At 35.0% G+C, this 143,480-nt stretch overlaps 12 protein-coding genes, 2 long non-coding RNA genes and 1 other non-coding gene across 19 annotated transcripts in view; 5 read left to right on the plus strand and 10 right to left on the minus strand.

Moving 5' to 3' along the window:
- Positions 1-6,747: 6,747 nt before the first annotated feature.
- On the minus strand, positions 6,748-12,778 carry LOC110783378 (transcription factor GAMYB). Its single transcript, XM_021987712.2, has 4 exons — positions 11,948-12,778; positions 10,321-10,726; positions 8,342-9,368; positions 6,748-7,266 (listed from the first exon to the last, which is right to left on the minus strand). The coding sequence occupies exons 2-4, from the start codon at positions 10,684-10,686 to the stop codon at positions 6,977-6,979; spliced, it is 1,683 nt and encodes a 560-aa protein (XP_021843404.2). The 5' UTR covers positions 10,687-10,726; positions 11,948-12,778; the 3' UTR covers positions 6,748-6,976.
- A 13,964-nt stretch (positions 12,779-26,742) lies between these two features.
- LOC110783379 (urease accessory protein F) lies at positions 26,743-35,565 on the minus strand. Of its 3 annotated transcripts, none has more exons than XM_021987713.2 (3): positions 35,436-35,565; positions 35,239-35,299; positions 26,743-27,709 (listed from the first exon to the last, which is right to left on the minus strand). In XM_021987713.2, exon 3 carries the CDS (start codon positions 27,682-27,684, stop codon positions 26,959-26,961), a length of 726 nt encoding a protein of 241 aa, XP_021843405.1. In that variant the 5' UTR covers positions 27,685-27,709; positions 35,239-35,299; positions 35,436-35,565; the 3' UTR covers positions 26,743-26,958. The 3 variants fall into 3 exon arrangements, with proteins under 3 accessions (XP_021843405.1, XP_021843407.1, XP_021843406.1); XM_021987715.2 differs by having other exon boundaries at positions 26,743-27,719; XM_021987714.2 differs by having other exon boundaries at positions 26,743-27,733; positions 35,436-35,564.
- Positions 35,566-37,323: 1,758 nt separating this feature from the next.
- On the plus strand, positions 37,324-42,089 carry LOC110783380 (RINT1-like protein MAG2L). The gene is made up of 5 exons (XM_021987717.2): positions 37,324-37,786; positions 37,967-38,071; positions 39,294-39,406; positions 39,565-41,049; positions 41,514-42,089. Exons 1-5 carry the CDS (start codon positions 37,489-37,491, stop codon positions 41,988-41,990), a joined length of 2,478 nt encoding a protein of 825 aa, XP_021843409.1. The 5' UTR covers positions 37,324-37,488; the 3' UTR covers positions 41,991-42,089.
- Positions 42,090-43,565: 1,476 nt separating this feature from the next.
- LOC110783381 (cyclin-dependent kinase C-2) lies at positions 43,566-50,812 on the plus strand. Its single transcript, XM_021987718.2, has 12 exons — positions 43,566-43,862; positions 45,417-45,498; positions 45,630-45,723; positions 45,831-45,860; positions 45,984-46,072; positions 46,154-46,226; positions 46,318-46,438; positions 46,546-46,663; positions 48,759-48,898; positions 48,979-49,036; positions 49,823-49,893; positions 50,024-50,812. Exons 1-12 carry the CDS (start codon positions 43,753-43,755, stop codon positions 50,565-50,567), a joined length of 1,530 nt encoding a protein of 509 aa, XP_021843410.1. The 5' UTR covers positions 43,566-43,752; the 3' UTR covers positions 50,568-50,812.
- A 1,816-nt stretch (positions 50,813-52,628) lies between these two features.
- On the minus strand, positions 52,629-55,375 carry LOC130459378 (uncharacterized). Its single transcript, XR_008918747.1, has 4 exons — positions 55,033-55,375; positions 54,661-54,936; positions 53,796-53,860; positions 52,629-52,832 (listed from the first exon to the last, which is right to left on the minus strand). It is a non-coding gene; the product is annotated as an uncharacterized lncRNA (long non-coding RNA).
- A 4,024-nt stretch (positions 55,376-59,399) lies between these two features.
- LOC130459379 (uncharacterized) lies at positions 59,400-62,146 on the minus strand. Its single transcript, XR_008918748.1, has 4 exons — positions 61,804-62,146; positions 61,432-61,707; positions 60,567-60,631; positions 59,400-59,603 (listed from the first exon to the last, which is right to left on the minus strand). It is a non-coding gene; the product is annotated as an uncharacterized lncRNA (long non-coding RNA).
- Positions 62,147-62,691: 545 nt separating this feature from the next.
- LOC110783270 (L-ascorbate oxidase homolog) lies at positions 62,692-66,632 on the minus strand. The gene is made up of 4 exons (XM_021987580.2): positions 66,327-66,632; positions 65,149-65,754; positions 63,968-64,480; positions 62,692-63,270 (listed from the first exon to the last, which is right to left on the minus strand). The coding sequence occupies exons 1-4, from the start codon at positions 66,578-66,580 to the stop codon at positions 62,970-62,972; spliced, it is 1,674 nt and encodes a 557-aa protein (XP_021843272.1). The 5' UTR covers positions 66,581-66,632; the 3' UTR covers positions 62,692-62,969.
- A 4,516-nt stretch (positions 66,633-71,148) lies between these two features.
- On the minus strand, positions 71,149-75,128 carry LOC130459577 (protein FAR1-RELATED SEQUENCE 6-like). The gene is made up of 3 exons (XM_056827028.1): positions 73,996-75,128; positions 71,818-73,255; positions 71,149-71,448 (listed from the first exon to the last, which is right to left on the minus strand). The coding sequence occupies exons 1-3, from the start codon at positions 75,126-75,128 to the stop codon at positions 71,149-71,151; spliced, it is 2,871 nt and encodes a 956-aa protein (XP_056683006.1).
- A 12,183-nt stretch (positions 75,129-87,311) lies between these two features.
- Positions 87,312-90,127, plus strand: LOC110783271 (sugar carrier protein C-like). Its single transcript, XM_021987581.2, has 4 exons — positions 87,312-87,582; positions 87,901-88,223; positions 88,776-89,405; positions 89,514-90,127. The coding sequence occupies exons 1-4, from the start codon at positions 87,447-87,449 to the stop codon at positions 89,967-89,969; spliced, it is 1,545 nt and encodes a 514-aa protein (XP_021843273.1). The 5' UTR covers positions 87,312-87,446; the 3' UTR covers positions 89,970-90,127.
- A 253-nt stretch (positions 90,128-90,380) lies between these two features.
- Positions 90,381-94,160, minus strand: LOC110783255 (L-ascorbate oxidase homolog). The gene is made up of 4 exons (XM_021987563.2): positions 93,693-94,160; positions 92,575-93,180; positions 91,419-91,931; positions 90,381-90,942 (listed from the first exon to the last, which is right to left on the minus strand). The coding sequence occupies exons 1-4, from the start codon at positions 93,947-93,949 to the stop codon at positions 90,642-90,644; spliced, it is 1,677 nt and encodes a 558-aa protein (XP_021843255.1). The 5' UTR covers positions 93,950-94,160; the 3' UTR covers positions 90,381-90,641.
- A 1,207-nt stretch (positions 94,161-95,367) lies between these two features.
- Positions 95,368-102,740, minus strand: LOC110783382 (protease Do-like 10, mitochondrial). The gene is made up of 8 exons (XM_021987719.2): positions 102,230-102,740; positions 101,222-101,467; positions 100,380-100,575; positions 99,490-99,749; positions 99,072-99,199; positions 98,407-98,610; positions 97,297-97,347; positions 95,368-95,740 (listed from the first exon to the last, which is right to left on the minus strand). Exons 1-8 carry the CDS (start codon positions 102,669-102,671, stop codon positions 95,495-95,497), a joined length of 1,773 nt encoding a protein of 590 aa, XP_021843411.1. The 5' UTR covers positions 102,672-102,740; the 3' UTR covers positions 95,368-95,494.
- A 3,209-nt stretch (positions 102,741-105,949) lies between these two features.
- On the plus strand, positions 105,950-106,977 carry LOC110779309 (HMG-Y-related protein A). The gene is made up of 2 exons (XM_021983838.2): positions 105,950-106,108; positions 106,228-106,977. The coding sequence occupies exons 1-2, from the start codon at positions 106,055-106,057 to the stop codon at positions 106,780-106,782; spliced, it is 609 nt and encodes a 202-aa protein (XP_021839530.2). The 5' UTR covers positions 105,950-106,054; the 3' UTR covers positions 106,783-106,977.
- Positions 106,978-111,981: 5,004 nt separating this feature from the next.
- Positions 111,982-112,054, minus strand: TRNAR-ACG (transfer RNA arginine (anticodon ACG)). Its single transcript has one exon. It is a non-coding gene; the product is annotated as a tRNA-Arg (tRNA).
- Positions 112,055-115,546: 3,492 nt separating this feature from the next.
- On the plus strand, positions 115,547-120,846 carry LOC110783257 (protein ASYMMETRIC LEAVES 2). 3 transcript variants are annotated; one of them, XM_056826720.1, is made up of 4 exons: positions 115,547-115,941; positions 117,466-117,613; positions 117,969-118,813; positions 120,474-120,846. In XM_056826720.1, the coding sequence occupies exon 3, from the start codon at positions 117,972-117,974 to the stop codon at positions 118,755-118,757; it is 786 nt and encodes a 261-aa protein (XP_056682698.1). In that variant the 5' UTR covers positions 115,547-115,941; positions 117,466-117,613; positions 117,969-117,971; the 3' UTR covers positions 118,758-118,813; positions 120,474-120,846. The 3 variants fall into 3 exon arrangements, with proteins under 3 accessions (XP_056682698.1, XP_056682699.1, XP_056682700.1); XM_056826721.1 differs by lacking the exon at positions 115,547-115,941 and adding an exon at positions 116,635-117,043; XM_056826722.1 differs by lacking the exon at positions 115,547-115,941 and adding an exon at positions 117,159-117,181.
- A 20,912-nt stretch (positions 120,847-141,758) lies between these two features.
- LOC130459604 (uncharacterized) overlaps positions 141,759-143,480 on the minus strand; it is a 1,887-nt gene continuing 165 nt past the window's right edge. The window contains exons 1-3 of the mRNA XM_056827074.1: positions 143,113-143,480; positions 142,909-143,025; positions 141,759-142,737 (exon numbers count right to left, since the gene is read on the minus strand). The exon at positions 143,113-143,480 is cut by the window's right edge and continues 165 nt beyond it. Of these exons, the coding sequence (XP_056683052.1) occupies positions 141,759-142,737; positions 142,909-143,025; positions 143,113-143,480 (1,464 nt within the window). The remainder of the gene's footprint in view (positions 142,738-142,908; positions 143,026-143,112) is intronic.

Below are 143,480 nucleotides of genomic sequence, written 5' to 3' on the forward strand. Positions count from 1 at the left end.
AATATTAAAATAATAAGGTTTTTTTTAGGGGTGAGAAAGAATAAGAAAAAGAGTGGGAGTAGGATTTGAGAGTTTTCACTAGAGATAAAATATTTATTGTATTTTGAATAATAATTTAAGTAAATAATTTTTTGTGAGAGGAATTTAAATAATTTAATATTAAAATATTAAGGTTTTTTAGGGGTGAGAAAGAATAAGAAAACGAAAAAGAGTAGGAGTAGGACTTCGGAGTTTGCACTAGAATAAAATAATATTATAATTTGAATAATTATTTAAATAAGTTTTTTTTTGGAGGGGATTTAATAATTTAAGAAAAATAATAATAAGGAAAAATTGATATTATCGGTCCCAACTATGGCCGATTTACTTTAAAAGGTCCCAACTTTTGATTATGTCAGGGTGGTCCCAACTATAGAGAGTGTTTTCCAAAAATGGTCCCTTAGTTAAAATTAAGTGCTAAATAACTTAATTAACACTCATATCTCTCGTGCAATAATCATATTTTTTAATTAAATGAAGTAAATGGAACAGTATCATATGCTTAAATCAACTTAATTAATAGTTTAATAAACCAAAGGACCATTCTTGGAAAACACACCTTAAAGTTGAGACCACTCTAGAATAATCAAAAGTTGGGACCTTTAAAAGTTAAACGGCCATAGTTGGAACTGTCAATATCAATTTTTCCTAATAATAATAAGGGTCAAACTAATTAAGGTTTATGATTGGGTAATCGGATATGGAAGTTAGGAAGTACCTTAAAATTTTCCTTTTTTGTCCTTATCAATTTATTTGAATTTTTATTTTTCTTTAAATTTTCATTTTATTGTTGACTCATGACGTCTATATTACCAAATTGTAATTTGTAAAGAAGATATCTTTCTTTTAGGGATTGATTCATTACTTATGAATAAAGGGTTCGATTAGATTTGGTGAAGTTTTCTTTCATTTAATTTCTTGAATGCGATAACTATATATAAAGCGTTTATAAATTTGAAATTTTGATTAACTAGCTAGATACTTCTTTTGATAAGCAAACTGTTGAGATCTGGACGACAATTTAAAAATCGTGGTATGTCTTTGTAAAATTTTTATACGAAGTGTGTATATATGGTTGCGTGGAAGTTTATTCATTACGAATAGATTTGATGGAGTGGGATATTATTATAAGTTACTATCCGAAGTAAGTAATGTCACTTAATTACTTAATTATGTATCAATTAAGTGTTTTAATACGGTAATTGAATTGAAGATGCCAAAATTTATTTTTTTATTTTTTTATTTTTTTATCTCAAGCTTTACTCGATTTCTCCTTATCAACAATGGTAAAAAGAATATGTCAAAAAGAATAACAATGGTAAAAAGTTAGGAAGAGGGATTTACAATGAAGTTAATTATATTGCCACATTTGCTATCTTTAATTATTAGTAGCATTGTTGTTAGCATGAACCTTGTCTTGAGGAATTCGAACCATCGAAAAATATCTTTAATAAGTGTAACATCGATCAATTGTATACGTATCATACACATTTAATTTCTTTTTTTATAAAAAGATGAAGACAATATCACTAGTTATTTTCTAGCTAGTTAATATTAAATTTTAACCATTAAATCCTCTTAAATTATATATTTATTGTCAAATTAAAAGCCAAAACAAATAAGTCATAAGATGATGAAGGTACGTGTTTCTTATTCTTATGATTTTCAGTTGTCTGTAATTCACGTACTCCCTCTGTTCTTAAATATTAGTTCTGTTTTGATTTTTCAACTCGTTTGAACTTAATATTTAATTGTAAATATTTTCAAATACGTATGTTAGAAAAATATAAAAATTTAATATTGTTAAACTACACATTAAGACGAACAAAATAAGATCTCACATGAATATGTTTTGAAATACGTATTGGAAAGAAATTAGAAGATTCTCTTCAATTGTGAATAGTGTCAACATTCCAAAAAGGACTAATATTCGAGAACAGGGGGAGTAATGAATTTATGGACTTATTTTAATTAGTTCTAAATTACTTCGTTAGCTCTTTAATATTTTCCTTATTTAAAATTTTATATTATTCAAGCACTTTCTTTTAACCTAAATTTCATCAACTTGAGATGTTGTTAGATTTATCTTAATATATTGTATAATAAATGTCAACCTTTTATAATATTTTACTGCAGAATAAAATTAAAGATACTTCAATGTGTGATTGCATATTTGCATGGAACTCTAAGTAGCTAGTGAATTAAAAGAGAACGGAGTAAGTATTATTACGTTATGCGATGTTTTATTTCACCAATTTCGTTATGAAATAATAAGTTTAGATAAGCTGGTTGATAAAAGTGATCACACAAAAAAGTACTATGGGATGTGTTTTTTTTTTTTGGTTAGAAATGAGTACCTAGCATTAATTTAAGAAGTTACAGAAGGTTCCATGGTTACCTACAATATGGGATATGTTTTATTCATCTGATTTTCAGATATCTTATTTAAACTTAGCTAAACTAATTTGAACTTATCAAAACTTATTGTAGTTAAATTGTAAGGAGTACTTGGTAACCCTTACTTTCCACGATCTTACATAAGTAATACCAAGGTGAATAGGATACACCATTAATGTGATTAGGATACATATAATTAAACTAGGAATTGAAATCGTTGCACACTTAACTTGTTAGAAGATTGTGATAATAAGATTTATTTCCTAACAAAGATAGACTGTGATTGATTTATTTCCTATCAAAGATATTGTGATTGCGATTTGTTTCCTACCAAAAGACATGAGATAAGAGATTGTGATTTTCATTCCCAAATTCTAGATATATTAGACTTAAGATCATATTTTCACTTAATATAGGGCTAGTAAGTTTAAATGATTTTTGTTAAATCATATAAGGATTATATAAGGGGAAAATTGAAATTATCAGTTCCAACGATGACCGATTTACTTTGAAAGGTCACAACTTTTTATTATCTCAGAGTGGACTCAACTATAGAGAGTCTTTTCCAAAAATGGCCATTTAGTTAAAGTTAAGTGCTATATATAACTTAATTAATTAAGAATCATATCTCTAATGCAATAATCATATATTTTTTAATTAAATAAAGTTAATGGAATAGTCTGATAAGCGTAAATTAACTTAATTAACAATTTAATTAAGTTAATTGACCATTTTGGGAAAACACACCTCAAAGTTGAGACCACTCTAGAATAATAAAAAGTTGTGAGCTTTTAAAGTGAAATGACCATAGTTGTATCAATTTTTCCTTGTATAAGTACAATTTATAATTAAGGTTGAAGCACTACAAGAATTTGTATCTTTTATGACAACCTAATAATGACGGGTCGAAAATTCCGTCGCAAAAGTCTTTTGCGACTGGGCTAACAACCCAACAAAGACGGGAACAACCGTCGCAAATGTCTTTTATGACGAGTTAACGACGGGATTTTCCATTATTGACGACCCCCTTTTATGATGGGTTCGCGACAGGAAATTCCGTCGTTAATTAACGATTATAGACCTTTAGCGACGGGATTTCCCGTCGTTAATGATACAATTTCTTGTAGTGTAGTATATTATGTTGAAATATTAATCTAGAAAAATCTAGATAATATGTTTGTAAAAATCTAGTAGGGAAATTTCTAGAATTATCCTAAAAAAAATCTAGTAAGAAAAATCTAGAAACTAGGATACAACCACTATAAATATGTTGTATGTGCATGAGTTGAGAGGTGAGCTAATCAAGAAAGCTCCCACAAAAATATGATGGGTAGAAACAAGTGTTCTACAAAAGAAAATATTGTTGTACAATTTTTACTAATGTAATCAATGATAAATATTCAATTTTGTTATATTATTCAGGTTAATCAAAACTTTCGCGTGCGTCCTCAAATATCTATCATATTACTCTTATTCTATTTATTTTGAAAAAAAAAACAAATTTAGATAACATATATGATAAAAATTTAAAACATCCAAATAAATTCTAAAAAGTTTAGTTACGTGAAATTCATATGAATAAACACACTTATTTAATTATACAATTTATAATAGATGGGTGAAAATCGGGGGAAAGTAACAACCTTTAGCATACTAAGTCATACATTCCATTCACTTAACTAAGCTTAACTAAAATATCTTTTGTAGATGTCGTATGATTTTTGTTTTATTAATTTTTCATATAAAAGAAACTAAGTTTAACAAGATTCGATCACGTGATCAATATTTTTAGCGGAAATTTTTTATATCAGTAAGTGACACGTGTTGTAATTCGTGGCTTTTGTTTTAGTATAGAGAGCTATAGACTTATAGACGTATAGATAAAAAGATAGATTATATGAACCTTGTATAACTTACCTATTTCCTAAGTTCTTTATTACACACGGAGTAGATGACACTTTTTTTTTTAACGTTTGCCAATGGAATGTTTCAAATACCACAATATCTTTAATTATCAATGCGTAAAAGTTATAAAATTTTGATATTATAAAACTATACGACGAGACGATTAAACGAGACTCACATGACTATTTTTTCTTAAATATAAATCACAATTGCTAGTTAAAGTATATGCCCCTTGCAGTATTGAATGGGGGGCAAGGCTACAAATAGTGTCAAAAGTACAATTTTGTCATCTAAAAAATAATGGAGAAAGTATAAGTTGCCCTAAAGTACATAAAATTCAGTTTGAATTAGTAAAAGTAGTACTTCATACAAACTTATTTGTGTTCAGTAAAAATTAGATACAGAAAAATTGTCTAGATTGATCTTGAGTACTATCTTTCTTTTTGCCTAAAACTAACCTTATACGATAAGTTAGAAATTCACAGGTTTGAATCCCTCTCTCCACTTGTAAATTGTAATGCCTTTATGACACATTTGAACTACTCCCTCCGTCCTATAATATAGTGCCCGTTTGACCAAAATCACGGTTATTAAGGTAAAGTATAACATTGATAATAAAAACAATAATTATTTGTTCTTTCAAGATAAAGTACATGTTAGTTGGCTTTTATGGAGAGAGAAATTAGAGATTAAAGGTGTGTACATAATAAATAGACCTAAAAAAGACAAAAATCAAGCACATGGGTTGAATAAAAGTCAAAAAATACAATTTTTAAAGTAAAAATTAATGGTTTAAAATAGAAATAGGCACATCATTTAGGGACACCATTTTAGAAAAACAGGCACTATATTATGGGACGGAGGGAGTATAAAAAATAATACTCCCTCCGTCCCATAATATAGTGCCCGTTTGACCAAAATCACGGTTATTAAGGTAAAGGATAACATTGATAATAAAAACAATAATTATTTGCACTTTCAAGATAAAGTACATGTTAGTTGGCTTTTATGGAGAGAGAAATTAAAGATTAAAGGTGTGTACATAATAAATAGGTCAAAAAAAGACAAAAATCAAACACATGGGTTGAATAAAAAGTCAAAAAATACAATTTTTAAAGTAAAAATTAATGGTTTAAAATAGAAATATGCACATCATTTAGGGACACCATTTTAGGGAAACAGGCACTATATCATGGGACACTTATTTGTACTTGTTTCTCTCGGGCTTATCATATCTACAAATCTAAGCTTATTAAAACGTATTCTCTCGAACTACTTTGACCGCTAAAGGTTATGAGGTTATCTCCTACGTAGTTCACCCCTACCCGCTACTTCGAGTAGTGAGCTCAACCGATGAAAGCTATCGTTAGTTTTGCCGAACTTGCCCAAGTCCAACGTAATAACAGAGGCCAAATTGTGCAAATACTCCCGTTCGGTATCACTTGTCAGTTTTCATTTTTTGGTTCTTTTGTTTTAAATTTTTTTTGGCGGGGATGAGAATCGATCCAAGGATCACCTGGAACCGGGATGGAAGCTCTAACCAACTGAGCTATCCATCACTCTCGAATTATTAACTAAAAGTAGTCTTGCCTATTGTAATCATGTTAATTTTGAAAACTGACAACAAAAAACTGGAAACTACTTTTTATGGTTTTCATATTTTGGTTTGTAGTTTTGTAAAAAACAGAAAACTGGAATAAAAAAACGATACCAAACAAGCCCTTAGTTTTGAGTACCAACTCTTAACAACAAAAATGGTAATTTTATACAATAAAGAAAATCTTGTTCTCTTTTTGTTAATAGTGGAAGTAACTTCTTTTGAACCAAATGCCTGATTGCTAAATTCACCATAATTAGTTCAAAGAAAGGAAGATCATACATACAGTTATAGACTTCTAGGAAAGGAAGATCAAGGCCGATAGCGGCAGACCAATCGTTAAAACCCTAAACACAGATGTTACTAAAGATGGCATTGGGCCGGGCCTAACATGAATGAAAAAACACGGTCAGACATAGCCCACAGCATGGACAACACATCACGGCACGATATGAGAGGTTGGGTCGTGCTTGGGCCGCCTTTTGAAATTTACAACTCAATTCCAACCTGGCCGAGCCCAAATTGAGAAAAAATACGACCAGACATAGCCCACGGGAATGGAAAGCACATCCCGGCACGACATGAGGAGTTGGGTCGTGTCTGGGCCACCTTTTGAAATTTACAACTCAATACCAACCTAGTACAAAACGAGTAGGCTTGGCATGGGCCGGGCCTATTCAGACCCAAGGCACACGGGCTCAATGCAGAGATGATGGAAAGGAAGATCACACATATAGTTAGAGACAACCAGAAACACAGATGTTATTCATCATAAGAATGGTTTCCTCCAAAAACAAAAACAAAAAAAATTCAGTAGAATGGTACCTTAATGTTCTCTTTTTTTCAATTTTTCAACAAAAAACTGGTCTTCAAAAAAAAAAACCAAGATTCTTACAAGAACATACAACTCAAAAGCATGAGTCAAAATATCATCACACTGAGCTTTTTGTTCAATACAGTCGATCAAATTCAAATATTAACACAGTCAATCAAATTCAAGGTCTTAAAAATGAATGCATCGATCAAGGCACGAAATGATCAATCGTTCTTCGAAAATGGGTAAAAAGCACAGATACTATCCCATGTAGAAAAACCCAGCCCGAAACTTTGATTTGAATCATCAATAGGTAGCGCACCACCTTGCTTGTGTTCGTAGCTGAGATCATCACCCAGAAGTGCCCCGAAATCTCCTGTGATTGATTCATCCTTGCTGCGCCCAATGCGTTGGCGAAACCAGTATAATGAGTCCAGTAAAGCATCAGGCCTTAAATTCTCAAATGAAACATCTTTCTTTTCATCTGATTCAGCTGAAACCCAGTCGAATTTACCTGCATCAATGGTAAGAATTAGATTCGTTTCATTAGAAAGCAAGGAAATGAATACATAGGCCTAGGTATCTTAGATTCTTAAGCATGACAAGAACAATTAGGATCAAATTGGTTTTTCTTAAGCGCTTATTTGATCGGAGACACTCCCTCCGTTCCTAAAAAAGTGTCCATATTGAAGGATTTCACGGTAATTGAGGAAAATGAAAAGTGGGTAAGAAAAAACAATGATTGGGAGTGTATGTGGAAAGGATATAGTAGATAATTGTTTATTAAATACAAATAAAAGTGGATTTGGGGATGTAAAAGTGGGAAAAGTGTTGAATGTGTAAGAAAAAACAATCATGATTTATGGAAATGTAGGAAAAGTATAGGTCCAAAAATAGAAAGTGGACACTTATTAGGAAAAGTGGACACTAATTAGGAAATGCCCGATTTAGAATTATGAACACCTATTTAGGAACGGAGGGAGTAAGAAATAAGGAAACATGAGAGTTGATATTTAAAAAGTAAGGAGTGGGATTTATGGTTAGGGGAAAAAATGGAATAAGTAGCTTTCCTACAACCCTCTTCCAAAAGAAGAAAACAACCCAACTTTTTAACAGTTTCCCTCTAACTTTCACATCAAGCTCTGTCATGTTAAGGCAACAAAGACAATTTCACTCAAAAGTCTCGAATGCATGAAACATGTGTTTAAGGAGATTTATGACTATTGATATATTGTACATAAACTAGTTTTAACCCGTGCTATGCACGATTATATATTTTAATCAAATTTATATAATATAGTTTGATCTAGGAATTGAGACAATCAACTAATCAATTTATTCCTACCAATGATGAAATAGGATCAGGATGTTATGAATATATACAACATTAATGCAAAAAAATATGGAGTCATGCATTTTTTTTATTTTTGTTTTCAAAGTAAAAATAGGATTTCAAAGGTAAATCAATTAAAGGAATAAAAATAGAAATCCAAAAGGTGGACACGTGGCAAGTAAAACATCGTGTTTTAAAATATTAGTATAGATAAAAGTTTTATGACTAAGATTAATAGAGGAAACAAAATACTAACCTGGTATGGTCTCAGCTGACTGGGGTTCATCTGATGAGCTTCCACCACTAGCAGGAGTGAACTCGACAAAAACAGAAGCAGCAGAGTTGCTAAGTGGTGATATTGGTTCGCCACAACAAGCATCCCGAATTGTTTCACGTACTACATTATGTGACGAAGATTCGAAACCATCCATCATCATCTGCTGGTGTGAAGTATTATATTTCGAGCACTTTTTAGATTTTGATTCATATACAACTTCCTCCAACGTGCCACTGTTGCGTGGCGAAGGGCAATTTGATTGAGTGTGCTCACTCAAAGGGGATTGGATTAAAGTATCAACAGACTCAAGGGAAGGCAACGGGGAAGATGGTGTAGCCCAACTGCCTACTTGAGATGCTGAGTATTGGAGTGAAGGGAGCTCCAGCTTCATAGCCTCGGAAACGGGCTCAGAAGAAGAAGAATTATTATTGCCATTTATAATAATAGGGGCATGGCTACCAAGAACATCAATTGAAGAGGTTTGGTTATTGACATTCAAATCAGGATCATATGACCAAAGAGGCCGCACAAACGGATCATCTTCATGTTGTTCAAATGTAGGAAAAGCATTGTTGCTTGTACTTGCAACAGAAACATGGAACTGGTTTTCCACCTCTCGAAGGCGTTTGTGAGGGTTCAAAGCTGAGAACATGTAATTATTATTATTATTATTATTGTAACAATTAGATGAGCTCAAACCTTTATGGTGGAGGAGGCTTGAAGGAGGGATATCAAGTAGATGAGATGGGGAACAGTTTAGATATCCCTGATTTATCCCTAAATTTTTGAACTCAACATCGGGAATTTCAAAACCATTCGTCTCTGAGGCCTCGGAATGGTGTATATTATCTCCATTCTGACATGACATCATGTCATCACTTTGTTGGCTATCATTCATTGCTTGCATACGGACACTAGCGGGATAAATGGGTAAACCAGCACGTTGTAGCCTCTTAATTCTTGTATTCCAGTAGTTCTTTATCTCGTTATCCGTACGTCCAGGCAGCTGGAAAGAATGCAAATGAGATAAACATCCACAGATTAGCCAACTTAGACATGGTTTAGGGCAATTAGAATATGATTAAAGGGGGTAAAACAAAGAATAAGTTTAAAAGAAAATAATATTGTTCGCAACATGAAACATGCGGAATATATGTGATAAAAAGTCTAGCAGAAGAAATCACATGGTACGCGTGAACTTCTAGAAAGGAGCCACAGGACAGAGCGCAATTAGAGTACTACTCAAAATAAGGATTCGGTAACCAAGTCAATTAAGCAGTTGAAAGAGAACATAAATAAAAACTCAGCTTATGCTTTATTCTGTGAAGAGCGAGGTAGGTACTATCATCTCGAGAATTAAATTTTAATAAGCCAGAATTAAATTCTACTAATAGTACATCAAAGACCTATCAAGTAACAAGCATATCATACTTTAGTGCATTTAGCTGCATACATTCTAGGCTAACAATAAACAAGTGAAAGGTAACGGCGTAATGCAACACAAATAGTTAATCAATAGCTTCTCCCGAAAGAAGCTATGCAATGGGCATACAGATCGTTTAACAAGTGTCTAAAAAACCGGTCATAGACTTATAGCCTACATCAAACCAATTATATACTTGTCCAAAAGGGAGCTCAAATATACATTGAATTTTGGCTAAATAATGAGAATAAAGTCAGTATTACATATTCGAATGATTTTCAGCACAAAATGCTTCAGATGCAGGAAAGTAAGTAATCAGCTAGATGTGATAAGGGAATCAACATTTTGCTTACAAAAAAAGAAAAAAGAAACCTGAAGTTTTCTGCAAAAATACTGTTGAAATTAGGACACAATTTTAATGTTTTAGATATGGTAGATTGACATTTAGCCAAGAAAACAACCTTAAGAACAGCTATCGAATCTTCCAAGCAACAACCATGAAAAACTCAAAAAGGCTGATACTAAAAAAAAGTACCTCTGCAGCCATTCGAGCCCACTTGTTACCCATCTTAGCATGGAGTTCTATGATACGATTTTCTTCTTCGGGGGTAAATGATCCTTTTTTCAAATCCGGTCTCAAGTGATTTGCCCATCGCAAACGACAGCTTTTTCCACAGCGTGAAAGTCCGGAATGTTTTTGGACTGCATTCCAATTTCCCTCTCCGTGCTTTGTGACATATTCCATCAATATTGTGTCCTCAGCTGATGTCCATGGACCTTTCTTCAGGGAACTTCCACCACCAGAAGAGTTTCCACCACTAGAAACCTCTTCCGCACCAGGGGAATTTTTACGACATCTTGCAGCCTTCCTTTTATCACTGTCGCTCGTCATTTCAATCATCTCAATAGAGTTCTTAAAGTTGGTCAATAACCTTTTGTTCCTGTTGAATCAATGTTGAAGCAATAATGTTGTTAAGAACTTCATCAACTAGATCATCCAAAAGACAACACCAGGAAAACTATTCAAATAAATTTAGCACCCTTTCAATTGTATCCAACAATAAGCTACATTTGCATTTTGCAAGCAAGAAAAAATGAGTGAATGCAAAAGAAATCACAAGGTGCAAACAGGTTGCACAAAAAGAGCCAAAACATAACTAAATCCAGTTGACAAATGCTGAATGAAGCTCAATTCATTTCAATTGACTATACACTCAAGCAAACTAGACTATCCAAAAGTCAACAGGAAGACTATTCAAACAAAGCTAGCAACCTTTCAATTGTAAACCAACAATAAGCTACATTTGCATTTTGCAAGCAACAAAAAAATGAGTGCAAATGCCAAAGAAATCACAAGGTGCAAACAGGTTGCACGAAACGAGCCAAAACAGAACGAAATCCAGTTGACAAATGCTTAATGAAGCTTGATTCACTTCAATTACTATACACCCAAGCATTCGTTCTAAGAAACGCACCTGGTCGTAAACAAGGGACAACAATTAGATAATCACATATGTCATCTCTATAGCTTAACTAAGGAAACTGGTTTTGGCACACCCCTTTGTTGATTTTGGCACACCTCTATGTGCGTTGTTTACAGTGTGCTTTCACAGAGGGTGTGCCAAAATCACTTTTTTGGTGTGCCAAAATCACTTACCTTTAACTAAGTGTCATTCAACGATACAAACAACACAACCAAAGCAGCAAAACGCACAGGTAAGAGCCATCGTAACTCACACTAGCGCGCTTCTACAGTAGCATACATTTCTAGCAGCTCGAAAGGTCGATTGGAAACTAAATAAGCAATGACAGAGCCAATTTAACAATGAAAAACAGATGATGAGATACTCTTTGAAGCTGTACATTAGGGGTAATACCTCATCATACCATTGTCATGAAACAGATTGATTTTCATCCTGCTAAATTTCATAGATCACACTAATGTCCACACATGAATAATGATATATACTGCTCAAGATCACCAAATCTTCGGAAAAATCAATAGCAGCGCGTATTAAACTAGGTAATTCAGTCATAACTAAGAGCAATTCAATCAAATCATAGGAAAATCAGAAACATTTCTGCATTTCTAAGGATGAACTAGTTCTCAACAACAAAACAATTGAACTAATTAAATAAACAGGGGTTGAATTAAAATTAACCTGAGACAGTTGAACTGCAATGGTGATCAATCTCCAACAACTTCCCTGGTATTTCCAGAATCTGATGCTCAAATTCAGACCAATTGGAGCTAATTCAGCTAAAACCTACTGGATTTTTTTAATCTACCGAAAAAGTTGGTAAAATAAATTGGAAATGCAATGCTTTGATCTGTGTAGGATAGAAGAAAAAAATCAACCTTGAGTGAAACTCAATTCACAGAACTCAGATTCAAAAACACAACCCAATTTCCCCAAAAAGAAGGAAAATTACACTAAAAAATACACTAATTTTCAGATCAAATTCCAGAAAAAATCTAAAAATTTGAAGAAGAAAAAAACCAAACGCAAAAATTAAACTCGAAAGTCTAAAAGTTAGCGAAAACTCATCTCGTCACTCATCAATTGGAGGAAAACCCAGAACTCCAGAAACCCAATCAGATCCAGAAAAAATTCAAAAAATTAACGAAAATTCAAATAAAATCTAAGCAATGGGGATGAAAATAGAACCAAAATCTGGAATTATGACTACCCGTAATCAAAGGAAAAGGAAGGCATAAAGGAAAAAAGAAGAAGAAATGGGGGTTGAGTATTGAAGAGGAGAAAGTGTAGAGAGAGAAACTAGAGTGACACGAAAAACGCTAAGAGTTTCTAGAGAGATAAAACTGTGATTTATTTTTGATAAAATTGAAGAGAGAGAAAGTGTAAAAATGGCGTTTTGGAGTGAAAGAAGGGCTACTTCTCCAAACTCTTGTTGCTTTTCTTCTTCTTCTTCATTCCCCTTCCTCTCACTTTCTCTCTCTAAAAATTTTATTTTTCTGGATTTTAATTTTGAGCTTTTTTTAAGATCTGTATTTCTAGAAGATTATATTTTATTAATTTTTATTTTGGTCAAATAATTAAAAACTTTGGGTTTGACTCTCCTTTGGGCCCACTTTTTGTACTCTTAATTATGTAATTAACTGATTAATTAATTGAGTGATGATCACATTAGTATTACTTAATTACTCATTAATTAATTAATTAGTTTAATAAAGTTTATAAAATCTAATGTTTTGACTTAATAATTTGACACAATAGGTTTCCCGAAATAGTAAGGGTCTTTTTTCTATTTTTGTAAAGGGATCTTTTTTATTTTTTATTTTGATAGTTTTAATTAAATTGTTTTGTGGTTAATTGTAGCAAGTACCCTCAAATGTCTGATTGAGTTTGTGTACTTTCTTGGACCTCGTGTGCCCTTTTTATATTTATTAACACCAAGAATTAAAAATGAAAAATGAAACATATAGATATTTTAGGATCAGATTGAGAATGAGTCAAAGAGATTAAGTAGATCTCGAATTTGAATTTTTGAAAATAATAATAATCCTTTATAATTATTTCTTAGAGTTTTCCTATTACATAAATTAATTTATACTTCTTCTTTGGTACAAAATGATTACTCATTTGATAAATTTGGTACAGTATTATTGAACTAGTTTGGAACTCGTGTCATGCACTTATAAATGTCTATTTATTTTTATTTAATTATTTTTATACGATCATGTATCATATAGGAATTTGTATTAACCTATGTCATGATTCAAAGAGATAATAAATTAAAGAGATAATGTATAGCCAATAAAAGTAACAAATTCAATAAAAATAATATTATAGACTTTGTGATTTGTACCTCGGTGCAAAAAAAAAAAGATAAGTTCCTAACAATGTTATTAAAATTAAAACCATAAATTTTTCAAATACTTCTGATTAATCACAAAAAATAATCCATTATAAAGTCTTAAGTACAACCAATTGTCTGTTGGTTTAGTGGTGATTGGGGCTGAACTTGGTAGGGAGGGCCCGTGTTCAATCCCCCGCAATAACAATTGGGAGGGGAATGGAACCTATCAACCCATAACTCGCCCCGAATCCGAATTAGTGCTAACACCAAAAAAAAAAAAAAAAAAAAAAAACTCTTAAGTTCACAATCCTAGCCCATGCCCATTTGAAAGTTGTGATGTAGCTTGCCCACGTGCACTTCAGTCTTCGGATAACCCTAATAAATGATCATATTTGATTAGGACCTGTTAGTTGTTAGCTGATAGTTGGCTTGACTAGCGGTTAGCGATTAGCTGTTTGCATTAGTTGATTTGACTAGCTGGTTGCATTAGTTGTTTGTGTTAGAGTGTTTGGTAAATTAGATGATAGTTGTTAGTTGTTTAGTATGTAAAATGACCATTGCGGACATTGACATACTTTGTTTCTTATTAATATTAGACAAATATTACATCGTGTTAATTTTTTTTCTCTATATTTTTCTAATAAACATTGACTAAATAAAATAAATTTAATTTTAAATATATAAATATATATATATATATATATATATATATATATATATTCTTAATTTTATTTTTTTAATAATATATATTTTTCAAAGACAAATATTACTTATGAAATTTTAAGCATGATTGCAATATACTTCAATTGCTTCAAAGTACTAATATAAAATTTATTACAACAAAAAACGAATCTAGTAAATAGGGTGAAATGAAAAAAGAAAGTGTGAGTAATGTTTTTAGGAGAAAAATATGTATGGTACCAAGGTTGATAGTGGTTGTAATTATAGGCAATAGTAGGACAAAATAATCATTTTCATCCACTTTCTCAAACCTCTAATTGCAAAAAGATCAGGGTTGTATTTGGTTGTTAGAGGATTTGGCCAATTTAGAGGTTGACCAATTCAATCATCTAATATAGGTGTTTGGAAGTTAGAGGATTGAGATGAATCCTCTAATTCCAAAAAGTTTCCCCATGTAGCTTTTTCAATTAGAGGATTGTGTTGGGTAAGTTGAAAATATAATTGATATACTTTTTTCTTTTCTTACTTCATTACTTAACTTTACTACTCCTACTTTGCTTACCTTTTTATTTTGAATTTTATTTAACTAGACATTTTTTCTTAAAAAGATGATGTAATTAAAATAAAAATTGAGTTTCTTTTATAGTATGAGTTTATGTAAAAAAGTAGGAGTAATTCTTAGTCAATCCTATTTTACAAATTACACATTTAATCATTTATTTTCGTAGAAGTTGTTAATGGGATTAACAAATTTTCAATTTTTTTTCTAAGGAAGCCTAAAAAGCACTTAATTTTCATTGTTTAAAACATCACAACTTCAACACAAAAGAACAATTGACGGAAGATTACTACCCAACAAACGCCAACCATTGACCTACGGCAATCAAAGAGCAATCTTTTGGACAACAATATTACTACTTCTACCAACAAAAGAGCAAGAAATATTAGAAAATGAACTCAACAAAAAACCAAGAAATATTAGAAAAAGAATTGGAAACATGATATTTAGGCATCTAAAACAAGGTGGAAATGGCTCCGCCCTTCCTCGTACTCGCAAATTGCATTACACTCTTCACACAATCACTCTCCACAACTACATATATTGTTATAGGCATGCTCCATCGCCAACTTCCGCCCCAAGAGCACGAGTTTTGCTTCAACCACTTTTGCTTCCCACAGGTCTCCACAATTACATTTTCAATTTTATAGGAATGTTGTTTAATTATTTTTCATGGTACTTCATTTAATTCCAAAAAAACCCAACCATACATATTCTTATATTTAGCAATTACTAATTCTCTATAATTAAATAAGTCAATGTCCTTATTGGTAATTTTACACAATCAAACAATTATTATATATCAGCTATTTACCAAACACTTTCACAAAATCAGCTAATCAAACAAGCTAATACCAACAGCTAGTCAAAACTGCTAATACAATCCGCTACCGCTAAGAGCTAACCGCTAGTTGCCAAACAGGGCCTGGCTTTTTCAAAATTAGCTTTCCCCCCCAAAACTCTATTCCAATCCTCTGCTAACCAAACACTCTCAATTAGCTTTTTCGAAAGGTCAAACTTATAATTCACCCCAAAAAACTTTTTTTCCCCTCACACCTCTCCTAACCAAACACCCGTTATTTTTTTCCTTCTTTATATTTAGGGGGCTGAGTGTAATAGAGAAAGTGTGAGATTGGTATGGGTGGACACATACACGCGCGCCGGCCGGCTCTGGGGGAATGTGTGGGAGTGGAGTGGGTTTTCTGGGCCCATATATTCTTTTTGGTCGCCATCGGTTTCTAATTGTTTCTTTGCTAACGGATGGTTCGTCTCACATTTTCTCATCACGTGTGATAGGTAAAATGTGAAAAGTTGCACCGTACACCCGGATGCATCTGAGATATGATGTTAAAAATTAAGTAAACAGAAAACTAATACTTAGAAAAATATATTAACTAAAGTCTAAGAGCATTTTCAATGGTAAGCTAATTTCTGTCATGCCACATAATATTTCTAGTTGCTTCCTTTTCTAGCTAGTTAATACTCTAGTGGTTAGCTACTAGCTTGATATTTAATGTAGGTATATTTGTCAATCAATATTTAAATTAAATTAAATTTGATACTATTTCATTAGCCAAGTTTTTCAAGAAATTTAATATTATTTCATTGGCCTAGCTAATTTATCATTTCAACTCCAATGGTCAAGCTAGTAGCTTAAAATTTCTGAAAATCGCAAGCAAATCCCTACTTACAATCCAGGCCCGGCCATAAGGAGGTCCGGTCGGATCTCCAGCACAGGGCCCAAAAATTCGGGGGGCCCAAAAAATAATAAAGACTGTTGGACTAAAACTGAAAAAAAATAAAAAAAAAATCTACTTCTCTTTCCCTTCCCCGTAACTTCCTAAAACAATTTCCAACAATGACGCCTCTTCAAATTCTCTCTCCTTTCCAATTTCCATGGTGATTTCCAAAAATGGGTCAATTAATTCCCTTAATAATAATCAGCTCTCCACGACTCAACCATTCCTCTTCTCGCTCCATGACTCTCACTTTCTCTCTCTGCCGTTCAAGCCTTTCTCTACCAGGTAATTTTCTTATGCTAAAACCTCAAGATTTGATTTTTGTTGTTGTTGTTGTTGTTGTGCTTGATTGTAATTTTTCGATTTCAATTTTCGGTTAGGGTTTTGAAATCGAGTGGTTCTTTCAAGAAAATCGAGTAGTTCTTTCAATTTTCGGTTAGGGTTTTGAAAATCGAGTGGTTATTTTGATGGATTTGGAACTCTCAGGAGGAATGAACGCGGTGGAATTTGGCCAATTAGGTAGGGTTTATTGAAGATTTTGGGTTTAATTTATCCATTTGATTGTTGTTATTACTGGGTAATTTGTAGAGTTTAATTGCAAATTGAAAGCATGCATGGAGTAATTTGTTAATATTTAATAGTTATATTATCTTTACTAATATAACTTGTACTCCGTATTATATTTTTGTAAATATTCCGTAGCAATATTTTGTGAATAGTCAAAGCCGTTAGCATATCCTGTTAGTATATCATGGCTTGATTGGCTTGATTAGCTTGATTGATTCCTTGATTTAATTAAGGAATCAAATCAAAACAATATTACCTTAGCTTGTATATAAGTATTTGACTGCAAATGAGTAAAGGCACGGAAATATCTTCTAATAATATTGTTCATCTATTATCACCCATTAATTCATAAAAAAAAATACCTATAAGTAGTTCAATGAATAAATTTTCATATATTAGATATGTTTCAAGAGGGGAAGTTCGATATTTCTTATTGCAAGTAATCGACAGTTTGTCAATGAATGTAAAGAGGGCCTCATATGAACTTTAGTTATACGCTCAGCACAGGGCCACCAAATCGCCGGAGCCGGCCCTGTTACAATCATTAAAGATGCTCCAACAAGATCTGTTTTATAAAAATTATATTAAGATGATAGTTTGATATACATGCATTAAATAAATAAAATTAAAAACACATGTGTGTAGAAGGTCCTTTCTAAAAGGTGGAACACTCTAGGAACAACTTCTTTGGAGGTGTATAAAATAGGAGGCATCTCGTCTCATTTCTTCATAGCATCCAACACATGTTAATTGTACTCTTATTCAAAGAAAACCCAATTAATAATTCTTTCAAATAACACTCACTTTCCCAAAAATATTGGGTGACTTATATCGTTTTTCGATGGGAGTTCAAATTTCAAATGAAATAAAGAAAACTCACAATCATCTACTGCTCTTTTACTCTCGGATAACTATATTAATGATGAAGTACTCCATCCGTTCCTTAAAAGAGGGTGAGTTATCATGTTAGAGAAGACACGAGTTTAAATTACTACTCTAAATACCTTCGATTATGTACCAGGTTATAAAAATTTGGTATTTTAAACATATAGACATATAATAACGAAAAGAAACGAAAACACAAATAAAATTAAATAACCTATCAGAATATCATATATAAATTGATTCCTTAACGAGCCTGTCGTCATGCTTGACACCCCCTTCTTTTTTCACCATATAAATTATATAGAACTGGAATTGTTTTCTTTTTCCAATTGTTGAACCGGCCGCCCTAAACGTAAATTCATCCACTTGTACGAGAATTGAAAAGAGTTTTAAGCGAAAGGAGATGAACTAGATAGAACTTTTAACTAACAAATCCAATATGTTCAATATATCATTTCTTCAAAAGTTGGGCACTGCATGAAGAAATTGAAGCGCTGAAGAGATGATTGAGTCACTACGATGTCTACCAAATTGACCTACAAAAATAGTGGAGTTTCAAGTTATATCATTAGAAAACTAATAAATTTGGACTTAAATTAGTTCTACTTTATTTAAAATTTAAATAATTTTGACATGGTTTTTTCAGAATTAATAGGATTTCAATTCTACATAGGAATTGAAAAACTATTATTCTTTTTGATATTCACATTCATTCACTGTTGTGGGTATCTCAGTTCTACGTCATAAAAAGTATAGAAAGTTAATATTATAATTAAATATATATACCCCAAATGATTTTTTATTTTATTTTTCACATAGTATAATAAAATAGAAAGAAATAACATAGTGATTTTTTTTAATAAAATTGAAGAGAGAAAATATGAAAATGGCGATTTGGAGTGAAAGAAGGGTGAGACTACCGGCTCTGTTGTTGGTTATTTCTCCAAACTCTTACTAATTAGTTTAATAAAGTTTATAAAATCTAATGTTTTGACTTAATTATTTGACATAATAGGTTTCCCGAAGTAGGAAGGGTCTTTTTCTATTTTTGTAAAGAGATCTTTTTATTTAGTATAGTACCTGTGTGATGCACGGTTTTTATAATCTATACATAAATTTGTATGAAATCTGTTAGAAAATTATCACCAAATTAGAGCTTACATATATTCTCCAAATTAATAGTTCCTCCGATTTTTAATACTCGCAACGTTTGTGATTTCTACACTATTCACATATTATATTTTGACTATTGTTGGTGATTTATACATAAGATAAATCATAGTCATGTGGGATCTTGTTAGATTCATCTTAATGTGTATTTTTAAAATATAAACTTTTTATAATTTTTGCTTGAAGATAATTAAAGACATTAATGATCAAAGTTGTGCATTGACATGCGTGAAAGCGACAAACGTTGCGAAGTATTAGTTACTGATAAATTTATCATTGCTCATTCGATGTCATGTTTATCAAACCAATTAAAACAAGTAAGAGTACATAGATAAAACGGAAATTTCATGAACCACCCCTGAGTTTTGCCATAATTTAACAAATGCTCATCAAGTTTCAATAATTCATAAAATGCCCCTCACAAATGACTTAATACCCCCAAATACCCCTTCATGACGTCATTATCCCTAAATAGGAAAAAATGGGTTAATTAGATATTAATTGAGTTAATTAGGGATGATGACGTCATGAAGGGGTATTTGGGGTATTAAGTCATTTGTGAGGGGTATTTTATGAGTTATTGAAACTTGATGGGCATTTGGTGAATTATGGCAAAATTTGGGGTGTTTCATGAAATTTTTGTAGAAAAAATTATTTTCATTCTCATTCACCACTTGGGTCAATCATAAAGTTATCTCATCCACTCTTTACTTCTATAGTAATACCCACTTAATACTTGCACAATCGCCCAATCAACCTCATTACCCAATCTCTTAACACCTACACCATTTGCTTTATTAAGTTAAAGATGACTTTTAGGAGAGTCGGGGTCTGCACACCTGTACATGCATACAGTTCTCATACCCATCCCCTCCATCCACAATAGAAACGATACCTACCCATCTTAATCCCCGTCTCAAGAGGTACAAAATAAAATTTATACCCTCTTCATCACCACCCTCGCGTGTATCTATACCCGCATCAAACTCACACCTAGACTCAACTTTGGTAAGGGAGTTTTTAATTTTACAACTCTATTCTATAGACTTTGACAATTAGTTTGTCTGATTAGAGTACTGAGTAATTATATTGAGTAAATAAACAACACACTATAATATATAAGTAAGTAGTAAATTTTATTTAATATATTCATAATCAATTAGATGAAGGATTAGAGACGCAGTGGGTCTGATCTAAAATTCATTCTCACCCCTTCACCCGTGACATATACATTTTTAACCCCCGCCATCCACCAAACTTTTCTCCATCCCCGCCCACTTGGGAGCGGAACCATGGGGGATCTTATAAAAAATTCGCCCCACTGACAATCTGACATCTATATTCCATAAAAACTCAACTTTTTCTTTGACATAAGTTTATTACGAAAGATTAGAATTGATTGTATTAGCTACAATATTGATAAAAATATATATATATATATATATATATATATATATTTAAAAGTGACTTATATAATTAGGATTAAGTTAGTGTTCTCAAATTCAATCAATTCAAACTCGCCCCATCACCAAGGTGGGTACATGTTATTCTTATTCTCGTCCAGCAACAACAAATCTATACTTGTGTGTCAACATTGGTCAACAGTAGTCAATCATTTACGTTTATCTTTATCGTCAACCAATCTAAAATCCAAACTCGCGCCATCACCAAGTGTGATGCGCCACAAATTCTTCATGTGACATTGCAATCATTTACATTAAGATATAAAAACGTTTTTTTTTTATTGCAATCATATTGATAATAAGAAAAGTAATCATCTAGATTTTATAATTTTGGAAATAATTGATTACGGTACATTAGTCAAAGTTTCAATCAATGTGTCCTTAAAACTTCAATAATATGAGCGGTTATTATCCGTGCTTCGTATGAAAGTATTACGATATTGAGAATGTGGGTAATCTAATCTAAATTATTACACAATATAGATGAGTAATGTGGGTAATCTAATCTAATCTAAATTATTTACTCATTACTCAATATAGATGAGTAATGTGAGTAATGTTTTAATAGTACTCATCTATATCGTACACAATAAACTATTACACAATATAGTACTCATCTAATCTAAAACTAGGGTAATCTAATCTTAAAAATAATATACTGTTATAGGAATGATTAAGTACGTGTTGGTTTATTTTGATGAATTGAATACACTTTTTTTACCAATTGGTCTTATGTTTATGTGTTATTTAATTGTGTTAAAATAAGAATTTCTCAATCGTATACTGAATAATATTATAAATAAATTAGTCCATATTTTATGGAATGAGTTTTCGTATTTCTTTATTTATATGATGTTATATTTAAATCGAGATTTTATATCGTTGGCTAAATGCCTAAACAATAGTAATGTTTCTTTTTATGAAAAGATAACGTTAAATTGCTTATATTTGTTATGAAAGTATAGAAAAGATAATTTACAAAATATTCCCATGTATATGGTGCTTTTTTTTTAAAAGGAAAATAGAATCAAATATTCTTAAAAGGTGAAAGTTACCAAAATAATTATAAAATGTTGTTTTTAAAGTTTTTTTATATCTAAAAGAGAGGCCAATCAATGAGTGACATTTGTCATCACCACATTGATTTCCTCCCTTTTAGTATAATATATAGATAGACTAGTTTGGAACTAGTGTCATGTACAAATGTTTATTAATTTTTATTTATTATTTTTATACGATCATGTATCATATAGGAATTTATATTAACGTACGTCATGATTCAAAGAGATAATAAATTTAAGAGATAATGTATAGCCAAATAAAAGTAACAAATTCAATAAAAATAATATTATAGACTTTGTGATTTGTACCTCGGTGCAAAAAGATAAGTTCCTAACAACGTTATTAAAATTAAAATCATAATTTTTTTTTCAAATACTTTTGATTAATCACAAAAAATAACCCATTATAAAGCCTTAAGTGCAACCAATTGTCTGTTGGTTTAGTGGTGATTGAGGCTGAACTTGGTAGGGAGGACCCGTGTCCGATCCCCCACAATAACAATTGAGAGGGTACTGAAATCTATCAACCCATAACTCGCCTAAAATCCGGATTAGTCCTCCTATGGGTGAATCGGGTGCTAACACAAAAAAAAAGTCTTAAGTTCACAATCCTAGCCCATACATTTGAAAGTTGTGATCCAGCTTGCCCGCGTGCACTTCAGTCTTCGGAAAGGGGAAATGTCCAACATTGACAAAATACTATGACCCTGTTTGGCTAGGAGCTGTTTGTATTAGCTGATTTGACTAACTGGTTCCATTAGTTGTTTGTGTAAAAGTGTTTGGTAAATTAGTTGATAGTTGTTAGATGTTTAATATGTAAAATGACCATTAAGGACATTGACATACTTTGTTTCTTATCAATATTAGACAAATATTATAATGTATTATTTTTTCTCTCTATATTTTTCTAATGAACATTGAGTAAATAAAATAAATTAATTATTTTTTAAAAAATATTCTTAATTTAATTTTTTTAATAATATATATTTTTCAAAGATAAATTTTAAGCATGGTTGCAATATACTTCAATTGCTTCAAAGTACTAATATAAATTTTATTACAACAAAAAACGAATCTAGTAAATAGGGTGAAATGAAAAAGAAAGTGTGAGTAATGTTTTTAGGAGAAACGTATGTAGGGTACCAAGTTTGATAGTGGTTGTAATATAGGCAATAGTAGGAGAACATAATATTTTTCATCCACTTTCTCAAACCTCTAATTGCAAAAAGATCTTATATTGAGCTTTTTCATGATTAGTTTTTTCACCCCAAAACTCTCTTCCAATCCTCTCCTAACCAAACACTCCCAATTAATTTTTTTCTAAAGGTCAAACCTATAATTCACCCTAAAAGACTTTTTTTCCCTCAAACCTCTCCTAACGAAGTACCTCATATCTTTTGTCCTTCTTTATATTTAGGGGCTTGAGTGTAATAGAGAAAGTGTGAGATGGTATGGGTGGACACATACACACGCGCCTGCCGACTCTGGGGGAATGCGTGGGCGTGGAGTAGGTTTTCTGGGCCATATATTCTTTTTGGTCGCCATCGGTTTCTAATTGTTTCTTTGTTAACGGATGGTTCGTCTCACATTTTCTCATCACGTGTGACAGGTAAAATGTGAAAAGTTGCACCATATAGCTGGATGCATCTTAGATATGATGTTAAAAATTAAGTAAAACAAAAAACTAATATTTAGAAACATATATTAACTAAAGTCTAAGAGCATTTCCAACGGCAAGCTAATTTTTGTCACGCCACATAATATTTCAAGTTACTTCATTTTCTAGCTAGTTAATACTCCAGTGGTTACCTACTAGCTTGATATTTAATGTAGTTATATTTGTCAATCAATATTTAAATTAAATTAAATTAAATATTATTTCCTTAGCCAAGTTTTTTCAAGCAATTTAATATTATTTCATTAGCCAAACTAATTTATTATTTCAACTCCAATGGTCAAGTTAATAGCTTGAAATTTCTAAAAATCGCAAGCAAGATCCTAACTACAATTATTAGAGATGCTCCAACAAGATCTGTTTTATAAAAACTAGTTTAGGGCCCGTGCAACGCACGGCTACTACTAAAATAATTTATTATTTTAATATTAATTAAAAGACTTGTGATATTAAGAAAATATGAAAGTAAAAAGGATATATGAAAAAGTATAAATTCAAAGTTGTGTAAAAAAATATTCAAATGAACTAAATTTGCATTTTACTATACAAATTTAAAAATTATAGTCGTTTACTTGTATGTAGAAGGATTTAACAACGTTAAACAAACCCGAATACTCAAGACTATTTTTCGAAAAGACCCGAGCATAACCGAGTTAGTCAAATACAACATATTTTGAATTGAGTAAAATCTTGATAAATAAACTTATATGTTGGTCTACTTACCATGTATTATTATTATTTTAATTAACATTCTTACTTACCAGTTACCATGTATTATATTATTAATAGTAGACTAACATTAGAAGTTCATTTATCAATATTTTTTATATTTCTTATCAGATTAAAAAGTTATAATAATACACAAATAAAATTATATCATAAAGGAAAAAATAATATTGATTTTAACTTTCCTCCAATAATATATTTTACAGTATTCTATGTTAATTAAAATATATTTTTATCTTAGTTTCCTAAAAAAACGTAATGTAATTTATTTATTTTAAAGTAAAAAAATAAAAAAACATTTTGGCGGGAAAAAATCGCACCAGGAAATGACACGTGTCATTTCTGGTGTCTCTTTTAGTATATAGTAATAGAAGATTATAGTAAGGTGATAGTTTGATATACATGCATTAATTAAGTAAATAAAATAAAATAAAAACACATATGGAGATGTGTGTAGAAGGTCCTTTTTAGAAGGTGGAACACTCTAGGAACAACTTCTATAGAGGTGTATAAATAGGAGGCATCTCGTCTCATTTCTACATGGCATCCTACACATACTAATTGTACTCTTATTCAAAGAAAACACACTCATTCTTTAAAATCACACTCACTTTCCCAAAACTATCGGGTGACTTGTATTGTTTTTCCATGGGAGTTCCAATTTCAAATGAAATAAAGAAAACTCACAATCATTTATTGCTATTTTACTTTGGGATAACTATATTAGTGATGATGTGCTCACATCGTCCCTTAAAGATTGTTTCATTTGAGTTTTCATGTTATAGAAGACACAAGTTTAAATTACTACTATAAATACCTTCGATTACGTATCATGTTATAAAAAGTTAGCATTTTAAATATATACACATGTAATAACGAAAAGAAACGAAAACACAAACAAAATTAAATAACCTATGAGAATAACGTATCTAAATTGATTCCTTAACGAGCATGTCAACATACTTGACAAACAGTTTCCCTTTTATCTTATGAGTTATATAGAACTTGAATTAACAAAGTCCTCCGATCGTTGTGCAGGGTTACATTATTGACTTACGTTAATATATAGGGATATGGAGTCAAGATACATATTCATAGTCTAACCCATGCATTTCAAACAAGAAAAAGATTAACCGTTTTTTTCTGGATGATAATGAAAAAAAAAAGAATATCGACCAAGATTTACAACCCAAAATTATCATTTTTCGGTTGTCTCAACATTAGCTTTTGTTATTTTTGCAATATCCATTTGCAATAATGGAGATGAATCTCGATAATTGGGCACTGCATGAAGAAATTAAAGCACGGATAAAAGAGTAAAAAGAGTGAGTTTTAAGGTGTATCATTAAAAAAAATGTTTCTACATTATCTCATTTGTACATAGGAATAACATCAACATGTACGAGTAGTAGCGGTCAAAAAAAACATTTACTAGTAGTCTAATTCAAACATCCTATCATTCTTTTTTATATTTTCGATCACTCTCTTCAAACTATCGACGACTTACATTGTCTTCTTATCGAAGATACATTCTATTTCCAAATGAAAAAAAAATGACCGCATTCCATTCCTATCCTGTGTATCTCACTTTTACATTATAAAAAGTTGACATTATAATGAAAATTTATATATACCCCGAATGATTTTTTATTTTACTTTTTATATAGCGTAATCAAATGGAAAGAAATAAAAACACAAACAAAATTAAATAACATATAAGAAAATTAGAGCTAAATTAATTATTAGTAGACAAAAGATTTAACTACGTCACTACAAGAATTTGTATCTTTAACGACAACCTAATTACGACGGGTCAAAAATCAACAAAGACGGGCATAACCGTCGCAAATATCTTTTACGACGGGTTAACGACGGGATTTTCTATTAACGACGGCCCCCTTTTATGACGGGTTCGCGACAAGAAATTCCGTCATTAATCAAATATTATTGGCCTTTCACGACGGAATTTCCCGTCGTTAATAATACAATTTCTTGTAATATACTCCGTATATTTTTTTTTTAGGTTTCAGCTCATTGATCCATATGTTATCATGTCTACGTTACTTCATCAAGCAATCCACGGGAAAAAGTAAATGAATTAACCTATGAGCAGAACATTCTAGAGAACAAGTGTCCATCAAGGGTATTGAACCGATTTCCAAAAAGTCGGTGCAATCAATTTATTATACATCAGGATAACTTTATCGAGTTATTACTGTAACTTTGGATGGTTAAACTTTTGGAAAATGATAAATCCAAGGAAAATTTTACTTATGCCAAGGAAATCCACATTTTTTTATAGTTGATTTCCTTGGAAGAAGTGAAATTCTTCCTTGGATTTATCACTTCCCAAACTTTTTGGGGTCACATAATTACTTACCTACATTATACTTTGGATGGATAATTAAGGCATTTTTTATTAACAGGTACGTACTAAAAATAAATAACATTTACATCATAACGGGGTGACTTTTAAATGTATTTTGAGTTAGTTTTACATGTACCATCCAATATTTATTGCACACATAATGTAATTAAGAATTTGCGACCAATTTCGGGCTTACAAACTCATTGATCCATTTACACAACTAAATTACAACAATCTAAAATAACACAAATAACTTCATCAAGCAACCAACTGTATTAGACAATCATCCTTTTTTTTGAACCAGATGCCCACTAAATAACAATATCTATGAGCAGAACATTCCAGAGAACAAGTAAACAAATTTATCAATCTATTTATTTACGATTATGCCATATGCTAATTTATCAATCTATTTCTCAATACAATTATTGATTTGGAATAAAGTAAACAAATTCACCTATGAGCAGAACATTCTAGAGAACAAGTAGCCATGGCAACCCTGCACAGCATCAATCAATGGCATAGTTTGGCATGCATCTTCAACGTCACGATCCTTCCACGTCATCAAAACCTTCTCGGCAGTAGAACCCACCGCGTGCTGCATAACCGCCCCGGCCTGAGGCCCGATCAAATTCAGCCTCGTTGCAGCAGAGATCACGTCTCTTAACGTAATAAACAAGTAAGCCCGTTGGGATATATCAGGAGAAAGCCCGAGAAGCCCACAAACAAGCCCGAAGATTGGAGCATGGTGCAGAGAAATAGCTCCTCCTAGTGACTGTTCTCTCATGGTTTTTAAAGAGGGTAATTCTGTAAATACGGCTGCAGCAATTCTCAGAAGAGCTGAACCTTGTGTAGTTGATGCTTTACGAGCTACCTCGTTGGTTAGCGTTGCATCCAACATTTTGTCGAGTTTATGCCAAGTTTTTATGTCGGGTGTTATAGTAGTAGCATACACGAAAGGGAGTAGTAAGCTCCCGGTATTTTGGAGAACTTGGATCACGAAAGTGTGGAGGTCTTCCGGGTCGTTGACTAAACGGGCTTGTATTGCTGCCTCGAGCCCGAATGAATGTGCAAAACCACCGGTTGGTAGTATGGAATCTAGAAGTTGCCATAGACTCCATTCCAAAGAGTAGCTAGGTGGGTGTTTGTCATCTTTTCTGTTTTTTTCTGTTTCGCCCTCCATTTTGAAGGACAAAGAGGAAGATAATCTGACATTTACTATGAAAAAGTTACTGTAATCAACAATAAGATCGTTATTAACATACAATTCATAGGTAAAATCTTATTGAGTAAATATCAAGTAAATAATAGGATCGAACATCAATCTGAAATCAAGCAGATATATGATGCTGAACTTAAACTAAGAAGCAGAACCCACAATGGAGGAAAAACAATGGCTAATAGTTAATGGAAAGGTCAACAGCAATGACAGTGGCAAAGCCTCAACCCCGAAGAGATGGAGTTGACTCCACCTCTAAAATTGCGGGTCTGGGTCTGGGTTTGGATCTTGACGGACCCGGTCCAGATCCGGCCCATTGTCATTTCTATCTCTAAGGAGAAAATGTGAGAGGGTACACGGTGCACCAGGGTGCACCTCAGTCCTCAGATGTGCTACCATGAACTTAGAGTTTATCCCATGTGGTCGTCCCACAAAAAAAAGCACAAAGATTAGTGTTACATGCTTTTGCAAACCTAATTTCTTGATGTCATTTTTAAATCCCTTCACCCAAGTCATACTTGGCCTCTCTCGACAAAATTTCCCATTATTCCAACTCTTTCGCTCTCCGTATTGGTGCATCTTTCGGTCAATGCCTCGCATGTTCAAACCAACAACATAGTTGTTCCTCCCTTATCTTATCTGCAACTCCAACCTTCCTTTGAATATCTCCATACCTAAGTATATCCCTCAAGGTGTTCCCATACATCCATCTCATCATTCCTAATGCAAGTGTCCAAAACTCGATAACTACTCTTCAAAATTCCCACAATACACTAAAAAAACAATAATTTTCATCTCAACATTCCTAATGCAAATGTTCCAAACTCCATAACTACTCTTCAAAATTCGCATAATACACGAAAAAACAATGTTTTTCATCTCAACATTCCTTCCCATAGGCCATTTGAACTCCTTGGTTAACTTACAATAGTTTTCCTAGCATAGGCCATTAAAGCAATTTGACAAACAAATTTCCGAGCATAGATTCAAACCAATGAACCTCTAATTCTACATCTAAATGAGATGCATTGTAGTATTGTGTTGTAAATCCTAGTGAGAAAACAAAAGAAAATGAGTGGGAAAATGTGGGAATATGAAAAGTCCCACATGGGAAAAACACAAACCATATTCAATGTTTATATTTGGGGGTTTGAGGGAAACATTTGTTTAAGAAAGCATGTGAGTGGCATGGGTGGTCACAACACACACACGCGCGCGCGCGCCGGGCCGGGCTCGGGCAAGGGCCGTGGGCCGTGGGCCGTGGGCCATGGGCCATGGGCCTTGGTACTTGGTACTTGGTACTTGGTACTTGGTACTTGGTACTTGACGAATGCGGTTCGCGGGCGTGGGGTGGGCAACCGCAAGCGTTCTACTGCATCGGAGGTAGCGCGGAATTGTCTTTTAGAGCAGTGGTCCGGCCACGGCACGACAATCGTTTCAGTTCGTACTACGCAACTATTCTGTTATGGCTATGAATATGTCAAAATTTCTTATTCCTGATATGTCGAAATTGGAACCTCTTGATGGGAAAAACTATAAACGTTGGGCTGTTAGGATGAGATTTTATTTGGAGCAAATTGATGTTGCGTATGTTATTTCTGATGTTGTGAAACCTGTTAATGATGATGAATTGCATGATTTTGAGGTTAAGTTTGCTAAGGATGATAGAACCTGTAAGGGAATGCTGTTGCATCATATGTCGAATGTTTTGCTTGACATTTACATGGGCTATAATCATGCTAGGGATATTTGGGATGGTTTAGAGAAAAAGTATGGAACTGATGATGCCGGTACGAAACGTTATTGTGTTAGTAAATGGTTAGGTTTTCAAGTTGAAGATGATAAACCTATTATTGATCAGATTCATGCATATGAGAATATCTGTATTGCTATGGCTGCCGAGGGTTTGAGTATATGTGATATAACTCTTGCTATTGTTTTAATTGAGAAACTGCCACCCTCATGGAAAGACTTTAGAAACCAGTTAATGCATAAGAAGAAAGACCTTACCCTAGAGGAACTAGTAGGTCACCTAAAAATTGAGGAGGAGAACCGTATTAAGGATAAGGGTCAATCTGTATTTTCTGGGTCTGCTAAAGCTAATCTGGTTGAACCTAGGGGCAATTTCTATTCTGATAAGTTTAAGGGGAAGGGCAGTCAGTTCAAGCCTCAAGGGAAAATTCAGAAGTATAAGTTTAAGGGTAACTGTTTTGAATGTGGGAAGGCTGGTCACAAGTCCAGGGATTGCAGGGTCAAGAAGAAGCCAGATCAGAATCAAGCTCACCTTGTTGAAGCAGTTGCTGATCCTAACAATTTTATTGCTGTTGTTTCAGAAGCTAATCTGGCAGGTGATGTTGCTGAGTGGATAGTTGATACAGGAGCAACCAGACACATTTGCACCAACAAAGAAATGTTCACTTCCTACGAGAAGACTGATGGTGAAAATGTATTCATGGGTAACTCTGCTTCTGCAACTGTTCAAGGCAAAGGGAATATCGTTCTCACTCTCATTTCTGGAAAAACACTCACTTTAACTAATGTTTTGCATGTTCCAGAAATGCGTAGGAATTTAATTTCCGGTAGTTTACTTATGAAAGCTGGATTGAAGTTGTCCTTTGATTCTGATAGGCTAGTTATTACTCACAATGGGGAATTTGTGGGAAAGGGTTTTTGTAATGGGGGGTTGTTTACTCTTGATGTTTCCATTGAAATTTTGAATAAGAAAGCTAGTACTTCTTCTGCTTATATTGCTGAGTCTATTGATTTATGGCATGCTAGATTGGGTCATGTTAATATTGCTTCAATTAAAAGACTCAAACAAATGAACATGATTCCAAGCTTTTCTAAAACTGATTTTGCAAAATGTGAAGTATGTGTTGAAGCAAAATTTGCAAAGAAACCCTTTAAATCAATAGATAGACAGACATAAGTACTAAAACTTGTTCATAGTGACTTGGGGGATTTTAAAAACTATGAAAGCAGGGGCGGTAAAAGATATTACATTACTTTTGTTGATGACTGCTCTAGATTCACCATGGTTTATCTTCTCAGGTCTAAGGATGAGGCTGAGGAGATGTTCCTCAAGTACAAGGCTGAAGTTGAAAACCAGCTAGACAGGAAAATCAAGAGACTTAGGAGTGATAGGGGGGGTGAGTATGACCCTAACACTCTTAAGGCGTTTTGTGAACAGAATGGTATAGTTCACGAAACAACAGCTCCTTACACACCCGAACAAAACGGGATTGCTGAAAGGAAAAATAGAACTTTAAAAAATATGATGAATTCAATGCTTATTAGTTCTGGGCTTCCTGATAATATGTGGGGGGAAGCTATTCTTTCTGCTTGTCATGTTTTGAACAGGGTGCCTCACAAGAAGCTGGACAAGGCCCCATATGAGCTATGGAAAGGTCGAGCACCAAGCCTGAAATACTTGAAAGTGTGGGGGTGCTTAGCAAAGGTTGCCTTACCTAGTTTCAAAAGAGACAAGATTGGTCCCAAAACGGTTGATTCTATCTTTATTGGTTATGCTTATCAAAGTTCTGCTTATCGTTTTTTGGTTAAAGGTGCTAACAACTCTTATGCAAGTGGTAACATTATTGAAGCAAGAGATGCTGAGTTTTTTGAAAACACTTTTCCTTTAAAGATCTCTTGCATTAGTAATGATGTACCATCCTCTAGCACCTCTAATGCTTTACCCATTGCTCCTTGTTCCACTACTAATAATGAGTCTGATTTAGAACCAAGGAGAAGCAAAAGGGCAAGAAAGGAAACAAGTTATGGTGATGATTTTGTTACTGCTTTCCTAACTGAACCTTTCTTGATTACTGATGATTTTATGTATGTATTTATCCTAGAAGACGACCCTAGAACCTATGAAGAGGCAATGAGGTCGGTTGATGCAGTTTTCTGGAAAGAGGCCATTGATAGCGAGCTTCAGTCAATCCTAAGTAATAATACTTGGGAACTGGTTGATCTGCCTAGAGGTTGTAAACCCATCACCTGTAAGTGGATTTTTAGGAAAAAGTTGAAATCATGTGGGTCCATTGATAAATATAAGGCCAGGATTGTGGTAAGGGGTTTTACTCAAAAACATGGCATTGATTATTTTGATACATACTCTCCTGTAACTAAGATTGCAACCATTAGAACCTTAATTGCTCTTGCATGCATTCATGATCTTGTTGTGCATCAAATGGATGTGAAAACTGCATTTTTGAATGGTGATTTAGATGAAGAGATTTATATGGTTCAACCTGAAGGTTTTGTTGTTCCAGGTCAAGAAAACAAAGTTTGTAAACTGGTCAAGTCATTGTATGGGCTTAAGCAAGCGCCTAAGCAATGGCATGACAAGTTTGACAAGACGATGACTAGTAATGGCTATCATGTAAATGAAGGTGATTCTTGCGTTTATTATATACATGATTCTTCTGGTTGTGTGATTATTTGTCTTTATGTGGATGACATGCTAATTTTTGGTACTGATTTGGATCGAGTGAATGAATCAAAAGAATTTTTGAGTTCAAAATTTGAAATGAAAGATATGGGTGAGGCAGATGTGATTTTGGGAGTGAAAATTATTAGAACTCCAAATGGCATTTGTCTCAGCCAAGCTCACTATGTTGAAAAACTTCTTAAAAAGTTTGATTCATTTTATGTCGATCCAATCAAGACCCCTTATGATATAAGCATTCATTTAAAGAAAAACAAAGGTGATCCTGTTTGTCAATCTGAGTATGCTAAAATTATTGGTAGTGCCATGTTTCTCATGAACTATACTAGACCTGACATTGCCTATTCTGTAAGTAGATTGAGCAGGTACACCCATAACCCAAGCAATGAGCATTGGGGTGCGTTAAGGCGATTGCTTAGGTACCTAAGGGGTACCATGGATTGGGGATTGCACTACTCCAAATTTCCAGGAGCATTGGAGGGTTATTGTGATGCCAACTGGGTATCCGGAAATGATGAAGTCAACTCCACTAGTGGTTATGTCTTCACCCTAGGGGGTGGAGCTGTCTCTTGGAAATCCTGTAAGCAATCTTGTACTGCTATGTCTACTATGGAATCTGAGTTTATTGCTCTTGAATTGGCAGGTCATGAGGCAGAATGGTTGAGGAACGTGCTTGCAGATATTCCACTGTGGGGGAAGCCAGCTCCTTCAGTTGCACTTCATTGTGATTCGCAATCTGCTATTGCCGTGGCAAACAACCAAGCCTACAATGGAAAGAAAAGACACATTCGTTTGAGGCACAAGGCTGTCAAAGAATTGCTGTCAAGTGGAGTGATATCACTGGACTATGTCAAGTCCGAAAAGAACATCGCGGATCCGTTAACGAAAGGCCTATGTAAGAAACTAGTTTTGGAAACGTCGGAGGGGATGGGCTTGAGGCCCATTGGATGAATTGTAAGGTAATGAACTCCTACTCACCATGAGTTCAAAGGGGAACATTATGTAATAATTCAGAAGCACAAATTTTATTTTCTGTCCATCCCTTAGATGTTTATGATGTGCTTGCTATTATTGAACGAGGTTGAGCATACGGCTCTTAATGAACCCATATCCATATTTTTTGTGGTGTGATGTAGCTCACACTTGATGGGATTCACCTACTTAGGTGTGGAAGTGAGGCCGCTTCCTATGAGAATTGCATGGGCTATTCTCTAGAGCACCTATGAGCATCCAGGTTATGGACGTATGGCCAGTATAATGCGTCACTTTTATTGGCGGAGATTCAGAATATCATACATGTTCAATTGTGTGCTTTGAGTAATGAGTTTCTAACCCCCTATTAAGTTCAATACGAAAGTCACTTGGTAGGAAAGAGATTCTAGCTTGAATGTCACTAAGTGTCAATTCAAGTCGCAAGACATTGACACCTATTCAATTGTTTGTTTTGCCCAGAAATTCAATTCTTTTACTTCTTTCTTTTCCTTCTCATCTTCGGACCTGTGGGGGATTGTTGGAAATCCTAGTGAGAAAACAAAAGAAAATGAGTGGGAAAATGTGGGAATATGAAAAGTCCCACATGGGAAAAACACAAACCATATTCAATGTTTATATTTGGGGGTTTGAGGGAAACATTTGTTTAAGAAAGCATGTGAGTGGCATGGGTGGTCACAATACACACACGCGCGCGCGCGCGCTGGGCCGGGCTCGGGCGAGGGCCGTGGGCCGTGGGCCTTGGTACTTGGCGAATGCGGTTCGCGGGCGTGGGGTGGGTTTTGTGGGCCGGGTTATTCTTTTTGGTCAAGGGCGGTTTGATTAAGTCAGAAGACTTAATCAACCCACTAACTTTGGAAACTGCTCCATTAATCACGTCATTACTCCCCACTAGCCGTTTTATGACTGTTGCAGTTCCCCATTACTCCCGTAACTTCTCCACTAGCCGTTTTTTGCTGTTGCAGTTTCCCAAAGCCTCATTATAAATTCATCGTTTATTTCCACAAAAAACATAGAAACTCACAATCAATCTCTCTCTCAAATTCCTCTCTTTCTGGGCAAATATTCTGGTCTCCAATCGGGGATTGTGAATGCACATAATTCTCGGTGTCGTGTAAACCCTGGAGGGCAACCGCAAGCGTTCTACTGCATCGGAGGTAGCGCGGAATTGTCTTTTAGAGCAGTGGTCCGGCCACGGCACGACAATCGTTTCAGTTCGTACTACGCAACATCCAGTTAAGTCGTTCCAATTACTTATTAAGCTAACACATTGTACAACTCAATGCCTCGCACGTTCAAACCAACAACATATGTTCAAAACTCGATAAACTATTCAGGGAAATTCGCAAATGTTCAAAATCCGGTAAACTATTCTTCAAAATTCGCATGATACACGAAAAAAACCCAAAAATGTCCTCCTTATATTATCTGCAACCCCAACCTTTCTTTGAATATCTCCATACCTAACTAATCTAAGTATATCCCTCAAGGTGTTCCCATACATCCATCTCAACATTCCTAATTGCAAATGTTTAAAACTCGATAACTATTCTTCAAAATTCGCATAGAACACGAAAAAAAAACAATGACACTATCCCTTTTAGATGCCATTTCAACTCTTTGGTTAACTTACAATAGTTTTCCACTTCCCATCAAACTATTCCACACCCGAAAAACAAATTTATCCATTAAGACTAATCGAATCACATCAAATATCAATGAAACACTATAATTCCAGACGAGTGGCCGTAAACCGAATGTGAATTAGGTTATCATTCATGTTAAAGCCTACCAAATGAGGCAAAAATGCCATAATCTAAAACAAATAGTTTTGGCATAGGACATACAAATTAACAAAAAAATTGCCAGAAGTTACCCACACTGACATAATACATAGCAATTGAACCAGTAAATTGCACATTAAACTGATTAATTCAAGCGAAAATTGATAAATTAATAGATTTCAACATTATTCCAAGGATTAAAGTCAAACCCACATTTCTAAGTAGCACTATAAGATTGTTCTACAACTCAAAACGATGAACTGATAGATTAATATGGGATCGAGCAGAAATTACCTCTAATTGTTTCCCAGATGATTTGGGGTAGGGTGAATTGAAGTTTGAAGTTCTGAGTTTCCTGCCAAAACAATTGAATTGAAAAATGTCAGAAAAAAAAAACTTAATTTCGGAGAAATAAATACAAGATGTTTCCTTTGATTTGTAAGAAAACAATTGCAGTACATATGGAAAATAGTTGAAGACATGAGAATTACTCAGAGGGGAAGTAGACTGATGACTTGATGTGAGAGAACTCACAGAAGTGAATGGAAGTACTCCGTAGAGATTGAAGGAAGGCAGAGGTGGCCGGGTGGGAGATTTGTATCAATTCGGATAAATTGATCGGTTTTGGGTCCGATTTATCAGTTCGGGTTGAAACGTGTTTATTTTGCTAACGGGTCGGATCGGAACGAACTCGAAAATTAACGAGTCAAGTCGGTTTGGGTTGATTATGTACGTGTGATACGGGGTCGGGTACATATGAGATCGGGTTACAACTGGGTCAAGTTGGGTCGGGTTGGAACACATTGTGTTGTAAACGGGTATAGCCGGATTGTAATGGGCTTGTACCGTATCGGGTCGGGTTCATCTGATAACGATCTTAAATGGGTTAGTTTGAGTTGGTTTAGCCTGGTTACATCGGGTTCAGGCTCATATCGTTCCGGGTTCTTATCGGTTTGGGTTCATACTGTGTGGATAAATCAATAGCGGGTTGGTACTTCGGGTCAGGTGAATTCGATAAAAAATAAAAAATATGATTATTACTATAGTCACAATATTCAATACGCTTATAAATTATAATATTGATGCATTAATTAGGGGACAATGACGATAACTAACTTTTAAAAGTGTTAATAATTTAAGATCAGTAGCGGGACTAAACGATTTACGGGTTGTAAACGGTTCATATTAAACGAGTTATGGGTTGAAACAGTTACACGGGTTTTCCTCGTGTTGAAACAATTCGGAATGGAACGAATCGGGTCATTAACGGATTTCAGATCCAATCGGTTCGGGTTGTTGCAGAATGGTTTGTTATTGGGTTTCAATCGAGTTAATAATTTTGGGTCAGTTCAGATTCGGTTGAATATAATATGATCAGATCGGGTTTCAGCTCGTAGGTTATTAACAGTTCGTGTTCTAAACGATTGAACCAACCCGACGGGTTCAACGGTTCGGGTTGAGAATTGACAACTCCAATCACGAGATCGATCTCCTCTCACTTGTTTTGTAATTTATAGCGCTCTAACACCATTTGGACTCATTCACACAAAACAAAGGCTAATAACTCACACTACAACAACGAAAAATGTTATACATATCAATTTTACCTTGGATAATCGCATCTGGTCTACACTAGTCGTTGTATAATTATTTTTTTTCCTTAATATTAGTATTGGATTGAATGTCTCTATTTGGTACTTGCAATATACATATGTTTTTTTAGATAGGTAAGATAAATGACCCAACTGAATACTTCCCCCAAGTCTTAATGATTTGACTCTATACTCTAAGCGTCCATGTCATTTGAAACTTAGGGGAAATGATCGGATGATTAAATCTCTGTCCAACTGACCAGAGTAATTGCGAGACTATAAATTCATGAGACCAACCTTTCCATTAGGCCAAGTTTTGTGTCATTGATCCTAATCTATGTAACTACTTAATCTTCAAAGTTTAGAATTGATATCTGAAATGTTTGGACGACGTCAATTTAATTATAAGGAGCTACGATACATTGCTACTCGTCTCATTGTTTTCAACTTTACTTCCATTGTCTAGTCATGACCCAGTTCAATTGGACATATATATTATACTTATTTATTTTCATGCAACTTTTAACTACGTTGAACAACAAACACTCTTATATTAACCTTTTAAAATCGAAAACCAAACACTAGCTTTTATCATGTTCTCAGATCTTTAGAACGAATCGTTTGCCCCGAGTTTATTTGTCCAGTATGGTAATATACATTGATTCAAATTATAAATGGATGAGGGAATTTGAACCTATGACGTATAAACAATTATAGTACACGGACTTATCGATCATAACTCTAAGTCTTAACCATTAGGGGCCAAAATATTTATACGTTACATAAATCGCCCCCACCTCTTTTGAAAAAAATGAAATCCACCGCCAATCCGAAATTTTCCATTTTGCTTGCAATCAAACGTTGCGCATATTCCAAGCAAAATCACCACCACTGAAAAATCCCCGATTGAATCGAGTAGAAGAGGAATCAAATTCGAGGAAAACAAACACAAATGGAGAATCTGGGCGATGAATTTGTTCTTCCCAAACTCAATGAAATCCCAGAAAAAACATTAGGGTTTATCAATAATCAAGGGTTTAAGTTTAACCCTCTTGAAAACCCTTCAAAGTTTGAAGATCTAGCAATTGAACTCAATACCAATTGTGCCCATCTTCAAACCCATCTCCAAAATCTCCATAAAAGTCTTGGGAAATTGTTAATTTCATGGGGTTCTCGCTCAATTCGCGCCAAATCTTCTCTTCAAGATTTCACCATTAATTTGGAAAATCTCAGCATCATTTCCTCCTACTGTATGTTTAATGTTTCAATTCCCCTTTTAATTTTATTGTTGGAATTTTGAAACTGTTAATTTTTAGATGTGACACTGATCATAATTACAAATTCTTAGTTTTTTCCGGGTAGCTCTAGGTGTAACCGATTACAAAATAGAGGTTTTCGATTATAATTTAGTGAATTAATTGCTTTGATAGGTGGGAATAGGGAGCAAAGTAGGAGTTTTGAGCAGATTGTAGGGAATGATTTGCCTCACATTGCAAAGGAGTTGCGGCGAATTGAAACTATACGCGAGTATGCAGGTGAGAATTGCTAATTTCTTGTCTTTTAGTTTTTATTGAGAATATTCTGGAACTTGGATTTTGTTAAATTGAGAACATGAAACTTCAATTCTGTGATTTCCTGTTTTTCTAAATTTGATGATATGATTCCTTTAGCTGATGTGGGTGTCTGTTTATTTGTGGTTTTAGTTCTATCTTGTAACATGACATTTGCATTGAAGATTATATTCCTTCCAATTATGGTGTATTCACATTTTGCTGCTCTCTTTAGTAAATGAATGGATTTCACACCCGAATTTTCTCTTTTAGCAATGCTGACATATTAGTGGTTCAATCGTGCTTGTTAAGATCAGTGGATTGGTAAATAAGACAAGCATCGTGAAATGGATCGGAGGTAATAGGTTCGCTTCTTGAGAATGCATGATCAAATAGGGTTTTAGGACAGTCCTTTGAAAAGGATTGGGGTAATAGGGCAGTCATTGTGAAATGGATTGGGGTAATAGAAACGCCAAGGTTGTTATTGGTAATCTTTGGGATTTTTTTTGGTTTTGTTAGTAAAGTACTTTTTGTTCATATTGTGATTGTAATTTGTTGAGTGCCTTGTTGGATTTCATGTAGAATGTCGATATGTAGTTCTTTTTGTTTGTTTTCGGATGATAGTATGTTTGGTCAATGAAAGGTTATGTATGGGGTTTGAGAATGCCAAATGTAGACATTGTTCACCCTCTTTTGTGGTGCTTCTCTTTCTAGACAATGTTGTAGATTTATTGGCAGGTGTGAGAAGTACTGCTGAACAGTTTTGGACAGTTTATAGCCGCATTAGAAGTAATGCTTGAAATCCCCCTCATATTGTCAATGAATATGTATATGGAAGTGGACTATCTGAATATTATCTATATATCTGCTGTCACAAGACTCACAATATAATACTCCGTAGTACATTGGTGGATCGGTGCAGATTTGCATTATGCATAGTTACTTTGTAACACCCCGTATGCTTTGTCAAGGACATGTCAGATATCAAATATCTAGTAATGGTTGAAATTCCACTCTCTAATTTTGCTTGATTTCTGACTGGAGATTTTCTTCAGCTTGCTTGTCCTACTTAGGATGGCCTCCAAAAGTTATTACTTAGGATGGCCTACTTAGGGAAAGCGAGCTGTTACCTTCTCGTTAAGGAGTATTTAGACATTTTTTTGTTATATGCTTGCTTAACTTACTGTTAATTATGTTAAAAATTTAGGGGTTGCCCTAAAGTTGGAAACACTGGTTGGAGATCTAGAGGATGCTGTATCTGCTGTGAATCGACGCACTGGATATACGTTTTCAAAATTTGATCCAAGTCCATCCCCAGGAGTAATGATCGACTTTGCTCTGTTCTCTCTCCTTTCATGTATGTGCATGTAGACATAAATGATAAGTATTTAATTTTACAACATAAGATGAAAAGAACTGAAGAAAACAAACATTGGAACCGTTACAAATTAACATACTTCTTTTTTATGGAACTGCAGAATCTTCATGCAAAGTTAGACAATGTACATAGGGCTGCAAATGCCATAAAAGATATCGAGAAGCTTCTATTGGGTGTACTGAAAGATCATCCTCAATGGTGCAACCTTTTGAAGGCTGTTGATGCAAGAGTGGATAAGACGTTGGGCGTGATTAGGCCACAGGTAATTGCCGATCACCGAAGTCTTCTAGCTTATCTAGGATGGCCTCCCAAATTTTTGGCGTCAAACACACAATATGGCGAGTCAACAGGCATCCCAAATCCCTTAGTTCTCATGCAAGGAGAAAAGAAGCAAAGCTATTCACAAAGTTTTCTAGCACTTTGTGCATTGCAGCATGTGCAGATTTTGAGGGAAGAACGGCACCTTATTTTGTTGGGAAAAAAGAAAGAAGAAACTTTGAGGCTTTGGGCCATTGATGAACTGGTATCTTCAATCGCATCAAGGATTGAACATCATTTCCTCAAATGGATTGATCAACCTGAACTTATGTTTGCTCTTGTTTATAAAATTACTCGGGATTTTATCGAAGGAGTGGATGATGTTTTGCAGCCTTTAATCGACGAGGCGAGGCTAGTCAGCTGTAGTGCTAAGGAAGCTTGGGTGTCGGCAATGGTGCAAGTTCTTTCTGGATTCTTGGGTAAAAAAGTTTTCCCAGTTCTTGTTGGAAGATACAAGGAGAAAAGCACTAAAACCGATGCTATTTCTTCATGGCTTCATCTGATTGATGAAATTGTGAGATTTGATAAACGTATGCAATCGTTTATCAGTTCAGAAACATATCTTTTCCCGGGTTCATCAGCAAGTATGTCAGCATTGTCTTCATTTTGTGATAGACCCGACTGGGTTAATATCTGGGCTAAGATAGAACTAAAGGATGCATGGAATAAACTAAAACCAGAACTCAAAGATGAACGAGCTTGGTCTACTGATCATAAGTTAAAGACAGAAAATGAAAATGATCAGTACTTTTTATCTACTAGAGAAGATCATAAAGCTCCTTTAGCTGCAGAATATGCTCTTAAAACAGCTTGGGAACTGATGCAACGGTGCAAGACTTTACCAGGAACTGCACGTCGAATACAGTTCATCCGATCAGCACCCGGAAAATTCCTATGGCGTTTCTTTAAACTTTTGATTTCGAGGCATAAAAGTGCTAACTTTCCTGCTTATGATGCTGAGGAAAACCTAGTGAAAGTCTGTCAATTGATCAATGCAGCTAGGTATTCCGAATTCAAGTTGCAAGAATGGAGTGATGATGTTGATCTTTTGGAGCTGAGAATTGTTGAAAAGGGACTAACTCTTGATCCTAAGCTCGACGCAACGCATGTTAGTTGCTTCTTTGAAGAACAGATTGGGAGCTTAGTTGAGATGCAGACAACTTGGCTCATGGAGTTCATCACTCACGTTCTCCATCAATTTGAAAACCACTCGTACTACTACTTCCATAACGTGGAACAATTTGAGCAAGTTAGAACAACTCCAATGGTGAGCTACTAAGTTTGTCACGTCAAGTTTCTAGCTACATTTAAACCATTAATTTTCACATTGGTTGACTATAATACCTTGTCGCTCCCTATAATATTTAATTTAAACAAGTTATTTCTTTTTTCCCTTTCTTATGGTCAAAATAGCTACAAGATTTTAATACTCCCTCCTTATTATTTTATGAGTCACACTTACCATTTCCGACCGTATTTTATTAGGAGTCACATTTCTATTTTTAGTAACTTTTCCCCCTACCTAATTATTTAATATATCTAATTTCCTCTTGGTACCGCCATTACAATAAACTCCGTCTCTATTTTGATTAAAAATATTTTTCCATCATATTTTTTCTAGTATTTGTTTATTCGTATCTGGGCTCAAGTGATTCACCGAAGCGCCCAACTTGTTGCTTATGTCATTGATGTACCAATACCTGCTCACATGTTTTTTATTTTTTTGACCAGATCCCTTTTTTAACCAGCGGAGTTGCTCTTACTGAAGGAGATACAACTCTATCTGATGATCTTGTTGAAGCACTTGATTATTTGAGAAGCCAACTTCTTCTAATCAAAGAATATCTTAACCCTAACGACTTCTTGGATACGTGGAGAAGTATAGCTGACGGACTCGACCATTTCACATTCCGCAGTCTTCTCTCTGTTAATGCTCGATTCTCTGACAATGGAGCTAAACAGTTCAGAATTGATATGGAAGGTTTGTTCTTTGCTTTCAAGGGTTTATGTGCTCGTCCTGAAGCCTTTTTCCCGCGTATTAGGGATTTGCTCAAGCTGTTGAAACTGAGTAAAAAGGAAGTACAGGATCTGAAGTCCGAACTTTTAGACCATGCGAAATGTTCTGATTGTTTGTTAACTTACAGTATTTCCAGTTTATCTGTTGATCAGACATTAGAGATATTGAATAACAGGACATTTTCCGTCTGAATCAGAAATTCGAACAACTCTGTTTACCTGAGTAAGGGTCGTTTTAGATTCAGAAACAAGCAAATTCATGGCTTGAAATGCTGGAGTATTTTCATGTGGCGTAACCGTGTAAGTATGCTAACTTCCATGTATAGTATGATTTCACCTAATTGGTTTTCCAAAAGTATTTTACTACTATTATCAGTCGTTTCGGGTCTGTTCGATATCGTTTTTTGTTTTTCGTTTTTTGTTTTTTGTAAAACTAAAAACCAAAATATGAAACCACAAAAGTTTGCAGTTTTTTCGCTGTCAGTTTTCAAGAGAAACGAGAAACTATATGTATAACTACTCTGTATTTTTTAGTAGTTCATGATTTAATCTAAATCATATGACTTTAAAAATCCAAAAAAATTAAATATTGGAAACTGACAGTGGTTACCGAACAAACTCTTCATTACGTACATGAATAACATTCCTCTTTTGCCATATTGGCACAAGAAAGTGTGGGAGTAGGATCTTCAAGATTCCTGTTGGACCTACCATAGAGAGTTCACAAGTGATGCTAGACATGTGAGTACTGATACTCAATATCTCAGTGATAAAGAGTGTGGGATTCGAGTCCTTTTCAAGACATTATATTGAGAATGTTCATTGAATGTGTAAAGTCGAAGATTCCATAGCCACAATTAAAAAAACTAGTGTATAGCCTGGGCTATGCACCGAGTTTTTACTTTGAACAAGTGTTACTTCGGATTAGAAGAGAGGTGACATAAGCTGACTCCTATCTAATCTTACTTCAATGTCAAACACCGATACAAGCGAAAGCGATTTATGAATATTTGTTGTACTTTGCTCAAGGCTATTTTCACTCTGTCACGTGTTTTGTCATGTCGGGTCGTGCTTTTTTCAAAAAAATATGGTCGGGCCCAACTCGACTACCCATGGTCCATTTCTTGCTTGTGTTGGGCTGTGCGTTTTTCGTGCCCATGCGAGCCGTGCTTTTTTCATTTTGGGTTGTGTTGTGCCTTGTCCTGACCTTACCCAGTGCCATCTTTAAATATGCATAAATCTATCTTTCAACTAAACAAAAATGTTGTTAGCAATTATTCTAACTTTAATTGATGTCTAACACCAATACAAGCGAAGGCGATTCATGAATTTTACCGTACTTTAAGATCATAAGAGAGGACGAAGACGAAGATTGTCCTTTTTCAATCAAATCATTGTTAAATACTCATTAGTAACACTATTCCACTTTTGTACTTCGTATTACTTCGTTAATCCATAACAAAATCGCAAGTCGATCAGCATTACCCCGATCTCTTCCCTCTATGAAATCAACTCCAAGAATGGCCCATGAACATATAGTAATAGTACACCGATACAAGTAAATGCATAAATTTACGCGGTGAATATCGAAAAGACTAAAATATCAAAATCACACTCCTTTTGCATTTCATTATCTCACAATCCGTAACAAAATCACACGTCGATCAACATTACCCCAATCCTCCACCCAATCAACCCCAAGAATGGGCCAAGAACATGAAGTAATAGTATGAAATATAATGGCACAATTACCACATGGCCCAAATCTAAAAAAAGAAAGACCGAAAGAGGAAAGTATTTATAGTAAGGTCCATCTTTTTGTTGCTCTTCTTCTTCTTCCCCAATTCTGCTGCTACTATACTATCGCTTTCCCTTTGGTTTCAGCATGCCATAGCTGCATACCCTCTTTTTCTCTCTCCTCAACTCGTCTTCCACAAAACCCTAATTCAATTCAATGACGGCAGCAGCTATTGGCCAGATCAATTTGCAGGAATTACCGACTTATGGCTCCCGCAGCGTCGATTGTTTCCAGAAATTGGAACAAATTGGGGAAGGCACTTACGCGTAATCATCCTCACTCTCTTTCCTCTTTATTCAATTATTGATTTTATGATTCGATTATGCTGTTGATTTTTCGTTTAATTTGTTTTTAATTAAATAAGTAGGGTTCGACATGAATTTTCTTTTGGTATGAATCTGAATTGTGGGATTTGAAAGGGCTTAGTTTTAGTAATTCAATCGGAATTTGTCGATTTGATGGCGGAAAGTAGGTTAGATTGAGGAGAGTGATTATATTGAGCTTGGCTTATTGGACAAATATTCTTTTTGCTGAAACCCTTATTTGTTATTGCTTACATGTTCGGCTGAAAGGATAGATTATATAGATGGAAATTTAAGGCATGAATTGTTGCAGATTTTTCAATTTTATGTTTTTGGGGGTACTTTTTGATTACTTGATTGTTGAGGTTTTCTTGAATTGGCTTATAGAATAAATAAGTTGTGGATTATGAAAGAGGCGCGAGTTTACCTTGGATAGAACTAAAAGTGGGAGTGTGGTGTGTGATTAGAGAGAAAAAGTGGTGGAGGAGTATTGTTGGGTTCTGAATTAAAAAGAAGAGGCAGGTGCTAAGAGGAAAAGCAGGTGTGGGGGGAGGGGGGGGGGGGGGGGGGGAGGGCGTTGCGACGTGGTGGATTAAAGGGGGAGGAGACACGAGCTGTGGGAGTGGTGTCTGAGATGGCAAGAGCAAGGCTTAGATAATTTTTTATTTTTTAAGGGGTTAGGATATGTTCTACAACACCATAAACAACTAGAATAAGGTGTTGATTGACTTGATTCCAAGTATTACTGATGGATTTTATTCTTAAACACATCCTAAACTCTGTATTGAATGTTCTATTACTGTAAGGAAACTAGGAACATGTTATATTATTCTGAACTCGGCTGGTTAAATTGAACTCAGTGTTACTGGGTTAGTGGTAGGGTTTGTGTATCTCAATTTAACCCTGAAAATTACATTACCTGACATAGCACCTGACCTTTAATCTATTTGTCAGTTCTATAATTCTATTTGTGGGTTTAGCTCAGAATTAAGAGTTAATACTTCGCTATATTAAAGGGAAGAGACACAGAGGGTGGCAGTGGTGTCTGATATGGCAATAGCAAGGCTTAGATCATTTTTTAAGGGGTCAGGTTATGTTCTACAAGACTACAACACCATAAGCTACTAGAATATGGTGTTGATTCTAGGTATTACTTATGGATTTCATTCTTAAACACATCCTTAACTCTGTGTTGAATGTTCTATTACTGTAACGAAACTAGGAACCTGTTATATTATTCTTTTCTGAACCTGGCTGGTCAAATTGAACTCAGTGTTACTGAATTAGTGGACTATGTAAATAACTTGACATTGACTTGCTTTTTCACTAATTTATCCAAGAAATGTAGAGGACTTTTCAGGCTTACAGCATATGTTCTCCCTTACTCCTCATCTTGATTCTCTTTTGCATCGAAGCCAATGTTTATTTCTTTGCCTTTGGTTTTCTGTATGAATGTATGATTTTATGAACAATGGCTGAATGAACTGCTCTTTTTTTTTCTTGATCTTCTATTTTCAGCCAAGTGTACAAGGCTAAAGAAATTTATACTGGGGAAACTGTTGCTTTAAAGAAAATTAGAATGGAGAATGAAAAGGAAGGGGTATGCATTCTGGCAACAAGTAGTCTGTATTGTTTGTCAAAAGTCTCAAAGCTAATAAATTTGAAATTTCATTAAGCACTGATCAGTGTTTAATGTAAAAGATGTGTAATTCAATTTATTTGGTGTTCCAGTTTCCAATCACTGCCATACGTGAAATCAAAATTCTACAGAAGCTGCAACACGAAAATGTAGTCAAACTTAAAGAGATTGTGGCTTCTACTCCAGGTGAAATATATTGGCTGTCAGCAATATTGTTGTCACCGAAATAATTCTGTGGATAAGTTTTGTGCATATGTGGCTCGATTATTTTCTTACTGCATGTTACTTCTCAGGTCAAGAGAAGGATGAACAAGGGAGGCCAGGCAAGTAATTTGTTGGGTTTACCTTGCACTTTTCATATTGTGGTGCACACTTTTTATTACATTTTCATTATTTATTTTAAAGTGACTTTGTGTGCTTGCTGCTGATAAACAATAAATATAAAGGTGGTATCTACATGGTCTTTGAGTACATGGATCATGATTTAGCTGGTCTTGCTCGTTGTGCTTCGATATTTTCTGTTCCACAGATCAAGGTACTGTGATCCTTCTCAATCTGTAGATATATTTTGTAACAGGACTTACAGCTGACAAATGACATTTATTTTGAACTTCAGTGCTATATGAGACAACTTTTGATGGGGCTCCACTATTGTCATGTAAACAAAGTACTGCATCGTGATATAAAAGGTCTCATTGAAGGAGATATTCACTGTTTTTTGGCTGATACTGCATGTGTACATGGACTAAGAATGATCTGTTCATTCTTTGTAATTGCCAGGTGCAAATCTTCTTATAGACAACAAGGGGACTTTGAAGCTTGCAGATTTTGGCCTTGCCCGCTTTTTTGCAAATGAGCATAATGGAAATCTAACAAATCGGGTCATTACCCTGTGGTATAGGTATTTAGTCAATTTAGTGGATGCTAAATCACTGATGTACCTCTAAGTATATATATTTTTTTTGCTTACTATTCATATGTAGTTTTTAATTTAGATCACTTCTGCAGACCTCCAGAGCTGCTACTTGGCAGTACGAAGTATGGTCCTGCTGTTGATATGTGGTCAGTTGGCTGTATATTTGCAGAGCTTCTTGACGGGAAACCATTATTTTCTGGGAAAGATGAGGTAAAGAAGAAACAGGAGGAATGTTGATGTGGGCTTAAAAGGCTTTTGAATTTTTTTCGTCGCTGTAGATATTCCTTTGTGCTTATCTCTTCTTTCTTTGCCGGGGGGTGGTGGGGGGAAGGGTGCAGAAGAAACTTAAAACTTCCTTAGGTTATGAACTTATGATCATTAGGCAAAAATATAGTAACGATAACCTTAAGGGTTCAAATTATGGAGACCCACCTTAGAAGCAGTCAAGTTAGCTGCAACACTCCTCTGTTTATAAACATGAGTGAAGGAAACTTGGCTAGCATATCCACTAACTTCCTAGTTTTTCTTGATAAGTTGCCACATATGTCATTTTATTTGTCTTTTTTAAGAATTATTGTGAACCATATTAAACCTTTTTAAAAACAATTCTAAGCCATTTTGTGCCCAAAGAATGGGTGTAGATCTGCTTTATTTTTACTGCAGACGTCCACCTATGATCCATCCTTGATATAATCCACCTAGCAGGTGGTTATTAATCAGTACAAGTTTCTTCTCATCCTTTCACTCCTTCACCATCTTTCCGGCAGAAAATGGAAATGGAAAAAAAACAGAGAGACCAGAAATGCTACAGAACTTTGTAAGATTGAGAACTTTCCGAGAAAAACAACTGTTTTTTGTGAAATCTAGCTTCGTTATTGCTAACAATCATTTTGAGGCTGTAGATGCTAGATGCTTCCGTACATTTCTCTTTTGTTTGATCTAGTAGCAAAGGTTCACTTTGAACTGCTTCGGAAACTACCAAGTTGAAAGCAAATATTTCCATTCATATAAACCTACCACTTACCAGAAAGTTGTAGGCACATATGTCTGCTCTGTTATTTCCCCCGGGCAATTTTGGATCAAGGCATATTTTTTCCTAGTTTACATCTTAAATATGTTCCTGCTTACTTTAGATTCTGTCAAATTGCTGATAATGTCTTTCATGAACGTGCGCTGATTTCATTCAAAGGTGTAAAGTTGATTTTATGGTATTGCTAGAATCTAGAATAGTTTGTATGCGTCTTTGTTCATTGAAGCGGATGGAGTTACTTTGTCTTCAGATACATGTCTGACATTAAATCAAGAAGCTCAATTGATTCTCTAGTACTCCTGTATATTATATCTGTTCAAAAATACGAAGTCAAATGCCTTCCCATTTTAGGATATAGTGGAAACCAATTGTTTTCTGTAAATAGATTATCGGAACTTTATGTTGTCTTTCCAAAACAAGATGGACATATGCTCTATAAGCGGTTCTATTCTAATGTTCTTTTGTATCGACTTTATTGTCAAATCTGCTTTTCACTTTCTTCTAGCTAGTTCTGAATAAGCAGGGTTTGTATTCTTGAAAAAGAGCGATGTCTGTAGAGGATGGAAAGTTTTCTCAGTCATTGGGGATTTGGGTTCATGCATTCTTTCTTCGACCCTTCTTTTATCTGGGGTTACTGTATTTATAATTATGTGTAGGTTTTAATTTAACTTTGAGAACTGGTATCACGCTGATAGTTTAACGCTCTTGACCTCATAAACTCTTATCTGGATTCAGATTTTAGTTCCATGATGGATTGTTCCGTCTCACCACCTTATATATGATAAAATGATAGGGAGATTGAGAGTTGGAAAAGAAAAAAACACGTAAATTCCTAGATACAGTATATAGGTCAATCACTTGCTTCATTAAGTGAATTTTGAGAATGTTGACTGCAGGAACAAATTCGAACTTGAGTGCATTGCATCATTTTGATTGCCTTGTGTTTCATGCTTTTTCTGCCTTTAAATGTGTATGTGGCACCTTCAGTTCTGAACTGCAAACCTGTGATGTTTGGGAGCCTGCTTTCCTAATGCTAATAGTCCCTCCATTTTTTTTGAACAATTTTTATTTATTTACACACTTTTAACTTACTATTTTTTGACAATATACACTACTTTACTCCCACATAAACTACTTTATGCATGTCACTTCCACACCTTACTTTTATGTATAGCCTTGATTTTGATGAAAAGGCAAGTGTGTAGATTAAATAAAGACAGAGGAAGTATTTCTTAATCATTGATTTTGATGTTTTTGTGTTTTGGGATATTTTAGCCAGAGCAAATAAACAAGATCTTTGAGCTGTGTGGAGCCCCAGATGACTCCAACTGGCCCGGGGTTACGAAGCTACCTTGGTATACAAATTTCAAGCCAAACAGGCCATTGAAAAAGCGTCTTCGGGATCATTTCAGACTGTAAGTTTGGGATTCCACAGAAACTGTGAATAAATTTGTCAAGTATAACCCCTCACACTGTAACTTCTTTTTGTGGCTAGCCTTGACCGCCATGCTTTGGAGTTGCTGGAGAAGATGTTGGTTCTCGATCCTTCACAGGTATGAAATACTTCTTAATATGTTACTTTCATCAATAATTGATCGAGTGTTGCTTGGTATGATTAATTCCTTGTAGAAGGATTTTTTTTAAAGGTAAGGAGAATATATTTAAGAGCCTCTCCGCACGAGAGACTCCTAACTCCTAAGTAGTCGTTACAAATAATAGAGGATAAACTTTGGCTAGTAGTAGAGTCGATATACATATTTCCACTAATCAGATAATTTGGCTAGTAGTAGAGTCGATATACATATTTCCACTAATCAGATAATTTGGCTAGTAGTAGAGTCGATATACATATTTCCACTAATCAGATAATTTGGCTAGTAGTAGAGTCGATATACATATTTCCACTAATCAGATAATTTGGCTAGTTGTGATGACCTTGTATTATTGTCTATTTGTTGTTTATAATCTATTCGGCTTGACTTCCATGATTTCGATGTCTTATACTCCTTCCATTTCAGAATACTCACCCTATTATTCCATTTTGTGTTGTTTCAAAGTACTAGCCCCTTTTTACCAATGAGGTCTTGGCCTAGTGGGTAAGATTGAGGGTGTGCACAATAGATTTCAGGTTCGAATCTCCCCACCCTCATTTGTAATTTTTCCTTTTTGGATTTGGGTTCACCTAAAGTTCACTTTTCAACCCCACCACCATTGAACGCCGCCGCGTCTTGTACTATTTCCTTATTTAAGTGCCCAAATCAAAAGGGATGATTGTTTGAAACCGAATCATTTTATTTATTTATTTCGATGTTTTAATCCTTTGGTTAATGTTGATACAGAGGATCTCTACCAGGGATGCACTCGATGCTGAGTACTTTTGGACTGATCCTTTGCCATGTGATCCTAAGAGGTTCCTTCATTTCCACTTTCCTTTGAAATTTTATCAACATTTTCATTTACACCTTAAACTCGTGTTTAAACAGGTTTTTAGTCTGATAATTTTATTTCCTCGCTAAGCCCCCTTTTTTTTGGTGAACCAGTTTACCAAAATATGAATCATCACATGAATTCCAAACGAAGCAAAAACGTCAAAAGCAACGACAGCACGAGGAAGCAGCAAAACGTCAGAAACTCCAGCATCCCCCAGCATATACCCGTGCACCCATACAGCAGTCGGGTCAAGCCCATACTCAGATGCAGACTGGGCCTAACCAGCCCATGCACGGCTCTCAACATCCCGTCCCTTCTGGGCCGGGCCATCATCAAGGGAAGCCACGAGGACCCTCCAGGTACGCTCAGGGTGCAAACTCCAGTGGGGGGCGTAATCGTCCTAACCGCGGAGGTCAAGGTGGTGAGAGAGGCTACGGCAGTGGTCCATACATGCAGCACGGACGAGGCCAAGCATATGGTTCAAGTAGCATGCCAGCTGCAGGCCCAGGCCAACGAGGTGGTGGTACTTCTAGTGGTTATGACGGTGGACGGAATTATCCGCAAGGGGGTCCGTATGACGGTTCGGGTGCGGGCCGAGGATCAAACATGATGGGTGGTCGGAAACATAATCAGCAGCACGGTTGGCAGCAGTGATGTTGAATCATACTACGCTTAGCAATGATCATCAGGCAACAACTATGTATTGATGTACTAATTATGTATTTTATGGTTCACTTTTTGGTTAATGATCTTATTGTATTTAACATTCACTTTTTGGTTAATGAGCTTTTATGTGGGAAGAATGGAAGATCATGCCCTTCTCCTTTTGTGCTTCTACAACCTACATTTTGTGTTTCTAACTTTAAGTCTTCTGAAGAATATTTGTTTGGGCTTTTGCAGTTTTGCTGGGTTAATATTGGATGGCTTTTAAAGGATCCATGATAATGGGTAGCCTAAGTCACAAATTAATAACCGATTGTACTTTAAAAGACGGTTGTGTGCCAGGACGGGTTATGTTTTGTGTCGAGCTCACTTGCCTTCAGTCTGAATGGACCCTGCCTACACCAAGCCAACTTGCTTTTGTCGAGCGGGGCTGGGCTGAAATTGTGAAAAAGGTGGCCCAAACACGGCCCAAGCGCATGTGCCATCGTGATGGCCAGGTTGTGGCCTTGTGTTTCTAATTTCGCTCAATTTAACGTGATTTACGTGTCAAGTCGTGTCGTAACGTGCCTTGTGGTGCTTTTCAAAAAAAAATGGGGCACGAGCCCAACCCAAAGCAAACAATTTCATGCTCAAAGTTGGTTCGTGCTTTTTTTTTTTCCGGATATTTCATGAAATGCCCCCGAGTTTTGCCATAATTCACCAAACGCCCATCAAGTTTCAATAATTCATAAAATACCCCTCACAATTCGTACAAATACCCAACATACCCTTACTAATAACGGACCGTTAGTCTGCCGTTAACCAAGTTTCCAATTCACCCAAATGCCCCTATTCTGAAACTTATTTCACCAAATGCCCCTATTGTGAAACTTATTTCACCAAATGCCCCAAACTTAAATATAACTATTTTGATGTTTCAGCGACTAGTTTTTGTGTTTGAAAGGTAGCTGTTGGTCACGGTTGACTATAAAAGCCCCTTTGCTAAATGGTTCTTGTAAGTTAGATGTTATTTTGATTTGCTTTGCTAATTTCATAAGATTTTTGTCATGAGTTTTCTTTCAAAATCATCATCCACACCCAATGATCGAGTCCACATATATTAGAGTACCTACCAAATTTTGTTATTGTGGTAGGAAATTTGTCATTCGAAGCTCTGATACAACACTCAATCCACAAAGGTTGTACTACAAGTGTGATCCTTGAAACAATCTGAGATGGTGCAAGGGAGTAGTTGAGCAAGAAAACAAGGGGCAACAACACGAAGGAAAATGCGGGGTAAGCTTAGACGAAGGAGAAAGTATTGAAAACAGGCGAAACAGTAAGATGCAAGAAGAATTGAAGTAAATGAAGAAGAAGCTAAAACAACAACAAAAAGTAGTCAAAGTTGTAAAATAACATCTAAAATACAAGAACCATTCAGCAAAGGGGTTTTATAGCCAACCATGACCAAGAACCAGTTTTCAAACACAAAAACTAGCCGTCGGAACATCAGAATAGCTATATTTAAATTTGGGGCATTTGGTGAAATAAGTTTCATAATAGGGGCATTTGGTGAAATAAGTTTCAGAATAGGGGCATTTTGGTGAATTGGAAACTTGGCTAACGGCGGACTAACGGCCCGTTATTAGAAAGGGTATGTTGAGTATTTGTACGAATTGTGAGGGGTATTTTATGAATTATTGAAACTTGATGGGCGTTTGGTGAATTATGGCAAAACTCGAGGGCATTTCATGAAATTTCCGTTTTTTTTTGTGCTGGTTTAATAATGCCGTGCAAACAATTTCATGCTCAAAGTTGGTTCGTGTCATCCCTTTTTTTTTTTGGTGTTACCAACCCCAGTTCATCTTTAAGGCTAATCCGAATGCCCAGTGTCATCTTTAATTGTACTTGTATAATGTCCACGAATTTGTTTTTTTTTTTTTTTTGACATAAAATGTAACACCCCGACAATTCTCTCTTTTCTAAAACAACATTTTAATATAAAACGTAGAGAATTATCAAGGCATTATCGCCCGTGTGAAAACGTAACGGCTTATTCAGAATTTCGCAGCGGAAAACATAAAACTAACTTTAGGTTTATAAATAATCGATTACATAGTTAATCCCAAAACCAATCAACTAACAAGTTTAAAGTCCAATTAAACAAACCCAAGTTATCATAGCAAATCAAAACTAAATACAAGCTCTCTATTCCCGATCCCAATGATGCAACATCTTCAAACCTGCAGATGGACAATGCTTATTGATCCTTAGAGACTGCTCACCAAAGATTGGGTCATCACAGGATCAATAAGGCATAACCATGATCAACATGCACAAGCAAAAGCACGTAATCAGCAAAGCTGAGTACTACATACTAAATCAATAATAATCCTAACATGATTCTATTAAACGAACAATCCTAACATGGTACTAAATAAAACATAAGCAAGGATAATCAAGATATATTGACTTGAAGACTATACTTGACTGAACTAGACCTTTGTATCATTAACATTATTTTAATTGAAATAGTCAATGGACTGAGTTGTCTACTAGAAACTTCTTCTTCTTCACTAAGGAAGACGAGGTACGGGCGCGACTCCGTAAACCCCAATGACCTGCGATATCGAGGGACTTTTAAATAAAAATAGAACCGGTGATCAATCCGGCCCCAGAAAAAGCCATAGGCTACCCATGACCCCAACTCCTGATTGTCCGTCACTTTAGACGTGCACAGTCTAAAGCTATTGCTACTCATTTTCACTTTACATGACTTAACTTTTAATACTTGGTTATGACTCATCAAACATAAATATTATATTCAACAAGTAAACACAACTTCTTTTATCTTTGAATTAAACCAGTGATCACAACGTTCAACCAAGAGCCAATTCCAACTATTTTAATCCTTTCTTTATCCATATTTAAAAACCTTTATTAGGTATAAGGTTCAACTACCAAACAAGGTCCTCGGCCCTTATAAGGTAGTGAAAATCTAAAGAGGAACAACGATCAATAAAGATCTAAACCAATATTAAATAATATAAAGTTCCACAAAACCAACATGCTTGCATCAATATTCCATGCTAACATGATTCAATTCTTATAAATAAAGTCCTATGCTCAACGCATTAATTCAACGACATTGAACATGAAATTCCAACATAAACAAGTTCATAAATATATTCATCATATTCTCAATACAACACACATCCAAGCACACAGGTATGTACGTACCTTGTGTAAACAAACTGGTAGGCCACTTTAACGAATTCAAAAGTCACCCACAAAGAATTCTCCGCCTATAATAATCAAGAAACGTACCCAAATCAATTCCTAATCATTGGCAACCATAACAAAGCATTCTAAATGCATCCCAAACATATTTAGAACATTCCCCAATATCAAAACTTAAACCTTTGATTTCCTAGCATCATAATTATTGAATTAGTGATTGAAATTCGTTGAAAACTCTTTGCAAACATCGTACTTTAAATTTTCAGCAATATAACTAATTTCAAACTACTCCAAAACATAATTAACATTCTTAGAATCATACAAATAATAGCTTTAATAATATATAGTCATTCTATTATGATTTAATCATTAAAAACCTTAAAAATTCACACTTTAATAATTAAAAACTCTTATTTCAATTCAATTATGTAATCTGAAAATTAAATTATTAATTAAGCATAGTATATAATCTGAAAATCTAACTTAATCATAAAAACTTATAATTTATATTCACGAAACATGAATTAAATTAATAAAACTTAATTAAAACCCTAATTTAAACGTAATTAACAAATCTGAAAATAATTAAATTAATTTCGACAACATATAATCTGAGAATTAGTAATTAAATCTTAAAAATCATAAATTTATTAAATCAAATCATGAATTAAATCACTAAACTAATTTAAACCCTAACTTATGTATTAATCAACCAAAACTGAAAATAATTAATTTATAATATCAATACCAAATCTGAAAATTATAATTTAATTATAAAGATTAATAGTTTAATTCTAGAAACATAAACAAAAATCAATAAACTTAATTAAAACATTTAAATAACTTAGGGTTTAAGAAAGTCAACCAAAAGGGGAGGAGGAGTGCTGGCCGGCGGTGACTAGGGCACGGCGGGGACAGCGGCGGCTAGCAGAGGTGGCGCTGGTCGGGTCAGGTGTCGGCACGGGTGGTTGCTGGTGGTTGATGGTCGAACCAAAAGCACTGCGATTAGGGGGGAGAGAGTGGAAACCGAATCCAAGGAGGAGGAGGGGGAGTTGCCGGCTTGGACAGGCGCTGCAGGTGGGCGGCGCAGCGTGGAGGGGAACGACGAGTGTAGAAGGCGGTGCTCGGTGGTTGTGCGTGGCTGCCACCAACAGAAACGAGTGAGGAGGAGAGCAATAAAACTAAGGAGAAGAAAGAAGGACGAAGCAAGGGAGGGAGAAGGGAGAAAGGAGATTACCGGCGGCTGGCGAGGGACGACGGTGGTCCGGCGTGGGTGGCTGGACGGCGGCGACAAGGGGAGCACTAAGGTGTGAGAGTTCACGTGAATTCTTGAAGAGGGTTTGAGGGTTTTTCTGCTTTTTCTTTTCACGTGAAGGAGAGGAGAGGATTGAGAGTTTTACATGAATTTGGAATATGGGTAAGGGATGTGGGTTTACTTATTTTGGGCTTTGCTAACTTGGGCTAGGATTAGAATTACGTTTGGTATTTGAATTCAACACCGCTTAAGATTGTTTTCTAATTTCAATCGTGTTTTCGTAATTCAAATTCTTTTCAACATCAAATTCTAAAATTATTTGAATTTCATAAACCGTTGAAATATTTAGAATATATTTAAATTAAATTAAATATACATTAAATATATAAATATAATAAAGTTCAAAAATCGTTAATTATTTAGAACGTACTTTAAATAAAATAAATATACGTTAATTATATACTTATTATTTAAATTAGTAAATTCTATTAAAATATAAATAACTATACGTTAAAATATATTAATAAAATTTATAAATTTACGGGGGATTACAATCTACCCCTCTTAAAAGAAGTTTCGTCCCGAAACTTGACACGAAATTTCCCACATTTTCCCCAAAAGCTTTTAACTTATTCTCACTAGAGAAGTACTTGTGCCACCTATGTGCACTCTTTTGCCAACTCAAAGCTGTTTGTGTTACTCATGAACACCTTTTCTTATGCGGAGAGTCTATTTGCTTTGCCTAAACTTGTAAAATTTTCTAAAATAAGCATACAAATGCATAAAAATGCCATAAAATAGGTAAAAAGCGCGAATTTCTATCGCATTCTACCCCCTTAAAGAAAACGAGTTACGCCCTCGTAACTCACCTCAGGGAATAGCTAACTAAAATTCTCTTTCGACGAATTCTATCCTCAAAATTCCTATTTCACTAAAACTACTAACTTTAGACTTTTCACAACAGATGACGAAACAAAAGAACAAATCACCACGAATTAAATAATGCTTAACTTGCGCGGAGTTAATAGAAAAATACCAGAATCTATATCGGTAGATCGTTCATTTTCATTCTGATTCATCATGTACAACTTTCCTGGAGCCTTATCCGGGTTGTTGTGATCATTTGCAGGCTTATTATAGTTTTCTTGATTGTTTTGTGCCCCTCCAGGCTTTGAATTTTGACCTCCAGACTGGTTAAACCTCACTTGGTTTCCACCTCCATTACTATTTTGTTCCTTTCTGTGCTTAGTGAAGCACTCATACTCTCTATGCCCCCTTTTCTGACAATAGTTGCAGGTCACTAATTCTCCTTTGCAGTTCTTACCAGGGTGATTGTTACTGCACATTTTGCAATGATGCACTCTCTTAGATTGGTTCGAGTTGTTGTGGTGCCCTTGATTGTTTCCTCCTTGCAAATTTCCATTTCCATTCCCCTTTCCGTTTCTATTCCTTTTAAAGTTTTCTTGGTTACCCCCATCATTAAAATCTTTTCTCTTTTCCCCAATTACCACAGTTTTCTTGTCCTTTCTAGACTGCAGACCATAAATATGGGCAGCTCTCCCATACACTATGTCTAAGGATGTAAATGTTTCTCCACCTAATCCCAATTGAATTTCATCAGTCAGTCCTTGCTCAAACCTTTGAGCCTTTAGCTCCTCAGTAGCTACCACCTCAGGTGCAAACCTCGATAAAGCTATAAACTTGCTATAGTATTCAGCAATAGTCATATTCCCCATCCTAAGGTTGATGAACTCCTGAGCCTTCTGCTTTCTCATAAAAGGAGGATAAAACTTCCCCCTCAAGGCAACTATGAATGAATTCCAATTGAATCCCTCAACAGCACTTAGTCTATTTCCATTTTCCTTCCACCAAAGGTCGGCCTCATCTTTCAGATAAAGGACAGCTTGACTTACTCTCATACTCCCAGGGCAACTCACAGCCTCAAATAGTTTCTCAAACTCCCTAATCCAGTTTTCCAGGAAGGTTGGGTCTGCTTGCCCATTGAAATACGGTGGCTTAACCTTAGAAAGTCTTTCAAACATTTCCCCTGCAGAATCGGGGCGCTCAGTTCTCTCCTGGGTTAGCTTTTCCGCCAAGAGGCGAATCGCAGCAGCTAGATCATTGTTGTTGGCCATTCTAGAACGCGACCTGCAATTAGTATATTCTACTTTAGGTTTGAAACATCACCTATACGTTATCCCATACAATTTAATACTTGAATTGACCATAAAGATTGCCTCAACCAACAATGTTCACATTAATACACATCATTTACGAAGGCACGACAATCGCTTACGAAGGTGCAACGATCGTTTACAAGATGCAATAATCATTGGAAAATAATCATCCTCAATAATTCACGAAAGACATTTGCACACTACACATAAGGCATATCATTTTGAATCATATTGGTCATGAGGATCTAGATTGACCCTCACTTCCTTTATGTACTCAAATCATTTAATATTTTTGTGGCAATTGAATTGATCCACAATTCACACTGAGTATGCAACCAATAGGAAGATTAACCCACGACGTACTACCTAGAGGTTGGGGTATTATGGAATCCTCAAAATAGAATAAAGAACAATTCCTTGAAAACTTTAACTTTTATTGCTAACTCCATAGAGGTTTATTACATCCTTGAAAATAATAAAGAATATTTCAAACTTCAATAAACTTAAACTTTAAACAGTTGTAGCTTTGCTACTTATTCTTTAAAACATAAAAGAGCTAATTAACTATTTATGACTTCAAAATATTTGTGGCCTCTTGCCTATCCATTGCCCTTGAAACTTGCGGAGTGAAATTTAGATCTCAAGATCATCGAACTCTTCTTCAGGGTCTTCATCGGGGTCTTCCTCAGGGTTTGCATCTTCACCCATGTCTTCATTTTGATTAGGCTCACTTGCCATCTCCTGTTCACTTTCGAGCTCTGCATTCGAATCACTAGAGATCTCAATGGTTGGCTCATGAGCCGCTGGGTTAGGATTCTCTGCCTCAACACCTACATTCTCATTCTCCACAGCTACATCATTTTCCTCTAGGTCATTATTTACACTTATTCCCATAGGTTCTTCTGTAACTGAATCCCCAACATGACTCCCTACGATTTTACCGTCTCTAAACCCACTTTCTGCTGCTTCAATAACGGTGGTCAGAATTTCTGAATCATATTTCCATCTACCATCCCAAGTTCCATACTTAACCAAGTTTGGAGTTCCATTATCAGAATGCATGTCTTTAAACCTTTCCTTGAGTTCTAGGTATGGAAATTTGTTAGGTAAGCAATTAATGATAGTGGCTGCTATGATATCCTTTCTCATTAAGATAGGTTGCCCTTGAACTTTAGCATAATATTCACATCCAAACACAATTTTCTTCACGTAAATATCAGGGGTTTCTATATCAAGTTTCTCGAAGGATCCTATGTTAGTATACTTGGAAAGAAACATTTTATTCCTGAAATAAACAATTCAAAGTCTCACTAACGATTTTCCAGCCAAAACATAAACAAGGTTCAATAATCAATAAGTTTGGTGGAATCAAACAATTCTTTATGCACATGTAAATGTAACACTTAAACAATTAGCACATGCACATACATAACAATCAATTTCTTATCATTGACTAGCTACTAATGCACATATAATTCTATCTTATATGCCCTTCTTATACTACCCATCTCTCATAAACTAAAGCATTAGAATCATTTATATAACGAAATAAAAGAACGAAAATATAATAAAATTATAACATAGAATAATAACATAAATAAAATATAAAATAAATAAAGTAAAATAAATTAAGGAAATGCGTAGCGAATAAATTAGAAAATAAAGTTATTAATTCGAAAAATATTTATATTTCCTAATTAACGAATTCTAACTCTTGAAACAACTTTAAAAAAAATTGAACTCTTTTTTTTTTTAAAAAAAAATGTATTCATATTATTTTTATTTATTTGTTTGAATAATAATTAATAAGAAAAATAAAAATGTCGAAAGTATCACTTTAACTTGGAAAAATAATTTGATTTCGAACGTAAATAAGGAATATCGTATACTTTCAAACAAGGTAAAAGGAAATCGGCCCCCCCAAAAAAAAGTACCAATTTTTGAACACTATAATACGTAGAATCTCGATTTTTAAGAAATTATTTTAAATAACTAGATAGTTAGGCGCCTAAAATTTTTTTTTTTAGTAAAACCTTAGCTTCTAGATACCACTTTGTAACACCCCGACAATTCTCTCTTTTCTAAAACAACATTTTAATATAAAACGTAGAGAATTATCAAGGCATTATCGCCCGTGTGAAAACGTAACGGCTTATTCAGAATTTCGCAGCGGAAAACATAAAACTAACTTTAGGTTTATAAATAATCGATTACATAGTTAATCCCAAAACCAATCAACTAACAAGTTTAAAGTCCAATTAAACAAACCCAAGTTATCATAGCAAATCAAAACTAAATACAAGCTCTCTATTCCCGATCCCAATGATGCAACATCTTCAAACCTGCAGATGGACAATGCTTATTGATCCTTAGAGACTGCTCACCAAAGATTGGGTCATCACAGGATCAATAAGGCATAACCATGATCAACATGCACAAGCAAAAGCACGTAATCAGCAAAGCTGAGTACTACATACTAAATCAATAATAATCCTAACATGATTCTATTAAACGAACAATCCTAACATGGTACTAAATAAAACATAAGCAAGGATAATCAAGATATATTGACTTGAAGACTATACTTGACTGAACTAGACCTTTGTATCATTAACATTATTTTAATTGAAATAGTCAATGGACTGAGTTGTCTACTAGAAACTTCTTCTTCTTCACTAAGGAAGACGAGGTACGGGCGCGACTCCGTAAACCCCAATGACCTGCGATATCGAGGGACTTTTAAATAAAAATAGAACCGGTGATCAATCCGGCCCCAGAAAAAGCCATAGGCTACCCATGACCCCAACTCCTGATTGTCCGTCACTTTAGACGTGCACAGTCTAAAGCTATTGCTACTCATTTTCACTTTACATGACTTAACTTTTAATACTTGGTTATGACTCATCAAACATAAATATTATATTCAACAAGTAAACACAACTTCTTTTATCTTTGAATTAAACCAGTGATCACAACGTTCAACCAAGAGCCAATTCCAACTATTTTAATCCTTTCTTTATCCATATTTAAAAACCTTTATTAGGTATAAGGTTCAACTACCAAACAAGGTCCTCGGCCCTTATAAGGTAGTGAAAATCTAAAGAGGAACAACGATCAATAAAGATCTAAACCAATATTAAATAATATAAAGTTCCACAAAACCAACATGCTTGCATCAATATTCCATGCTAACATGATTCAATTCTTATAAATAAAGTCCTATGCTCAACGCATTAATTCAACGACATTGAACATGAAATTCCAACATAAACAAGTTCATAAATATATTCATCATATTCTCAATACAACACACATCCAAGCACACAGGTATGTACGTACCTTGTGTAAACAAACTGGTAGGCCACTTTAACGAATTCAAAAGTCACCCACAAAGAATTCTCCGCCTATAATAATCAAGAAACGTACCCAAATCAATTCCTAATCATTGGCAACCATAACAAAGCATTCTAAATGCATCCCAAACATATTTAGAACATTCCCCAATATCAAAACTTAAACCTTTGATTTCCTAGCATCATAATTATTGAATTAGTGATTGAAATTCGTTGAAAACTCTTTGCAAACATCGTACTTTAAATTTTCAGCAATATAACTAATTTCAAACTACTCCAAAACATAATTAACATTCTTAGAATCATACAAATAATAGCTTTAATAATATATAGTCATTCTATTATGATTTAATCATTAAAAACCTTAAAAATTCACACTTTAATAATTAAAAACTCTTATTTCAATTCAATTATGTAATCTGAAAATTAAATTATTAATTAAGCATAGTATATAATCTGAAAATCTAACTTAATCATAAAAACTTATAATTTATATTCACGAAACATGAATTAAATTAATAAAACTTAATTAAAACCCTAATTTAAACGTAATTAACAAATCTGAAAATAATTAAATTAATTTCGACAACATATAATCTGAGAATTAGTAATTAAATCTTAAAAATCATAAATTTATTAAATCAAATCATGAATTAAATCACTAAACTAATTTAAACCCTAACTTATGTATTAATCAACCAAAACTGAAAATAATTAATTTATAATATCAATACCAAATCTGAAAATTATAATTTAATTATAAAGATTAATAGTTTAATTCTAGAAACATAAACAAAAATCAATAAACTTAATTAAAACATTTAAATAACTTAGGGTTTAAGAAAGTCAACCAAAAGGGGAGGAGGAGTGCTGGCCGGCGGTGACTAGGGCACGGCGGGGACAGCGGCGGCTAGCAGAGGTGGCGCTGGTCGGGTCAGGTGTCGGCACGGGTGGTTGCTGGTGGTTGATGGTCGAACCAAAAGCACTGCGATTAGGGGGGAGAGAGTGGAAACCGAATCCAAGGAGGAGGAGGGGGAGTTGCCGGCTTGGACAGGCGCTGCAGGTGGGCGGCGCAGCGTGGAGGGGAACGACGAGTGTAGAAGGCGGTGCTCGGTGGTTGTGCGTGGCTGCCACCAACAGAAACGAGTGAGGAGGAGAGCAATAAAACTAAGGAGAAGAAAGAAGGACGAAGCAAGGGAGGGAGAAGGGAGAAAGGAGATTACCGGCGGCTGGCGAGGGACGACGGTGGTCCGGCGTGGGTGGCTGGACGGCGGCGACAAGGGGAGCACTAAGGTGTGAGAGTTCACGTGAATTCTTGAAGAGGGTTTGAGGGTTTTTCTGCTTTTTCTTTTCACGTGAAGGAGAGGAGAGGATTGAGAGTTTTACATGAATTTGGAATATGGGTAAGGGATGTGGGTTTACTTATTTTGGGCTTTGCTAACTTGGGCTAGGATTAGAATTACGTTTGGTATTTGAATTCAACACCGCTTAAGATTGTTTTCTAATTTCAATCGTGTTTTCGTAATTCAAATTCTTTTCAACATCAAATTCTAAAATTATTTGAATTTCATAAACCGTTGAAATATTTAGAATATATTTAAATTAAATTAAATATACATTAAATATATAAATATAATAAAGTTCAAAAATCGTTAATTATTTAGAACGTACTTTAAATAAAATAAATATACGTTAATTATATACTTATTATTTAAATTAGTAAATTCTATTAAAATATAAATAACTATACGTTAAAATATATTAATAAAATTTATAAATTTACGGGGGATTACATAAAATGTCCGTGAGTTACGTACAAAAATTGAATAGTAAACGATAATAATTACAGTAAGAGAAAGATATACGAAGTACAAAGTAAAAAACAGTAATAATAATTCAATTAAGGAGCACCATGTTTTTGAAAGAAGGAATGACATTTTTCTCCTGTTAGTTTCAAACCCTTCTAACAACTTTGAATTCACTATAAAATGATCGATTTTCTCTCTTTTAATATCCGGACAAGAACTCTTGTACAAATGGCACCCCGTTGTAATTAATCTAACTATATATATTACTAATTTCGTCATATTAGAAAGAAAGAAAAAAAAAACTCGATACAAAAGAATTGGAATTATTTTCTCTTCATAGTAAATCGTAAGCAACGTTGTTGATGATATGTTACCTTATAATTAGGAGATCGAACTAATAACCAATATAAACTTGTTTTTAAAAACTTCGCCCCCAAAACTTTTTACCTCAATGTAATAAGAGAAAACGTTACACAATCATGTATACGTACAACAACGGTGTTACTTACTACAATATGAATACATTTTTTCTATAACACAGATAAAAACGAGTCGATCTCGATCGATTAATTAGGTTAAATTTACGGTGTGTAAGGTTTAGGCTTAGGCATGTCTTTAACAACACCACAAACAAGTGCGTTATCGGGGATGTTGTATTCGTCCCTAAGCACGCGTTCAGGAGTTGGAACACTAATGTAGAGTTGTTGACCTAAATACGCGCGTTCCATACACTCGTTACGTACGTTCCACATCCCTACGTTGTCGAATGTTAGTAATATGGCTGCCCATGATTTAGGGTATACTTGTATGTTGTACTTGCTTATTGCATCTAATAGATTGTAGTTCTCTCTCTTTTCTGGACTCCATGTTCCTACTTCAATCCTGTAATTATAAAAAAAAAAAATCATTAATGTCGTGTCAGGGTGAGATTTTACGTTCTGTTAAATTTGTTAGAATAGAAAACAAGTCAAAGGAGATTCCATACTAAAATAAATAAAAAAACGTTAATATCGTGTCAGAGTGAGTTGTTACGTTCTGTTAAATTTGTTAGAATAGAAAATAGGTCAAAGGAGATTCTGTACTAAAATCAATTGATAATAGTCTGGGTAAGGTGACTAGGGGTGAGCAAGATGGGTACCTGGTCAAATTTCCAGGAATCGTAATCGATGGATAACGGTTCCTGGTAACCTGGTATCCAACCGGTCCTGGTTCCAAAAAATTGAGAACTGGAATCAGAAGCGGTTTGAAGTGGTTCCTAAATTGGTTACTCGAAACCGAAACCGCCCAAATTGGTTCCAGTTCCGAAACCGAAACCGGGGTTCCTATCTGGATTTGGAGGGAACCAGGTACCCACTTATTTTGCTCACCCCTATGAATGACTCCTCGAGAAGTCAAGCTTAGTGTTATAAAGTATATCATTGTCTCTATATATTTTAAATAACGTGGGACAGCTCACATGTGGATAACAAATGAGTTTCAACACGTGCAGAAAAACTAGCTGAAGAGTGGACCACTTTAACTTGAAGAAAAATATATGCACTTAAAATGCGATGTATTATGAGACGGAGGAAGTACTTACGCAACAGGGAAGAAGGAATATCCTGCCAAGTGAAATGTTTGAACACTTTTCTCATGGTTCTCAATGATGACCTCAATGAAGTTCCTATATGTAAAGTTAAGCACAATTGGTGCAAGGGTAATCTTGTCAAGTTTGTCGACGTTTGCCGGTGGCTCGTCCCCAATAGTATCATACTTGAACACCTTGTCCGCGGCTCCGTAATACTCCGCGAGCTTCACGGGTGTTTCGGGGTCAACGTGGGAGACCCCGTTGATGGCGTATCGAAGCTTGCCATCCACGGTGTTAGCCGTGGTGGCGAGCTTAACTGTACGAGTGATGTTGATTTGACCGTAATGGAATGATCCTTGAGGGTTGGGCCTAGCCGCACTAGCGGTTAGGTTCCACCTGAAGGATCGGAATTGGTTCAAGGACCAAGCCCAACCGGTGGGTGCCTCCGGGAGGACGTTGGAAGCCGGACCTTTACCGTCGGTGTATCGGATTTTTCCGGTGGCTTGGAGGTGGTACTTGGTGAACCTGCGAGCAATAGGATATACCAATGGTAAAAAAAAAAATGATTTATCTGTAAGAATCATAAGGGGCTAATTAACCAGTACTTAACTAAAGATGGCCCTAGTCCGGGCCGATGCACGGTCCACGAAAAAAAGTATCGGCCCGACACAAGACCGGAAAGAACATGACCCTGCACGAGCACGAGTTGAGGGCCATGGGTTGGGCTCGTGCGAGCATCTTTTGGAAAAAGTGTGACAACTAGCAAGGCACGACATGATAAAAAAAAAATCTTAAATTGACCATCCATGTACATGTTAATGGGCGGGGCGGGTCGATTAGATTCAAAAGTTAATAGCAGGTCAAATAACGGGTGGGTAGATAAACTAGCAAGAAAAATGGGTGGAACAGAGAGCTAATAGACGATCCATGTACATACTAATATATTCATATGTTACTTTTTACGTAATCTATTTTATCATACTAAATTATTGGGTTAATATTATGACCATGTATCGACCATGTCCAGTAAAAGCTATGTCAACTAATGATCATGTCCAATAAAAATCATTTTACGTTGACCCAATCTTTTGCCCAATGGGCTATTCAGTCCAATAATCAGGTCTAGTCACGAGTCTCCTGACCAGGTTGTGAGTTCATGTTACAAATGATAAATGCAATGAGAAATAGTTTACCTTGTGGATGCAACCATGTAGTAATCCTTAGGATCTTTATCAGCAGTAACAAGAACACCAAAACATTGTCCAAGATGAACATCAAGAGAATCATACACAGTTTGTACAGTATGTGACCCTTCAACTTCAACAACCTTCATCTTATGTCCTTGAATTCTAAAATTCAATGAGTTTTTCAACCCAACATTACAAATCCTATACTTGTATGTTTTCCCTGGCTTCATTGTAAAGAGAGGCTCCTCCTTTTCGTCGCCGACTTTGCCTTGTTTGCCATTCATAAGGACACCATCTGGCCTTCCTAGGGACTTGCCTTGGTCTAAGGTCTTTCTAAGGGCAGTGTGGCTTTGTTTGTACCAATCGCCGATGAGTACCGTGTAATCGTCCTTGGGATCGTTGTACGGGACGGGGATGAGTAGACGGCTGTTCACTCGTAGACCGCCGTACCCACCGGCCGCCTTCAGGAAGCCGGTGGTTGGGTAGTAGTAGTAGGAACCGATTTGGTCTTTTACCTGGAAACGGTATGTGTAGTTTGTTCCGGGTTGAATAGGGCACATTGTTCCTAGTGTACCATCTTGCCACGAGTTCTTTCTTTGTTGGATTCCAGCCCTAAAACAGGGAAAAAATGACATCAGTGGCGGATTTAGAAATAATATTTAGTGGGGTCCAACAAAATTTCAGGGGTGTTAAATGGTTAATTTTATGGGGAAAAGCTAAGAAACTATCAAAAATCTAGAAATTGTAATAAAAAATTCCAAAATCAACAAATTCAAGTGGGGCTTCGCCATTGGATAACATGCAGGTATAGTGGGAACATTAATCGAGGGCATAATGTACATCATGCACTAGCAATTTATTAAAATATTCATTTAAAATTAATCACAATATTACAAGTTTTTTTTTAATGGTTGATTTTATAAATAGAATTGACCATATGACGAGCCTAGATTGAGAAATTAAATAAAGGTTGACATGCCAATTACACGTCGTGTACGGTCACATGTACTATGGACGAAAATAGTTTGTCCAAACCCGACATACTTGAATCAAACTACGTACCAATATGACAATAACCAATATAATAATATAGCCTAAAAAGTACGTAACATATTACAAGTCAGGTCACACCATGCGAGATGAGAATAAAAGATTATGTATGTAAAAAGGAAAAAAGTGCATACCATGTGAACAACAACGGCTCGTCGAGATTATTGAAAACATTAACAACAATATTATTGTTGGTTGTGGTATTCAAATTAGGTCCCGGAAATTGGCCATTAATAAGGATAACTTGTTGTGGTACACCTAGAGGAGAAAGTGTACCATATGTAACTTTCCAATCATAAAACAAGTAAGGATCTTCAGCCTTTGCAACCATTGATATCATACATAATAGAAATGGTAAAATTGAGAAATTCATCGTCATTTTAACCATTTCTAGTTTTTGAGAAGAAAATCAATCTTAAGATTTATTTTAAAATTCTTTTTTCTTCTTGATTTATATATGAGAAATGGTGAATTTATTTGTGATTACAAGTTTTTAGTTAGCTCAAAAATTGTCTGTTTTTTTTAATAATATTCCCTAATATCACGTTCCCCCTTCCAATGCATCTTCTATTTTGAGTTTCTCGAATTTTTATTTTCTGTCAAATAATCATAGAATTCTATAATTGTCAACAATTGTAGAATTATTAGTTGTACGTGGGATTTTGACTTAACATGTTTTCAACTCTTTTTTCTATGAATGTTTTCACCTCTTTTTTCTAACTTTGAAATAAAAAAGAGGGATGCTAGATTAAAGGTCGCATACTGCCTCCGTTTCATAAATATGTTTACAATTACTATTTGCACAAAATTTAAAACAAAAGTAGAAAAATTGGTTAAATATAATAGATTATGGATAAAATAAGAGAAATACGTAAAAAGGAGGTTGGGTGTAAGGAAAAAATAAATAAAGTAAGAGAAAGTGAGTGGAAAATTGTAAATGATGTGGAATAAAAAGGGTAAGTTAGTAAATTTTCATGTCCAAAAAATAGAATAGAGTAAAGCATAAAAAACATTATAAAACGGACCAAAACGAAAAGTGTAAAAATTATTTTGAAACGGATGTAGTACTATAAGAATAATAATTAAAGAGTTGTCTTTGTAGTTTATGTTGTGGGCAAAATTACCACCTTTCATTAGGTTTTATCCAAGACTATCCCACATCTGTAATACCTTTTAGGTATGAACTATGAAGTATAGTGGGAGTATATTATATTATTACAGTTTTATTCCCTTCGTTTTCCTAAGTTCTACTCGATCACTTTCTGTCTTAAGGTATTCTTCTAACTCTATTATATTTACTAATTCATTTATGTGCCATGTAGAACTCTCCTATTTATGTCATGTCATCCACTCACCAAGGTTATATGATGTTATTGACAACCAAAAATCAATACAATAAGGTTCGAACACAAGACCCCACGTTTGGAGAATAACTCTTATTATCATCTTAACCAACCATTAATTGTTGATTATCCATGCACATTAATTTATAAACACATGTTAACATGAAGTCTAAAACAACTAAATCTTTATGTTACCTTTTATTTTTTTTATGCAATATATTGGAATAAAAAATACGAAGTAGCAATTAAAATATTAGCGGAACAATGAATTAAACATGATATATATCATAAGTCTCATAAGCATCAACTACATAAATGATTAATTTGAAGCACGTAGTTCCATTAGAGATCGAATAAACTAAACGAATTGTAAGATGATCTAACTGGAAATTATTTGGCTGATAAATGACGTAACGTACATGTGTAATTGATGAACTCGATGAATTTTTTCACTTTTATGGACTAAATGAATTTTGGTGAAATATTGAGTTGAAAAAGAATCTTTAATTTTAATTATTCAAAGTAGCAACCGGGGCATCGCCCGGGCCACACACTAGTTAATTTCATAAATGTTTTTATTTTCAGGGGTCTTACTATGGGTAGATCTGACATCATTCTCGAGTTTGCACCAAGGATCACTAACAAGCTAGGTAGCGGATAAATTTGCACCAAGGCTAGGGATGCACATGGTGTGCAAAGGTATCTTGCACACCACCTATTAAATTTTGCCACCTCACAAATCCCACTAAAAAAAGAGAGGGAAAAGCTTTGTGAAAATAGTATTTTGGGCGGCAATTTTTTTCACTGATTTGCGCCATTCTGTTCTCTTGAGCGGGATGTAATTGCGCCAACATACACATTTTCGTTTTTGCGCCAAAACAATTTTCCACCTCAACTTTCATCTTTCACCTCAACTTTCATTTTTCACCTCTGGTTTTCCATTGAAGAGGAATTTTCATCTTTCATTTGAAGAGGAACTTTCATCTTTCATTTGAAGAGGAACTGCAAAGCAAAGAAAATATTTCTGGTTTTTATTTCTAAAGTGAATGCAAATTATGTGATTATTCTTCCCACTATGAATTTCTATTTATCTTTATATTTTCCGCCATTTTCGAAGCTTGTAACTATGTCAATGAGGTGAAACTTCCATGTGTTTAATAATGCATATAACATGTTTGATGAAATTACCAAGAGAGTTTCATTTTGTTTTATTAAGATTTAATTAGTTTCAATTGTGATATACTGGGTGTAAGAAGGTGTAGAAGAGAACTAGATATGTAATGTGTTATTATTCGACTTTTCGAAACTGGAAATGATGAATTGTTAGTGACAATGGCTGCTTTGTTTAGTTAAGTGACAATGGGATGTTGAAGCTACATGAAATCGTATGAGTTATGTTTATGATTCTATAAATTGAATAAAAGATACTCACAAATGTATTTTGATTTTAGAGTTTGAATAAAATATACTCTCTCACATAAAACCAGAAGTAAAAAAACCAGATAGAAAAAAAGAGGAATTTTTTTTTTAACCATTCAGTAGGATCGAACACGGGTTTACCGTAGTAAAGAGATGATTAAGTAACCAATTTAGCAGGGGGTATCAGCACAACATAGTAAGCTATGAAAATTTTTATATGACGGATTAACAAATGAAGTTAATAAGAAGTTTGTGTATAAACTTGTAATGCTCCCACAAATTCAAACATGAACTCCTCAAATATAAATTTTATTATTAACAAAATAAATCAAAATAAAAATAAAACTATTTTCTCCCAGTTCCCCTTTTTGTGCATTACGAATCGAACTTGGGTTCATAATTCAACATATCTATAACATGTGGTAAATACTCAAGTGGCGAAGTTAATTCATTTGCCAAGCCTTCACGACTTATTTTATTATTGTATTGTATTATAGGAAAAGGTGTGGTCATAATAATCCTATTGTATAAAAACGCTTATAAAATTTTCTAAAGTACTAATGCCATCGTAACAGATGATTTTGCAATGATACTTCCATAAAATACGATAACAACTTAAACCATCTACTTTAACATGAATTATGATGTCGTGGAATCACCTCCAATTTTAAGTACATCAAAAAACAAATAAAATCATAATTTTAAATAGATGAAAAGAATTTATGTTTAAACTATAGACGTGTTGATACCCATGCATGCAACATGAACAATTTTTTATTTTTAAAATCAGTACACTAGTTTATGGGATCATCCTTTTTAAAAGAATCCGTATTTGAATGGTCAAATTAATTTGTATTGCAAACTAGACGTGCTGATACCCCTTTGTCATATTGGTTACTTGAACACTTCCTAAACTTCATAGAACACCAAGGTTCGAATCCTAACAAGACCTTAGGATTTTGTTTTTTTTAATATCACATGTTTTATGGGATCAATATTTACATAAAGAAATCAAATACATTTTTTACGTTTTTTTCCCTATCTAAATATTGTTTGATCCTTTTAAAACAAAATAGATTTTACGTAGAATATACCCCTCCAAAAAATTAGTGCAACTTTGATCAAAATGAAAATAGTTTCAAACGTGCATATAATTTATTCTCACAGCCCCCCACTTATAAATAAAATTCATAATAAAATTTCAAATTAGGAATTTTTTTCATATAATTTTTTTTTATATCACATATTTATGGGATCAATATTTACATGACGAAATCAAAATCGATAAAACCACAATCATTATGGCTTTTATTTATCCTATGTACTACAAACCCTTTCAAAGAAACTAAAATCATGTTGTATTTTGTTAACCGATTTTTTAAAAAAGTTATAAGATAAAAACTTTTAAACATCTTTTTTAAATAAAATATTTTGACTAATTCGCACTTAACCCTTTTTTTTTAAAAAAAAAGTTCATGAAGATTGAACGCTTGGAATGATACCACCTTCACGAACTATATTCTCCAACTTAATGAAATACATCGAACATGAAACCCTTCGTGTTTAATATGATATTCAATAAACTTAAAGCTACTATTCGCGTCAAGAATTAAAAAAACGCTTACTATTCAGGTTTAATATGATATTCAATAAACTTAAAGCTACTATTCGCCTCAAGAATATAAAAAAAAAAACGTATAGCTTTACTGTTCTTGTGCTTGTTATGTGGAACATATATATTTTTACACTATTCTGTGTGATTGGTAATTTATTGTATGATACCATATTAACAAATATGATCTTATAACATCATATAATACCTTCAACAAAAAAAAGCTACCTTAGGGAAGCTTGGAACACATGGAAATAAACTGAAAAATTAGGTAGCATTGTGGTGCCCATTGTGACAAGACTACAAGACGTATTAGTTGCAACATTTGATCACTTCTTAATAAAAGTGATCCTATTAAAACAACAATCATGATAATATAGCTAGATGATGGTGATTCCAAAACACAGTAGTCAACAAAAATATTCAGTACATCAAAACATGATAATGTAAATTATAAAAACTAACACAACAACACTTGTAAAATCAAAAGAAGGAAAATGGTATAGCTAGATAATGGTGATTCCAAAACGCAGTTGTCAACTAAAATATCCAGTACATCAAAACATGATAATGTAAATATTGTCAAAAGCCTGGACGCATAGCTGAATATTGGTTTGATCCTTGCGACATGTATGACTGTGAAAGCTGTTGCGGATTCCTCACGCTGAAGTTGGGATAACCTCTTCCAAGTGGTTGCTGGTTCAGATATATATTCGGACGATAATTACTGCTGCTGGGTGCGAAAAAGTTAGGATTGTATCCCGGATTGATAAAATTTCCGCCGTAATATTGATATCCACCGTAGTAAGAATCAGTTACACCAGCACTTCTACCAGCATCAACATGGCCTTGTTCTCCATTTGGCAATGCCTCATCATTCTCCTTTGCAAAATCGAACACAAAAGAGAAAATTCAATCAAAAAAACAGAATAATATGTTATGCAATATTATGATTTCTATACTTTGTATTAGTATTTGTACCACAATATTCTCGTCGTACTTGTATAAAATATAAAATAAACCCTATATATACATATAATAACAGAAAAAGATTCTATATATACAATAATTAATCTTTAAAAACAAGAATGAAGAACATAAACCCTTTTATATGAAAAAATTAGCTAGCATAAATAGATTATGTATATAATATTGTAACATCGCAAAAACTAGAATGATTTATTTTGATGGACTACAATTTATTTTCTTTATTTGAGGTGTAGTCTAACGAATGGAATTAAAAGATCATACCTCGTCCATATCCTCGTCTGTGTCGTGCACAACATTTTTTCGCCTTTTCCTTGTTTTTTTCTCAGCTGGGTGCTTTTTCCTTTTCTCTTGAGCCCTACCTTTGCCTCTTTGGTCTATCGGATCTTTACTGGCCCCTTCAACTGGCACTGCGGAGCGTTCGAGGTGTTGTTTATTGTTTTCCTTTGGCCTTATCCTACGGCGGCCAAACACCCTCTTACTCGAAGGGTCCCACCAGTCCATAAAATCATCACCATCAGTCCTCTTAATACCAATTGTATCTTCGAGACTCTCACGCATTTTTTCAGTGGCTTCCATAAAAATCGAGAGTGTCTCACTATTGTGCAGTGCCAACGTAGAAATGTAGTTGTTCCGTTTTGCTACCTCCCTACTGTTTTTCACTTGGGTTGAGTCATTTGGGTCATAATACTCAACCTTGATACTCTCGTAATCCCTAACTACGTTTTTCCTCCATCTAGTCAAAATGTACTTATCAGGTATAGAGTTGACATCCTCACAATGAATCGCACGAATGATGTGCCTGCACAAAATTCCCCGAAACTCAAAAAGCATACATGAGCAAGTAAACTCACCCATTTCTTTGTCAATGGTAACCTGAAAAGTCTTCTGCTTTGCTTTATGTACGGGGATTGGGATCTTCTCCACCGCATCATATAAGATTTTTGTGCCGTCACGGCCAGTACTCACAATATTTGTGTGCGTCAGACCCATCACCTCACCCCTCACCTCTTTAAACTTTGTATTGGTGTATGCCTTGCAGAACACTACCTCCGCAATTAGGGTGTTGTTATAAGTATATGGTTTATTTTGTGAGTCGAGATGTAACTTCTTTTCCTCTTCCACTTTTCCTCTAAGAGCTGCCTCAAATTGCTTCATGAATTGTATCAAACACGTGTTTAAGCCTACATATGTTTTGAAAAAGCGGTTCATTCCTTCACTCCTTTGTGACGATGACATTCCAGCCCAAAATGAGCTCCGCCAATAACCAGGGGCCCAACTGGCCCGAATACGATAAGTTTCATTTATCCATTTGTCGTTCTGTAACCCAAATTTCGTAACCATGGATTTCCATGCATCATCAAATTCTTCGATGGTCAGTGTGTCGTGCACGACTACTTGAAAATCTTTATCTATTTCTTTCCAGCTCGAATATTTGCCCAAGTTTCTGCTTGCATTCTGCATAATATGCCAAACACATAACCTATGCGGCACACCAGGAAATGCAGTCTGGACTGCCTTTCCAATAGCCTTACACTGATCGGTGATGATGCCCATTGGGGGTTTTCCCATACACTGCAGCCATTGTTCGAATACCCAAACAAATGATTCTGCATCCTCGTAGGTTATTAGGGCAGCACCAAGGACGATTGATGAGCCGTGATGATTGCAACCAATAAAAGGAGCAAAAGGCATTTTGTACCTGATAAATAAAGTTAAAAGATATATTATTCGCATCATTGTTGTTACTTATCCAATCAACAACGTCAATGTTTAGTAAATATAAAATGATCCGTTAAATTAACATATGATGTGTTTTAAATGACAAATAAGTTTATGAAACATAAATGATACTAACACGATTCTATAAATTGTAACTTAATCCATTTTCATTAATAAACATATCCTATAAATGATAATCTAATGTATTTTAAATACAGATGCTACGTTCAATATTTATTAAATACAAATGATCCTCTAACATAAAATATGATGTGTTTTAAATGAAAAAGAAGTTTATGAAACATAAATGATACTAATACGATCCTATAAATTATAACTTAATCCATTTTCAATAATAAACATAAATCATCCTATAAATGATAATCATTCGTATTTTAAATACAGAAGCTATGTTCAATATTTAATAAATACAAATGATCCTCTAAAATAAAATATGATGTGTTTTAAATGAAAAAGAAGTTTATGAAACATAAATGATACTAATAAGATCCTATAAATTGAAACTTAATCCATTTTAATTAATAAACATAAATCATCCTATAAATGATAATCTAATGTATTTTTAAATACAGATGCTATGTTCAACTTTTTTTCAAAAAAATAAAAATTATAACTGTTTATAAAACATTAATGATCCCGTAAATGTTAAAATGGTGTTTTTTCAAAAAATATATATCATGTAGGATACATGTATCATGCCTGTTGCATAGGAAAGTTGTATCAAATGTGATAATATCTCCAAAATCTTTGTATTGTGCCCTGCACCTTGCATCAGCCCAGAAAACGTTCAAGAGCTTCCCTTCTTTATCCGTTTGGATTGCACTGTAGAAGTCTTTATTGAATTCATGCATTTTCTTAAAGTGTGCTTCAACAGCAGCTGCATCACCTCCAAAAATGGTACGCCTACGTTCCAAGTTCACTGCATTTCTCAGGTCGCGGTGATTGTATGATACATTTGCATGTCCTCCACTCCCAATCACAAGCGAGTTAAAGCTCTTATTCAAAGATATCCCAGCTGCATCATTCAGAACCATCTTTTGAAAAGATTGTTCATCAATACATCGATAGTTCGCCATTAGCCGGGTGTGATCCGGATAAAGATCATGATTGTGAGACAAATCACAATGCTTGATTACCATCATGTCATTCTCTAGCCGCGCATCTACAAACACCTTACACCCCGTAACTTTAGTTCTTTCCCCCCTTTTCGGGGCTCCTTTGTTACAAATAAATCGAATCCTTCTCATCATATGATACATGGGCTCTTTATCCCCTACCCCCTTTTTGTTAACTCCTTCTTCACGGTACTCATGTATTAATGAACTTGATCTCACAGAGAACTCAAAACCTTTATTATACGCATACTTATGGCAGTAATCAGCAAATTCATTGCCCGAAGTAAAGGACATCCCCACAGTTGGGATTTTATCAACATGGTTTACGGATGGCTCCTCATCCTCCTGAGCCTCCTCATCCTCCTGAGCTACCTCATCCTCCTGAGCCTCCTCGCCCTGTTCCACCACATCATTTGAAGACAACTCAATGGCCTCCTCGTCCACCTCAGCCTCCTCCACAACATCATATGTACGAAGCTCCTCGCCCTTTTCCACCACATCACTTGAAGACAACTCAATGGTCTCCTCCACACATTCATTTAGGTCTATATTGAAATTTGTAGTTACATTGTCATCATTAAACTGATTCTCCAGTGCGTTATCATGCACGGCTTGGTTTGATGTCTCTCCACGCAAACGAAGCTCTGCCATATCATCTAACACTTCATTTAGGTCTATATTCACATCTTTGCGTGAAATGTGGGAATCAGTCTTCATTTCACTGTGGTGATTGTAAGATAAGGTGTAAGATAGTCATGAATTGACAATATAATCTTATGGCTTACAAAAAAGTACATAAAATAATAGGCACCATAATATTACTTTACGAAAATATCGATTCATCACCTTAATGAACAATTTTCACATCATTCAAATTACGTCTATTAAATCAAAATCGCAATATAAAAAATGATAATAATATCTAATTAACATTAATAAGTTATTAAAATGTTACAGTTCTCACCCGGCAATGGAAGCCGGAAGTATACGCCAGAAAAAGTTGTCGTCGGTTCTATCGTTGTGGGCCTTGTGGCAGCTAGTACTTCACGGCAAGGAGAGAAAATTTTACAGTACTCTAAAACCCCAAGATGAAGTTTGAAATTTTATCATGAATTATATTTATATAGGGACAATGTGACGTTTAAACTACTTCTTGGGAAATAGTGTTAATAAATTATATATACGTTTGAACTATTTGAATTTTGATCGTTCATGTACGAATTTTTTGGAGGGGTATATTTTAACTAAAATCTATTATGTTTTAAAGGGATCAAAAAATATTTAGTTATGAAAATATATTGATCCCATAACATGTGATAACATGACAAAAAAAATTCTAAGGTCAAATTTTAACATTTTGATCCCATAATTATGAATTTTATTTATAAGTGGGGGGCAGTGTTTAATGTGACGTTTAAACTTCATATGGGAAATAGTGGTAATAAATAAATTATATGCACGTTTGAAACTATTTTAATTTTGATCAAAGTTGCACGAATTTTACGTAAAATTCGTAAAATCTTTTTTGTTTTAAAAGGATCAAACAATAATTAGATAGGAAAAAAACATTAAAAAAACAAAATCCTAAGGTCTTATAGGATTCGAAACCCAGTGTTTCATGAAGTTTAGGAAGCGTTCAACTGTTCAAGTAACCAATATGATAAAGGGGTATCAGCACGTCTAATTTGCAATACAAATTTATTTGACTTAATAACGGATTCTTTTAAAAAGAATGATCCCATAAACTAATGTACTGATCGATTTAAAAAAATACAACATGATTTTAGTTTCTTGGAAAGGGTTTGTAGTACATAGGATAAATAAAAGCCATAATGATTGTGGTTTTATCGATTTTGATTTCTTGATGTAAATATTGATCCCAAAAATATGTGATATAAAAAAAAAAAAAAATTATATGCACGTTTGAAACTATTTTTATTTTGATCAAAGTTGCACGAATTTTTTGGAGGGGAATATTTTACGTAAAATCCTTTTTGTTTTCAAAAGGATCAAACAATATTTAGATAGGGAAAAAAACATAGAAAATGTATTTGATTTCTTTATGTAAATATTGATCTCATAAAACATGTGATATTAAAAAAAAAAAAAATCCTAAGTGTTTTATGAACATTTTTTTTGAAGGTTAAATGTGTTAAGGATATTCTCAGTGATGTTGTTGATGGCGATTCTAGTACGACTCCAAAATGGAACAATGTCATTCGGGTGGTGGGTCTACCGATAGCAACATCATTGCCCGATACAGGCATGCTTTGTATGCTTTACCTGAATAGCCAGATTCGTGGCGAGAAAGATCATTCATTTGGTTGGATGAAGGTATGAAACGTTTTATTGACTATAATATGGTAATAAGTTGAAATGGATAGCTAACAATGACTAAACATGTAATATGCAGGAGTTTATAGAGAATGATGAATTGCTGAGAAGGCATCTTATCTACAAAATATTGTCCGATTCGACCAACGAAGAAATGGGGAAATTTAACAAGAACCTGCGAATCATATCTGAGTAGTCTGATCAGAATTTTGTAAGCTATAAAGATACTATAAGCATGGCTATAAGCTACTATATAGCCTTTTGGATATTTTGTGGGACATCAAACAGTAGTTAAACTTGCGTGAATGTTTATTTTTATCAGTGTGTATTTTGTGGGACATCAAACAGTAGTTAAAATCGCCTTATGGATATTTTGTGAGAAGCTCAACTAAACCTTATCGGTTTTTTATTCCTGTAAAACTAAATTCATTTTCCGTATCTATTTCCTTAAACTAAAAAAAATCGCCTAATTATTTTCTTAAATTGAAATAAATGAAAAACAATTGACCTTATTCTATTTGTTTTTAATAAGTTAATGAAGTTAGGCAATTTTTTATCTGGAATCATTTATATTTTTATAGGATCTCTTATGTTTGTGTTTTTATAGACATAAATAAACATATATGTTTAGGGTCTAGGGTCTAGGGTTTTTCTTTATATGTTTAAGATTCTCTAGATGGTTCATTTTTTCTTTATATAATTATAAATGATTCCCTGAAATGAACCATCTAGAGATATAAACATAAATGAACATATATGTTTAAGATTCTGTTGGTTCGTAAAAATGATTATTTTTATGTTTGGGGTTTAGGTTTTTCTTTGATTATCTAATTAGAAAATGATAATGGACATGCATGTAGGAAGGAAAATATACTTGTTTTAATCTATTCAGTGTAGAAGTGAAAATTGATAAGCATCTCGGGTCGGCCGGGTCTTCTCCGTGTCGAATACTTACCAAATGTGTGTGTGGCTTACGGAATCTAAATGGGTACTTGGCCTTACAGTGCTTTTAACAAGTTACTTCAGTTCCCCTTTTGATTTTCTCGTAGATCTATATCTATTTCCTTAAACTAAAAAAAACCGCCTTATGATTTTCTTAAAATTTAAATGATCCCGAAAAATTAAAGTCATAACATTGAAAAAAAAAATTGGACTTACTGGGATTCGAACGCAGGTACTCATAATCGAAACTAGGGAACTTTATTCATTGTAGTGACCATTATAGCAAGGGGTATCAGCACATCAATAACACATCATATTCGTACTTAATGTCTTTTTTAACAAGTTACTTCAGTTACCCTTTTCATTTTCTCGTATATACTATGATCCCATATAAATGTTTTTTGATCCCATAAACACTGAATTTCATACTCCGTATCTAATTCCTTAAACTAAAAATAAATAAAAAAGATGATTCTCTTAAAATTTAAATGATCCCGTAAAATTAAAGTCATAATATTGAAAAAAAACTGGACTTACTGGGATTCGAACGCAGGTACTCATAATCGAAACTAGGGAACTTTATTCATTGTAGCGACCATTATAGCAAGGGGTATCAGCACATCAATAACACATCATATTCGTACTTAATGTCTTTTTTAACAAGTTACTTCAGTTACCCTTTTCATTTTCTCGTATATACTATGATCCCATATAAATGTTTTTTGATCCCATAAACACTGAATTTCATACTCCGTATCTAATTCCTTAAACTAAAAATAAATAAAAAAGATGATTCTCTTAAAATTTAAATGATCCCGTAAAATTAAAGTCATAATATTGAAAAAAAACTGGACTTACTGGGATTCGAACGCAGGTACTCATAATCGAAACTAGGGAACTCTAAGCGTTCAAGTAACCATTATAGCAAGGGGTATCAGCACATCAACAATTACATCATATTTGTACTTAATCTATGTCTTTTTAATTAGTAATTTCAGTTACCCTTTTGATTATATCGTAGATACAATGATCCCATATAAAGGTTTTTTATATCTGTAAAACTGAATTTCATACTCCGTATCTATTTCCTTAAACATAAAAAAATCGCCTTAAAATTGCCTAGATCCTACATATATTAAAATCATAGAAATAATACATATATTAAAATCATAGAAATCATACATATATTAAAATCATAGAAATAATACATATTAAGCATATTGCGATCACAAACCTTAAATTACCTACTACCAATTGTAACCCCGCGTGATGAACTAAAAAGGGGTGATTAATTTTACCGGGAAAACACCCAAAATAGACACAACGCAATAAAGAAAAAGCAACATAAAATCAGCTTCATAGTTGATTCTTCGTTCTTGGACAGCTTGTGTAGTAATATGTCATTACTTGTCTTCATCTCGACAACGTACCTTTTCATTTAGCAACCTATTTTTAACCTTTAGTTTCTCAGCCTCGAAGTTCAAAACCAAGCATTGTTCCCTTAGTTGTGCGACTTCATCCTTTAACATATGAGCTTCGAGTTGGTTAACATCATCTACCCAACAGAAAAATCCACAATTTTCGTCCTAATCCAAGAATATTTTAGTATATGACTATAGTTGAGTAAGTTAAATAAAACTCTATAACTTATTTTGTTTAGGAGTTACCTTCCAATTTGAACAACAATAGAATTTGCGTCCGGCATTGTTTGTTTTTTTGCACACTTGAAGCTTGGCTGGCAGGTTGTGATCGCATAGGATGAACCCAGCAATTCGTTTGGCACTGAGGTTAGAGGTATTTGTTGAAGATGAATCTTCCATTTGTGACAACTCTTTGATTACAGTCATGTGGACAGTGAAATCTGAAAAAAGGGAAGTGATACTTTTGAAGTCGAAAGTGTCCTGTGAAAGATTTGTATTTAAAGGATTACAAAGTTTACCGTTGGAGTGAGCTTTCAAATGGGAATTAATAAAGGATTAGTTTACCGTTGGAGATTTAATGAATGTTAAAGAAATGATCCTGTGAAATCTTACATGACATTTTTAATTACTAAACAACTGTTTTCTTTTTATAAAAATGATTTTGTTAAATTCCACAGGACCTTTTATAGGACCAAACAAATGTTTTCATTTGATAAAATGATACTTTGAAATCGTAAATAATTCTTTCACTTATATAATGAGTCTATTATTAAACAAAATTCAGATTTAATCTTATAACAACATTCAATCAAAGAAACAAAAATATTTTATAATAACATAAGTTATAGTAATTTATAAACGTACTACAACATCATTTTTATAGCTACAACTACAATTTAACACATCCAATACACGTAGCACACTTTGAAACTATTAACTCTACTACATATCCAATACACATAACACACTTGAAATTTTTTACAATTTATTCTACTACATATTACATAAACAAGTGTATTCACTACTACTATCTTCTCATGCAGCTGGGTAAGGGCTCCCATAAACTACACCTTCAACAGCCTGTACAAGGAAATGAGTAAGATGAAGGTTAACACATGGGAAATATTTCATGTTTTTATACAAATTCTGAGTATATAAGAATATACCTTTGCTTTTCCATAATGACCCTTAGATTGAAGGTCTGACTTTATTGCCATATCAACATCATCCTGTTTCCAGCAGCAAATTCTGCATCCATTCGGGTTCCATTCTACTTTCCTAGCATGTGTGATCCTGTCTAAGTATATGAGCTGTAAACATAAAGATGTACATTATCTACTGTTCTAACATGTAACATACAATAATGAGTTGTATAGATACTCACCGCCAATAGCAATGTGCAAAACATCCGCCCCTCTATCTTTTTGTGAATTTTAGATAAGTCTTTGATAAGCCACTCTATTACGTACTTACCCCAATTGTAGTCGTAAGCTTTTCTAGCTTTGTCCAGTACGTAAATATGCACTGAACTTATTAGACCGCTCTTCCGTATTGGACATAACAACACACCCAGTGTGTAGAGTAGAAAGTGTTGCTTAAACATGGTCTTGTTAGATTTCTCCGAACATACTTTATCGAAAAGTCTTGATTCGTCGATGGAACCATTTACTGTTTCCTCCATATATTGCAATTTCCAATCCTTGTAGTCTTGACGGGAGGCCTTCGACACGTCAAAGAAATAATTGCCACCCGGAACGCCTAATACTCATCCAACCATTTCACCATCTATACAAACTGACAGGTTCTCCCTTATTTTAAGCATAGAGGTCACAGGATCAAACCTCGATGCAATCCAATTTGCAAAGCTCGGATCAATATTAGTAATAGACAAGTTGAGCAAATTGTTAAACCCCATTTCTTCAACCCATGTTCGCTGTGTTGGAATCAAATTTCCAATGAGTTCAACAAACCGACGTATACCATTTTCTTTAATAGCACACTGTTGCAATTATCAATTCAATTTTACAAAAAAGTCAAAACATGTATTCCATATTAAATGTAAGGGACACATATGCTAATCATAAATATCAGTACTTTATTTTGTACCTTAGGTTATTAATAAAAACCAATATTTATTGTATCATATGATATTAATAAATATCAAAATCTTATTTTGAAGAATCAATATTAAGATATAGAGCGATAAACCGTACCTGGTTTGAGACCTGCACACCAGGTGGTCGTTGTGGTTTCGTCTCTTGTTCATCACACACTAAGGGTTGCGTTACAGCCGCGTTCATAACATTCTTGACCACGATTATGTTAATATAACCTATTGAGAATGCCACTTCCTTCAATTTCTTGAAATCGTCCATATCCACTACATCAACTAATTCGGTGGGCAAACAACCCATTGAAGGGACATATCTGATTTTGAAATCATCATAACCCATCCCACGAATCATGGCTACCACACTGTCAACTGCGAACTGAGTTTCATACATTTTCACATTTATGGATTCCCCATCTTTGTATTGTAATTTTGGCCAAAATATAACCTTACCACCATGCCAAAATGTAAAATTTGCTACATTCACCTTAGCCATTTTGCAATTGCGAATCTGCAATGCATTTGGGGTTACATGAATCAACGAACACTAACCCCATAAAATTGAAAAAACTATCAAAAATAATTTAAATTACTTAGATTTACCTGATTGAGAATAGTAGTATCCGGTTGATGCTTGATTGAATTTGCAATTCTTGGGTAATATCGCCTCACTATTGTTCTGTTTGTGGAAGTGGATGTCTTGCTTTAAAAAGATTATGTTGATTTATGGAAATTACTATTATAACCTTCGAAAATATTATTAGTTTTATTTTATACCTGGAATAATTTATATTTTTATAGGATCTCTTATGTTTGTGTTTTTATAGACATAAATAAACATATATGTTTAGGGTCTAGGGTTTTTCTTTATATGTTTAAGATTCTCTAGATGGTTCATTTTTTCTTTATATAGATATAAATGATTCCCTGAAATGAAAAAAATGAACCATCTAGAGATATAAACATAAATGAACATATATGTTTAAGATTCTGTTGGTTCGTAAAAATGATTATTTTTATGTTTGGGGTTTAGGTTTTTCTTTGATTATCTAATTAGAAAATGATAATGGACATGCATGTAGGAAGGAAAATATACTTGTTTTAATCTATTCAGTGTAGAAGTGAAAATTGATAAGCATCTCGGGTCGGCCGGGTCTTCTTCGTGTCGAATACTTACCAAATGTGTGCGTGGCTTGACAGATTTTTATTAAAAAAAACGATGAAATTGTTATTTGCTCTTTCAAGATTTTGAACACGGGAGACAACACATCTTGTTGTAACCTAATACAGCAAGGGGTATCAGCACATCTAAATGGGTACTTGGCCTTACAGTGATTTTAACAAGTTACTTCAGTTCCCCTTTTGATTTTCTCGTAGATCCGTATCTATTTCCTTAAACTAAAAAAAATTGCCTTATGATTTTCTTAAAATTTAAATGATCTTGTAAAATTAAAGTCATAATATTGAAAAAAAATTGGACTTACTGGGATTCGAACGCAGGTTCTCATAATTGCGAAGAAACGTAACTATTGCATTAACCATTATAGCAAGGGGGTATCAGCACATCAACTTTTTCATCATAAATATACTTAAAATTAATTTAACATTTTCCCATATGTAAAATAAATTTCTTCGGTCCCATCTACATTTTCTCATATGTAAAATGATCCCATATAAAGGTTTTTGATTTTGTGAATACTGAATTTCATACTACGTATCTATTTCCTTAAACTAAAAATAAATCGCCTTATGATTCTCTTAAAATTGAAATGATCTCGTAAAATTAGAGTCATAATATTGAAAAAAAATTGGACTTACTGGGATTCGAACGCAGGTACTCATAATCGAAACTAGGGAACTTTATTCATTGTAGTGACCATTATAGCAAGGGGTATCAGCACATCAATAAGTACATCATATTAGTACTTAACCTATGTCTTTTTGAACAATTGTCTTTTTGAACAAGTTTTTGAACAATTGATCCCATATAAAGGTATTTTAATCCCATAAACACTGAATTCATACTCTGTATTTAATTCCTTAAACTAAAAATAAATAAAAAAGATGATTCACTTAAAATTTAAATAATCCCGTAAAATTATAGTCATAATAATGAAAAAAAATTGGCTTTACAGGGATTCGAACACAGGTACGCGTAATCAGACTAGGGAACTTTATTCTTTGTAGTGACCATTGTAGCAAGGGGTATCAGCACATCAACAATTATATCATATTTGTACTTAATCTATGTCTTTTTAATAAGTAATATCAGTTACCCTTTTGATTATATCTTAGATACAATGATCCCATATAAAGATTTTTTATTGTGTAAAAATGAATTTCGTAAAATTAAAGTCAATATATTGAAAAAAAAAGTTGGCCTTACTGGGAATCGAACCCAGCTACACTCATAATTACTAAGAAACTTATTCATTGCAATGACCAATATAGCAAGGGGTATCAGCACATCAACAATTACATCATAAATATTTTTAACAAGTAACTTCAGTTCCTCTTTTCCTTTTCTCATAGAGAAAATGATCCTATATAAAGGTTTTTGATTTCCATAACCCTGAATTAATACTTCGTATCTATTTCTTTATGATTTTCTGAAAATTTGAAATGATCCCGTAAAAATTATAGTCATCCCCTTGAATTTTTTTTGGCTTTACAGGTATTCGATAACCCTAGAAGTCGCCATCGCTAAAAGCCATCGTTTCCGCCGCCGACAGAGGCCACCATACATCCGGCCAAATTAATGAACAAGAACAGCAAGAGGAACAACAAGAACAGCCTAAAGTCGGAAAAACTCCTAAATCCCAATTTAACTAGAATCCCACAGTAAGTGAAATCCCAAAATAACTAAAATCAGAATAACATATTAAATTATTTCAATGAATCAAATTGAAAAGACAGAAAACCCAAAAATCCCAAATTAACTACGAAGAACACGAACAACCACAAGGAAAAGCAAGATAAACCACCACCGCCGCCGCTTTTCCGCCGCCGGTAAAAGTCATCCGCCAATTAATTGAAACCAAGAACATGCATAACAACAAGAACAATTAATCTACGGTGGTGCTGCCCCTCTTCACGAGCCCGGGAAAAAACCCATTGTAAAAAATACCGTATAACATCCATAAGAACAAGACCAAATGTAAAAAATAATAAACCAGAAAAAATCTTGAATCCATTGAAAAAAAAAACGAAGAACAACAAGAAGGAAGAACAAGAGACATTCCAGAGAAACGTGAAAGGGAGATTGAAAAAAATGTTTTCTCTCTCCTCTTTTTTTTTTTTTTTTGGGAATTAATTATTATTTGTTGGAAATGTAAAAGATATTTGAATTTCAAAATTAGAATTTTAAAACTGAGTTTGAAATTCAAATTGAAAATTTCATTTGAAGGGAATCTTAGAAAAATGAGTTGGCATGATTTTATTGGTGGTGTGTAAGATGCTAGTGTACACCATGTGTATCCCTAGCATCATCCTGAAATAAAAAAGAGGGATGCTAGATTAAAGGTCGCATACTGCCTCCGTTTCATAAATATGTTTACAATTACTATTTGCACAAAATTTAAAACAAAAGTAGAAAAATTGGTTAAATATAATAGATTATGGATAAAATAAGAGAAATACGTAAAAAGGAGGTTGGGTGTAAGGAAAAAATAAATAAAGTAAGAGAAAGTGAGTGGAAAATTGTAAATGATGTGGAATAAAAAGGGTAAGTTAGTAAATTTTCATGTCCAAAAAATAGAATAGAGTAAAGCATAAAAAACATTATAAAACGGACCAAAACGAAAAGTGTAAAAATTATTTTGAAACGGATGTAGTACTATAAGAATAATAATTAAAGAGTTGTCTTTGTAGTTTATGTTGTGGGCAAAATTACCACCTTTCATTAGGTTTTATCCAAGACTATCCCACATCTGTAATACCTTTTAGGTATGAACTATGAAGTATAGTGGGAGTATATTATATTATTACAGTTTTATTCCCTTCGTTTTCCTAAGTTCTACTCGATCACTTTCTGTCTTAAGGTATTCTTCTAACTCTATTATATTTACTAATTCATTTATGTGCCATGTAGAACTCTCCTATTTATGTCATGTCATCCACTCACCAAGGTTATATGATGTTATTGACAACCAAAAATCAATACAATAAGGTTCGAACACAAGACCCCACGTTTGGAGAATAACTCTTATTATCATCTTAACCAACCATTAATTGTTGATTATCCATGCACATTAATTTATAAACACATGTTAACATGAAGTCTAAAACAACTAAATCTTTATGTTACCTTTTATTTTTTTTATGCAATATATTGGAATAAAAAATACGAAGTAGCAATTAAAATATTAGCGGAACAATGAATTAAACATGATATATATCATAAGTCTCATAAGCATCAACTACATAAATGATTAATTTGAAGCACGTAGTTCCATTAGAGATCGAATAAACTAAACGAATTGTAAGATGATCTAACTGGAAATTATTTGGCTGATAAATGACGTAACGTACATGTGTAATTGATGAACTCGATGAATTTTTTCACTTTTATGGACTAAATGAATTTTGGTGAAATATTGAGTTGAAAAAGAATCTTTAATTTTAATTATTCAAAGTAGCAACCGGGGCATCGCCCGGGCCACACACTAGTTAATTTCATAAATGTTTTTATTTTCAGGGGTCTTACTATGGGTAGATCTGACATCATTCTCGAGTTTGCACCAAGGATCACTAACAAGCTAGGTAGCGGATAAATTGGCTAAGATGAGTAAAACGGATGTAGTAGATAGTTATGATGTAGTTTATTTTGAACATATTCCAGGATTTGTTATGGATGTTTCGTTGGAGGCCCGATATACCTCAGCTCCATAGACTTTGCCTTGTAACATTTAAACTTTTTATTAATTGAAGTTCCTTGTTTGCAACAAAAAAAAAAAAAATGCCTTGACCTAGTGGAAATGATTACACCTTCCAATTGAAAGGTTGGTTGTTCAATCCACACTTGGGGCACTTTGAGAGAGGATTTCTCTTACCATTCCATATACTCTCAAAGTGTCTAGTCTAATATTAATTATTTTATCCCTAATTTTCCAAGTAATTCTGAATAATTACTACTCCATACTACTTACCTCCGTTTCAAAAAAATCTTTACACTTACTATTTGCACGGACTCCGGTGTAATATTTGGCCGTTAAAATATCCAATTTTGTATGGCAAAAAATTATTAAAAAGTTGATATTTATAAAATACATTTTAAGACGAATCTAACAAGATATCTCATGATAATTTTTTATAGATATAGTAGTGAGAATTTATGATCAAAGTTTTGATTGTTGGACACATTTTTCAAATCGTAAAGAACTTAATGAAACGGAGGTATTACGTACATAGTTAATAGTTAAGATTATACTTATCATTAATATGTTTGTTAAAGTATTTCTATTCAATTGCCCAAAAAAAAAAGAATTAATATATTTTTTTATTCGGATAACAATTCAAGACCGAAGACGTTTGTTTCCTTCTAAGTAAAATGAAAATCATTGTAATTTCTTTTAAACAAACACAATGGATAAAACTTGAACTCTGCACACTATTTTATCTTCTCTCTTAAAACAAAGAAAGTGTTTCGAATTACTAAAATTTTAAAGAAGATAATTTATTGCTCTTTCTCTTTTCACTAAGATCATATAATAAGGAAGATCATATAATAAGGAAGATCATATGGTAGCCTAATAAGATAATTAAAATATCATTACATAAAAAAAAAACATATATATGTAATAAAAATATCATAACTAATCCCCTCAAAGATATTTTAACCGATAATTCGATATTATCCAGCTTGTACTAATAATAAATAATAAATTATATAATCAAATACAAAAAATATTTACAATTTTAAAATCAAATTTCAGTGTTATATTGTTATCCAAAGCCAATAAGGATAAGTTAATTATCTTATAAACGTGCAATTAATACATACAATCCTTGTAAATTCAGTTTTACTTCTAATTACGATAGAAGTAGGAGAGTTAGAGTTATATTAAATTTATTTTAAGCTTTATTATATGTTTGAGTTATTATTTTCTTATTATAATATCGAATAGGATTAGGGAAACTATTGTACTATAAATACGTTGACACTTCTAGCTATTTTATTCATCCATATTTTCTCGATCAATCAAAGGTAGAGATCAAACAAAACAAACAATGGCGGGTGGAATTATTGTCGATGGTGGAAAATTGGGTAAAGAATATCCAGGAAAACTAACTGGCTACGTGTTTTTGAGTTGCCTTCTTGCGGCTGCTGGAGGTTTGATATTCGGTTATGACATCGGGATTTCAGGTATATATTTGATTAATTGAATTTGTTATATTACCAAGGTTTAATTTAATTTGTATGCGTTGAATTAATTGAATTGATCTAGCTAGTGATTCTCTTAATTAGTAAATCTCATATATATGCATGCTAATTAATTAAGAGTATTAATCGTACGTGTCTTATATAATTTGTATGCGTTCAATTTAATGAATTGATCTAGCTAGTAATACTCTTAATTAGTAAATCTCATATATATATATATGCATGCTAATTAATTAAGAGTATTAATTAATCGTACATGTCTTATTGATACATCAATTAATATAATTATCATGTATGTAGGTGGAGTTACATCTATGCCTATGTTTTTGGAGAAATTCTTCCCATCGGTGTATAGACAACAGATGGCGGACTCAGGGACGAATCAGTACTGTAAATTCAATAGTGTCAAATTAACTATGTTCACATCCTCCTTATATTTGGCTGCACTAGTGGCTTCTATTGTGGCATCTACTGTCACCAGAAAGTGGGGTCGTAAGCGATCCATGTTTGCCGGAGGACTCCTCTTCCTTGCTGGTGCTGTTGTTAATGCCGCTGCTCAAAACGTTGCCATGCTTATCATCGGCCGTATACTTCTTGGTTTCGGCATTGGCTTCGCTAATCAGGTACGTAGATGAGATTTAATTTGTTTATAAAATCAATCTAGAGTATTTAGTATTTACTATTCAAGTTGAAGTTAATTTTGAGAATTACTTTGAGGCAGGGACGGATTTATGTGGTAGGTCATGTTGTAGGTCGGTGGGAATTAAAAAAAAAAACTTTAAAAAATCGAAACAGTAAATACAATTAAGTAATTATTTGCGTTGTTCGATTCCTCTCACTAGTGTTTTTATTAAAGTTTTCTTTACTTGTTTTTTGCATAATTTAAATCTATACAATAAGTCTCTTTAAATAAGTTGGGTTTTGCATTAATATTCCAATAGTGTACTCTGTGTTTTCTTTAATCAACCTTTTTCTGTTTTAAATTGTATATTTTATTTAATTTTTCAAAATTGTCATACTTATTAATAATAAACTATTTCAGTTGTACAGCATATACTTTGGTCTGAGTTACTATAATATAATTATTGATGTTATTATGATAATGAATAACGAGCATATTAATTTGTTGATTAATTTGTACTTAAGTATATTACTTGTTGATCTTACTGTTGCAGTCAGTGCCCGTGTTTCTATCAGAGATGGCACCTTACAAGCACCGTGGTGCACTAAACATGATGTTTCAACTCACAATCACAATAGGAATCCTCGTAGCCAATCTCCTTAACTATGTTTTTGCCAAAGTTGAGCACATTGGATGGAGGTTGAGTCTCGGAGGAGCTGTGATTCCTGCTCTCATTATCCTTGTTGGTTCTTTAATCCTTCCCGAAACCCCCAACTCTCTCATTGAAAGAGGCAAACTCGATGAAGCTAAGAAACAATTGTTAAAAATCCGAGGGGTAGATAATGTTGACGCCGAACTTGAAGACCTGGTTACAGCTAGTGAAGCCTCCAAGAAAGTGGAAGACCCTTGGAGAAGCCTCTTAAAAGACAGACAATATCGACCTCCTCTTATATTCGCCTTTGCAATTCCAATGTTTCAACAACTTACCGGGATCAATGTGATCATGTTTTACGCACCTGTTTTGTTTAAAACAATTGGATTTGCTGATGACGCATCCCTTATGTCAGCCGTCATTACTGGTGGTGTTAACGTTGTTGCTACTTTGGTCTCTATTTATGGTGTTGATAAATGGGGAAGGCGCTCTCTTTTCCTCCAGGGTGGCATCCAAATGCTCGTTTTGCAGGTAATCTATTTTCTTCAATTGATCTTCTTATTTTACTGAAATCATTAGAACAATCGATTGATTGATTGACGACTTATATATCTACATTGTGTTGCATTGCATTGTCAGATACTTGTGGCAACATTCATCGGATGGAAATTTGGGGTGACAGGAGACGCAACAAATTTGCCAAAATGGTATGCAATTATAGTTGTATTGTGTATATGCATCTACGTAGCTGGATTTGCATGGTCATGGGGACCTCTAGGATGGCTTGTACCAAGTGAAATCTTCCCTCTTGAAGTCAGATCTGCTGCACAGAGTATCAATGTATCAGTTAACATGATCTTCACATTTATTATAGCTCAAGCTTTCCTCCCAATGTTATGTGCATTAAAGTTTGGACTCTTCATCTTCTTTGCCTTCTTCGTGGTGATTATGACAATATTCATCTACTTCTTGTTGCCTGAGACCAAGAATGTACCTATTGAAGAGATGGATCTTGTCTGGAAAAACCACAAGTTTTGGGGTCATTTCATTCCTGAAAATGTAGTTACTCCGGAGATGCCCGTGCTTAAGGCTTAGTTTTTAGTTTTTATTTAATAAGATTGTTAGTCAAATATTATAACAGATTGTAGTAGATAGTTATGTACTTATGTTTAATTCAAGCATTCATTAACTCTTATGAAGTTATAATAAACATGTACGTTGAGAATTTTTCATACTGAGTATTTTATTATGCACTAATTTTGTCATGCATGTGTTTATAAATAATTATCATAGTAGCATGATTAAACAATGTATAATCTTATTCGGCCCTATAATTTAGAATTTTCGTCCATAATTCCCTACTTTCGCTGTTTTTCATACGAAGTACACACTAATTAATATGGTTTCTTGAGTACAAGATTTGAAATAAATTTGGAACTCTATAGAAAATAAATAACAAATGATTGCAAAAGTTTAACATTTATTAATGGAAGATAAAAACAATAATTGAACAAATTTTTTTTTTGATTTTTTGGCATTGATATTAAAACATTGTTTGGATACAATTTAATAACAACTCCAAGATTAATACAAGATTACAACATAATGACTCACTCAGTTTAATGCCAATGCACCTCCCTTTTTCAATTATTTCTCTACTAAAATCTTAATTTTATTAATTCTTCCACGTAAAATAACAAATTCAAAAAAAACGCAACTATTTTTTGTGTAGAATGGAAATAAATAAATAAAAATAAATTATCAACTTCAAATGCTGTATGGTGGTGGCTTTGGCATGTTCTTGACAAGTCCACAGACCAAAGAATTATCAGGAAGGTTGTATTCATCCCTTAGTGACCTTTCTGGTGACAATACACTCACATACATCTGTTGGCCCAAGTAAGCCCGTTCGGGGGACTCGTTCCTTAGCTGCCACATTCCGGCGTTGTCGAATGTTAGCATGATCGCGGCCCATGACTTCGGGTACACTTGGATCGTGTACCTGCTCACCGCGTCTAGAAGGTTGTAGTTCTTCCTCTTGTCCGGTGTCCATTGCCCTACCTCGATCCTGTTTGTTGCGAAAAAGAGTATGTTAGAAACATTATATGACCCCGATCGTTTCCGATCCCGACACATTGGCCCGACCCGACCCGACCCAAAAAATGCGAGGATTGAACAAATTTCTTGACTCGATTTTAAAATTTTGGCCCAAAAGAGCGGGTATGGCCCCCAAGCCCGGCCCGGCCCGGCCCGAGATAGTGTGTTAAAACTTTTTGGTCGCGGCCAGGACCGGTCGGCCTTTAGTTTTTTTTTTTTTTGTTGTAAGGGGAGCCTTCCTAGAAGGCCCTGGCCAAAAAAAATTACATGATTTTAGTTAATTTTAGACTAATTTGTATTAAAAAGTATCTAATTTTAGTTAATTTTTCAGTAATTTTGTAATAGTGGACCCCACTTAGTACAATTTCTGGATCCGCCACTTAGTACGAAGGGTTGCTTGTCTGTACAGATATCGAGTAAAATTAATGTGAAGAAGGAGTTACTTACGCGACAGGGAAGAAGGAGTAGCCGTCTAAGTGGAAGGACTGAATGCTCTTCTCGTGGTTTTCGAAGATGATCTCGACGAAGTTCCTGAAGGTGGCGTTGAGAACATTAGGCCCGGTGGTGAACTTATCCAAGGTGTCGATGTTACTTGGTGGCTCGTCGTTGATGACATCGTACTTGAACACCTTGTCGGCGATTTGGTAGTACTCAAGGAGTTTCAATGGGGTATCGGCGTCGGTGTGGGAGTGGCCGTTGATTGCGTACCGAAGTTTTCCGTCAACGGTGCCGGCGGTGGTAGCTAGCTTGATGGTTCTAGTGATGTTGATTTGACCATAGTGGTATGAACCTTGTGGGTTGGGCCTGGCTGCACTAGCGGTCAAGTTCCACCTCAAGGATCGGTACTGGTTCAAGGACCAAGCCCAGCCCACGGGTGCCTCGGGTAGGGTTGTTGATGGTGCACCCTTTCCTCCTTCATAGCGGACTATACCGGTTGCTTGGAGGTGGTACTTGGTGAACCTATAAAAAATAAAGTTTAGCAATGCCAAAAAAAGGTAAATATATGCTAGAAAGGGAAAGTGATTTTGGCACGCCCATTGTAACCATATACTATCTCCGTTCCTAAATGATCTTTACGGTTACTATTTGCCGGTAATTAAGGAATTTTGGTGAACATGTGATGGTGGGGTAACAAATGGAAAATGAGTGGCTATAAATTGTCCAACAATGTGAGTGGGTGGAAACTAATATTAAAGTATTGTGAGTGGGTAAGTTATGGTGGGCCAAATAAGAGTATAAATGGAATAAAGTAGGAGTGTAAAGAACTTTCAGGAACAGACTAAAACGGAAAGCGTAAAGAACTTTTAGGAACGGAGGTAGTAGAAAACCATTTTGGCTTACACCATAATATATGTAGCATGCCAAAAATGTTAATATATGCCAAAAAGGGGGAAAAGTGATTGTGGCACACCCATTGTAACAGTACAGAAAAATCGTACTCTGCAGCTTACATAAAGGTGTGCCAAAATCAACTTGGCACGCCCACTGTATGTAAGTGCATAGAAAAACTGCGCTCTGCTCAGCTCAGCTCAGCACAGTTTAGCTCACGTAGAGGTGTGTCAAAATCAGTTTTACCGCCCCGAGAAAGTTAGAGCTATCCTACCTGGTGGATGCAATGATGTAGTAGTCCTTAGGATCTTTATCAGCAGTAACAAGCATAGAGTAACACTGTCCAAGATGAATATCAAGGCTATCGTAATCATTCTGAACTGTGTGAGACCCTTCAATCTCAACCAACTTCATAGTATGACCTTGAAACCTAAAGTTAATCGAGTTCTTCATCCCAACGTTACAAACCCTGTACCTGTATGTCTTCCCTGGCTTCATCGTAAAAAGAGGCTCCTCTTTCAGGTCACCCACCTTACCTTGCCTACCGTTCATGAGTACACCGTCGGGCCGGGCCAGTGATTTGCCACCGTCAAGGCGTTTCTTGAGGGCGGTGTGGCTGTCTTGGTACCAGTCACCGACCAAGACGGTGTAGTCGTCTTCCGGGTCGGCGAATGGGACGGGGATTAGGAGACGGCTGTTGACCCTAAGCCCGCCGAACCCGCCCGCTCCTCGTAGGAAGCCCGTGGTTGGGTAGTAGAAGTAACTTCCGATTTGATCTTTTACTTGGAATCTGTAAGTGTAGTTTGTTCCTGGTAGGATTGGACACATTGTTCCTGGTGTACCGTCTTGCCATGAGTTCTTCCTCTGTTGTATTCCACTCCTGTGAGGAAAAAGAAAAAAAATTAACAAGAAATATAAATTAGTTGCATTGTTTTTGCAATGTGATCATTTGTTCATAGGCAGTATTCAATTGGTAGAAGGTATACCCGGTTGTATATAAAACCAAATGTGACTGGTTCGTTTTTTATACTTTTAACCCCGAGAAAATCACGTTTTTTATATTTTAAGAAGCACATGTTTACAAATTATAAACGATTTTTTGTTGTTTTTAAAAAAGCACATTTTTACAAATGAAAAACAAAGTATTGCAAGCAAAAGAAACGAAAGATATATATAAGTATCTGGTTTTAAATTGTTAAAATGTGTTTTTAAATAGGTAAAATGTGTTTTTTAAGTTGTAAAAATGTACTTTTAACCCGGTTGTATATAGAGCTACATATAACCGGGTGGACCTTTTAATTTGTGGGGGCAGTATTCACCACGACAGAGATGAATACTGCCTAGAAAAAAAAAAGTATGCAATGTATGCAACAAAGAGGACAGAATACAAACCAGGTGAAGAGAAGAGGCTCGTCAAGGTGGTTAAAGACATTGACAACAATGTTGTTGTTGGTAGTGGTGTTAAGGTTAGGACCAGGGAATTCTCCGTTAATGAGAATAACCTGTTGAGGAACCCCGAGGGGGGAACGGGTACCATAGGTAACCTTCCAGTCGAAGAACAAATACGGATCCTCAGATCGAACCATGGTTACAACCATCAAGAGTAGACACGATAACAACAAGGAGGCGGTTACTGTAGACTTTCCCATTGCTTAATTAATTAATTAACGCGGTAATTAATTATTAGTAGTAGTAGTAGTATTACAGAGCTAACAAGAGAAAGTTTTGATCTTAAAGGCCTCCCTTAAATTTTTGTATTTAACAGAAATTTTGTGTTGTTTTTGTTTATGTGATTTGTAAAAAGGATTGTTGTTTATTTAAGAGGATTAGCCTGCTCGAGGCTTGTTAGCTGCTTGATTAGAGAATACAAAGTTCCTTCTTTATACTAATGGATGGATTTGGAAAATGGGAATTAAATTCCTAATAAAATGGATTGCCTTCCAATTTTTCTTGCTAAATTTGGTTTTTTTTTTCTAATTATTAAAGTGTTTTAAGAATGGCTAATTAATTGCCTAAGATTAGTTATTTTTTTTCTAATTTTTACGCGTTCTATTTTCGCGGTTGCAATGTCTTAATGTGGATTAACCATTTTCTTAACAACATTCTTAACTATATTTTTTAACTATATTTAGTAGTGTCAATTCGTGTGTAAAATGGTGGAATTTTAAGCCACCTTGAAATTGACATGGTCAAATGATAATCTCCAACTTCTGAAAACAAAGGTCAAGGGAGAGAGGAAAAAAACTTGAATGTAGAATTATTAATTTATACTACGTACGTACTTAAGTAACTAAATATGTTTGGATATTAATGTGCAAATTATTAAATAGAGACACAGAAAATCATTAAATAATAATTAAAAAAAAAAACTATTCTAACATACTTTCAAATTTCAATAATATGACTTTTTTAAAAGTATGGAATTATTTATTGCGACCGGAGTTAAATGGATACGAACATGATATACACATGAAACATTTGATCTCAAAACTAATACTTCTCCTTTGTATACCCAAAAAAAAATATCAAATATGTACTCCATTATTAAAAATGGAGATGTTCAAATCTCATAAAGATCAAATTTAATGTTTATATTTCTTCTACTATTGGTGCGTTTTTTTCACTTGATTTTCACTTATTTTTCTAAGCTTATCTGAATTTAAGTGGACTTATTAAAATCTTATCAAAACTTATTTTAATCATAAATCGTACTCGGATAACCCTTAGTTTCCATGAATTTTTTTTATCTGAACTTATTTTCCTAAAATAAAGAAAATAAAATGAACAGATCAGTAGTATTATTTTCTCAAAGTTTAATTGTGAATTATGAACAGAGCGGTAGTATTATTTTCTCATAGAAAAAGTACATGATGTAATTGCATAGCCGACCCCCGACCCTACTAGAGTGTAACCCCTCATGGGTTAACCCGACCCAGCTACACAAGCCAAACCTTTGGGAGAAGCCCAAATACCCTAGTCGTAGGATTCAAACCTGTAACCTCTAAATCACGAGAAAGGAGTCTTACCACTAGACCAAACTACCTTAGTTACGCGATTCAGCCAAAAATGAAGTGATAAGCTTGAATAAGAGAAAGAATGAATAACAACCAACACAACATTTAAATAAAATTTTCTGTTCTCATATTACAATAGAAATACAAAAACCCTAAAAACCAAAACTGGAATAGAATACATCAGTTCAAGGATGCAGCTACAACAATTTGTTCCTCTTCAGTACTATCAACAAGATCACTAGACGCGGCAGAAGGTATCCTATGTCGCTTCAAAATCCGAGAAGTTGCAAGCTTAGCTTTATCGTAGTTCAATACAATAACTCTATCATCGTCTAAATCGATTCTCAAGTTCTTTTCTTTACAGTCTTCTACAAGCTGATACAAGTGTCTTAGGTTATCGATCTCAACTCCGTTCACTTTTCTTACCTGCTCAACATTACAGATTTGTCAGACGCTAAAAATGGAGGGAAATCAGAAGGGTTATTGTATGAACTTGCAGCATATTCAAGAATAAAGTAATCAACTGAAGAAACTCAGGGCATATTTGGGATAAACTTAGGAAAGAGAATGGAAAGAAATAAATAAGCAGGGGAAAGAGTAGTGTCAGTTATTATCATTATTAGTTGTTTGGTATACCTTAGGAATGGATCACTTGTAACAAATTGGGGATTGAGAGAGGTAACAAATGGTGGTAATGGTTACCCTTAGGAAATGGATTGCGTTACCACTCCTCTCATACCAAACATTAGGTAATGGAAACAGTTAATTGATTCCGTTCCATATTTCCATGACTTAAAAACTTTTTACCAAACATGCTCTCATTGTTTCGGGGTTGGTTTTGTTCATTTCACCTGAATAACAAATCTGAACTTATTGGCTCTTTCTCAAACTTGTTTTATTTGTAAATTGAACTTAAATAGCCTTAAGCTGGATTTCTAGGTTGTCTGATCTTATTTTTCTTCTTATCAGAAAACTTAATATCCTGAACTTTGTTTTAGGGTTCCTCACATGCAAGAAGTGATTTCTCCTTTCCATCCTCACTTCCATAGTTCCATATCCCGAAAAGGTCAAAGCTAAACCTCTTTTAAGGGGGTGAATTTGTTAGTGCTCAAAGAAACCTAACTTCATTCAGTTAAGGGGGCGTTTGGTTTGCTGATTTTTGGTATGAGAAATGGGTTTGGAATGGGCAAAACCCATACCTTGTGTTTGGTTTAGAAATTTTCACTTTCTAAACCCATACCACAAGCCTACAAGGTATGGGGTTTAGAGACCCAAGGGGGGAGGTGGGTATGGCCCACATACCAAACCTTTAGGTGTCAAATAAAAGAGATATATTCATTCCCCAATATAACCAAACACATGGCATTAGGAATCAAGTTTCAACCTCATACCACCTTGGTTTCATTCCTGATTCCAAACCTCTACCGTTGTGCGAACCCCTGAGTGCCGCAGAGGGCAATCTGCTAAGGACACCTTCATTGCTCATAAGAAGTGAATTACGGGGCCTTTGGCCGAGGAGCTATGTCCTTCAGTCATCCTAAGACTAACCTTAAGTCCTTAACCTACCTGTGATGATTTCAACTCCCATGTCATAGAATCGCTGATAGAGTGACAAATCTACTGATAAATTGATAATACCCAATAAACTGTGTGTGCGCGGGCGGGGTCCATCACACACACACACACAAGGATTTTCCTATAATTTTCTATTCAGATCGTCTACAAAAGAATAACAGTCTATCTAAGATTGTTTTCTTGCAGCTTCAGAAAACCAATAGTATTTCAGAGAGTATCCAATTTCTTAAGAAGTCACGCTAACACATTTTTCTGGAATGAAGCTAGAATTACACACGTTTTAAGCTTGAAAAAATCACAAAAATGGGGGATAACAAAAAAGAGAAAATTCACTAAAATCATGTCACAGAAAAAAAAAATTAAAGTAAAGCAAATAAACCATGTGACCAAGAAGATTTTCACAGTACCTGCAATTCCGAAAGACGCTCATACCCTGCATTAATATCATCCATCAGAACCTGAAAGAGATAGAAGGCCAGTGTCAGCAACACACCATTTTATAAAGAGTTGCTTAAAGCAGAGACACAGTCTCACTGGTCAAAAAGCTAAAATTTGCAATGACTAAAATGCTATGTTACTTCGTCACTCCGGTTGACGGAGGGTGTCGAGTGTTTAATCCTCTCATTCTTCGACACGACATGACACCCAAATACAGTGGCCTTATATGAAATTTATTACATCCATAGTGTCGGAGGAGTGTCGGATCCTCTAAACCCTTATCGGATACGACACCCAAAGGAAGAGTCTGAGCAACATAGCTAAAATGTTTTTCTCATAAATATGATAACTTTAAATGTGAGATACGTGAAGAGCAAAGGACACAGATCTTCCAGTAGTCTCTTCGAAATTCCATTGTATAAAGCTACAAAATTCCTTTAGAGTAACTATCACATCCTTCACCCAAGTAGCATTTTCACATTCTCTTTCACCATTTCTGCCTCTCATCAACCAAGAGAACCTCATTCATCATTATCATTATCCCATTGCCTCAAAAAGGCTCGGGTAGGGGGGGGGGGGGGGGGGTGTACGCAACCTTACCCCTGAATTGTAGAGAGGTCGTTTCCAATTGACCCAAAAGAGATAACGGGACGACCATGTTCTACTTCATGGAAAGGAAGCGAAGAGGTTTTAAGAGCCATTTTGATTTAGTCCATTACATCCCACGGCCAAAAGAACAAATGAATCTTGGCTCCATCGGAAATGGACTGAACCAAGAGAACCTATTGGGATATTTTCTTCCTCAAAGTAATTACTCGACCCTTAACCGGAGAGTTGCTACCTAAAACATAGGATTTTGCCTTCCAACAATACAAGGGAAAGTTTAGAATTTCGTAGTAATGCATCTGTAGATGAATACTCAGATAAAAGATATAATCATCCTATAAGGCCATAACCCACAATGGCACAGTACAGTGACCAAAAATAAGTTTGATCCAAGAAGGCTCTCTGATGCTGAGTGATGCAACCAAAAATAGCTTGATGTTAACAAATGGAAAATGTCTATGGTAGTAAAATACCTGGGCTATTATGACTAGTTGTTCACCAGCCTTCTTGGGCTGCTCTCTGAGTGCACGTTCACACAATCTACGAGGTGAGGCATTATACCATTCTTCTCCATACTCATGGAGGTATGGCTGAGACAGCGGGATAAAGAGTAAACCAGCAAATATGTAGTAACTAGGCAGCTTGTCGAACTGATGGACAGGTACCAGTGGCTGCAACTGCATGAGAATTTCAAGCTGATATCAATACCATATGTAGATTATCATTGCCATAATATAATGCAACACACGCATAAATTTACGTAACACCACAATGGCACAACACAGTAACCACAAGTCCACAACCCCAATCAGGATTTCTTTGGTTCATGAGGTTGAGGCCTGCTCCATCAACATAATTTTCAATAACTTAAAAGCAACCAACCTAGAATCATATTCGTAGTGAAATATGAAATTATTTATACCCTTTGTGGGTGCATGTATAAATTTGTGTGCATTTGTGTAAATTTGTGGGTGCATTTGTGTAAATTTATGGGTGCATGTGTAAATTTGTGTGCATTACTGCATTATGAAATTATCTATACCCTTTGTGTGTGTAAATTTGTGTGCATTTGTGGGTGCATGTGTATGCTGTGAGCATATCATCATAATAGAGCAATACCAATATGGTTATAACTTACAGGATGGACATTTATCAAGAAGTTACATTCTTTGCCATCTCTTAAAACCTTCAGCTCAGCTTCCTCATTCGGTTTCTTCATGGAGACCAGATGATCAAAAGTTATTCGCTCTCTATTCCTGAAAGGAACTACCATTGAAGTAAACACTTCAGAATATCAGAAATAGAAAAATATTAAGTACACTACCTGCCAGCGTAGAATAAAATAAATTAAGTTTCCAAAAATCAAAAACTTGTTGAAATTTACCAGGCAATAGGAAAAAATTTACATGCTGAAACAATATATACCTCATTCACAAATTTAAGTACATAGGACGATATTTCAATAGTTTTATGGACAAACATAAACCTTATACAAAGTACATCCAAAGATTTCTTGGTTTACACTACGGAGTCAGAAAGTTACACAAAACAAGTACCTGTCCCATCATTGGCTATAGCGACACCATCAAATGCAAGAATAACATCATCTCTCTTCAAAATCTTGTGAGCTTCAGAAATTGGGTTAATTTTACTCACAAGCACCCCCGTCATTCCAGTGTTCATTCCAAAGTTCTCTCGGAGCTGCTGATTTTCCATTGCTTGGCACGACAAACCCAAAGAACAGAATCCCACATACTTACCACGCTCTTCAACGCCGGCTATGAAATGCTTTATCACAGGCACAGGAATTATGTAACTGCAAAAGAAAAATCACAAATAAGTAAAAGAACAACAAAGGAACCGTCAATATATTGGCTTGCTTCCTGTTGTTTGTACTTTAACGAATTTTGGTTAATAAAACCTTACTTATCCAAACAAACAAAATAAAAGGAGCCGTCATTATCGTTTAGAAATGCTTGGATACTACATTACATGATGCATCCAATATTAATCACATATAAGAAATATTATTTTGAAGTGCTCCAAAAGAATAGTAACTTTCAGAAATATAGGAAGATTATGACTCTTTTTTTTGTGTGTATGCACATATGTAGGCTATCTTAGCTTAGTGAAATCAATACAGGAGACAATGTGTATATTTTATGCATGGATTGAGCCCTGCGAACTTGTGTGTGTCCATTTAGCTTCATGAACGACTACAGATTTAAGCCAATCAACTATATTACTCAATCTAGTAATAAGACATCAATGATTAACAATATTTAACCATGAAAACATATAATAGGCTTAAATGTCAACAAAGATTTGCTCAAGAAAACAGGAGAGAAAAAGAACTAGGCAAAGGGCAAAACGCAAAAGAAAGACGAATCCCCATATTATCAATTCTAGTTAGCTGAAGGGATTTTACTTCGTCTAATAAACTCACCCAATATTCTCTGCGCCTGAAAGGTTCTGGAAAGCTACTCCAGCGACTTTATCTCCCATGATTGCTGGGCCTCCACTATTACCGGGATTAATAGCTGCATCAATTTGTATTGCCAAGAGCTGAGTAGCCCCATGTACATATTGTGTTGGCTCAACTCTGGAAACAACACCTTTTGTTACAGATATATTATCACCTCCTGCAAACGAGTTAAAACACTATCAACTACCTGAGTCAAGTCAGTTTAACACATTGTTTCAAAATCTAACATATAAGCAGTCGAACGCTGTAATACAAGTAGTGCACAACTCCCTTATTTTGATCTCGTCACTGCTTGAAATCATTAATGATTATAAACAAGAGAAGCCCAAGTCTTCCTCTGAATCATACTACCTCCGTTTTAAAATGATCTTTACACTTTCCGTTTTAGTCTGTTTCATAATGTTATTCACATTGAGCTTTATTCTATTTTTTGACATAAAAATTTACTATATTACCCCTCTTAGCCCACAACATTTACAACTTTCTACTCTCTTTCTCTTACTTAACTCATTTTTTCTTACACTCGCCCACCTTTTTACCCATCTACCATACTTTCTCCATATTTTATTATATACACCCACCTTAATTTTTACACACTTTCCCTATTTTATCTTAATATTTGTGCAAATAGTAACCGTAAAGATCATTTTGAAACGGAGGTAGTAATACCTAAAACGTAGACTGCTCATGCATTTATACTTTATGTTGAAGATTATCCAATGAGATGAAAGTACACAAGTAATGCAACAAACATTTATGTAGTTCAATAATATAGAAGTCAAAAACAGAACTACCAACATTACCTTGAGGATATCCGACAACAGCTACAGCTTCTTGCAGGAAAGGAATCTCTCCAAGTTCCAAATGATTCACACCCTGCCAGAACTCTTCGTTTTCAACAACTAGGATAGCCAAATCACATTCATGTCCAACTGCCAATACTTCTGCTCTATACTTGGTAGGACAACCATGTTTCCTAACGAGCACAAACGTGTGATCCGCCACCACATGAGCATTAGTCAGGATCCTTCTCCCAGAAATTACAAACCCTAAAAGTAAAACAATGTCATCAACAAAGTTTGTTTCTTTATCTTTGACTAAGTTTCAAACATATAGTGATCACGTGATTAAATTTAGTTTATCCAGTGCAAATACTCCCTTCAAATCTCAATAACATTCAATCAGTGAGACAATGTTGTTGAAGTTCACCTTGAAGATGTGATCAACTGATCATCGATAATCTTCCATCAAAACACTCAACATTTTTGTTTCTTTACTTCTAATTATCTTTTTTCACCCTTTTACTTCTCACTACCAACATACTAACACTCTTTCTGAAATTCGCCTTGAAGTTGTGATTGTCGATATCCTATATCAAAACACTCAACATTTTTGTTTCTTTACTTATATATTTCTCTTTTTTCACCCTTTTACTTCTCACTACCCACATAATAACACTCTCCCACAGTCCCACCCTTTCCCCCTCCATAACCCATCAAAATTACAAGTTCATTTCTCGTCTTTCGGGTGAGATTCTCACTGCAAAGTGACCACATTACTCTTCCAACCACAAAATTAATTAATCAAATTACTACAACCCATCATCATATGTGAGTATGTGACCATTTCAACATAAATCCTTAACAATAACTGCTTAATTTGGAATCCCTAAACACATTATTACAATTACAATTACAATTACAATCCCTAAACACATTATCAAACTCAAAACAAGAACATAATTCAAACCCATGATTACTAATACTACAAAGATAATAACATGAATTAATAAACAGATAATGGAAATTTACCAGAGCCCATAGTTTCGCGCTGAGACTTATTTTGCCAAGGAAGAAAATAATTAGGACTACTTGCAACAGTAAATATCTTAATCACAGAATCAAGAGCTAATTCAACAGCTGCATAAACATCCGTCTCCGTCAATTTATGCCCAGAAGCTTCTTCTTCTTCTTCAAACCCAACTTCATGATCAGATAATTGATCACTGTTTTCATGATTATTGCATAAATTGGGGTTAGGGGTATGATTAATTGCCCCAGTAACAACATATTTGGGAATGTTTTTGGTGTTATTTTGAATGAATGAGGTAGTAGGGGTGGAGGGGGAGAAGGATGAGTAAGGTTTGGGAGTGGAGGAGAGAGAAAGAGGTGGGTGACGGCGGTGGTGAGGTTTAAGGTGAGACAGTGAAGCGGAGAGGTGGCGAACTGCACGGCGGAGATGGTGGCCTTGCATCTTTCTCTCTCCTCCTCCTCCTCCTCCTGGTGGGGGTTTTCCGCAGGGTTTTAGGGGGGCAGAGTGAGTTGTACCGCTAGGCCCGGCCCGGTCGGTTTGTCGGTATGCTCCATTTCGAATAGTTTGACCCGGATATAGTAATTGAATAGACCTTGTCTGTTGAAAGCATTCTTCCTCTTGTGATAGTTAAACCAGTTTGGCCCAAACAAGCCATAACTAGTACTAAATGGCTACTAGTTGGTTGAGCCTAGGTCATGCCAATCTGTAGAGGTGGTAAATGGATTGTATGGGTCGGGTTAGGTGGGAAAACTTTCGGCTCTGATACGGATCGAGTCGGATTTGGGTGATACGGGTCAATTTCATTTATGTTGAAAATTAACTTATTTTGTGTTTTATTTCAACTATATTTGACTTCGGTCAAGGTAATTTGGGTATAGGTTGGAATGATTCCGATCGGGTTTAATCTGATTCGGGTCAATTTCTGTTATGGGTCGGGTTAATTTCACCGGATTGACCAACCACCCCAGTTCATCCACGGATTCAGTTGAGGACCATGTAGACCTCTCGAACATACTGGGTATGGTTACTCGTATGATTTTTGGTTCAAATTGTTATCAAGTCAACACACCTTCGAATGCCAGGGGAAAGTTAGGAAAAGATGAGAAGGCCTAACAATTGTCGGTCTAGGCGGAGGTGTTCAGATACCATTCCGTTCGTATCTTAGTCCACAACTCACTTGTCTATCGTCAAGCCTCTGAAACTAGTTCGTAGTTCAAAATTGTAGCTTAATTAGTTGTTCATTAACAGTGGAATATATAAGACCTGGCATACACGACTACATAGGGATAGTGACTTATAGCTTCACATTTGATAGAACTATTTTATCGTGAAAAAAGCAATCGATGAAAGGAAGACAAGCTATACAATGATGGTTTGTGACCCCATTTCGGGTAAGAGTTTGATCTAATGGTTAAAGGATCTATAAACACCATCCACACAATAAAATATAAAAATATGTTACAAGAAAATGAATCACCATTATCAAGTTAAAATTCAACCAGGAGCGATGTATAAGTCCAGCCAAAATCATGTTATATTGTAACAATTAAAGGATGAATGTGCAATAAAGTAGTCAGAAACTCAGAATCCCATTTTATCACCATGTTTTTTTGGTTAGTTTGAACTTTGAACCTAATTAAGTCGGATTTGACACATTACTTTTAGTGTTGTTTGAGTTCATAATTATGTCTAATACCTAATGTTTTCGTCATTTCAAAGTGAATAGATATTTGACTCGTAGAAACTCAAGATTACATATCATTTATATCACATTCAAGCTTGAAAATAACCAATTAATTAATTAAAACATAAGGTGTAAAAGTGGCAACCGAATTGTTTGGTTCAATCGAGTTAATTTGAGTCTGAATACATTCAAGCGAGGAGCATTGAGTGTTGGCTACAATTGTGTGTCACATACTCACATTCTTGTCCCGTCAATTCAATTGAAGTGACAATGACCCATTTAACCTCAAGTCGGTTTAAAATTGTATTGTAGCTTAATTAGTTGTACATTAACAGTGAATAGGACCTGTCATACACTACTAAACAAGGATATGTGACTTTTAGCATCACATTTGAGGGAGCTATTTCATCGTGAAAAGTAATTGATGAAAGAGGACAAGCTATACAATGATTGTCTGTGACCCCATTACGAGTAAAGATTTGATTAAACGGCTAAAAAGATTTTATAAACATGTTTCACATAACAAAATATAAAATATGCTACAAAATAATTAATCACCATTTCTAAGTTAAAATTTAACCCAAAGCGATGTATAATTCGAGTCAAAAACACATGTTACGTAGTATGTTATTACAATAAGGGGATAATTGTGCAATAAAGTAAGCACAGTTTTGTTTTGTCACTATAAAACAATGTTTATGTTGGCCAGAACGAAGCCAATTAGAGTTCAATATTTTGTTTAAAATATAATCTTTTCACCATTTCAAATTGTGTAGATATATGACTTGTAGAAACTCATATTACATATATAACATTGATCTTCCCAACTTATTTAAACTTAAAAACACCCAAACAACTTATTCAACATAAGGTGAAAAAGTAGCAACTGAATTGTTTGGTTCGAGTTAACTTGAGTTTGATTATATTTAGGAGAGGAGTTTTGAGTTTGGGATATCGGGTTGTACGTCGCTCTATTGATCCACCAACTCTATTAAATGACAACGACAAGGTGAATCGGCCTCAAGCCATGTTTTCCAAAAAAAATGGACCCATCTTCAACCTCAACCAACCATTTAGCTACTTGTAACACACAATATGCCTAACCGTGATTCGTGAACAACATAATTTGTGACTTGTAAGTCTATGCTTATAGGTGACACTAGGTTAAGACTCAAGAGTGAGATAAGACACTACATGATACTACGTATAACAAATCATACGAGAAATACACGGTACGACTCTATTCACTATGTAAGACCACAAACACTTTTATTGACATACACATTCAAACACAACACGACTAACACATACATTATACAAGACAACTAATTTAATAACTTTGACACAACATAATGATTTTGTTCTCTTCACCTGATATGTTTTGATTTATCTATTTTTTTTGGTTTGACCTGGTGTGACTTGTGACTTGGGAGTGTTTTATGTTTTTTTTATACGATCTGGTCAAAAATCAATAAGTATAAGACGAAAAAACATAGCCATAGCTAAATCATCATTCGAGCTCAGTAAAACTCAGTGACATCTTTTAATCCATCATACAACATACTTAGACACAACACGACTGTCACGTACTGACATACACTATACAAGACAAGTAGACAACTAATTTAACAATTTCGACACGACACAAGTCACACAACACACAACTAAAAATCATCCGAACCCAGTACGACCCAGTGACATCTTTTAATCCATCGTACATTCATACCATCCATGCTTTATGTATAGTTGTTCATAAATAACCGAAAAACAAACAGAAAAACTAGTAACATAGCATGAATAACCAGTTTTTTCCAGAGTTAACGACCCCACCATTGCACATGACACTTTTTCTTTCCCACATCTCCATTTTTTCAATTTTCAAAAACAAATTATCCAAACTGCCATGTCATCAATCTGTGTCAACCCATCACACCCCTCTTCTCCACCGTCAGATCAACCACTCTCAAACCACCCCCTAACCGTCCGATCTCCCATCCTCATCCATCCAAATTCTTCTTACAATACAATCTCATTATAAATATAAATATTATTCACTCATCAAATTTCTCACTCCACTGAACCACTCCCTCTCTAACTTTCTCTCTCCTCAAATTAATCTTCAAGCTTACTCAACTCATCCATGGCGTTTGAAGATCACACCATTTCCAGTACTCCTTTCCCAGATTACCCTCACGTATGTACACCTGATAATTACTACACATAGCTACATTTCAGTTTAATTTTGATTTTGATTTTGATTGATTTATTTTAATTTAATTTAATTGACTTTTTTGTTGTTGTTTGTTGTTGAAGATGGTAATGGAGGCGATTGGAATCCTGAGCGAGAAAGAAGGAGTGAGCAGAGATGCAATAACGAAGCACATAGAGTCAAACTACGCAGATCTACCACCAACGCACGCCACACACGTGAGTCACACGCTCGAGAAGCTCAACCAAACAGGTCAACTCATGACGTTGAAAGACGACACCTACATGCTGACGATGAAGCAACAACAACCACCAGCTGACGACGGAGACGACGACGGTGATGAGGAGGAGGAAGAAGAGGAGGAAGAAGAAGAAGAACAGCCAGTGAAGAGAGGACGTGGACGTCCACCAAAGGTGAAAGGGCCAGGACCCGTTTCTGTTGGGCTGGATTCGCCCCAACAAGGTTCAAGGCCCAGAGGAAGGCCTCCTAAGAGTAGGGATTTACTTGCCCCGGTTACCCGGCCCACTAAGCCGAGCCCTACTGGAAGGCCACGTGGCAGGCCGAAGAAGAATCCGACGGAAGTTACCGTTACTGGTGGTGGACCCGAGATTAGTGTTGGTGGTGTGAAGAGGGGTAGAGGTCGTCCAAGGAAGAGTTGATGATGATTGGGGGGTAGTTTGGTAATTTGGTAGGGTTTGGTGGGGGTAGAATTGTAAATTTAGTGTGATGAGAATGGTAGAGAGAGTGAAGTAGCAGTAGAAATGATGTTGATGTTGTTGTTACATGCCTTTTGGGTTTTTTTTTTTAGAAAAAAAAATGGAAAAGAAAAAGGTGAAATTAAATTCTTGTGACAACTATTTTCCATTTTTATTTAATTTAAAGTTTGCTTTTTTTTTTCTTTCAATTTAGTTTTAAAATAGCTTTAGTTTCTAATTGGTGATTTTCTTTTAACAAAGGCAAAAAGATGCGAATCTTAAGGCATGCTTAGTAGTGTAGAAAGTAGGTGGGCCCTTTTGTCTTTTCTTTTCATTTAAGTTTTTAATTAGTTGTAGTGAAATTGAAATTGTTGTTAATGTTATGATTGTGTTATATAAAAAGGGTCATTGGATTTCAACATTTTATTTGGTTTAATTATTGTTAATTTGTTATTATTTTTCCCATTTATCTTCGGTACACATGTCAATATTCATTTTACATGTTAATCCACATTTTACATCGTTAATATCTCTGCTCATTTTAAATTGTTAGTATCTCTAGTCGTGTTATTAAAATTTATAAAATTTTCATACCGTTAAAGTACTAATTGAAACGAATTAAACAAGATCCTACATGACTGTTTTTTTATATATTGAACGTAATTTATAAGATTATTTTCCATTATAAATAGCGTTAAGATTCTAAATGGGAAAAACATTTAGATTCAGAGGGAGTAATTATTAAATTATTAATTAACATGAAATTGAAGAAATGATTGCAAGTTTTGTGATTCAATTAATTGGAAAATTGATGATGACAATTTTGCATGATTCTTGGTATTGTTGATGAGATGATTGCAAAAAAGGACAAAGTATATTCCATTTAAATTGCACCGAATTTTGTGACAAGTACAATTCTATCTGTTCTAAAATGAATGCAGTGAAATAGTCGTAATCAAATTAATCATTTGTAAGTTTGTACTACTAAAGGCTTTCTTTGGTGCATTATACATAGTGCAAAAAGGATAAGAAATTAAGAATACTTCAAAAATTGATTTTTACACTAACCTTGTGAATAGAACATAAAATTTGGGCTCTTGTAGCTCATATATGATCTTTCAAATGAAATTCAAATTAGTGATTTTCATTAATCTTTGTACAAAGTAATAAAGTGTTATTAGTCCGTATATGCTTAAGTTGTACTAGTATGTTTTTAGTTGTAGGCCGATGATCTATCAACGATAACAAAAATAATATAAATGAAGTTTTGCTCAGATTAAGCATAAAATTTGTATCCAATAAGGCTCGATTCAATTAGATTTATTTTGTCTGAATTTATATTATGTCAAGTTGTTAGAATTTATTTCAACTTATTTTGTCTTAAATAAATTTATTTATGCATGAAAAAAGTTAAGTATTTATCTATTTGGGGTGGAGGGGAATTTAGAAATCGCATGCATCATTTTCTTATTGATAATTGTTTTGCAAGAACCAAAAAAGTAAAATAAATTAAAGCATGTACGGGGTTAATATTTTGATCATTCCAACGGTTTGATATGAATGGCAAATAATCTTTGTATAACACAAGTAGAGCTGGCAATGGGTTGGGTTGGGTCGAAATCAGGTCAATCCATTTATAAATGGGTTGAGATTTTCCCAACCCAACTTGACATGTTTAATTAAACGGGTTAAAATTTTCAACCCAACCCAACCCAACTATAAACGGATAGACTTGAATTTGACCCGTTTAATTTTTATTTTCCCACTTTTAAGTATAAATTGACTTGACTATAGAATTGAGAGGTGATTTATTTGTGGCATATCTCATAGCAAAAAGTAATACTTCAATATGTATTTGACATAATCAAAACGTCAAATAATTATTCAATGTTGAAGGAAAAAGAGAAATAAAATCTTTCAAATAATATTCTACAGATCTATATTACATACTTGCTTGAACTTAAACGGGTTAGCAGGTTGTTTTCGGGTTGAAAATTTCAACCTGATCCAACCCATTTAATTAAACGGGTTGAGTTGACCCATTTAATTAAACGAGTTTAAAATCTTGACGCAAACCCTTTATTATTGGGTTGGGTTCGAGTGGGGTTGGTGGGTTGAGTCAATTTTTGCCAGCTCTAAACACAAGACATTACTGTGTCATTGGAGAGTAAGGATTGCATTGGGCCTGGCCGGACTGGCATGACCCCTAGGAATGGCGTGGGCTATCACGAAAAAAGCACGACACAATACGGAAATGAAGTTGTGGTCCATATTTGGAAAAAAATAATACAATGTGACGTATAAGTAAGTTAAGTGAAATTAGGCACGTAAGTACGATAATAGTTTGTTGAGCTATCACGACTCACGAGTTGTCCTTTTAAATTTTTTGACATGGCACATTGCAAATGAGTCATCCTTTTTGAAATTCGGATAAGTTCATAAACTTTTAGGTGAACTGAATGCACATGATTTTTTAGATGAATTGAACGCACCATGAATAAAGATTTGCCTAGACTATAATTAATATTTCGTAGTTAGTTTAATTCAATTGATCTAACCTAGTTTGACAAAATATGTGATATTTTTTTATATATATTATAGTGACAAGTTCAAAACACTCACATATAAATCATGCTACAGTGAGAATAAGTTCACATTTACTTTAATAGATCGAATTTTAGTCAAAATAAGTTGAACTTCTATTTTTGAGGGAAGTTAAACTTAAAAGAAGCCAAATGCACTTAAGCCATGTTTCTATTCATCTTATTTCTACTTATTTCATGAAAAATAAATTCACGAAAAATAAGAGTTATTATCTACAATTTATAATTAAAAAAGTTCAGACAAATTTACGATAAACAAATGAAAATAAGATAAATAAAATACTTAGTTTTTACTCTGTAAAACGAACTTCATAATTTGAATGGCCAATCACCCAAATGAATCAATATTTTCCAAGACTTTCTTATTTTCAAGGCCCAAGATAAAACATCGGACAACATTTGCATAGTTAACTGGGCCTGCATTATATCTGGGCCTAACCTGTAACCCAGATTATAACGCATTCGTTTGTCTAACATTGTAATATGTAGTGAGTGTGGGACTATGTGTAAGTGATCTTTGGTTCTTTTCGCTGGGTGAAACTTGAACTTATTCGAATACAACTTTTCTTACCTGATATGACCTGATTGCAACTTATCTGAACTTATTAGACTAGAAACTTATTTTTTTTTTAAGTGAAGAGAACACACCCTTACTTTGTATCAAACAATGCCTAGGGCTCTGCTACCTCAAAAACATTTGTATATCTTCATTTATCCGAGCGTTAATATAGTTAAATATCATTATCTTCAAATGAAATTTATTAAAAGTTGACATTTTAAAAATATAAAAGAAATAAATAATACGATAAAACTTGTTTTTTTGACGTATATATATTAGTTAAAAGAAATTAAGAAAGTATAGCACGTAGTATTTCCTAGTAAAAGACTACTAGACTAATATGTGTAACATTCATTTTAGAATTAACATTTTACGTAATGTAATTATGTAATGCATTGTGTTATGAAAAAGTGTGGACTTACTAGTTACTACACATCGTGACTAGAGCTGTTAAAACAGGCCATCGGGTCGGATTTGGGTCGGGTCATTTCGGGTCATGATCAGGTCGGGTCGTGTCGGGTCAATATTTTATTCGGGTTGAGTTCGGGTTCGGTCGGGTCGATTTCAGGTCGGGTCATATCGGATTTTTTTCTATCCCGGGTTCAGAACGGGTTCGGGTCGGGTCACATTTCGGTCAGGTTTGATTTCGGGTTCGGGTCTTATCGGGTCGGGTTTAAGTCGGGTTGTAGCAGATAATTTCGGGTTCGGGTCTTATCGAGTCGAGTTTAAGTCGGTTTGCAACACAGTTATTTTCGAGTTCGGGTCTTAGTTTGGATCGGATAATAATCAGATCAAATAGAATTCAGGTCGGGTCACTCTCAGGAACGGGTCAAACTCGGGTCTGATAATTAACCTATACATTTTAATTATTTTATATTCTAAAAATTTTTGTTTAACTTATTTTAGAGTTAAAATTTTCAATATCTAGCAATAAATAATTAAAATAGATTTATCAATGAAGTTAATTTTTTGTCGTGTCTTTGATAACTCGGATAAATCGGGTAGCGGGTTATCACAGGTCGGGTCAATAGCAGGTTTCATCGAGTTACAATCGGTTTCGGGTTGAGATCGGGTCGGGTATCGAATCGGGTATCGAATCGGGTTCGGGTCATTGTTCGGTCGGGTCAGTTCGGTTATCGGTCATTTTCGGGTCGCGTGTCGGGTTCGGGTGTTACAACATCGGGTTAAAATCGGTTATCGATTTTTTCGGGTCGGGTACAGGTCGGGTTTCAGGTTACCTGTTTTACCGTAATTTCGGATCATGGTCGGTTACGGGTTCGGTCGGTTCAGGTCGGGTCAGTTTTTGACAGCTCTAATCGTGACAATCTTAAAATCATGACCGTGCGTTATCACTTATTCCGGTTCAAGTAACATTGTTGAGGTGGTGTTAACTCAGGCGAACCGATATAGAAAAAGAGTTCGGTTCACAAACTAGAGCAAATTTACCATATTACTTGGACTAGTTATTTACTGAATACTCTCTAACAATAACCAAAGTTAAATTAGCTTAGTTGGTAAATTATTGAGGGAGTGATACTCAAGATATGTGATCGAACCCTGTCTACGTTATTTGTTGCCTTGTATTTTTGGCTCTTTCTACTAGGGCTGTCAAAAACTGACCCGATCCAACCGATTTCTGACAAAATTTGAAGTGACCCGAAAAAGACAATTCACGCATTCAATCCGCATAAACACAAAGACTATGCACAACTACATGATCCGATTATACCCAAATCAATTTAACCAACCCGTAATCCACCAATGACCCGATTTGACAACCCTACTCTCTACACCCGGTAAAAGGTTCGTAGTTTAGGATGAGGCTGACCCATTGCTCATTGGTGAATGGGTCCATTACCCAAAGGAATGCATGTAAGATCATCTGCAGCCCAAAATAAGCAATAAATTTGGATCATTTACAAGGCCCAACTTTATAAAGGAGTAAAAAAACCACTGTAATTACTTTGTTACTGCAGTTGCCCTGAAATTGTCAAAAAAAAGCGACTCTGCTGGGGATCGAACCCAGAATCTCTGGTTTCGTAGACCAGCGCCTTATCCATTGGGCCACAGAGTCATTGTTGATAGTTGAGTCTTGGTTTATTATTTTACTATATTAAAAAAATACACACATAACAATGAAAAGATGTAACAATTGTTGTTTTATTACATTTGCCAATGCAAAATTTCAGTCATTCACATCTTTAATTGTCAATAGGTAAATGTTATTAAAAGCTAGATTATAAAATTTATATCAATGAGCTAGCAAAGTTTGATTAATTTTTATCAAGCAAACAGAATTAATTGTACATAAGATCACACGTACTTTCTTCATGTTCTATATTCCAATTTACTTCGTACGTACATATGTATTGAAAAAAGAAAAATGTCATCGAAGCATTTTTAGGCTTTCACTTCTTTTTTCTATCTCTCAAGTTCCACATGTTATTCAAAACCTTCATAGTGCGTACGTACTGGCTCAGCTTCATCTCTCTCTCCTATAAGAAAATCACAACCACAAGTGTCCTTGGCTCGATGACGCCTATGTGGTGGACTCAACAACCGAGGACCAACATGAGAAGGGTCTCCAACTCTTATGGAGTACTACCTCCGTTTCATTAAGTTCTTTTGAAAAATTGTCTAACAATCAAAACTTTAACCATAAATTATCACTATTATATCTATAAAAAATTATCATGAAAATATCTTGTTAGATTCGTTTCGAAATGTATTTTATAAGTATCAACTTTTTATATTTTTTTTCCCATACAACATTAGATATATTAACGGTCAAATATTGCACCAGTGTCCGCACAAACGGTAAGTCTAGAACTTATTGATACGGAGGTAGTAGTTTAATTATAGTTCATAACCTTTTACTTTATGCAAATTTTAAGCGATGCCAAAAAAAAAAAAAAAAAAAAAAAAAAAAAAAAAAAAAACTAGTCCAAACACATAGTCAAATACTAAGTGTACCTTGGTTCATGATTTAGTTATGTACTTTAATTTGATGTAAGTGGAACTACAATTGAGGTGATCAAAATCATCATCATTATCATATGTATAGATGCATGTAGCTTAATTAATTAATCTCACCTTGCATTAATTTAATTTAATTATAGAGTGTAAATAATTAATTAATTAATTAATAAAGATTTCCTAGATTAAAAATCGGGGGAGAAATCCAATAATAGCCCCCACCCCACGCCGGACTAGGAGGCAGGGGACAGCTATGTAACCTTCTGTTAAAAACCACCCTAAATTCGAGGCAGTCATTTCGACATGCTGTGATGTGTTTCAAAATATATCACAGGGGCATTTTTGTAAATAAATTGAATTTCAATGGTACATGCTTTAATCGTAATGGTACATGTTTTTATCGTAATGGTACATGTTTTTATCGTAATGGTACTCCGTTTAACGAAATGGTACTTTCTTTTTAATGAATGGTACACAAAATGCCCCTGTGATGTACATCACAGCATGCCGAAATTCCGCTCCCCCCTAAACTCCTCCAACTTGTTACCTACTTAGTTAGCCCATACCTCTACATCCCTTTCTACCAATAGTTACAATACTACTATCAATGTCATATCGATTGATCAAGTATGGATCCCACTTCTACTAGCTAGTAATAGAGGTGTAATGGTTCAGATATAAACAACCTTATCTTTTTAGTACGCGTTAAGATTACAACCGGCTTAGGTTCATAACTTCAGATAAATTGTTCAATAAGGAGTCCACGTACTGAATCAACACATATCTTATATTAACCAGTTCTGCTACGTACGCAACTCAAAACTTAAGCCTACTGACAGTTATGCAGCTTTGGCCTTCTTTCCTTTCGGTACAGCAGATGTTAAACCCTTCCTCTTTCTAGCATTAGATGTTGATAGTAGCAGATTCCTTCCTCTGTTTTGCAGTGGAGCCTCCCTTACAGGATCTTGAGTTGTGGCCAACTTGCTTGCACTTCCCACACTTTTCCCTTTTTTCTTCGCATGAGCACCCCTTTTTCAATAAGGAGTCTACGTACTGAATCAACACATATCTTATATTAGCCAGTCCTGCTACACATCTCAAAACTTGAGTCAGTTCCAATCATAATGTTGTTGATCATTGGGTGGGGATCATATCGACCTGTGACCTTCAATTCACAAGGAGAGTTCTCCAGTAACTCCACATTTCACAATACGCGCTCTTTTACATATTGACCCGATCGTTATCATTACCATAACAAATTAACAAATTAAGTTTATTTTCCGGGCATAGTTAAAATTAACAAATACTTCGTATTACGTACAATTTTAATTGAGATATTATATTATTTTTCTCAAGAGCCACGAGTTGTCCAAGAGTACGTGCGTAACATCACTAGTATGGTAAGCTTTTTGTTCCTATTTTTATCCCTTTCTACTTTTCCACCATAACCAATTTCCTTACGTAGTGTAATTTAAATGTAACTTCATTCCGACAAGGAAACTTGTATGTACTACGAAGAACTCGAATTTCAAACTTGATAATTCGTACACCTTCAAACCCTCTCATGGTCTCACCAAATTCATTAAAATTTCAAAAAACACAAACAAAGAAATGGTACATATATAGTTACACACCAAAACCCAATAGAAGTTACTCTCTCCGTTTCTTTTTATTCTTTACGTTTTTCTTTTTGGGTGTTTTAAAATGTTTTTTACATTTCATTTTATATTGTCACATAAATGCTTTAATATTCTATCAAAATTTGAGTCCGATGATTATTTTAACCAATTAAATTCACTGGATCATTCAATCCCTCACACTTTTTCATTGTGACAATAATTTTTTTTCTCATTTTCCCAATTAATATAAGAATTTTGATTAAAGTAAACACGTTATAAATAAACGTAATTTGCCTTGTTTAAATAAATAAAATAGAGGAATTTCAATGTACATTAATTAACCGTTAATAAACATGTAAAAAGGAAACCGTAAAGAACAAAAAGAAACGGAGTACTCCCTCTGTCTTTTAATACTCGCATCGTTTTGACTTTTTGCACTATTCACATAATTCACTTTGACCCTATTTTATTTCTAGTATATGAAAACAAATGCTAGTATATAATATATTGTTCACTTCATCTTAATATATACTTTCAAAATATTAATATTTTTATAAGTTTTTATAATATGTAGTTAAAGAAAGTAGTGGTCAAAGTTGTGCATTGACAAACGTATCCAGTCAAAACGGTGCGAGTATTAAGGGACGTAGAGAGTGCAACCCAACACACATACATACATGACAATATATGATGATTAATTACGTGCACAAATGATCATAATAACAATAATAATAATAGTACTACACCCCTAAATTTAATGCACCCCTCATTTAAAAACGTTACCCCCCATCAATCCCATCATCATCATCATTTAATTTCTTTGTCATCAAAAAATCCAAAAAAAAAAATTATTTTTTTTTTTAAAAAAAAAACATAAAAATGTCAAAAACAACCCTTGTTTCTGTTATGCCCTAACAATAGCCTAGATGTCTACATTTACACTCACTTCACTCACTTCACTCACTTCACTATATATTCTCACTTCACTTTCTCCGCGCCTCCTTAGCCTTTGCTCTTGGGAGGTGCTACAACTTAATTAACATCTCCTTTTTCTCTCTCTAAAACTTCTCCATCTTTTTCTTTCTCTCTCTAGAATTATATTATTCATTTCAATAAAAATATTAAATCATCATCTTTTTCTTTCTTTTGCTAAGGTAATTCCGGTGAGGGTGATAATTCCACGGCTAAATTTGTGGAAGTTTTTTTTTTGTTTTTTGTTTTGGAGATATTTGCTCCACCAAACACACCCTTACACACAATCTTGCATGATCCTCTCTCTTTCTCTCTCTCTCTCTCTCTAACTCATCCAAAGAAGACAACAACAACAAAAGCTAGCTTTGAGATATCTACCAATACTAATTTCAAGGTACTTAATTATTTTAATTATTTCTTATTTATCATTGTAATTATTTTACTTAATTATAACTACTTTTTGTTTTTTTTTAATAAATTAGGAAATTTATTTTAAAAGGGTCTTTTTTTCTTCATAGTTTTCATCAAAAAGATGAAAATCGAGGTTGAAAAAGTGAGGAGATTTTTTTTTTATTTATTTTATTTTTAAAATAAAATTAAAATTAATAAGGTTTGACTGAATGGATCGATAAAAATCATCATGACTTGTTATAACTGTGTCTCTATGTATTTCACATCATTAACTGTCGCGTTCTCTTTTCGAGATTGACCCTTTTAATCGATAAAAGTTGTTAATTAGAGTCGATTTTTGCAATCCCGAGGAAGAATTAGGGGAATTAAGAAGGGAACTAACTTCACTACTCCCAATCTTTTCAATAGTCAAAAGAGTGTGATAAGATTTCTCTTTGTTAGGACCCTTAATAATTCCATATTGTACTAATATCACTTTGTTTAATACTTTAATAATTAATAACATACGGAGTAACACATAGTACTCTATAAGTACTACGTACCATTCTATGACTAGCTTATAGGAGTAGTACTATATAATTTAATTTCGTATAATATATAGTTTTAATTAATTTGTATAATATTTTGGGGGGGGGGGGGGGGGGGGGGAGGGATAATCCCAATAAAATGATATAAAAAGTCTAAAAAGTCTTAGCTTTTTACAGGTCAAATTCATGAGAATTAGCAAGTGTTAATAATAATAATAATAATAATTGTAATTTAATTAAGCAATCAATTATAAAAGTTTGATGAATTTCAAGCAAGATCTCGTTTGACACTCACACTTTGAAATTGGTGTAAATCTCTCCTTCCCTTTTACTTTCCCTACACGAGATCCAAACAAAGTACTCCTCCCCTTATTTTTTTGCTTAATTCTTCAATTCAAAAAACCCCTTTTTTCCCACGGTATATCTCCATTACACGAACGCAACTGGATTACTTATCAGTCGCGTAATACACTACACAAACGCGACTGGATTACTTACTAGTCGCGTATTACATTACATGAACGCGACTAGATTACTTACTAAACGCGTAAAACAATCGTAAATTTTTCTAATTCTTGCACTTTTGTATCATTTTTTCTATACTAGCAACCATTTTTAAGTGTAAACTTTTTTAATTACTTGCTACATGAACGCAACTGGATTAACTGGATTACTTACTAACCGCGTAATATAACTGTAAATTTCTCTAACTCTGCATATATCATCATATTTTCTAGAAAGTGAAACATTTTTCTATTTGCTTACTGCATGAACGCGACTGGATTACTTACTAGTCGCGTAAAACAATTGTAAATTTAACTAAATCTTTTACTTATATTATCATTTTTCTTTTATACTACAACCATTTTTTCAACCAAGTGATTTGTTTTTGTTTTTTTGAGAGTTTTTAATTTTTCTTTTTGTTTTGTAATTAATTTATATTTTTGGGAAGTATAATTTGTTGACTTTGTTTATGACAGTTCAAATCTGGTGAAAGCTGCTGGTAGTGATCGATCAGGCTACCTATAGAAGAAGCCTACTTTCTGCTGCTACTCAAAAAGGAGAAAATCCCCTTCAACTGTTTTTGAAAGAAATATCAAATCTTTGCCGTCTTTTTTTTTTTTAAAGGTAAATTATTTCCACTTCACACTCTTATCGTCTCTTAAAAATTATCCCATTTTTAATGTTCGAGTATATTAGAGGATGTAATTGCTACTGATTTATGTTTAATTAATAATAATATACAACGATATCATCCGTTTTCCCTTAAATATTTTTTTTTAAAAAGAGTCCTATTTTTCGCTGCAGTAATTATTTTTTTATTTTTTTTAATATTACCACCATCTAAAAATCTTCTCTTTAAAGGTATCTTACAACATTTTTTTTTAATAAGGTACTTCTATTTCCAATCCCTTCAAAAAAACAAAAAACTTCTATTTCCCACTTCAGTAATTAATTTTTATTTTTATTTTTTATATTTCAGATAATGGCGTCGTCGTCAAATTCGCCGTGTGCAGCGTGCAAGTTTCTACGCCGGAAATGTCAACCGGAATGCGTATTTGCGCCGTACTTTCCACCGGACCAACCGCAAAAGTTCGCCAACGTTCACAAAGTGTTCGGCGCAAGTAACGTAACAAAGCTTCTCAACGAGCTCCACCCACATCAGAGGGAAGACGCCGTCAACTCGCTAGCGTACGAGGCGGACATGCGGTTGCGCGACCCCGTGTACGGTTGCGTTGGTGTAATCTCTTTACTCCAACACCAGCTCAGACAACTCCAGGTGGACTTATCTTGTGCTAGAACTGAACTCTCCAAGTACCAAAGTTTCGCCTTCCCCACCCCCGCTACAACATGTAGCGGCGGTGGGGGTGGCGGAGTCGGTGGCGTCGGCGGTGGGGTTTTATCAGCTATGGCGAGCACCGCCGCCGCTACCGCAACATCCACCCACCACCACCACAATCTCGGGATAAGTCTACTCGGTATCGGTGGTGGTGGGAGGGATAACCACCACCAGAATCACTTGTACTCCCACCACCAGTTTTTCCCTAGTAATCACCAAACGGGTGGTGGCGGACTTGGGATTAATACTTTGAGGGGGTTTGATATGGCGGCGGGCGGCAGTGGAACTCATGGTTATGATGGTGGTGGTCTTCTTGCTATGAATATGAATGTATCGGCGGCAGCCAGTATCGGGCAGCTCGGGCAGCTTCATCAACAGCCTACTGCTAGGGCTGCCGGTGGCGATGACCGCCGGAGTATTGATCCGTCTTAATTTCTTCTAGGGTTTCTGGTTTTGTTACCATGGTTTCTTCTCAAACCCTACCACAGGTAATTAAATTATCCTGTAATTTAATACTTCCTCCGTCTTTTAATACTCGCAACGTTTGGACTTTTGTCACTATTCATATAATCTACTTTGACTATTCGTAGTGTTTTAATATAAGATAAAACATAGTCATGTGGGATCTTGTTAGATTCGTTTCAATGTGTATTTTCAAAATATCAACTTTTTATAATTTTTGCATAAAGAGAATTTAAGATATAAATGATCAAAGTTGTGCATTGACATGCGTGAAACTAACAAACGTTGCGAGTATTAAAAGACGGAGGAAGTAAATATTACTCTCCGTATTATGCAACTTTTTCAAATTTAGGCCTCTTTCGGTATCATTTTCAATTTTTAGTTCCGCCGATTACTCATAATGAAATAGTAATTTCTCTACCCAAAAAAATCCGGTATCATTTTTAATTTTTAGTTCCGTCTATTATTCATAATAAAATAGTAATTTCTCTACCCAAAAAAAAAAAATCGTACTCCCTCCATTCCTATAAATATAAAAGTGTTCATTTTCAATAATTACCGAATTACTCTAATTTAATTTCCTCTTATTTTCTATATTTTCAAAGATATAGTTATCGTAGTCACATGGTCTGTCTAATATAATTGCACAAAGAACAGCAAAATTGAATCAATTATGTAATATAAATAAGTACTATTATTATCCTGTATGAAAAAATAGTGAAATTTGAATTATTAAATTGTTTGATATACAGTAAGGTATTTATATTTTCATTATTTAGTGCAGTACGTGGTTGTTTTTAGAAATACATGAGGTCAGGTGCAATTATATTTTAAGAAAGTACTGTTTGTTTTCTCTTCATTTTGTTGATTTATACAGGAATGTTTTTTTTTAATCCATTTAATAAGCCAGTAATTTATTTTCAAATATATATGTTTCTTTTCGATAGTAAAAATTAATAAATATTACTCCGTATGATTTATCGATACATAAAAAGGCCATGTGTAATTAATTATGGAGTGCTAATTAGGGTTTTGGTAATTAACCATATAGTCCATAAAGAATTTATGACTTAGAAGGGTAGTATGGAGTATAAGCTTGGATTTATGGATTATTAAGTACACGTAATTTAGTTCAAATAATTAACTTTTTTAATAATCAAATTAATTCATTCATAAAAAATCGTACGATATTTATATTTAATTAGATGTTAAGAAAAGTACGAGCTAGTAAACTTCTTTTATTCCAAACTAGATTAAATGGTAATTATTTTGAGAGATTCGACGAAAATTACCTAAAATTTAAGGGCAAATAATGTTGTTATTCTCTATCCATAGAAAAGAACAAGTACTAGCACAAAATTTAGGGTTTGAAAATAAAGAATTAGAAGAACAAGACAATTGATGAATAAGTCATGGTATAAGTGTCCTTTTGTACTGACATTACTAATATTAGACAGCAAATATCGCGGTCGACCACGTAAAAATAAAAACCATTTCAATGCACATATGACATTGTACATACTTTCCATTTTCATTTTCATCTTTGGTAATTGGTTTGTACTCGTATATGCCTTTTGTCACTTGGTTACTAGCTAGTGTTGTCCTCGACATTAGATTAAATGTCACATGTTTAATGTACCACGGTTTTAATAATTAATCGGGTTTTTTTTTTAATGTGTTACGCAGGTTTTTAAACTCGGAAAAACCCAGCAGGATTCACTATTTTGAAAGAAAGGAGATCAAAAAATGAGAAACCAAGCAAGATAGAAAGCAAAAACAAGGAGACACATGAGAGAAAGAGGAAGTTGTCCTCATATACCCAAATTATTAAAATCTTTGCATTGATTTTTTTTTTTTTTTTGCCATATATTTGTACCTAGATTATCTTCTTTTATTTTTATTTTTATTTTTATTTTTAATTTTAATATTTCTAAATTCTGTCATATGTTAAGGGACAAAACATGTTGTGGTATTTTAAGTCTTGTCATTTTGCTAAAAATCGATGATCATGATCCTCCTTCAGTTTTGCATTGCTTGGTCATTCCCACATTATATATACTTATCACTGACATTTTGACATTGCCAGGTTAATTTAGGAATTCTAAATTGAGTACGACCAAAATCTTTATTATTTCCGATACAAGTTACAACTAGTTTTAGCCTTCTAGGTGTTTATTAAAGGTGTTCGATCTTTTGCTCATTTGATCAATTTTGTTTTTGTTTTAATTTATAGATAATTTAATATCAACAAAATTGACAAAATGAGAAAAAAAAAAAAATAGTATTACATACGGGAGTATATACTTAGTTATAGATGTACTCGGGGACAAGGTAGATTTTTAAATTATGTTGGCCAAAATTTACTATTGAACTAGTTTTTAGCCCGAGCGATGCCCTGGGTTGCTACATAAATAACATATATATTTTGCATTGATAACATTCACTACAAAATTATGCATTATTAGAGACCAATTTTGAGACGGATACTATAAGCATCTCAAACTTGAGACGGATTACTAAAATTTTGTCTCTAAACTAAAATTGAGATGGAGTACGTAGTTTATGAAGTTTAAAAATTTTCATCTCAACTTTGTAATGGATTTGCCAAAAATCCGTCTCAGAAATTTTGAGACGCCTTCTATAAAGACGCCTTATTTACGTCTCAAATCTGTCTCTAATCATCATTTTGAGACAGATTTGGCCTTTTTTAGAGACGAAAGTCCTCGTCTCTATAAAATGATTATTTGTAGTGATATTTAACATGTAATAGCTTAGTGGTAAAAAATTGTTGTTTAAACTCAAGGCCAGGGGTTCAAACCTCACGCAAATCATGTTTGACATTTTTTTTTAATCTATATGAAGATTACATAGACGAATGACCCATAAGCAGAGCGCCACGTGTCACGTATACTTTCTTATAGACGCCTTTTAATATATAGTATAGATACGGGACTATATACTCAAGTTAATGCATGCTTGAAAATGATGATAAACAATCTAATTAAGAACCCATAATGCTTGATTTAATGATATCGATCACTTGCTTAATTACTTAGGTTTTCCCTTCTTAATCAATACTACTACGTATTAATTAGCTTCTACGGAGTACATTATACACGACTAGCTAACACGTACGAGTGTGTACACATACGAGAATTAAGGTGTACTTAATCGTTTGAATACAAACATGTGTGTATGTGTGCGCGCACGTGCACACATAAGTTGTACGTAGTACTACGGTATGCAAGCTAAGTGACACTTTATTGGATCAACAAAAGATGTTGTCAAAATTGGTGAGATGTTTGAAATTGGATAAAGGGACACTAAGCTAGATGCATATATGAGTATATGACACTTTGTTATTGAAATCAATTACTCATTTTAAAACACAATTTAGAATAAATAATTCACAAAATTTTACTCAATGCACGAGTACATCCCCTTTACGCTAGCCAATGGCCAATTAGATTATAAATTTGATTTATTTCACCTAAGATTACACTAATGGTACAAGTCTATCAATTAGTTAGGCCCATCATATGTTTGAAACCTTATTTTCACTTAGGCTCCGTTTTATTGGGCTTATTTTGAATGAATTTATATTATCTGAACTTAATTAAACTTATCTCACTACAAGAAATTGTACCATTAACGACTGGAAATCCCATCGCGAAAGGCCAAGAATCGATGATTAACGACGGGGTTTTCTGTCGCGAACCCGTCATAAAAGAGGGCCGCCGTTAATAGAAAATCCCGTCGTTAATCCGTCGTAAAAGACATTTGCGACGGTTGTTCCCGTCTTTGTTTGGTTGTTAGCCCCGTCTCAAAAGCCTTTTACGACGGGATTTTTTACCCATCGTAATTAGGTTGTCGTTAAAGATACAAATTCTTGTAGTGTCTGTACTTATTTTATCTGAAAACAACTTATTTTGTCTGAAATAAACTTATTTGGGTGTTAAAATGTCTGGAAAAAAAACTTATTTTTGCTGAACTTATCAAATTTAACTGAACTTATTTTGTTTGAAATAAGTCAAAATAAGTCTAACATAACAGAACCTTATTTTTCAGGCTGAGTAGAGCATATATGTTACATGTACTATTAAGTTGTAAAGTAATTAAGTTCGGGGATCTGTCTTTCTCTAAACGCCGAAACCCCATGTAAAAATAATTTAATGGAACGCGGTTATTTACACTACAAAAATTTGTAACTTTAACGACAACTTAATAACGACGGGTCAAAAATTCCGTTGCAAAAGCCTTTTGCGACAGGCTAACAACCAAACAAAGTCGGGAACAACCGTCGCAAATGTCTTTTACGACGGATAAACGACGGGATTTTCCATTAACGACGACCCCCTTTTATGATGGGTTCACGACAGGAGATCCTGTCGTTAATCAACGATTATCGGCCTTTAGTGACATGATTTCCCGTCGTTAATGATACAATTTCTTGTAGTGTTATTTGGTTAATTACTATTTACTTCATACCAAATATTTTATGTATTTAAGATCAATTTAATTATCGATCGTGTTACAAGACCCTTGTTTGAATTAAAGAGCAACACATACAAATGCTTATTAATATTCCATATAGAATTTCCTTCATTTCAGAATACATACTTCTTCGTATATTCAAGGTCAATACACCTCGATCAAAGATTTAAAATAATAATAATTATTCCTTTTTTTTAACTTAAAATTAATATTTCCATGCATACGTTGAACAAGCTCAAAAATTACCAAAAAAGGGAGCATCTAAAAATCATAAGTCATTCAAAATTAATTATAGCATGTTCACATTAATGTAGAGTCACTACTGGCTAGCCTATATAGCCCTGGGTTAGTTGATTTCAGGGCCATGATGATGAGATTTTAGTGGCTTGGTCAGGACAAAGATCTCTTTATTTAATGCAACCAACTATATATATATATATATATATATATATTTCATGGAAATTGAAATTAAAAGCTTAATAATATCATCATCATACTTCGTATAATTTAATGCAATTTTCAGTACATTTGAGTTTGAATGTCTTGTGTAAGTTGTGTTACTAAATACACCACCATATAGGCCGCGCACAATAAAAAATTAAAAATTAAAAAATTAAAAAACAATAATAATAATAATAATAATAATAATAATAATAAAACTTATATACTTTGCATGCACACTTATATTGTTATGCGAAGTGTAAGTTGAACAGAATGAAACCTTAACCCGAATTAATAGAACTTTTATATTGAACTATGATTTAATAAAATACACAAATAAAACTTCATTCAACGATTTTATTAATAATATTTATTATATGATAAAATACTACCACGTACGTACTTCATACTTTGTACGAAATATGTAATTTCTGATAACCTTATCCGTGGAAGTACAATTTTCTATATTGAAACAAACGTCATTAACCTAAAAGATCATTTGATTTAACGACAACTTTTGTGTAAGGCCGTCTTACCGAAAAAACCACTTTGATTGCTTAACTAATTGGTTCCATTGGTTAACTAATTAGTTTTAGTGATTAACTAATTTGTTCCGTTGCTTAACTAATTGGTTTCAGTGCTTAACTTATATGACACCAAGGTAGTCTTTTGCGTAAAACCGTCTTATATAAAAAGTTTGTATTGATCTAAAATAATAATTAACAAACTCCATTTAATAAAAAAGTATGAGAATGAAAGAGTTAATTAGGTGGTAAAACTAAAAATTCCCCTCATAAAATTAAAGAATGTAAAACTAAAAAGTTACTAGAAATGGTAATTTTTTTTTTTTGTAATTTTGATCCTCACTAAAAAAAAAACCCTTAAAAAGACAAAAATTAAAAATAATAGAAAATAATATTTAAAAAGAAAAAGAAATAAATAAGGGTTCCATTCCATAAGGGAGAGGCAATGACAGAGAGTGAAGCAGAGGCAGAAAGAGAGGATTAAGGGGGTGGCCTAAGAATTGCATTTATGACTCAATACTGCCATTCCCTCTGTTATCCCCCCCTCCTTTCTCCTCTTTCAAATTCCAATGACTAAACAAAGAAGATGCTAGGCTAGGACCATCTACCAAGTATTTTTTACTAAAACCTTTTATATTACTGAGTACATGTTTTTGTTGCGACTTACGAGGTAATTTCCATTATACATTCGGGTGTAGTAGTGTACTACGTACGGGAGTGTATGTATTGTTATGTTATTATGTTGTTGCGTGTTTGATGTCAGTGGCAGTTCTTAAACAGTTTTACGAGGGGTCAGTAAATTAAAAGAACTAAACAATGTACTATGCAGTTTATACTTCCTCCGTACGTTCCGTAACAGTCAAGTGAGATCTTGTTAAATTTGTATCAATGTGAAGATTCCAAACATCAATTTTTTTTTTATAATTTTACTTACACGCAATTAGAGATATTAATGACAAAGAAACATGTTGGGATACGTGAAAGTAGAAATTATGCATCCTTTGCGGAACGGAGCAAGTATAATATTATACACAAAACTTGGGGGGGGGGAGGGTTGTAACTGGAAAAATATGGTAGTAGATTTTCCATCCGGGGGCCCATCCAAGCCATATGTAACATCCGCCACTGCTTGATATGTAACGGATGGCTAATAGCTAGATACTTCCTTTGAGATTATGCACGCGTCTTTAAATGTTGCGTATATTTCTAAATTATATAGCGGAGTAAGTTGGGAGTTTATGACGAAATCACGAGTTGTTCAAAGTAATTACACAATTTTCCTTAATGAAGTCCTTTGGTCGGCTAGATTGTAGGACGTTAGATTGATTTAATCAACGGTTAAGATTAGTTCTCATTTCTCATCTTAAGGGGTGATTCTCATTAGATCCTGATTTTATATATATAGAGTACATGATCTATGTATTCTTAACTTTGAAAAACTGAAGATAACCAAAAGATTGTGGTTCAATCCTCAATAGGAGGCACTTTGAGGAAGGATACCCCCTTACCCTCCTGGCCTCCATCATACTCTCAAAGTGTCTAGTTGCTTACATGGGGCAGGCTGACCCGTGCAGAGTTTCGGCCCCCGTAGGCGGCCCTTCATTTTAGGTTAAAAAAAAAGGTTCAAAAGAATAGGGTTAGAACTCCTTAGCCTCGGTACATTTATTTGTTTATGTTCTCCGAAGATCAATAAAACTTCATCTCAATCATCTGCCCATAATAGGCTGTGAACGTTACTAACGCGTTGTTAGTGAACGACTTGAAGTTTGTATATCCTCTATTATTGTTATTTACTCATCTTTAAAATGTATGACATGATACAAGGTTCGAATCTTATGAAAAACACGACCTCTTGTTCATTGAGGCACGAGTGACCGGACGGCGGGAGCCCTAGGCGCGAGGGTTTCGTTTTTTTTTTTTTTTTTGGGGGTATGAAGTATATATATACTATTACACTTGTACGACATATGACAGAGAAAGACAAAGCGTTATAAACACAAACACAGGACACAATAGTAGTAGTAAAAAACTCTCAGTATCGATCTTGTCATTTCAAGACATAGTCAAAATTAATTTACATCTGTCAAAAAAAAAAAAAAAAAAAAAAAAAAAACTTTTAAACATGAAAAAAAAATGATGACGTACTTGAAGCAATGATGAAAAAATGCCCCCCTTTAAATGCTCACCATTGAAATCTTCCTATCTCCATCTTTTATGTCAATTAAGTAGCTGACGCAACTTCCCTTGCATGCGCTCCTAACTCTAAAAAGGACTACTTCTTTGTTTTGTATTTAATTTCTCTTAGAATTAATTAGTATGATATGAGATATCCGTCCAAAATTAATAGTCACGTATAGTGGTGGTGCCAGGATTCACCACTTAAGGGTTCGAAATTTTTCAAAAACATATAATAAAATCAAACATCAAAATCCAACTTATAATTAATAATTCGGTGGTAAATATGTTGTATTACAATGACACTAAAAAAAATACAATTGAACTCGACGAGTTTTCATTTTCGTATTGGAGATTTTGAGATGGTTCAAGTGGTCTTGAATATATATTGGGGAAACAAACGGGTGATTTTTGTGACTTTAACGCACAATCATTCAACATATACTATAAGCCCTTCATCTCATCTCAACCTATTTAAAATCAAATCAAAAAAAATTCAATTTAATGTAAAAGAGAAATAAAATGAAAAAGAGGAAAGGGAAAAAAAAGGTTTGTATGCAGTATAAATTATTTCAAAATGACAGGGCTTGTTTGGGGAAGAATACAAAATTATAAACAAAAAGGGGAAAATATGCAGCTAGAGGGTATCGAACCCAAAACATTCGGTTTAATATGTTGATGTCAAAACCACCACCTCACTTGGTTTGCTATGCCATATTTGTGCATTTAATTATATACAAACGACATTTAATTTTAAAAATGTGGCAGTTTTTCTTCCGGGCCAGTAAGGATTCAGTTGAACCCACTGAACCCTTACTGGTGCCGCCACTGGTCACGTATATATAATATACAGTTTATCAATAGTTATATATGTATTGAATGATAAACTTCCACAATACTACTCCTTGGAAGATTTAAGAAGTGGTTACAAAATGTGATAATGATAAAAGAATGTGGAAAAAGTTAATAAACAATTTGTGTTAGGAGATTAGTTTGTACTACAATTAAAATTCATTAGGGTTAAATTGTTTGTATATAAACTCATAGGTTAATGCTATTGAGAGTAGTGACTATGTTCTAAAATAAAAAAATGGGAAAAAAAATTAATTAAGTCATACTCCAATAATATTACTCCGCTATTACTCCAATAATCTTCTTGTTAGCCGAAAAACCGACTTTTTCAGGCATAATATTAAATCGAGTAAAGAACATTTAATTGAATTAATTAAAATATCGATATCGTTAAAATAGACCTGGTTAAAAGACGGTTCAGGTTGGACCACGGTAAAAAAAATTAAGCCCATAATGTCGGGTTGGGCCGAATCAAAACTTCGATCGCTTTTTTGTTGCCTAAAACCCGCTTCTCCAGGCAAAAAATAGCAGGCCTTTTGGACCATTTTCGGACCGAGCAAAATTTACAAACAATATTGTAGTTTTGAGTTGACCAAAATCCTCTATTTTTCCAATCAAGACGGGCCCAAAAAATAGGCTTAAAATCTATCAAAATCTCAATATTTTACGGGTCGGACCAGCAAGCAAAGTCTAAATTAATAACCATTTCTAGGTTAATTAAAAATTGTCCAAAAAACATCCAACTCAAATTTGACATTGATTTGCCACATTATAGTAGGGCAAATAGTACTTTCCAATCAACTTTATTTCATATTGCAATCATGTCACATCATTAAATAATTAACAAAATACATTTTCAAAAACATTAAATTTTTTTTTTTTTTTTATATGTATAGAAAAAATCCTCCGTAAAAAGTTGGATGAGTAAAAAAGTTAATGACAAGAGGAGTCTTTTAGTGTGTGTTTTAGGTCTACTTTTTTCTGTACAATGTGGTTGAGTTATGAAAATTTGGCAACCCTGACGACTTATCTTTGACAGTCACTTTTTTCTTATCTAGCTTTAGTTGACTCTTTCGTTAACAATATGGTTGTGTCAAATCATCTGATATATGATATGATATGATCCAATCCATAATCATAACCTACTTTCCATGCAATTGTTTAGCCATATAATTCCTATGTTCTTAATTTCTTATTTATATGACATAATAATTTAGTCACGTTTGTCAATGTACGATTTCAAACATTAATATCTTCAATTATGGACAAGAAAAAAATATAAAAAGTTGATATTTAAAAAATATTTATTGGGACGAATCAAACAAGACCCCACACGACTATGTTTTTTCATAAGTATAAATCACAAATTGAAATCAAATGAGCTTGTGTGAATAGTGTCAAAACCTCAATTGTGTCATATAAATAAGAATAGAGGAAGTATATATGTGGATTAGTAATCCATAAGGACACTAACGCAGTGATGTTTACGAGATTCGATCTTATTGACAGTAACTCGAACAATTCGTATAATAGGGTGTTTGCAGTTATATATATGAGAGATTTGCAGAAAAAAGAGTTTTGTGAGGTGAATTAAACATTTGATCATTTTAAAAGCTAAGGGGTTGTTTGCATGGTTAGGAGATATATGTATGGATGAAAGCTTTGGGATTAAAAAACTAATTTTAAAAAAGCTTAATATATGAGATTTTTGAATTAGAGGTTTGAAGAAGTGGGTGAAAAAAAGCTTTTCTATTTATTAGTGAACAAAATTATAACTCTTATTTACTTGCATTATTTTATATCAATGTCCTTAATTGTTATTTTAACTCTTTTATTTTTTTTTACCTATATTATTTTATGTCAATGTCCTTAATTTTTTACTTCACACATTAAACCGCTAATTAACAACTAACCGATAACATTTTACACAAAAAATTAACTCAATCAGTTAGTCAAACCAACTAATACAAAAACAACCGCTATCAACTAGTCATATCAGCTAATTGCTAACAACTAATTACCAAATAGAGCCTTTTAATGATTAACTTAGGGAAGTTTGGTCTTTATATGTTAGAATCACATGCATTTAGATCTAACAATTAATTACTGCCGTAAATTATTAAAAAAAAAAACCTATTCCACTGTTACAACTGTAGAAAGAGTAGATGGTTATTGTAGAGGTATTTTGACAGTATTATGTCTTGAAATTAAAATAAATTTTACAAAAATGATTAAAAATAAATGCAAGAAATAAAGAAAAGGGCCCTTCCTCCATTGCATTAATTTCGGGGTGTCTCTTTGATACTGACCTTTGCATGATCCCCCATCATTTATTCCTTGTTTTGGTACTATTTTCAACTGTTTTTTTTTTCTTCTTTTTCTATCTCATGCCTTACCTAATTGTTTCTATTTTACTTTTTACATGAATAAATTCTTACAAAAATTTACAAATTTTTTTAAAATTATTATTATTATTAATTTTAAATCTCATTCGATCCGTGGTTGAAAAAATCATTTATTCATACTCCATAACACTTATCCCTATGTCAAATTGACGATTTATCTAACATATTACGTAGTTCTCATTTCAAATACTCGTATAACATTGTCTTGAAATCATGGAATGGAAATATATTAATTAACTCATAAAACACACATTCATATCTTCAATATAATCAATAATGCCAAATTTCAAGCTTTTACAGCGAAGTTGCACACGTACTCTATGAGTCTCGTATTAGATAAAACCGTTGGATCAATGCACGTTATATTCAACACATCCCGATAAATCTTAAAGCTATCTATCTTTATATCTTAAAATTATACATATGATTCTTGTGTGTCATACTGCCACATGGCCCACATCAATTCAAATATCCATCTCTGTATATATTATCAACGTCTCTTACCCAATTTCACGTCCGTTTTTATATAACATACGTACCCTCACACTTAATTACAGTTTTACGACACTTATCCCAAGTTATATAGGTGTATCAAACTATCAATGTTATGTGAAATCAAGAAAATAAATTGATCAAAGGAAGAGCATTAAATGGGACGTAGCCAAGACAAGAATGTAACAAATTGAAGTGACACATCGAGGGATATTTCAATATTGACCTTTCATAAATAGGAAAATGGGTAAATAAGAATAAATCCAATCAAATCAAGAAAATCAGAAAATCAGAAAGATGTTTAACATAAATTCATGAATATGCCAATTCTTTTGATTGACTATTCTCCTAAGAGCTACTCTATATGTCTTGGAGTTTTAATTGCACACTTTTCTACATTTATTTTATTTTATTTATTAATATATTTATTTTATTTTTTAATTAAAGAAAGGAACTACACGAGGGGGATGACAGGTGTTCTTTAATTTACTATTCTCCCTTAAATACATCCCTTTTGTCCCCCTCTTTCTTACTTCTCCCCCCATTTGAAGATGTACTTGCTTTATTTTCTTGATTATTTTTGGTTTATGTTCACATTATTAAGTTAAAGATTATGTTAAACAAATATAATTAATTAGTTTTCTTAGAGTTTTGACAAGTGGATTGACATTTGGTTAACTCAATATCACGAGACTCTTAAAATCACTCATACAATAAGAGTAAGTCTTTATAAAACTCGCATAATTAAGAGAGGTTCAGAATGATCACACTTTGAATGACGACTTTTACCAGATTTATGACTAATCGAAGAAATATTGTTTCATTCTCGTTCAATGTATGTGTTCTTGAGGAATAGGTGATCATATAATACGAGGTTTAGTTTATGTAAATTCAATTATTAGTTAATTCCTTGGAACTTTGACAAGTGGATTTATCAACTCAATTTCACGAGACTCTTAATTAATGTTCTCACTAAATCACGCATAAAATAAGTGCAAATCATTACTACATATGTAAACTCGCACATCCATGATAGTAAGATTTGAACGTATAACTTTGACCATTGCATACTCGTACACTTTAAGTGATCGAGGTACGTACTTGGGTGATTAATCGATCTATGACAACATGCATATTGTTTCGATTTCTAATGAATATTCTTAGAGCTATAATAAGTGATGACAAATTTACAAAGTACAAATTAATTTGCCCTAATAAGCTAGAATATATAAAGAGAATAATAGAAGAATAAAAGAATGAATGAATGTAAAAATACTATTGAACTGTATGCAACACAATTACTTTACATGAAAATTCAAACTCAAGGGCAGAGCAGAAGACTGCCCACTCAACACACAGGATATATATATGTTGACTTTGACTAAATACAATTGCACATTTCAACTTTCTGGCTTCTTATGTTTTGTCATTTTCTTTTACTAAAATTTTTAAATTTTATTTTATAAGTATTTTCCATCTCAAGGTTAGAGATTTGGTCTCACTAATTAACAAGCTTAATTTTAGCTTGCTTCACCTTGAAGCTAAGAAGTTGTGTTCCCATTTTTTAGCTGGTCTAACTAGTTGTAAGCTGTTTGTATTAACTGGTTTGATTAGATAAGTGGTTGAATTAATTATTTGTGTAAATTATTTGGTACATAATTAGTTATTAAATGTTAGTAATGTGTAAAATGGCCATTAAGGACATGAACATGAAGTAATGTAAGTTGGTAAAAAATTGTAATTTTAGACAATATTATGACAAACTTGTCATTTTATATCCATTTGTTCAAACATCTAATACAAAAAGCTTATTAAAAATAGTCTTCTCATCTCAAAACTCTCTTCTAAATCTTTCCTAACCAATCACTCCCGTTAGCTTTTATCAAATTCCAATTCACCTAAACAAAAACTTTTTTCCCTCTTAATTCCAAACACTCATAAATTATGAAACGGACTAAAATCGAAAGCATAAATAACTTTATAAAACGGACTAAAACAAATAATATAAAGATCATTTTGAGACGGATGTAGTAATGCAAATGAAATCTAATAGTATATTGATAAACGTGTAAGTACATAAAAATCATTACTTATAGAAATAAAAAGAGTATTTTGATACAAAGTTAATATATGTATTATTGGAAAACGAATGCTCGTAGAAAGTAAAAAAATTCAAATTAATTCGAGACAGAAAGAGCGCGCAAAAATCTTAGAAATTAAAAGAGTATTTTAATACCACCTCCGTTTCAAAAAGATCTTTACAGTTACTATTTGCACGGACTCCAATGCAATATTTAACTACTAATATATTCAATTTCGTATGTGAAAAAATTATACAAATTTGATATTATGAAAATATATTCCGAGACCAATCTAACAAGATCTTACATGTAACGTTTTGATGTATATGATGGTGAGAATTTACGGTCAAAGTTTTTATACTTTTGACACATTTTCCAAAGCGTAAAGAACTTTCTGAAACGGAGGTAGTACAAATTTACTATATATATTCACTACAAGAATTTGCATCTTTAATGACAACCTAACAACCAAACAAAGACGGGAACAACCGTCGCAAAAGTCTTCTATGAGGGGTTAACGACGGGATTTCCATTATCGATGGCCCCTTTTTACGACGAGTTCGCGACAGGAAATTTCGTCATTAATCAACAATTATTGAACTTTAACAACTAGCGACGGGATTTCCCGTCGTTAATGGTACATTTTTTTGTAGTGATTATTGGAAAACGAATGTTCGTAGAAAGTAAAAAATTCAAATTAATTCGAGACAGAAAGAGCGCGCGAAAATCTTAGAAAGGTACCTACCATATCTATGGGGAGTAGAGAGTCTTAGAGACCCTAGTTAATGATCATACAACTATACGAACTTAAGATTACACAGTGTAAGATAAGAAATAGGACGTCCCTTTGTATAGTTAATTTGACGAAAGTACATACAAAACCCACCACACGTGAATTATTGATCTTTAATACCCATTTTTGCATGCATTTTTGTTGATCACTATGCTCATTTTGTTTGTTATATTTGTAGTATTTTTGTAAATAGTCAAGCTATTAGAAATTTGCAAGCTGTATTCTTTGACCCACGCAAGAGTACTATTCAACCAATGTATGTTTTAAAAGGTAAGATAGAAGTGCCCTATCAGGTCAGAGCTCCGTACGGATCAATTCACACGGGTTAGTAGGCAATATACTTTAAAAGTTGGGGCGATGATAAGGGGAACCCTCCCTCAAAGTGTCTCTAGTGGGGATTGAACCCCTAACCTTTTGGTTGGAAGGTGAAATCATTTTCACTAGGCTAAAGCATTGTTAATTTGGTATTGTACACCACTATGTAGTCGGTGAATCTAGCTTCCCCTCCTTATACCAAGTATGTTATTTTCGAAATTTATCCGTCGTTGGCACCGGGTAGGCTCGGCCCAGCCCGACATGAGGCATAACACAAAAAAGGCATTGCATAGGCACGAAAAAAGCACGGCTAGATACATTTACTAAGTCGTATGATGGGCTCGCGCTTCAAATTTTTTCCGAAGAAGCAGAACAAGTGTCACAAGACAAAGCATACGGAGTATCAATTTAGTAAAATTAGGCTTAGGCACCCTGACATGGCACATACCAATGATATCTTGACTTAATGATTAAGACTGAGGTTTTGTGTACGATAGATACCATCTCGAATCTCTACTCACTCATTTATAACTTATATTACCGTATGACTCAATCGCACAAATAAAAACCATGACATGGCGCAACACGAGGGTTTGGGTCGTGTCTGGTCTGGCCGTCTGGGCCACCCTTTTGAAATTTCCGATCTACACAAAACAAGTAAGTTTGATATGGGCCAGGCCCGTTCAAGCTCAAGTTATGCGTACTCGACATGAAGCAATATCTTGCACAACCCACGAGTCCACGACCACCTTTACATGTGGTAACCCCGAGTCCTAACTCGTAAGGTTAGCGTAAGTGCCACAATGACCCCTGGCGACATTTTTGCAAGGTTGGTACTCATGACTATATTATTTTTTTATAGGTTAATGAGAGTTTATGGTCCAATTTTTACATTTTGACCCAAAAAAATAAAACGGGGCAAATATTAAGAGATGAAGGGAGTACTTGGCACTTGGTAGTTAGAGTACTTACAAAGGCCCAATTTTAAGGACATTTGCACTTTTGGGCCTCAATTTTGTGGATGGACGTGTGTAAGTTCGTTGGTTTACCTCACTTTGCACTTTGCAGTCATGGCCCATGGATCATGCTAAATACTGTAATCAATTGTATTACACCTTCGTATCACAATAGATTCATAGGTTTAAGACTTTTAACTTTTACAAACTTTTAAGTTTTAAGTAGGGCGGTCTTATAAAAGATCACCTTTGTGTCATATAAGTTAGAGAATAAAATCAATTAGTTAAGTGTTTATGCCAAAATTCGTATGGGGGCGACTTTCGGCTAGGGTCGACACTAACTAAGCAAAGAATCAACGACACAAATAAAGAGACACGACACAGAGGAGTGTTGACGCGGAAAACCCAGGAATAAGGTAAAAAACCGCGGATAGCTATGAGGCTATCAATCCACTAAGTATTCTATATGATTGTTTATGCTTTTCTCTCTAAGAATCGATATCAAAAATCTCAAGTACAATAATGAATACTGAAACAGTTTATAGCTTAAGAGTTTTTTTGCTTGAATCAACGTGCCTTGCTTATCATTATCTTCGTCCTTTTATAGGATATTCTCAACGGTCTAATCGGTTGAGAAAATCCCACAAAGATAGGAGTATCTTTGTCACACGTCTCTTCAGCCTTCAACTGCTTCCGCGCTTCTCGCGCGTGTCTTGGACTCGTTCTTGCTAGCTTGACGGCGCTGCCTATCATGGGCTTTAGGTCACTTATCTTCATCAACCCGTTTCTCGAGGACGTGTCTCAGTTTCCTGTACTTTGTCGCCTGTCCTTCGTCGGTTATACCTCGTCGTACGATGCTACGTCGGACGTATCTCCCTGGAGCTGTGTTTACCTGCGACACGACAGGACCTGGCTGACACGACATGATCAAACGTTAGAACGGTTATGTCGTTAGTCCAAAAAGTGGGATAACAGTTTGCCCCCAATTGTGAATTTGCGGAGTCACACAGAGCAAAAGAAACAATTCAAATTAAAAAACCGTCTCCAACTGTCTAGTTCGTGGGATAAAACCGTTCAAAATTCTAGAGTAATAAATACCAATTCTCGACATGCAATAAAGTTCTTCACACCAAGTTTTTCAAAAAATTTCTAGATCCGAAAGCAGGAGAGAGAAGAGGGAGAAAGCGAAGTCGATTTTCGCACTGAGTTTGTTCGATTTCAGGTAAAATTTGCTTTCTTTTTCGATTTCCTTGTAGATTTTTGTAAGTGAGATGGGTAGATCTAAGTCGGTTGTAGCGAGAGGAAAGGGGGAGTCGGGTTCCACTCGGGTTAAGTCCCTTAACCCGATATATTCTACTGTGGTGGATCCGGCGGCTTTTGTTGAACTTGCTGGTTTGCCGCCGTCGGCGGAAGTGAAGATTCCCGGCTCGGATGAGGAAGCCTTTGACTGTCCAGAGGGGTATGTGGTTATGTATGAGTATCCGTTCACAATTGGCTTCAAATTTCCTTTCACTCCTCTAGTTAGGTCCTTTATCGAGGTTTTCCATTTGAGCCCGGGTCAGTTGATGCCCCAGATATGGCGGGTTTTCACGGTGGTGCACGGAGTTACTGCGAACTGGCGTACGCCGTTTGACCTGTCTGATTTGATGTACACTTACGACTTAGCACTGCAGAAGTGTTGTAGGTATACCTTGGTTACGAAGAAGGGGAAGACGAACTTAGGTGTTGGTTTAGGTGTGAACGACAGGGGTTGGCAGAGTCGTTTTTTCTTTGTAGGCAAAGATTCTCTGGGAGATAAAGGGCGGTTTCTGGTCGAGGGATGGACGATGGAAGGTAAATGTGTCGTTTTATCTTTGTTTCTCGTCGTTTTACTGAACGTCGCCTTACTTGGTTTTGTTTTGCAGTTGTCAAGGCGTCGTCGTTGACTGAGTTGAACGCTGATTCTGAGGATAAGTATCGGAAGTTCTTGGGTTATTCTGTCGAGGATAGGTCTTTCAGTCGCGACGGAGAGTTTTTAGACGAGCAGGAGGTGGACCGGTCAGGCGACGTCGCCGAGGAGGAGGAAATAGACGAGGAATCAGGTCAACTGACTCGTCGTCGGAAAAGGTTGGATTTGCTTGAGGAGGTAGTGGCAAACTCATCGTCCGCCGAAGGTGAAGTAGGTGATATGGCTGACAACTCAGGTATTTGCCGTTTGTTTATTTCGGGGTTTATATATATTTTTGTTTTTGCTTTGGATAATGTTTGACCTTTATTTTTTGTATTGGGTGAAGAGCACACTCTTTCGTCTCGGCCTGTGTCGAGGATGTCTCAGAGCGAGATTCAGGAGCGTGCAAGGAAGCGACTGAGGTCGTCCTCGACTTCTGGTGGACGAGGTATGACGGTCGTACCTCGGTTTTCTGCGATAGGTTCGTCGGCTGAGACGCCTGTCGTCATAGGAGCCGAAGGCTTTCATCCGATTGCTTCGTCGTCGCCTCCACAGCCGTTCAAGGCGTCGTCTGCTGTTGTCGACGTTAGTAAAGTGTCTACTTCGTCGGCCAAGAAGCGTCCTGTCGAGACGGATCTTGTCGAGGAGACGATTATCACTTTGCCCCCAAGCTTCTTGGGTGATGAAGAGGCGTCGGTTATATGGCCTTTCGCTGATCGCTTGATCTTGCCTACGACGTATCGACGATATCACGAGGTGGATCCTCTTCCTGTCGCGTCGGACGCAGCTGAGCTTAGTCTGCGGGTGAGTTTTATTTAGTTTTTTCTTCTTTTTTGTTTGCGAAAGATGTATGTTGTGTAAATCTGTTTTGGCATTGGTTTTGCGCAGGCGTCGCAGGCTGCCTTGGCTGTACGTAGGCAGTGTTCGTTGCTGTGCGACGAGGTGACGAATGCAAGGCAGCTGACAGCGACGGCGAAGAAGGCGGCCGCGTCGTGGGAAGCGAAGTGGAAAGCTGCTGAGAAAAAGGTCGTGGATCTTGCTGCGGTGGTTAAGGCCAAGGGTGATCAATTGAAAGGTAAGGATAAGCAGTTAGCCGACGTGGCTAAAGAACTGGAGAAAGTGAAGGAGGAGTTGACCTCGACGACGGAGGAGTTGGATGGATTGAGGAGCTTGTACGACGCCCTGCAGGAGGAGGCGAAGGACGTCGAGGCTCTTGCTATATGGAGGACGCGGGCGCAGATGATGTATTCCTGCCTGATTGGGGAGACTAGCCTTTGGCCGTGTCAAAAGGAGGTGGATGACTATCTGGCTAATGGCGGTACCATGGCTGACCTGTCGGTGCCTGTGGTGGATTCGGAGGAGTTGGCGAAGACGGCTGACACTGCTAGTACTGAGGCGACGGAGGTGGATGCGGCTTTGTTGGTGGTGAGTGCGCCTGTTCCGGACCAAGAGGGGGAGGTTTTAGCTGTTGGGTGCGAGGAGGAGGCCCTCGTCGTCGTTTCTCAAGGCGGGGCGTTGGATGTGGCGTCGGTGGAGGTGCCAGTCGTGCCCCCAGAGCAAGAGTCGGAGCAGGAAGCCGTGGCCTCTACTCAGGAAGAAGGGATGTAATAGTTTGTAGTTTTCGAATTTCTGTTGGTTTTTGTGTTTTGTTGGTGAACTTCTTTACTCGTCGTCGATGGCGGCGACGAGGTGATTTGGATGACTTGTGTTTTGTTTTTGTGTTTGGAATGTTTTCATTCGTCGTCGGTAGTGGCGACGCGGTGTTTGGATAATGTTTTGTGTTTGAATTTCGGAGGTCGTGGCCTTAGGGGTCGCGCGTCGTGTATGTTAAGTTTGTTTTTCTTTTCCTTAGTCGTCTGTTCTTTATGGTTATCCCGTTGCGTTTTGATGTCTTAGTTTCGTGTAGCAAATGCTTTGCAAGTAATAAGTATTGAACCGACTGATGTGTAAAATCATACCTGCGTTGTTAGTTCGTTGTCTCTTGTGATCTCGTTCTGAGTCGTACGTTGTTGCTTATGGATATCATTCGTCGTGCGTCTTGCATTCTGCAAAAGAAAACAGGGGTCGCTAGGAGGGTTGGCCGTTGGGGATGCCAACGGCCCTCCGATGCCTAAGTCAGTAATGGTTTTTTTTTTTTTTTTTTTTTTTTTTTTAAAAAAAAAATAAAATAAAACGATAAAGAAAAGTAAAGACGACGGTGTGACGACTGATAAAATTGGTCACGACGAGACTTCAAAAATGGTAGAGTTTAAGATGTGTTGCGTTCCAGCTTCGGGGGACCGACTTGCCATCTTTGGTAATGAGTCTGTATGCCCCCTTCCCGACGATTTTTTCGATCAAGTACGGTCCTTCCCAAGCTGGTGCTAACTTACCCGCGTTTAATTCTTTCGTGTTTTGAAATACTCTGCGCAGTACCCAATCTCCTTCTTTGAACATTTTCACTTTGACATTTTTGTTGAAGCATTTTGCCACGATCTGTTGTTGTGACGCCATTCTTATCAATGCTGCTTCCCTGAGATCTTCTGTGTTGTCGAGGTTTTCGCTGAGTTCTACGTCGTTTTGCTCTGGCGTCATGAGTCCATATCGTGCACTGGGCAACGTCACTTCAGGGGGAAGTACCGCTTCGCACCCGTAAACGAGTGAGAAGGGAGTCTGTCCCGTCGCCGTCCTAGGTGTTGTCCTGTTGGCCCATAGGATGGATGGCAATTCTTCTGCCCATCGCCCCTTCTTGTCGTCCAACCGCTTTTTCAGCGACGCGATGATCGTTTTGTTGCTGGATTCTGCCTGTCCGTTTGCTTGGGGGTATCTGGGCGTCGACGTCTTTAGCTCGATGTTCCATGTTTTGCAGAAAGCTCTTGTCTTGTCGCTGATGAATTGTGATCCGTTGTCGCAGATGATTTCTGACGGTATTCCGAACCTGCATATTATGTTAGTCCATATGAACGAGCATACCTCTTTGTCCCTTACTTGTTGGAATGCACCTGCTTCTATCCACTTGGAAAAATAATCTGTTAGGGCTAACATGAAGACCTTTTGTCCTGGGGCGACGGGCAATTTGCCAACGATGTTCATCCCCCATTTCATGAAAGGCCACGGAGTTAGGGTTGGATGCAAGAATTCGGATGGTTTATGTGTCATACCTGCGTGTCGTTGGCACTTGTCGCACTTGGATACGTACCTCATGTAGTCCTTAAGCATTGTTGGCCAATAGTATCCATTTCTTTTGATTCTGGTTGATAAGCTTCGTCCTCCTTCGTGTCCTCCGCATTCTCCTTCGTGGTATTGTTTCAATAGTATTTCCCATTCGATCTCTTCGGCACATCGCATCAACATTCCGTTTGCTGATCGCTTAAATAGTACGTCCTGCAAAATAACATATCGTGAAGCTTTGAAAAGTATCTTTCTGGCGTCTAGCTTGTCGTCGGGTAGAGTTTCGTGCTTTAGGTAATCGAAGATGGGTTTGGTCCAACTGTCTGTGTTTAAGGTTGATAGGACGAGGCTGGCGTCTTGTGGTATGTCTTTTTCGACGGCGGGCGACAGTAGGTGTACTAGAGGTATGGTCGAGAATGGTGATTTTCTGAGTGCGGATCCTAGGTTGGCAAGGGCGTCGGCTTGCGTGTTTAGGTCTCTTGGGACTTGTTTGATGGAGAAGGGTTTGAATTTGGAAGTTAACTCTTTTTCTTTCTCGAGATACAAGGTCATTTTTAGGTCTTTAGCTTCGTAGTCGCCGTTAATCTGGTTGACGATTAGTTGTGAGTCGCTGAAGATGTTGAGTCCGCTTGCCCCTAATTCCATAGCTAATGTCATTCCGGCGATTAGCGCCTCGTATTCTGCTTCGTTGTTAGTTGCCTTGAAATCGCAGCAGATTGCCTGTGCTATCATGTCCCCTTGTGGTGACTTTAGTACGACGCCTAAACCTGCACCACGAAAGTTAGATGAGCCGTCGACGAAGAGTGTCCATATTCCTTCTATGTTGTTGATGAGTTTGACTTCGTCGTCTGCTATCCTCTCTAAGTCGGGGCTGAAGTCTGCCACAAAATCTGCTAGGGCCTGTGATTTTACAGCCGTCCTTGGTTGATACTTGATGTCGAACCTTCCTAGTGCCATTGTCCACTTCTCCATTCGACCTGTCAGTTCTGGCCTACGCATCACGGACTTGATTGGATAGTTAGTCATCACCACTATTTGGTGAGTTTCAAAATAATGCCTTAGTTTTTTGGCTGCGGTAACGAGTGCTAAAACGAGTTTTTCGAGGGAAGAATACCTGGTCTCTGCTTCCAGTAGTGACTTACTGATGTAATAAATGGGTAGTTGTTGTGCTTCGTCCTCTCGAGCTAGGACCGCGCTCACTGCCGTCGAGCTAACGGCTAAATAGAGTTGTAAGACTTCTCCTTCTTTTGGCTTGGATAGGAGGGGCGGCGACATCATGTATTTTTTGAGGTTCTGCAGGGCTGCTTCGTGGTCGTCGGTCCAGTTAAACCCCTTGTTTTTGCGCAGGACGTCGTAAAATAATCGACACTTGTCCGACGACCGTGATATAAAACGGTTCAGTGCCGCCACTCTCCCTGTCAAGCGTTGTACCTCCTTTATGTTCCGCGGGGATTGAATGTTGATGATCGCGCGCACTTGGTCGGGGCTGGCCTCGATTCCTCGTTGGGTGACGATGTAACCTAAGAATTTTCCTGCGGACACTCCGAAAGAACATTTAGTCGGGTTAAGTTTCATACCGTACTTTTTTAGTATGTCGAAGGATTGTCGTAAGTGTTCCACGTGATCGTCAGCCTTCCTCGATTTCACCAGCATGTCGTCAATGTATACCTCCATTGTGTCTCCGAGTTGGTCTTTAAACATCTTGTTGACTAATCTTTGGTACGTCGCACCTGCATTTTTAAGACCAAAAGGCATGACTTTATAACAATAAATTCCTCTATCTGTTACAAAAGATGTTTTTTCCTGGTCGTCTGGGTGCATAAGGATTTGGTTGTATCCTGAGTAGGCGTCCATGAATGTGAGTAGCTCGTGTCCGGCTGTGGCGTCGACCAGGGCGTCGATGTGCGGTAGAGGGAATGGGTCCATGGGCAAGCTTTGTTGATATCTGTGAAGTCGATGCAGACTCTCCATTTTCCGTTCTTTTTGCTGACGACGACGACGTTTGCTAACCAGTCTGGATATTTGACTTCTCTGATCTTCCCTGAATCTATCAGGTTTTGGACTTCTTCGTCTATGATTTTATTCCTTTCGGGTGCGAACTTACGTCGTTTCTGTTTTACCGGTCTGAAGCTGGGGTCGACGTTGAGCTTGTGGGTAATCACGTCTGGGCTGATTCCTGTCATGTCCTCGTGCGACCAAGCGAAACAGTCCGAGTTTTCTCTTAGAAACGACACTATCTGACTTTTGATGTTGTCAGGCAGTGAGGCTCCGATCCTTATGACTTGGTCTGGCTTTGTCTGGTCTAGTACTATCTCGTCGATTTGTTGGTCGTCGGGGTCGTCCGACGTCGACCCTGGATGTAATTGCTAGATGGGTGACTTGGATGGTTTCAGTGCTGTCTCGTAACATTTCTTCGCATCCCTTTGCTGCCCTTTGATTTCCATGACCCCCCACTTGGTTGGAAACTTGATTGATTGGTGATATGTTGATGGCACTGCCTTCATTTTGTGGATCCATGGTCGTCCTAGGATGACGTTGTACGCTGATGGACAATCGACGACGTTGAACTTGGTCATCATGTTGACGCCTTCTGCGTATGTAGGCAGCGATATCTCTCCTACCGTCCGTAGTGCTTCTCCACTGAACCCTACCAGGACTGTTGATCTCCTTACTATGTTTTTCTCTTCTAATCCCATTTCTTGTAGTGCTTCCAAGAACAGTACGTTGGCTGAGCTTCCGTTGTCGACCAGTATCCTTTTGATCAATGCGTTCCCTATTGGGAGAGATATTACCAACCCGTCGTGGTGCTCCCGCTGTGTATCTACAGAATCTGAATCGTCGAAAGTGATAGCCATTGCGGTCAGGGACCTGTGTAGTGCGGCCTCGTCTTCGGTTTGTCCCTCTTCTACGGTCTCAGATTCGCCCCTGTTAATTTTTTTAGCTGCAGAAGAGGTTAGTCCACAAATATCAGAACCACCGGAAATAACATTTACCACTTTACTGAATGGTGGTGGGTCTGGTCGCTCGCTGCTTGTCGCTGGGCCGGGCAGGGTGGTTTGCTCTTTGGAAAATGTTTCTTTTCCCTTGTCGCTCAGCAGTTCCTTTAGATGCCCCCGTTTCAGGAGGTATGCGACTTCCTTTCTGAGGGAGATGCATTCCTCGGTTGTGTGTCCGTTGTCGCGGTGGAAGTCGCACCATTTGCTCATGTCCTTCATGGAGTCCGGTCTGTCGTTCTTCCGGGGCCATCTGACTGTTCCACCTACATTTTGAAGGGCGTTCACCACACCTCCAATGTCGACGTTGAAGCCGTAGTCGGAGATGTTAGGGTGTTCGACCCGCTCGTTCCTGTAAACATTGTTAGTATCATAATACTGATTGACACTTTGTACCTGGTTTTGCCGAACATATGGTTGGTGTCGCCAATTGTTGTTCCTTGGGGTGTACGATCTTCTGTCGCTGCTGCCCCCTATCGATCGTTGAGATGCTGTTCGGATAACCTCGTCGTCTTCGATTCACATCTGGGCGGTGGCCCTTGATCGCACCTCTTCGAAAGTTGCACAGGGATATTTGGTTATTTCCCGGTATAGCTCCGAATTGGGGATGAGGCCTCTCTTGAACGCCTCAATAGCAGTCCTGACATCACAATTTTTTATACCAATTTTTTCACAATTAAAACGGTTAAAATAATCGCGTACCGACTCGGTTGGCCCTTGAACCAACCGATAGAGATCACTGGTTTGTTTTTCTAACTGGCGACTGCTGGCGAATTGTTGGTAGAAGGCGTTGATGAGGTCGGACAAACAGGAGATGGATCTGGGAGGGACGTTCGTGAGCCATTCCAAAGCTGCTCCATCAAGGGTGCCGCCGAATGATTTGCACATAACAGGTTCTACTAGGTCGTGCGGAATCCCGATCTGCCACATGCGCTGCTTGTAGAAGTTGACGTGCCTATAGGGGTCGGACGTCCCGTCGTACAGGGTGGTCCAGGTTGGGAGCCGGAGTGTGTGCGGAACTGTCACCCTAGCGATCTCTTCGCAGAATGGCGACGCGGCATACCCGTCGGTCGGCTCGGTCTCCACTGGTGTAGG

This window comes from Spinacia oleracea, chromosome 4 (assembly GCF_020520425.1).
Source record: "Spinacia oleracea cultivar Varoflay chromosome 4, BTI_SOV_V1, whole genome shotgun sequence".
In the NCBI taxonomy this organism is placed as follows: Eukaryota; Viridiplantae; Streptophyta; class Magnoliopsida; order Caryophyllales; family Amaranthaceae; genus Spinacia; species Spinacia oleracea.

Excerpts from the sequence above, each read along its gene's own strand:
- LOC110783382 (XM_021987719.2), bottom strand. The coding sequence starts at position 102,671 with ATGCAAGGCCACCATCTCCGCCGTGCAGTTCGCCACCTCTCCGCTTCA. Across the intron at positions 99,750-100,379 it reads TCAGGCGCAGAGAATATTGG|TTACATAATTCCTGTGCCTG; the intron begins GTGAGTTTATTA and ends TTTCTTTTGCAG. Across the intron at positions 99,200-99,489 it reads TATAGCCAATGATGGGACAG|TTCCTTTCAGGAATAGAGAG; the intron begins GTACTTGTTTTG and ends CTTCAATGGTAG.
- LOC110783379 (XM_021987713.2), bottom strand. The coding sequence starts at position 27,684 with ATGGAGGGCGAAACAGAAAAAAACAGAAAAGATGACAAACACCCACCT.
- LOC110783257 (XM_056826720.1), top strand. The coding sequence starts at position 117,972 with ATGGCGTCGTCGTCAAATTCGCCGTGTGCAGCGTGCAAGTTTCTACGC.
- LOC110783255 (XM_021987563.2), bottom strand. The coding sequence starts at position 93,949 with ATGGGAAAGTCTACAGTAACCGCCTCCTTGTTGTTATCGTGTCTACTC. Across the intron at positions 91,932-92,574 it reads TACATCATTGCATCCACCAG|GTTCACCAAGTACCACCTCC; the intron begins GTAGGATAGCTC and ends TATTTTTTATAG. Across the intron at positions 90,943-91,418 it reads TACTCCTTCTTCCCTGTCGC|GATCGAGGTAGGGCAATGGA; the intron begins GTAAGTAACTCC and ends CGCAACAAACAG.
- LOC110783381 (XM_021987718.2), top strand. The coding sequence starts at position 43,753 with ATGACGGCAGCAGCTATTGGCCAGATCAATTTGCAGGAATTACCGACT. Across the intron at positions 45,861-45,983 it reads GGATGAACAAGGGAGGCCAG|GTGGTATCTACATGGTCTTT; the intron begins GCAAGTAATTTG and ends ATAAATATAAAG. Across the intron at positions 46,227-46,317 it reads ACTGCATCGTGATATAAAAG|GTGCAAATCTTCTTATAGAC; the intron begins GTCTCATTGAAG and ends TGTAATTGCCAG.
- LOC130459577 (XM_056827028.1), bottom strand. The coding sequence starts at position 75,128 with ATGAAGACTGATTCCCACATTTCACGCAAAGATGTGAATATAGACCTA. Across the intron at positions 73,256-73,995 it reads ACAACTTTCCTATGCAACAG|GTACAAAATGCCTTTTGCTC; the intron begins GCATGATACATG and ends TTTATTTATCAG. Across the intron at positions 71,449-71,817 it reads CAGACGAGGATATGGACGAG|GAGAATGATGAGGCATTGCC; the intron begins GTATGATCTTTT and ends GATTTTGCAAAG.
- LOC110783378 (XM_021987712.2), bottom strand. The coding sequence starts at position 10,686 with ATGATTGAAATGACGAGCGACAGTGATAAAAGGAAGGCTGCAAGATGT. Across the intron at positions 9,369-10,320 it reads GGGCTCGAATGGCTGCAGAG|CTGCCTGGACGTACGGATAA; the intron begins GTACTTTTTTTT and ends CATTCTTTCCAG. Across the intron at positions 7,267-8,341 it reads GTCAGCTGAGACCATACCAG|GTAAATTCGACTGGGTTTCA; the intron begins GTTAGTATTTTG and ends CCATTGATGCAG.
- LOC110783270 (XM_021987580.2), bottom strand. The coding sequence starts at position 66,580 with ATGGTTAAAATGACGATGAATTTCTCAATTTTACCATTTCTATTATGT. Across the intron at positions 65,755-66,326 it reads GAGCCGTTGTTGTTCACATG|GGCTGGAATCCAACAAAGAA; the intron begins GTATGCACTTTT and ends TCCCTGTTTTAG. Across the intron at positions 64,481-65,148 it reads TACATGGTTGCATCCACAAG|GTTCACCAAGTACCACCTCC; the intron begins GTAAACTATTTC and ends TATTGCTCGCAG.
- LOC110779309 (XM_021983838.2), top strand. The coding sequence starts at position 106,055 with ATGGCGTTTGAAGATCACACCATTTCCAGTACTCCTTTCCCAGATTAC. Across the intron at positions 106,109-106,227 it reads CTTTCCCAGATTACCCTCAC|ATGGTAATGGAGGCGATTGG; the intron begins GTATGTACACCT and ends TTGTTGTTGAAG.
- LOC110783271 (XM_021987581.2), top strand. The coding sequence starts at position 87,447 with ATGGCGGGTGGAATTATTGTCGATGGTGGAAAATTGGGTAAAGAATAT. Across the intron at positions 87,583-87,900 it reads TTATGACATCGGGATTTCAG|GTGGAGTTACATCTATGCCT; the intron begins GTATATATTTGA and ends TCATGTATGTAG. Across the intron at positions 89,406-89,513 it reads TCCAAATGCTCGTTTTGCAG|ATACTTGTGGCAACATTCAT; the intron begins GTAATCTATTTT and ends TTGCATTGTCAG.
- LOC110783380 (XM_021987717.2), top strand. The coding sequence starts at position 37,489 with ATGGAGAATCTGGGCGATGAATTTGTTCTTCCCAAACTCAATGAAATC. Across the intron at positions 37,787-37,966 it reads CAGCATCATTTCCTCCTACT|GTGGGAATAGGGAGCAAAGT; the intron begins GTATGTTTAATG and ends TTGCTTTGATAG. Across the intron at positions 41,050-41,513 it reads AAGTTAGAACAACTCCAATG|ATCCCTTTTTTAACCAGCGG; the intron begins GTGAGCTACTAA and ends TTTTTTGACCAG.